General features: G+C 39.9%; 1 protein-coding gene and 3 long non-coding RNA genes across 4 annotated transcripts in view; 1 reads left to right on the forward strand and 3 right to left on the reverse strand.

Moving 5' to 3' along the window:
- Positions 1-1,794: 1,794 nt before the first annotated feature.
- Positions 1,795-82,275, reverse strand: LOC121956116 (uncharacterized). The gene is made up of 11 exons (XR_015779622.1): positions 82,138-82,275; positions 81,660-81,857; positions 80,946-81,021; positions 73,924-74,030; positions 50,999-51,163; positions 34,902-34,999; positions 34,725-34,809; positions 25,778-25,886; positions 25,512-25,622; positions 25,270-25,420; positions 1,795-2,303 (listed from the first exon to the last, which is right to left on the reverse strand). It is a non-coding gene; the product is annotated as an uncharacterized LOC121956116 (long non-coding RNA).
- On the forward strand, positions 81,802-85,736 carry LOC121956204 (transcription factor Sox-9-B-like). The gene is made up of 3 exons (XM_042504339.2): positions 81,802-82,544; positions 82,936-83,183; positions 83,512-85,736. Exons 1-3 carry the CDS (start codon positions 82,117-82,119, stop codon positions 84,267-84,269), a joined length of 1,434 nt encoding a protein of 477 aa, XP_042360273.1. The 5' UTR covers positions 81,802-82,116; the 3' UTR covers positions 84,270-85,736.
- Positions 85,737-102,352: 16,616 nt separating this feature from the next.
- LOC148186477 (uncharacterized) lies at positions 102,353-115,658 on the reverse strand. Its single transcript, XR_015779623.1, has 3 exons — positions 115,329-115,658; positions 105,910-106,011; positions 102,353-105,058 (listed from the first exon to the last, which is right to left on the reverse strand). It is a non-coding gene; the product is annotated as an uncharacterized LOC148186477 (long non-coding RNA).
- Positions 115,659-141,254: 25,596 nt separating this feature from the next.
- LOC121957084 (uncharacterized) overlaps positions 141,255-144,179 on the reverse strand; it is a 147,985-nt gene continuing 145,060 nt past the window's right edge. The window contains exon 7 of the long non-coding RNA XR_006106734.2: positions 141,255-143,103. This is a non-coding gene — a long non-coding RNA (uncharacterized LOC121957084). The remainder of the gene's footprint in view (positions 143,104-144,179) is intronic.

Here is a 144,179-nt window from a genome sequence, read left to right on the forward strand (position 1 = left end):
TATTTTGACGTTTTTGCCTTACTATAGCCTTGCCTTTTTGGTCATTTTTTCAACATGCTATTTTATGGGGTTTCTGACTGTTTTTGGAAGTTTTTTCAACACTGTATACTATAACATGCCTCTACATGCTATTCTAAGTGGTTTTAAGCTGTTTTTAGGACATGTCATATTTTGACGTTTTTTGCCTTACTATAGCCTTGCCTTTTTGGTCATTTTTTGCAACATGGTATTTTATGGGGTTTCCAACTGTTTTTGGAAGTTTTTTCAACAGTGTATACTATAACATGCCTCTACATGCTATTCTAAGTGGTTTTCAGCTGTTTTTAGGACATGTCATATTTTGACGTTTTTTGCCTTACTATAGCCTTGCCTTTTTGGTCATTTTTTTCAACGTGCTATTTATTAGGGTTTGGGGCCGTTTTCTGATGTTTTTTCAACACTGTAAACTATAACATGCCTCTACATGCTATTCTAAGTGGTTTTCAGATGGTTTTAGGACATGTCATATTTTGACGTTTTTGCCTTACTATAGCCTTGCCTTTTTGGTCATTTTTTTAACATGCTATTTTATGGGGTTTCCGACTGTTTTTGGAAGTTTTTTCAACACTGTATACTATAACATGCCTCTACATGCTATTCTAAGTGGTTTTCAGCTGTTTTTAGGACATGTCATATTTTGACGTTTTTGCCTTACTATAGCCTTGCCTTTTTGGTCATTTTTTGCAACATGGTATTTTATGGGGTTTCCAACTGTTTTTGGAAGTTTTTTCAACAGTGTAAACTATAACATGCCTCTACATGCTATTCTAGGTGGTTTTCAGATGTTTTTAGGACATGTCATATTTTGACGTTTTTGCCTTACTATAGCCTTGCCTTTTTGGTCATTTTTTCAACATGCTATTTTATGGGGTTTCCGACTGTTTTTGGAAGTTTTTTCAACACTGTATACTATAACATGCCTCTACATGCTATTCTAGGTGGTTTTCAGATGTTTTTAGGACATGTCATATTTTGACGTTTTTGCCTTACTATAGCCTTGCCTTTTTGGTCATTTTTTCAACATGCTATTTTATGGGGTTTCCGACTGTTTTTGGAAGTTTTTTCAACACTGTATACTATAACATGCCTCTACATGCTATTCTAAGTGGTTTTAAGCTGTTTTTAGGACATGTCATATTTTGACGTTTTTTGCCTTACTATAGCCTTGCCTTTTTGGTCATTTTTTCAACATGCTATTTTATGGGGTTTCCGACTGTTTTTGGAAGTTTTTTCAACACTGTATACTATAACATGCCTCTACATGCTATTCTAAGTGGTTTTAAGCTGTTTTTAGGACATGTCATATTTTGACGTTTTTCGCCTTACTATAGCCTTGCCTTTTTGGTCATTTTTTTCAACATGCTATTTTATGGCTTTTGGGGCTTTTGGGGGGTGTTTTTTTAACACTGTATAGTATAACATGCCTCTACATGCTATTCTAAGTGGTTTTCAGCTGTTTTCATGACATGTCATATTTTGACATTTTTTGCCTTACTATAGCCTTGCCTTTTTGGTCATTTTTTTCAACATGCTATTTTATGGGGTTTGGGACTGTTTTTGGATGTTTTTTCAACACTGTATACTATAACATGCCTCTTCATGCTATTCTAAGTGGTTTTCACACTATAGCCTCACTTTTTTGGTCATTTCTTCAACATGCTATTGTTACAAACCCAGCTCGCAATGGGGAAAAGGGAAATAACACACACACTTTCGTTGGAAGGGATATTGAATTAAGGTGTATTTATTATAAAAGGACATGTGGACATTAAGTGTAAAACAGATAAGCACTTCCAGGTTCTGTCAAAACAATTAAATAAATATAACAAAAAGATGACTCCTTAAATCAAAACTGGAGCTGACTATCTAAAGCTAAAGATTACAGTGACAAATAACTCAAATATCTCGAAAGCAAAACCTAACTAACTAACCTAGTGACTCAGTGAAAAACAGAAAGACAAATGACCAGTACCCCTGAACCAAGTTAAACTAAAAAGTGACAAAATATGTGAGTGCAGTACAAAATCAGTATTTTAGTCTTACTCTGGCCCAAATCTGGGACATGCACAGGAATCAAATTCTCTTGCACTTTACACAATTCACAAGCAACAACTTAAATACAAGGAGGTACTGGTGGTGTTTTCCGCCATCAGTAGAGCACTCCGGACTTTTATAACTGCCATCCCTCCTGGATTGGTGTAGCACCGCACCGACAAGCCGCATTAATCACCAGCCACCGGGAAGGACACGCCCTCTAGGGACAGCTGTAACACAATTTGACTGTTAGACACACACACATACATACATTGACATACGGCTAGAGGACGGGATGAGAGCTCATGGCTCAGGGACATAAAAGATATTTTATGGGTTTTTTGGCCTTTTCAGGAAGTATTTCAACATTGTACAATATAACATGCATCTAACTGTTATACTAATAGTGTTCAGCTGTTTTTAGGACATGTCAAATTTTGACATTTTTCGCCTTACTATAGCCTTGCCTTTTTGGTCATTTTTTCAACATGCTCTTTTATGGCTTTTGGGGCTTTGGGGGGATGTTTTTTCCAACACTGTATACTATAACATGCCTCTACAGGCTATTCTAAGTGGTTTTCAGCTGTTTTTAGGACATGTCATATTTTGACGTTTTTGCCTTACTATAGCCTTGCCTTTTTGGTCATTTTTTTCAACATGCTATTTTATGGCTTTTGGGGCTTTTTGGGGATGTTTTTTCAACACTGTATACTTTAACATGGCTCTACATGCTATTCTAAGTGGTTTCCAGATGGTTTTAGGACATGTCATATTTTGACGTTTTTCGCCTTACTATAGCCTTGCCTTTTTGGTCATTTTTTTCAACATGCTACTTTTTAGGGTTTTGGGCCGTTTTCGGATGTTTTTTCAACACTGTATAGTCTAACATGCCTCTACATGCTATTCTAAGTGGTTTCCAGATGTTTTTAGGACATGTCATATTTTGACATTTTTTGCCTTACTATAGCCTTGCCTTTTTGGTCATTTTTTGGAACATGGTATTTTATGGGGTTTCCAACTGTTTTTGGAAGTTTTTTCAACACTGTATAGTATAACATGCCTCTACATGCTATTCGAAGTGGTTTTCAGCTGTTTTTAGGACATGTCATATTTTGTCATTTTTTGCCTTACTATAGCCTTGCCTTTTTGGTCATTTTTTCATCATGCTATTTTATGGGGTTTCTGACTGTTTTTGGGAGTTTTTTCAACAGTGTATACTATAACATGCCTCTACAGGCTATTCTAAGTGGTTCCAGATGTTTTTTGGACATGTCATATTTTGACGTTTTTGCCTTACTATAGCCTTGCCTTTTTGGTCATTTTTTCAACATGCTATTTTATGGGGTTTCTGACTGTTTTTGGAAGTTTTTTCAACACTGTATACTATAACATGCCTCTACATGCTATTCTAAGTGGTTTTCAGCTGTTTTTAGGACATGTCATATTTTGACGTTTTTTGCCTTACTATAGCCTTGCCTTTTTGGTCATTTTTTTCAACATGCTATTTTTTAGGGTTTTGGGCCGTTTTCGGATGTTTTTTCAACACTGTATAGTATAACATGCCTCTACATGCTATTCTAAGTGGTTTCCAGATAGTTTTGGGACATGTCATATTTTGACGTTTTTTGCCTTACTATAGCCTTGCCTTTTTGGTCATTTTTTGCAACATGGTATTTTATGGGGTTTCCAACTGTTGTTGGATGTTTTTTCAACACTGTATACTATAACATGCCTCTACATGCTATTCTAAGTGGTTTTCAGCTGTTTTTAGGACATGTCATATTTTGACGTTTTTCGCCTTACTATAGCCTTGCCTTTTTGGTCATTTTTTTCAACATGGTATTTTATGGGGTTTCAACTGTTTTTGGAAGTTTTTCAACACTGTATACTATAACATGCCTCTACATGCTATTCTAAGTGGTTTTCAGAGGGATTTAGGACATGTCATATTTTGACGCTTTGCCTTATACTATAGCCTTGCCTTTTTGGTCATTTTTTCAACATGCTATTTTATGGGGTTTCCGACTGTTTTTGGAAGTTTTTTCAACACTGTATAGTATAACATGCCTCTACATGCTATTCTAGGTGGTTTTCAGATGTTTTTAGGACATGTCATATTTTGACGTTTTTGCCTTACTATAGCCTTGCCTTTTTGGTCATTTTTTCAACATGCTATTTTATGGGGTTTCCGACTGTTTTTGGAAGTTTTTTCAACACTGTATAGTATAACATGCCTCTACATGCTATTCTAAGTGGTTTTCAGCTGTTTTTAGGACATGTCATATTTTGACGTTTTTCGCCTTACTATAGCCTTGCCTTTTTGGTCATTTTTTCAACATGCTATTTTATGGGGTTTCCGACTGTTTTTGGAAGTTTTTTCAACACTGTATACTATAACATGCCTCTACATGCTATTCTAGGTGGTTTTCAGCTGTTTTTAGGACATGTCATATTTTGATGTTTTTGCCTTACTATAGCCTTGCCTTTTTGGTCATTTTTTTCAACATGCTATTTTTTTAGGGTTTTGGGCCGTTTTCGGATGTTTTTTCAACTCTGTATACTATAACATGCCTCTACGTGATATTCTAAGTGGTTTTCAGCTGTTTTTAGGACATGTCATATTTTGACATTTTTTTGCCTTACTATAGCCTTGCCTTTTTGGTCCTTTTTTTTAACATGCTCTTTTATGGCTTTTAGGGCTTTTTGGAGATGTTTTTTCAACAGTGTATACTATAACATGGCTCTACATGCTATTCTAAGTGGTTTTCAGCTGTTTTTAGGACATGTCATATTTTGACATTTTTCGCCTTACTATAGCCTTGCCTTTTTGGTCATTTTTTTCAACGTGCTATTTTTTAGGGTTTTAAATGCGTTTCGGATGTTTTTTCAACACTGTATAGTATAACATGCCTCTACATGCTATTCTAAGTGGTTTTCAGCTGTTTTTAGGACATGTCATATTTTGACGTTTTTTGCCTTACTATAGCCTTGCCTTTTTGGTCATTTTTTCAACATGCTATTTTATGGGGTTTGGGGCTGTTTTTGGATGTTTTTTCAACACTGTATACTATAACATGCCTCTACATGCTATTCTAAGTGGTTTTCAGATGGTTTTAGGACATGTCATATTTTGACGTTTTTGCCTTACTATAGCCTTGCCTTTTTCAACATGCTATTTTATGGGGTTTCCGACTGTTTTTGGAAGTTTTTTCAACACTGTATACTATAACATGCCTCTACATGCTATTCTAAGTGGTTTTCAGCTGTTTTTAGGTCATGTCATATTTTGACGTTTTTGCCTTACTATAGCCTTGCCTTTTTGGTCATTTTTTCAACATGCTCTTTTATGGCTTTTGGGGCTTTGGGGGGATGTTTTTTCCAACACTGTATACTATAACATGCCTCTACAGGCTATTCTAAGTGGTTTTCAGCTGTTTTTAGGACATGTCATATTTTGACGTTTTTGCCTTACTATAGCCTTGCCTTTTTGGTCATTTTTTTCAACATGCTATTTTATGGCTTTTGGGGCTTTTTGGGGATGTTTTTTCAACACTGTATACTTTAACATGGCTCTACATGCTATTCTAAGTGGTTTCCAGATGGTTTTAGGACATGTCATATTTTGACGTTTTTCGCCTTACTATAGCCTTGCCTTTTTGGTCATTTTTTTCAACATGCTACTTTTTAGGGTTTTGGGTCGTTTTCGGATGTTTTTTCAACACTGTATAGTCTAACATGCCTCTACATGCTATTCTAAGTGGTTTCCAGATGTTTTTAGGACATGTCATATTTTGACATTTTTTGCCTTACTATAGCCTTGCCTTTTTGGTCATTTTTTGGAACATGGTATTTTATGGGGTTTCCAACTGTTTTTGGAAGTTTTTTCAACACTGTATAGTATAACATGCCTCTACATGCTATTCGAAGTGGTTTTCAGCTGTTTTTAGGACATGTCATATTTTGTCATTTTTTGCCTTACTATAGCCTTGCCTTTTTGGTCATTTTTTCATCATGCTATTTTATGGGGTTTCTGACTGTTTTTGGGAGTTTTTTTCAACAGTGTATACTATAACATGCCTCTACAGGCTATTCTAAGTGGTTTCCAGATGTTTTTTGGACATGTCATATTTTGACGTTTTTTGCCTTACTATAGCCTTGCCTTTTTGGTCATTTTTTCAACATGCTATTTTATGGGGTTTCTGACTGTTTTTGGAAGTTTTTTCAACACTGTATACTATAACATGCCTCTACATGCTATTCTAAGTGGTTTTCAGCTGTTTTTAGGACATGTCATATTTTGACGTTTTTTGCCTTACTATAGCCTTGCCTTTTTGGTCATTTTTTTCAACATGCTATTTTTTAGGGTTTTGGGCCGTTTTCGGATGTTTTTTCAACACTGTATAGTATAACATGCCTCTACATGCTATTCTAAGTGGTTTCCAGATGGTTTTGGGACATGTCATATTTTGACATTTTTCGCCTTACTATAGCCTTGCCTTTTTGGTCATTTTTTGCAACATGGTATTTTATGGGGTTTCCAACTGTTGTTGGATGTTTTTTCAACACTGTATACTATAACATGCCTCTACATGCTATTCTAAGTGGTTTTCAGCTGTTTTTAGGACATGTCATATTTTGACGTTTTTCGCCTTACTATAGCCTTGCCTTTTTGGTCATATTTTGCAACATGGTATTTTATGGGGTTTCCAACTGTTTTTGGAAGTTTTTTCAACACTGTATAGTATAACATGCCTCTACATGCTATTCGAAGTGGTTTTCAGCTGTTTTTAGGACATGTCATATTTTGTCATTTTTTGCCTTACTATAGCCTTGCCTTTTTGGTCATTTTTTCATCATGCTATTTTATGGGGTTTCTGACTGTTTTTGGGAGTTTTTTTCAACAGTGTATACTATAACATGCCTCTACAGGCTATTCTAAGTGGTTTCCAGATGTTTTTTGGACATGTCATATTTTGACGTTTTTTGCCTTACTATAGCCTTGCCTTTTTGGTCATTTTTTCAACATGCTCTTTTATGGGGTTTCCGACTGTTTTTGGACGTTTTTTCAACACTGTATACTATAACATGCCTCTACATGCTATTCTAAGTGGTTTTCAGAGGGATTTAGGACATGTCATATTTTGACGTTTTTTGCCTTACTATAGCCTTGCCTTTTTGGTCATTTTTTCAACATGCTATTTTATGGGGTTTCCGACTGTTTTTGGAAGTTTTTTCAACACTGTATAGTATAACATGCCTCTACATGCTATTCTAGGTGGTTTTCAGATGTTTTTAGGACATGTCATATTTTGACGTTTTTGCCTTACTATAGCCTTGCCTTTTTGGTCATTTTTTCAACATGCTATTTTATGGGGTTTCCGACTGTTTTTGGAAGTTTTTTCAACACTGTATAGTATAACATGCCTCTACATGCTATTCTAAGTGGTTTTCAGCTGTTTTTAGGACATGTCATATTTTGACATTTTTTGCCTTACTATAGCCTTGCCTTTTTGGTCATTTTTTCAACATGCTATTTTATGGGGTTTCCGACTCTTTTTGGAAGTTTTTTCAACACTGTATACTATAACATGCCTCTACATGCTATTCTAAGTGGTTTTCAGCTGTTTTTAGGACATGTCATATTTTGACGTTTTTTGCCTTACTATAGCCTTGCCTTTTTGGTCATTTTTTTCAACATGCTATTTTTTTAGGGTTTTGGGCCGTTTTCGGATGTTTTTTCAACTCTGTATACTATAACATGCCTCTACGTGATATTCTAAGTGGTTTTCAGCTGTTTTTAGGACATGTCATATTTTGACATTTTTTTGCCTTACTATAGCCTTGCCTTTTTGGTCCTTTTTTTTAACATGCTCTTTTATGGCTTTTAGGGCTTTTTGGAGATGTTTTTTCAACAGTGTATACTATAACATGGCTCTACATGCTATTCTAAGTGGTTTTCAGCTGTTTTTAGGACATGTCATATTTTGACGTTTTTTGCCTTACTATAGCCTTGCCTTTTTGGTCATTTTTTTTCAACATGCTATTTTATGGGGTTTGGGGCTGTTTTTGGATGTTTTTTCAACACTGTATACTATAACATGCCTCTACATGCTATTCTAAGTGGTTTCCAGATGGTTTTAGGACATGTCATATTTTGACATTTTTCGCCTTACTATAGCCTTGCCTTTTTGGTCATTTTTTTCAACGTGCTATTTTTTAGGGTTTTGGGCCGTTTTCGGATGTTTTTTCAACACTGTATAGTATAACATGCCTCTACATGCTATTCTAAGTGGTTTTCAGCTGTTTTTAGGACATGTCATATTTTGACGTTTTTTGCCTTACTATAGCCTTGCCTTTTTGGTCATTTTTTCAACATGCTATTTTATGGGGTTTGGGGCTGTTTTTGGATGTTTTTTCAACACTGTATACTATAACATGCCTCTACATGCTATTCTAAGTGGTTTTCAGATGGTTTTAGGACATGTCATATTTTGACGTTTTTGCCTTACTATAGCCTTGCCTTTTTGGTCATTTTTTCAACATGCTATTTTATGGGGTTTCCGACTGTTTTTGGAAGTTTTTTCAACACTGTATACTATAACATGCCTCTACATGCTATTCTAAGTGGTTTTCAGCTGTTTTTAGGACATGTCATATTTTGACGTTTTTGCCTTACTATAGCCTTGCCTTTTTGGTCATTTTTTGCAACATGGTATTTTATGGGGTTTCCAACTGTTTTTGGAAGTTTTTTCAACAGTGTATACTATAACATGCCTCTACATGCTATTCTAAGTGGTTTTCAGCTGTTTTTAGGACATGTCATATTTTGACGTTTTTTGCCTTACTATAGCCTTGCCTTTTTGGTCATTTTTTTCAACATGCTATTTATTAGGGTTTTGGGCCGTTTTCGGATGTTTTTTCAACACTGTATAGTATAACATGCCTCGACATGCTATTCTAAGTGGTTTCCAGATGGTTTTAGGACATGTCATATTTTGACGTTTTTTGCCTTACTATAGCCTTGCCTTTTTGGTCATTTTTTGCAACATGGTATTTTATGGGGTTTCCAACTGTTTTTGGAAGTTTTTTCAACACTGTATACTATAACATGCCTCTACATGCTATTCTAAGTGGTTTTCAGCTGTTTTTAGGACATGTCATATTTTGACGTTTTTTGCCTTACTATAGCCTTGCCTTTTTGGTCATTTTTTTCAACATGCTATTTTTTAGGGTTTTGGGCCGTTTTCGGATGTTTTTTCAACTCTGTATACTATAACATGCCTCTACGTGATATTCTAAGTGGTTTTCAGCTGTTTTTAGGACATGTCATATTTTGACATTTTTTTGCCTTACTATAGCCTTGCCTTTTTGGTCCTTTTTTTTTTAACATGCTCTTTTATGGCTTTTAGGGCTTTTTGGAGATGTTTTTTCAACAGTGTATACTATAACATGGCTCTACATGCTATTCTAAGTGGTTTTCAGCTGTTTTTAGGACATGTCATATTTTGACGTTTTTTGCCTTACTATAGCCTTGCCTTTTTGGTCATTTTTTTCAACATGCTATTTATTAGGGTTTTTGGGCATTCGGATGTTTTTTCAACTCTGTATACTATAACATGCCTCTACATGCTATTCTAAGTGGTTTTCAGCTGTTTTTAGGACATGTCATATTTTGACATTTTTTTGCCTTACTATAGCCTTGCCTTTTTGGTCCTTTTTTTTTAACATGCTCTTTTATGGCTTTTAGGGCTTTTTGGAGATGTTTTTTCAACAGTGTATACTATAACATGGCTCTACATGCTATTCTAAGTGGTTTTCAGCTGTTTTTAGGACATGTCATATTTTGACGTTTTTTGCCTTACTATAGCCTTGCCTTTTTGGTCATTTTTTTCAACATGCTATTTATTAGGGTTTGGGGCCGTTTTCTGATGTTTTTTCAACACTGTAAACTATAACATGCCTCTACATGCTATTTTAAGTGGTTTTCAGATGGTTTTAGGACATGTCATATTTTGACGTTTTTGCCTTACTATAGCCTTGCCTTTTTGGTCATTTTTTTCAACATGGTATTTTATGGGGTTTCCAACTGTTTTTGGAAGTTTTTTCAACAGTGTATACTATAACATGCCTCTACATGCTATTCTAAGTGGTTTTCAGCTGTTTTTAGGACATGTCATATTTTGACGTTTTTTGCCTTACTATAGCCTTGCCTTTTTGGTCATTTTTTTCAACGTGCTATTTTTTAGGGTTTTGGGCCGTTTTCTGATGTTTTTTCAACACTGTATAGTATAACATGCCTCTACATGCTATTCTAAGTGGTTTCCAGATGGTTTTAGGACATGTCATATTTTGACGTTTTTTGCCTTACTATAGCCTTGCCTTTTTGGTCATTTTTTGCAACATGCTATTTTATGGGGTTTCCAACTGTTTTTGGAAATATTTTCAACACTGTAAACTATAACATGCCTCTACATGCTATTCTAAGTGGTTTTCAGAGGGATTTAGGACATGTCATATTTTGACATTTTTTGCCTTACTGTTGCCTTGCCTTTTTGGTCATTTTTTCAACATGCTATTTTATGGGGTTTCCGACTGTTTTTGGAAGTTTTTTCAACACTGTATAGTATAACATGCCTCTACATGCTATTCTAGGTGGTTTTCAGATGTTTTTAGGACATGTCATATTTTGACGTTTTTGCCTTACTATAGCCTTGCCTTTTTGGTCATTTTTTCAACATGCTATTTTATGGGGTTTTCGACTGTTTTTGGAAGTTTTTTCAACACTGTATAGTATAACATGCCTCTACATGCTATTCTAAGTGGTTTTCAGCTGTTTTTAGGACATGTCATATTTTGACATTTTTTGCCTTACTATAGCCTTGCCTTTTTGGTCATTTTTTCAACATGCTATTTTATGGGGTTTGGGGCTGTTTTTGGATGTTTTTTCAACACTGTATACTATAACATGCCTCTACATGCTATTCTAAGTGGTTTCCAGATGGTTTTAGGACATGTCATATTTTGACATTTTTCGCCTTACTATAGCCTTGCCTTTTTGGTCATTTTTTTCAACGTGCTATTTTTTAGGGTTTTGGGCCGTTTTCGGATGTTTTTTCAACACTGTATAGTATAACATGCCTCTACATGCTATTCTAAGTGGTTTTCAGATGGTTTTAGGACATGTCATATTTTGACGTTTTTGCCTTACTATAGCCTTGCCTTTTTGGTCATTTTTTCAACATGCTATTTTATGGGGTTTCCGACTGTTTTTGGAAGTTTTTTCAACACTGTATACTATAACATGCCTCTACATGCTATTCTAAGTGGTTTTCAGCTGTTTTTAGGACATGTCATATTTTGACGTTTTTTGCCTTACTATAGCCTTGCCTTTTTGGTCATTTTTTCAACATGCTATTTTATGGGGTTTCCGACTGTTTTTGGAAGTTTTTTCAACACTGTATAGTATAACATGCCTCTACATGCTATTCTAAGTGGTTTTCAGCTGTTTTTAGGACATGTCATATTTTGACATTTTTTGCCTTACTATAGCCTTGCCTTTTTGGTCATTTTTTCAACATGCTATTTTATGGGGTTTGGGGCTGTTTTTGGATGTTTTTTCAACACTGTATACTATAACATGCCTCTACATGCTATTCTAAGTGGTTTCCAGATGGTTTTAGGACATGTCATATTTTGACATTTTTCGCCTTACTATAGCCTTGCCTTTTTGGTCATTTTTTTCAACATGCTATTTATTAGGGTTTGGGGCCGTTTTCTGATGTTTTTTCAACACTGTAAACTATAACATGCCTCTACATGCTATTTTAAGTGGTTTTCAGATGGTTTTAGGACATGTCATATTTTGACGTTTTTGCCTTACTATAGCCTTGCCTTTTTGGTCATTTTTTTCAACATGCTATTTATTAGGGTTTTGGGCCGTTTTCGGATTTTTTTTCAACACTGTATAGTATAACATGCCTCGACATGCTATTCTAAGTGGTTTCCAGATGGTTTTAGGATATGTCATATTTTGACGTTTTTTGCCTTACTATAGCCTTGCCTTTTTGGTCATTTTTTGCAACATGGTATTTTATGGGGTTTCCAACTGTTTTTGGAAGTTTTTTCAACACTGTATACTATAACATGCCTCTACATGCTATTCTAAGTGGTTTTCAGCTGTTTTTAGGACATGTCATATTTTGACATTTTTTGCCTTACTATAGCCTTGCCTTTTTGTTCATTTTTTCAACATGCTATTTTATGGTGTTTTGGGCATTTTTAGGAAGTTTTTTCAACACTGTATAGTATAACATGCCTCTACATGCTATTCTAAGTGGTTTTCAGCTGTTTTTAGGACATGTCATATTTTGACATTTTTCGCCTTACTATAGCCTTGCCTTTTTGGTCATTTTTTCAACATGCTATTTTATGGGGTTTCCGACTGTTTTTGGAAGTTTTTTCAACACTGTATACTATAACATGCCTCTACATGCTATTCTAAGTGGTTTCCAGATGGTTTTAGGACATGTCATATTTTGACATTTTTCGCCTTACTATAGCCTTGCCTTTTTGGTCATTTTTTTCAACATGCTATTTATTAGGGTTTAAATGCTTTCTGATGTTTTTTCAACACTGTAAACTATAACATGCCTCTACATGCTATTTTAAGTGGTTTTCAGATGGTTTTAGGACATGTCATATTTTGACGTTTTTGCCTTACTATAGCCTTGCCTTTTTGGTCATTTTTTTCAACATGCTATTTATTAGGGTTTTGGGCCGTTTTCGGATTTTTTTTCAACACTGTATAGTATAACATGCCTCGACATGCTATTCTAAGTGGTTTCCAGATGGTTTTAGGATATGTCATATTTTGACGTTTTTTGCCTTACTATAGCCTTGCCTTTTTGGTCATTTTTTGCAACATGGTATTTTATGGGGTTTCCAACTGTTTTTGGAAGTTTTTTCAACACTGTATACTATAACATGCCTCTACATGCTATTCTAAGTGGTTTTCAGCTGTTTTTAGGACATGTCATATTTTGACATTTTTTGCCTTACTATAGCCTTGCCTTTTTGGTCATTTTTTCAACATGCTCTTTTATGGGGTTTCCGACTGTTTTTGGACGTTTTTTCAACACTGTATACTATAACATGCCTCTACATGCTATTCTAAGTGGTTTTCAGCTGTTTTTAGGACATGTCATATTTTGACGTTTTTTGCCTTACTATAGCCTTGCCTTTTTGTTCATTTTTTCAACATGCTATTTTATGGTGTTTTGGGCATTTTTAGGAAGTTTTTTCAACACTGTATAGTATAACATGCCTCTACATGCTATTCTAAGTGGTTTCCAGATGGTTTTAGGACATGTCATATTTTGACGTTTTTTGCCTTACTATAGCCTTGCCTTTTTGGTCATTTTTTCAACATGCTATTTTATGGGGTTTCCGACTGTTTTTGGAAGTTTTTTCAACACTGTATACTATAACATGCCTCTACATGCTATTCTAAGTGGTTTTCAGCTGTTTTTAGGACATGTCATATTTTGACATTTTTTGCCTTACTATAGCCTTGCCTTTTTGGTCATTTTTTTCAACATGCTATTTTATGGCTTTTGGGGCTTTTTGGGGATGTTTTTTCAACACTGTATACTATAACATGCCTCTACATGCTATTCTAAGTGGTTTTCAGATGGTTTTAAGACATGTCATATTTTGACGTTTTTTGCCTTACTATAGCCTTGCCTTTTTGTTCATTTTTTCAACATGCTATTTTATGGTGTTTTGGGCATTTTTTTGGAAGTTTTTCAACACTGTATACTATAACATGTCTCTATATGGTATTCTAAGTGGTTTTCAGCTGTTTTTAGGACATGTCATATTTTGACATTTTTGGCCTTACTATAGCCTTGCCTTTTTGGTCATTTTTTGCAACCTGCTATTTTATGGGGTTTCTGACTGTTTTTGGAAGTTTTTTCAACACTGTAAACTATAACATGCCTCTACATGCTATTCTAAGTGGTTTCCAGATGGTTTTAGGACATGTCATATTTTGACATTTTTCGCCTTACTATAGCCTTGCCTTTTTGGTCATTTTTTTCAACATGCTCTTTTATGGCTTTTGGGGCTTTTTGGAGATGTTTTTTCAACAGTGTATACTATAACATGGCTCTACATGCTATTCTAAGTGGTTTTCAGCTGTTTTTAGGACATGTCATATTTTGACGTTTTTTGCCTTACTATAGCCTTGCCTTTTTGGTCATTTTTTCAACATGCTATTTTATGGGGTTTGGGGCTGTTTTTGGATGTTTTTCAACACTGTATACTATAACATGCCTCTACATGCTATTCTAAGTGGTTTTCAGATGGTTTTAGGACATGTCATATTTTGACGTTTTTGCCTTACTATAGCCTTGCCTTTTTGGTCATTTTTTCAACATGCTTTTTTATGGGGTTTACAACTGTTTTTGGATGTTTTTTCAACACTGTATACTATAACATGCCTCTACGTGCTATTCTAAGTGGTTTTCAGATGGTTTTAGGACATGTCATATTTTGACGTTTTTGCCTTACTATAGCCTTGCCTTTTTGGTCATTTTTTTCAACATGCTATTTATTAGGGTTTTGGGCCGTTTTCGGAAGTTTTTTCAACACTGTATAGTATAACATGCCTCTACATGCTATTCTAAGTGGTTTTCAGCTGTTTTTAGGACATGTCATATTTTGACGTTTTTGCCTTACTATAGCCTTGCCTTTTTGGTCATTTTTTCAACATGCTATTTTATGGGGTTTCTGACTGTTTTTGGAAGTTTTTTCAACACTGTATACTATAACATGCCTCTACATGCTATTCTAAGTGGTTTTCAGCTGTTTTTAGGACATGTCATATTTTGTCATTTTTTGCCTTACTATAGCCTTGCCTTTTTGGTCATTTTTTCAAAATTCTTTTTTATGGGGTTTCCGACCGTTTTGGGGATGTTTTTTCAACACTGTATACTATAACATGCCTCTACATGCTATTCTAAGTGGTTTTCAGCTGTTTTTAGGACATGTCATATTTTGACGTTTTTGCCTTACTATAGCCTTGCCTTTTTGGTCATTTTTTCAACATGCTATTTTATGGGGTTTGGGGCTGTTTTTGGATGTTTTTTCAACACTGTATACTATAACATGCCTCTACATGCTATTCTAAGTGGTTTTCAGATGGTTTTAGGACATGTCATATTTTGACGTTTTTGCCTTACTATAGCCTTGCCTTTTTGGTCATTTTTTCAACATGCTATTTTATGGGGTTTCCGACTGTTTTTGGAAGTTTTTTCAACACTGTATACTATAACATGCCTCTACATGCTATTCTAGGTGGTTTTCAGCTGTTTTTAGGACATGTCATATTTTGACGTTTTTGCCTTACTATAGCCTTGCCTTTTTGGTCATTTTTTCAACATGCTATTTTATGGGGTTTCCGACTGTTTTTGGAAGTTTTTTCAACACTGTATACTATAACATGCCTCTACATGCTATTCTAAGTGGTTTTCAGCTGTTTTTAGGACATGTCATATTTTGACATTTTTTGCCTTACTATAGCCTTGCCTTTTTGGTCATTTTTTCAACATGCTATTTTTTTGGGTTTTGGGCTGTTTTGGATGTTTTTTCAACACTGTATACTATAACATGCCTCTACATGCTATTCTAAGTGGTTTCCAGATGGTTTTAGGACATGTCATATTTTGACATTTTTCGCCTTACTATAGCCTTGCCTTTTTGGTCATTTTTTTCAACATGCTATTTATTAGGGTTTGGGGCCGTTTTCTGATGTTTTTTCAACACTGTAAACTATAACATGCCTCTACATGCTATTTTAAGTGGTTTTCAGATGGTTTTAGGACATGTCATATTTTGACGTTTTTTGCCTTACTATAGCCTTGCCTTTTTGGTCATTTTTTTCAACATGCTATTTTATAGGGTTTTGGGCCGTTTTCGGGTGTTTTTTCAACACTGTATAGTATAACATGCCTCTACATGCTATTCTAAGTGGTTTTCAGATGGTTTTAGGACATGTCATATTTTGACGTTTTTGCCTTACTATAGCCTTGCCTTTTTGGTCATTTTTTGCAACATGGTATTTTATGGGGTTTCCAACTGTTTTTGGAAGTTTTTTCAACACTGTATACTATAACATGCCTCTACATGCTATTCTAAGTGGTTTTCAGCTGTTTTTAGGACATGTCATATTTTGACATTTTTTGCCTTACTATAGCCTTGCCTTTTTGTTCATTTTTTCAACATGCTATTTTATGGTGTTTTGGGCATTTTAGGAAGTTTTTTCAACACTGTATAGTCTAACATGCCTCTACATGCTATTCTAAGTGGTTTTCAGATGGTTTTAGGACATGTCATATTTTGACATTTTTCGCCTTACTATAGCCTTGCCTTTTTGGTCATTTTTTCAACATGCTATTTTATGGGGTTTCCGACTGTTTTTGGAAGTTTTTTCAACACTGTATACTATAACATGCCTCTACATGCTATTCTAAGTGGTTTCCAGATGGTTTTAGGACATGTCATATTTTGACATTTTTCGCCTTACTATAGCCTTGCCTTTTTGGTCATTTTTTTCAACTTGCTATTTATTAGGGTTTCAACTGTTTCTGATGTTTTTTCAACACTGTAAACTATAACATGCCTCTACATGCTATTTTAAGTGGTTTTCAGATGGTTTTAGGACATGTCATATTTTGACGTTTTTGCCTTACTATAGCCTTGCCTTTTTGGTCATTTTTTTCAACATGCTATTTATTAGGGTTTTGGGCCGTTTTCGGATTTTTTTTCAACACTGTATAGTATAACATGCCTCGACATGCTATTCTAAGTGGTTTCCAGATGGTTTTAGGATATGTCATATTTTGACGTTTTTTGCCTTACTATAGCCTTGCCTTTTTGGTCATTTTTTGCAACATGGTATTTTATGGGTTTCCAACTGTTTTTGGAAGTTTTTTCAACACTGTATACTATAACATGCCTCTACATGCTATTCTAAGTGGTTTTCAGCTGTTTTTAGGACATGTCATATTTTGACATTTTTTGCCTTACTATAGCCTTGCCTTTTTGGTCATTTTTTCAACATGCTATTTTATGGGGTTTCCGACTGTTTTTGGACGTTTTTTCAACACTGTATACTATAACATGCCTCTACATGCTATTCTAAGTGGTTTTCAGCTGTTTTTAGGACATGTCATATTTTGACGTTTTTTGCCTTACTATAGCCTTGCCTTTTTGTTCATTTTTTCAACATGCTATTTTATGGTGTTTTGGGCATTTTTAGGAAGTTTTTTCAACACTGTATAGTATAACATGCCTCTACATGCTATTCTAAGTGGTTTCCAGATGGTTTTAGGACATGTCATATTTTGACGTTTTTTGCCTTACTATAGCCTTGCCTTTTTGGTCATTTTTTCAACATGCTATTTTATGGGGTTTCCGACTGTTTTTGGAAGTTTTTTCAACACTGTATACTATAACATGCCTCTACATGCTATTCTAAGTGGTTTTCAGCTGTTTTTAGGACATGTCATATTTTGACGTTTTTGCCTTACTATAGCCTTGCCTTTTTGGTCATTTTTTTCAACATGCTATTTTATGGCTTTTGGGGCTTTTTGGGGATGTTTTTTCAACACTGTATACTATAACATGCCTCTACATGCTATTCTAAGTGGTTTTCAGATGGTTTTAAGACATGTCATATTTTGACGTTTCTCGTCTTACTATAGCCTTGCCTTTTTGTTCATTTTTTCAACATGCTATTTTATGGTGTTTTGGGCATTTTTTGGAAGTTTTTTCAACTCTGTATACTAAAACATGTCTCTATATGGTATTCTAAGTGGTTTTCAGCTGTTTTTAGGACATGTCATATTTTGACATTTTTGGCCTTACTATAGCCTTGCCTTTTTGGTCATTTTTTGCAACCTGCTATTTTATGGGGTTTCCGACTGTTTTTGGAAGTTTTTTCAACACTGTAAACTATAACATGCCTCTACATGCTATTCTAAGTGGTTTTAAGCTGTTTTTAGGACATGTCATATTTTGACATTTTTCGCCTTACTATAGCCTTGCCTTTTTGGTCATTTTTTTCAACATGCTCTTTTATGGCTTTTGGGGCTTTTTGGAGATGTTTTTTCAACAGTGTATACTATAACATGGCTCTACATGCTATTCTAAGTGGTTTTCAGCTGTTTTTAGGACATGTCATATTTTGACGTTTTTTGCCTTACTATAGCCTTGCCTTTTTGGTCATTTTTTCAACATGCTATTTTATGGGGTTTGGGGCTGTTTTTGGATGTTTTTTCAACACTGTATACTATAACATGCCTCTACATGCTATTCTAAGTGGTTTCCAGATGGTTTTAGGACATGTCATATTTTGACGTTTTTTGCCTTACTATAGCCTTGCCTTTTTGGTCATTTTTTCAACATGCTATTTTATGGGGTTTACAACTGTTTTTGGATGTTTTTTCAACACTGTATACTATAACATGCCTCTACATGCTATTCTAAGTGGTTTTCAGATGGTTTTAAGACATGTCATATTTTGACGTTTCTCGTCTTACTATAGCCTTGCCTTTTTGTTCATTTTTTCAACATGCTATTTTATGGTGTTTTGGGCATTTTTTGGAAGTTTTTTCAACTCTGTATACTAAAACATGTCTCTATATGGTATTCTAAGTGGTTTTCAGCTGTTTTTAGGACATGTCATATTTTGACATTTTTGGCCTTACTATAGCCTTGCCTTTTTGGTCATTTTTTGCAACCTGCTATTTTATGGGGTTTCCGACTGTTTTTGGAAGTTTTTTCAACACTGTAAACTATAACATGCCTCTACATGCTATTCTAAGTGGTTTTAAGCTGTTTTTAGGACATGTCATATTTTGACATTTTTCGCCTTACTATAGCCTTGCCTTTTTGGTCATTTTTTTCAACATGCTCTTTTATGGCTTTTGGGGCTTTTTGGAGATGTTTTTTCAACAGTGTATACTATAACATGGCTCTACATGCTATTCTAAGTGGTTTTCAGCTGTTTTTAGGACATGTCATATTTTGACGTTTTTTGCCTTACTATAGCCTTGCCTTTTTGGTCATTTTTTCAACATGCTATTTTATGGGGTTTGGGGCTGTTTTTGGATGTTTTTTCAACACTGTATACTATAACATGCCTCTACATGCTATTCTAAGTGGTTTCCAGATGGTTTTAGGACATGTCATATTTTGACGTTTTTTGCCTTACTATAGCCTTGCCTTTTTGGTCATTTTTTCAACATGCTATTTTATGGGGTTTACAACTGTTTTTGGAAGTTTTTTCAACACTGTATACTATAACATGCCTCTACATGCTATTCTAAGTGGTTATCAGCTGTTTTTAGGACATGTCATATTTTGTCATTTTTCGCCTTACTATAGCCTTGCCTTTTTGTTCATTTTTTTTTTAACATGCTCTTTTATGGCTTTTGGGGCTTTTGGGGATGTTTTTTTCAACACTGTATACTATAACATGCCTCTACATGCTATTTTAAGTGGTTTTCAGCTGTTTTTAGGACATGTCATATTTTGTAATTTTTCGCCTTACTATAGCCTTGCCTTTTTGGTCATTTTTTTCAACATGCTATTTTTTAGGGTTTTGGGCCGTTTTCGGATGTTTTTTCAACACTGTATAGTATAACATGCCTCTACATGCTATTCTAAGTGGTTTCCAGATGGTTTTAGGACATGTCATATTTTGACATTTTTTCCCTTACTATAGCCTTGCCTTTTTGGTCATTTTTTGCAACATGGTATTTTATGGGGTTTCCCACCGTTTTTGGAAGTGTTTTCAACACTGTAAACTATAACATGCCTCTACATGCTATTCTAAGTGGTTTTCAGATGTTTTTAGGACATGTCATATTTTGACGTTTTTTGCCTTACTATAGCCTTGCCTTTTTGGTCATTTTTTGCAACATGGTATTTTATGGGGTTTCCGACTGTTTTTGGAAGTTTTTTCAACACTGTATAGTCTAACATGCCTCTACATGCTATTCTAAGTGGTTTCCAGATGGTTTTAGGACATGTCATATTTTGACGTTTCTCTTCTTACTATAGCCTTGCCTTTTTGGTCATTTTTTGCAACATGCTATTTTATGGGGTTTCCAACTGTTTTTGGAAATATTTTCAACACTGTAAACTATAACATGCCTCTACATGCTATTCTAAGTGGTTTTCAGATGGATTTAGGACATGTCATATTTTGACATTTTTTGCCTTACTATAGCCTTGCCTTTTTGGTCATTTTTTGCAACATGGTATTTTATCGGGTTTCCAACTGTTTTAGGACGTTTTTTCAACTCTGTATGCTATAACATGCCTCTACATGCTATCCTAAGCGGTTTTCAGATGGATTTAGGACATGTCATATTTTGACATTTTTTGCCTTACTATAGCCTTGCCTTTTTGGTCATTTTTTGCAACATGGTATTTTATGGGGTTTCCGACTGTTTTTGGAGGTTTTTTTTCAACACTGTATACTATAACATGCCTCTACATGCTATTCTAAGTGGTTTCCAGATGGTTTTAGGACATGTCATATTTTGACGTTTTTCGTCTTACTATAGCCTTGCCTTTTTGGTAATTTTTTGCAGCATGGTATTTTATGGGGTTTCCAACTGTTTTAGGACGTTTTTTCAACTCTGTATGCTATAACATGCCTCTACATGCTATCCTAAGTGGTTTTCAGATGGATTTAGGACATGTCATATTTTGACATTTTTTGCCTTACTATAGCCTTGCCTTTTTGGTCATTTTTTGCAACATGCTATTTTATGGGGTTTCCAACTGTTTTTGGAAATATTTTCAACACTGTAAACTATAACAGAATAGCATGTAGAGGCATAAGTGGTTTTCAGAGGGATTTAGGACATGTCATATTTTGACATTTTTTGCCTTACTATAGCCTTGCCTCTTTGGTCATTTTTTGCAACATGGTATTTTATGGGGTTTCCGACTGTTTTTGGAAGTTTTTTCAACACTGTATACTATAACATGCCTCTACATGCTGTTCCAAGTGGTTTCCAGATGGTTTTAGGACATGTCATATTTTGACGTTTCTCGTCTTACTATAGCCTTGCCTTTTTGTTCATTTTTTCAACATGCTATTTTATGGGGTTTTGGGCATTTTTTGGAAGTTTTTTCAACTCTGTATACTAAAACATGTCTCTACATGGTATTCTAAGTGGTTTTCAGCTGTTTTTAGGACATGTCATATTTTGACATTTTTGGCCTTACTATAGCCTTGCCTTTTTGGTCATTTTTTTCAACATGCTATTTTTTAGGGTTTGGGGCCGTTTTCTGATGTTTTTTCAACACTGTAAACTATAACATGCCTCTACATGCTATTTTAAGTGGTTTTCAGCTGTTTTTAGGACATGTCATATTTTGACGTTTTTTGCCTTAATATAGCCTTGCCTTTTTGGTCATTTTTTCAACATGCTCTTTTATGGCTCTTGGGGCTTTTTGGGGATGTTTTTTCAACACTGTATACTATAACATGCCTCTACATGCTATTCTAAGTGGTTTTCAGATGGTTTTAGGACATGTCATATTTTGACGTTTTTGCCTTACTATAGCCTTGCCTTTTTGGTCATTTTTTCAACATGCTATTTTATGGGGTTTCCGACTGTTTTTGGAAGTTTTTTCAACACTGTATACTATAACATGCCTCTACATGCTATTCTAAGTGGTTTTCAGCTGTTTTTAGGACATGTCATATTTTGACGTTTTTTGCCTTACTATAGCCTTGCCTTTTTGGTCATTTTTTTCAACATGCTATTTTTTAGGGTTTCTGACTGCTTTTGGACGTTTTTTCAACACTGTATACTATAACATGCCTCTACATGCTATTCTAAGTGGTTTAAAGCTGTTTTTAGGACATGTCATATTTTGCCATTTTTCGCCTTAGTATAGCCTTGCCTTTTTGGTCATTTTTTCCAACATGCTATTTTATGGGGTTTGGGGCCATTTTTTAAATACTGTATAGTATAACATGCCTCCAGATGCTATACTAAGTGGTTTTTAGCTTTTTTTAAGGACATGAAAAATTTTATATGGCATACAGCATGGAGAGGCATGTCATAGCATACAGTGTTAAAAAAAAACATCCCTAAATGCCCCAAGAACCCATAAATAGCATGTTGAAAAAAAGACCAAACAGGCAAGGCTATAGTAAGGCGGGAAATGTCAAAATTTCACGTCCAAAAACAGCTGAAAACTACTTAGTATAGCATGTAGAGGCATGTCATAGTGTACAGTATTCACAAAATATCCCCAAAAGGCCCCCAAACCCATTAAATAAAATGGAGAAAAAATAACCAAAATTTGGAGCTTTTTTTCAAATTGACAGTTTTCACCATAATATAGTGTTGCTTTTTTGGTCATTTTTTCAACATGCTATTTTTTGGGTTATTGGGGAAGTATTTCAACACTGTATACTACAATATGCACTGTAATAGTAAGTGGTTTTCAGCTGTTTTTGGACATGTCAAATTTTGACATTTTTCTCCATACTACAGCCTTGCCTTTTTGGTCATTTTGTCAGCACGGTATTTTATGGGGTCTTGGGCCGTTTTTTATTCTTTTTTTATGTTTTTTCATCATTATATATTACAGCATGCCTCTACATGCTATACTAAGGGGTACTATACTATACTTCAGCCATTTTTAGGACATGTTAAATTTTATATGGCATATAGCATGTAGAGGTATGTCATAGCATACAGTGTTAAAAAAACATCCCCATCAGGCCCAAAAACCCATAAAATCGCATGTGGAAAAATGCTCAAAATTTGGAACTGTTTTTTGGACATGTCAAAGTTTGTCATTTTTTGCCATACTACAGCCTTGCTTTTTTGCATCTTTTCAACTTTCAACGACTCATGAATGTCAAAATTTGACATTTTTTGACTGATTGTAAGAGTTTTCTGTGGTGACTTCTGAAGGATGAAGACACCTGTAAAAGTTTCAATCAGCACAAGTTTAATATGAGTAAAAGTATGAGTATACAATTATAATTGTAATTACAATAATAACAAGTACAATAAACAAGTGTAACTTAAATGAAGATGAGTAAAAAGACTAACTAAAATGAAGACTACAAATGAGGACAAGTACAACAAAGAAGAGCGTTCGGGTCAGCCCAGACAGAGACAAGACTTACCGCAAACCGACACAGAACATAGAAAGCTGGCCGTCACCGATAATAGAAAGGCAGGAGTATTTATATAATGCTGTGATGTATATGGTAGGTATCAATTTCTAAAATGTCAGGTACTTGACTTCTTTTGAGGAATAACAAGCATGTATTTGTGTTCATAAATTTACTGGCACTGGTCCGGCTCAGGTATCCATGGTCAAACATAACTTGTAGACACTAAGACTTTACCATATATAGGTAGGTCTTTACTTGAGGTAGACAGAGTCTTGAACTCAGTACTGAGGATGCGTAATCATAAATCATAATCATAATCATAAATTCATACTAATAGCGACATACTATACTATACTATAGCCTTTTTGTTCATTTTTTCAACATGCTAAATTATGATGTTTTGGGACTTTTTTGGCCTGTATTTCCGCATTGTATACGCATAGTATACAATGTGGAAATAGACAGACGCATAGTCTGTCTACAAGCCATTAAATGTCTTTTTAGCCATTTTTATGACAAGTCAAAATGTAACATTTTTTGACACACTATACTATGGCATTTTTGCCATTTTTTCAACATGCTAAATTATGATGTATTTGGGCTTTTTTGGCCTTTATTTCCACATTTTATACTATGACGCCTCTCTACAAGGTATAATATGTTGTTTCAAGTCATTTTTATGACATGTCAAAATCTGACATTTTTTGACATACTATACTATTGCCTTTTCGGCCATTTTTTCAACATGCTAAATTATGATGGTTTTGGACGTTTTTGGCTTTGATTTCAATATTGTATACTTTGACACGTCTCTACAAGCTATAATACGTTGTTTTCAGCCCTTTTATGGCATGTCAAAATCTGACATTTTTCGACATACTATATACTACGGCGTTATTGGCCATTTTTATGACATGCTTAATTATAATGGTTTTTGGCCTTTTTTTCGACATAATATAGTGTGACATGAATCTACAAGCTATATTTTTTTTCAACATGCTATATTTCGCCCCTCCTTAGTTACCACCTTATCATGGTGGAGGGGTTTGCATGTCCCAATGATCCTCGGAGCTCAGATGTCAGGGGCTTTATGCACCTGGTGGGGTCTCCCATGGCAAATAGGTCCTAGGGGAGGGACCAAATAAAGGTAGCTCACCAGACCCCTTATGACATGACTGAAAATGACATATTTAAGCTTGTAGAGACACGTTATTGTATAGCAATGTCAAACAGAAGGCCAAAAAATTTAATTATATAGCATATTGAAAAAATTCCAAAAAATAACATATTATAGCATGTCGAAAAATGTCAAAATTGCTATATATCGAAAAAATTGCTGAAAATGACATAGTATAGGTGGTAGAGACACATCGTAGTACAGCAATGTTGAACAGATGGCCAAGGAACGTCATCATATAGCATGTCGAAAAAAAACGAAAACGACTTAGTATAGTTGAAAATGTATGTTGAAAAATGTCAATCTTTGACATGTCGAAAAAATGACAGAAAATGTGATAGTATAGTATGTCGTTCCAAATATGCAAAAAAAAAAGTCATACAAAGTATGTTGACCAAAATTTGTCAGAAAGTCATATTATAGTATGTCGTCCAAAATATAACAAAAATGTCATGGTACTCAGCAAAAAGTCCAGTGTTGAATTAACTCCTACAGAGTTAACACTTTTGAAACAATTAAACATTATCCCTATAACAGAGTTCCTTTTTTTAACTCTTTTTTTTAACTTAGATGTATAACACAGCCCTGAGTTATATTTTGTACTATTTGAGCGGTATTAGTTAGTCACTCCCTAAAGTGTCCAGATCTTCACTGAAAAAATGTTATAATTATTTAACAAATTACAGAAGAATTAATTCCAACAAATTAAAATAATTTTCCAAATTAGCATATAGTTTCACTTTTCAAACTTAGTCATTTTTACAGATAATTAAAAAAAATGAATTACTGTACTCACTTTTATCTGAAACATTGTATGAGCTTTGCCATGGGATGAGATACTTTTCCACGGTGATGCAGAAGTCTTGCTCTTGTGACATCCAGCAGTGAGGTGGTCTGTGCTGCCAACCAGGCTGGTTGTAGAGAAGCTTCTCCAAACTGCAGCATGACTAGAGTTGAGATAAGGAAACTCATATTAGACACAAGCAATATGCAGTAAGAGAAAACTAGATTCATGTGATAACTCAAACATCTTCTGACCAGCCAGTGCAAGATGGGGATGCTGATCCTCCTATGGACTGTTTTCAGATGCCAAGAAATGTATCCTGTGCTGCTTGCATCATAGAAGATGACAGCATCATAGACGTGTTCCTGAAATTAAATAAATAAATGCCTCATCGTATTTAAATCATAAGAAATTTAAGAGAATATTCAAATATCAATGTTATGCACATAGCGTCAGGTCACAACATGTTAGTAGGACATGAAAGGATTATACCAACAATAATTATAAAAATATGACTTACACAGCCTTCTTTGGTATATGGATCCTTAAGGGAGGGGAACAGCACCACTATCTCTGGAGCATAGTCTTTTCTTCTGTTTGCCACTCAACCACTAGCTCCAGTCTAAAACCTTAAAAAAGAAAACAAGAGTAAAAGACATTAAGCTTTATTTTTCATTGAACAGTTGGAAACTGAAGGTTAGCTCGCTACCATAGACTTCAAGCTAACATCAGCTAGTAACCTGGAGAAAACCTGCTGTTTAGTCATGGCAAAAAACAAGGCTTTGTAAAGCAGACGATCTCTAGATGTTACAATGTTCACATTGCAGTGTATGTTGCAGTGTATACAAAAATGTCATATTTTCGTATGTCGTCCAAAATTTGCCAAAAAAGTCATAGTATACTATCTTCTCAAAAATAAAAATAAAATGTCTTAGAATAATATGTAAAAGTCATGAGGCTTGGGCAGATAGTCCAAGGCTGGGCAGGAGGGTGTCCCCTCCAGAGACGGGGCTGGAGTGCAAAGGCGTGTTTTTCCCCGGAGACGGGGCCGGAGGGCGAAGGCACGTCTCCTTCGGAGAAAGAGCTGAGGTCGAAGGCGCATCCCCTCCAAGGGCAGGGCAGCTGGTCTAGTGCTGAGCTAACAACATCCTACAGAAGGTACAGAAAAGAACATGGGGAGGAGCTCCGGCCAGGCGGGAAACAGTTCAAGGGGCACGGGGAAAGGCTTTAGTCAACCTAAAAACAGTCTCAAAGTGACTAGGAGTGGCGTCAACCGCACACAGCAGCTCTGGGAGGCGCTCTAGCCAAACCAGGAACAGGAGCAGACGAGGCGTCGTCAGAGGCCAAGCCGAAAGTAGACAAGGCGTTGTTGGAGGCCGAGTCGGAAGCAGACGAAGCCATGCCGGAGCAGAAGAGGCGTCGTCGGAAGCCAACCCAGAGGCTGCAGAGCTGGGCGGCGTGAAGACCCCCGTGGAGCTGGGCGGTTAAGCCACACGACGTCTGCGAAACCTCTTCCTTCTCAGAAGTTCTGGAGCGCTGGGCAACAGAGGTTGTTGAGGCTGACCAGACCTCCGCTTATTTGTAGGAGCTTTGGCCCCAAGAATCCTCACTGGGATGCTCAGACGAGTCCCGAGGAACCAGGACTGGTCAATGTTCCTTAGATCCATAACAGACAGGTTACTCACTGGCACATGAGCTGAGGGGAGGCTGGCAGTCCTTGTGCAGACTGGCTGCAGGCCCAGAAACCCCAATCTTACAGTCCAAGTGGCAGGCTGGGTGCTAGTGCTACCATCACTGTGCCATTATATATCCTGGACTTGACAAAATGGTATTTTCAATCAATGTGCACAAAAAGATGCTCTCACAAATTTCAATAGTTCCAGTCAGGCAAGACACAAGATCTTGTATCTTGGGTACCACTTTCCCAAATTCCTCAAAGTCAAAATAATGTCTGCTGACCATGTTGGTCATTTCATACCGTCAGATTTTGCGTTGATATAGGACCCAAATGCAAACACAGAAGCAGATATGAAAAAGTTAACAAAAAGCAAGCTTTAATTCAGCTGATGGTGAACCAGAAACGTTATCCACAAGAACTACAAATAAAATCAGAGAAACCAAAGTCCATAATCACTAAACGTTTCGAAATGCAATAACCCAAAGCAACCGTTGAACTCACAAACTAAAAGACAAAAGAAACAAACCATTACCAATAGGAATCCACATGAGAACAGGAAAAACACGGTGAACGGAAAAAGAGAAGAAACAGTGACTGAACACAGGGGATACACCGACGACGATCTGACGAAGACACGGGGAAGCACAAGAAGCAAATGAGTGACAAGACACAGGTGAGTTAACAAGACACAGGTCAGGCACATGAGGGAGGGGCCAGTTATCAAAGCAGAGGGAAAACTGAACAAAGGGAAGTAAACATAGTACGGACACAAGAGGAAACACTGCAGATACAACAGGACCCTTCAAAATAAAACAGGAAATGCAAACTACAGAACTAATCAAAACTAGGCAGATTAAGGACACATACTATAGTATGAGTTTTTTGTAATATTTGACTTTTTGGTTTAAATCAATCAATCAGAATCATCAAATGTTTATATACTAAAAAAAATACTAACTACGAAGGTTAAAGTAATGTTTTAAAGTCTGAAGAGTTACAAATGTATATGGATTTTTCACAATATGTTGGATGATATACTGTACTATGACTTTTCTTGTCTTGTTTTGAATGACATACTACACCATTACTTTTTTGTCACATTTACATGTCACATGTACTATACTATGAAGTTTTTTTTTCATATTTTCAACAAAATATTTTACTCTGATTTTTTTGTCATATTTTGGACAGCATAGTATACTATAAATTTTTTTTTTACAACATTTTGGACAAAATACTCTTCAGAAAAGAAGAAAGACATACTGTCGATGGCAAGCAGCAAAACATGAACAAGTCAGCGCAGCCACCAGGTCTGAAAAACTTCCGATTAAACATTAAAGAAAATATTCACATGACTGTGCACAAAGTTGTAGAAACAGTTCCCACAGATATCACTGTGGAACAGCCATTGGTTTTTGCATGTTTAAACTGGACATCACGCAAAGTGGTGACATTCACTCGACAGGTGGATGTTCATAGAGCATGTCTGGAGACAGGTACGGCCATCCTGGAATGTGTCTCTTTGATCCCTGGATTATGGCTCATCTGCTCTTGTCTGAAATAAGCCCCTCACATCCTATTGATGTACCTGTCTGTCATTAAATGCAGATCATATCACCTGCATGTATCCACAACTAGGATCTAATAATATGTAATATTATACCAACAAAAATTAGTAAAAGCTTTACGTAGAAATAATTTTTTCATGCAAACAAAAATGACAAAATATTCCTTTTTGTAATTGAAAAAAAGCAGTTTGTTAATTTGTGTCACATCAAAAACAAACAAAAACACTTCAATAGCACCCAAATAGAATGACGTCCTAAAGTTGCAGAAGAGCTTAAAGTGTTTTTTGCCACCATATGAATCAAACCAAAATGACATTTAAAAAGAAAACAGCATAGCAATTTTTACACTCCCCTAAACCAATAAAAAAAATATAACAATCATGTACCCACACAGTAGAATAACTAACATTTAAACAATTATGAAGTGTCAAACTGTTGTAGCACCAGTTTGATCATAAAGAAAAAAAAACATGCAACTAATTACCAGCATCAAAGGGTTACAACAATTTTACAAGTACCATTTACAAGAATATTGCTACAGTAAAGTGAGCGTCCTGTAACAAGGTTGAGCAATCAGTAATTTTTATGAGGCGCATTCCTTTGGAGAAGGAATGCAAACCAAGTGACCTCAAAAAGAAGAGCTGTGATGACTGTGGGCTGAACTGTGTACTGAAGTAACCCATCAGCTCTTTAATCGCCTCCATCTATTGGCTCTGCTTCACTGGCCCCTCCTGTGAGACCATGCTGTCATAACTGCTCCTTTTACTTCATTTTGCTGCAGTAGCAATGACCCTGTTGATCAACAGAGAGGAGTGTGCTGATACTGCATGGTGGAACGCAGCTGTAATAACTCTAGCTAGACCAATAAAAGCTCTATTATTTTTAAGATTAAGTTAAAAAATGACGTGAAAATCAAAGTGAGAACAGTTTCCCTTACGGTTCATTTGTGACTGCACCTTGCATTCTCTGCATGTTGGAAACATACTATATTCCTGTCTGACACCGTAATGGTGCTCCATCAATCAACCTTTGGTGCACATGTTCTGACTAACAGAGCTCCCTCACATGAACTTCAGACAGCTTTTGGTCTCCACCGCCTCTGATGAAATGGCTCTTGCATTCCTTGAGAGGGTGAGTCAGATAAAGAAACAGTATGGAAGCACACTTCTGTTCAGGCACTCTGTCAAGGGACTCTCTTCCACTTATACAGTGAATGAGTTTTGTTCTGATTAAGACATGGAGCCATGTCACTTCCAAAATAAGTACTGTCAAATGTCCTGATTTCAGCAGCTCTAGGGACTTTGCATTACAGATTCTTTATCCGGTTAGGGCAAGTTGTCATTGTTTAATTCACTATAAAATAAACACTAAAAAGGAATTACTGTGCCATTTTAAAAGTTTACCGAGTAATTATTTTCCCTGCTATCATGTCTAATGTCAGTCAGTAGGAATACATGTTGATTTAGGAAGTCCATGAATTGACTTTCCTGCTGAGCAACTCACAGCTTTCTCCACATTTGGTGCCAACACAAGTTGTGTTTTCCTTTCAGTAAAATTAACATGTCAGCACGAGGGGCGAAGCCATTCATCTACTCTGTTAGGTAAGCCACTTGAAGAAAATAATTCACGATATAATGTTTGTAAATGTGTAACTTAAGGCAAAGTTAATAACATGTAATGCAAGACGAAAAAGGTTTAGTCGTAACGATTATGAATGATGTCACAATTCGAAGTTCGTTTGGATTCATTTAGAAAACAAATGAGCTACAAAATAAATGTTTATTAAACACCAGTGAACCTACAGAGAGTTCAGTGAATGATATATCCTTCACCACCAACACAAAGTGTACCTTCCTCGGCCTCACCACAGCTCTTAGACAATAATTACAGCCCTTTCATGTTTCATGTGTTTTACATTTCCTCTTTCGGATGACAGTGCAATGAGGCATTCCTCCACAATTCCCACAAAGTTTATCCAAGTGTGGTTTGGAGGCTAAACCTATTATCTGGGTATCTGCTGATCAGACAATAGAAAAACTTGCCAGTGCTTGCCATAAAGACAGGCGGCAAATGTGTGACAAACACATGCATTTAACACTGAATTCATAGTCATTGTAGAAAAATAAACAATGGTAAGTCAAATATTTGCCATTCTCCGCTGATAGGCTGCTGATTCACTGTGAGTCTCATGACTCGGTTGGCCATGTATGCAGGTTAATGTCTCCGCACTGTAACATCAACAGAATCAGCCTTTGATTCAGCCGTTGCCTTAACTGGGACTTACAGTCTGACCCGGCGTTTAGTTACAAAGTGGGTCTGCTGAGGATATACTGTGGCTTCCTTTGTGGCAACACTCTCATTTGGCACCATGTTTAAGGGAAAATATAAAATTTACCATGTATTTTTACCCAGCACACATTTAATCCGTTGGCAGTTTCCTGCCGCAAATCCTTCCCGTCACACATCACACATCATGTTAAAAAAATAGCTAATTTCCCCATAGGCTGGTGCTTGCATTTACACTGCATGTGACTCAATAGGCATACTATTACACACACGCTATAATTAAACCTGCGTTATGAATGTACCCACCCTTCCACATACCTTTGTCTGTACAGTAAGTGGGTGCAATTAGATCTCTCACCTTTAAACTCTGATTAGAAGGGAAAGCACCTTTCATTGACTCTGAATTTTTTTAATCTATTCTGTGTATTTTCGTTTGTTTGCTAAACAGAACAATTAATACATTTTAAAAGCATTCAAACAAGGGGGCTGGATGTCTGCCTTACCTCTTTCTCTTCTACAAACTGCAAAAAAACCCAAAAAACGAACTATTTTGGATGTAATTTATGGTTATCCTTGTTTTTTTAAATAAACATGAGTATATACACATATATACAGTATAATAATATAAGCAAATAAAAAACTTTGTTTTGCAGTATGAGATGGGACATGTGCAAGACTGCACACACAGACACACGGTTATCGAATGTTCAACCGTTTCCTCTCTGATGTTCATCCCCCAGACAGTAGTGCAGCGGGCAGAAGGCCAAAAATCTCAGACATAGACAGTATTAGGCTGCTGTCTGAGCTAATACTCAGACGCTACACCCTCTAGACCACGAGTGATTCATTATTAGGCTGTCTGACAGACCTTTTTGTATAGGGAGCATCTTTTTACATAACCGACGCACAAAATTACAATTAACCAGGCCAGAATGAGACTTTTTAGCAAATATTACATTTTTATAGCACAGAGGTCTACTGCTTGTAAAGGAACTTCTTTTCCATTTTTTTTTTCATGCAAAACAAAATAAATACTTTTTGAAAAGAGTATGACACAATGTAATTATTCCGACCTCTAGATGCTGTAACAGTGGCTGTCACTGCGAGAAGAATCCTGGCCTGACAGACGTCAGCACACGCAGTATCTGAAGTATTGCTGCGCAATCTAATCAGTGCAGACAGGGCTGTGCAACAGTGCATGCTCAATAGTAAAAAGGGAGGAAAGAAACTGTACAGAACAGAAACTGGTAGAAACAATAAGAATTTTGAGTTATTTGCTAACAAAAACAAAAAGGGGATATCATTATTTATCTTGAAATAATTATGGGAATACTTCGATGTAAGAGGAAAATATTTGAAAAAAAAAAAAAGTCTCTGTTATATTACTCAGGAAGTCTTCACCTCATTGTGCTAATTATTGTACTTTTCATGCAAATTAAACTACCTGTCAAAACCGAGTATGGTCACAGGCATATTTTATAATTAGGGTCAAAGGTCAGATAAAACTTATACTGTTCTGCTGCTTTGTCGTGTTCTTTTTTTTTTCAGAGGGAAATCTCTCGGTCTGACCCTAAAATGCAACTACTTCCCATTTCCCCCCTCACACCCAACACAAACTCCCACTCATTTGACCTCTGACAACTGGGGCCCCTGTGCCACAGCCTATTGATTCCTTGGCATTGAACTTGAATCTTGGGGCCACAGAGACTACAATCAAAGAGGCATTGTCTCTCTCGAAGACAGATTGCAGACCAAACAATACTTGTTCACTTTCCCTCATTTCTCCATTCAAAGAATGAACCACTTATCCTCAGCTGTCCTGCACTTTTTGACCATTCAGTTCATGTGGAATGCATGCATTTCCTGTGTATAGAAGATGTCCTATTTACTCTGACGGATCACCGGATGATAACAATCTTCATACGCCCCTTGGTGTAACCCGACCAGTGTCGGTGGCAGGAAGTCAGAGAGGTCCCTCAAATCTACTTACAAACAATAAAGCAAGAAATCACAGCCTCTGACGTCTATATAATAGCATAACATTAAATGTAGTTTACATCAAGATTTTTATATTTTGTGTATTTAAATATACATTTTGGTATTTTTGAATATAGACTGTATTTTGTCATGCTTTTCCATCTAAGTAGGAGACAACAGTTGTTTTTTTTAAATTGGTCCTTTATTGAACCAGAGCACTGCAGGTGGCAAGGGCAAAACAGGCTGCAATGTAACATGAATGGGTTTTGTGCACCATCGATTTGCATTTACTATAAGTGCGTGCTTTTGCCACTGACAGGCTTAGATTATTATAAAAGTTAAGTGTCTGACAGCATTATGGAAAGGACCCTGTCGAGTAAGACCTCTTTTTTGTTAAAATTTTATTTTTATAAAGAGTAAGATCCTTTCTATTTAACTAAAACGATGTTTGTTTTTTCACCTACTATGCATAAATGGGGTTGGCACGGTTGTAATTTTGTTATGCTCGCATGATAATAAATAAGTCCTTGAATCTTAATCACCAACTCCTTTTTGGTTTAAATAAACCTCTAATTCATGCATTTAAATGGGAAAGTATGCTGGCTCTATTCACGATAATACTACCATGACTTTAAATGGAATCTGGTGGATTGGCTGATAGCAATTTCGGGGCTGTTTCTTTTTAAACAAAAAGAATCTTAATCTTAAACAAAAAAGTTTTTTTTTTTGTAGGGATCCTTTCCGTGATTTTGTCAGACACTTAGAATAATAATTTCAGCCTGTCACTGGCAAAAACAAGGACTTTTAGTGGAGTATACTTTGACAGCACACAAATGCTCCGAGTGGTTACACTGCAGCCTCTTTCACTGCTGCCAGACGCACCTTTCTCGCACAATAGTGGACTAGTGTCAAAAATTGTTGTCTGCATTAATCACTTAGAAAAACACAGAAAAATAGAGTACAGGTTGAAAAATATTGCAGTTGCACTCAAACTTGAAAGAACAGCAATTTATAATGCTGCTTTGTATTTGTCCCTAACACCACACTGTCTAAATTGTCAACAACTCACTGACTGCTTCTAATTACAATTAGATGTCACTGTCATCACCCCTAGTAGCAATGTGGCATTTACTGTATATTAAGTGGACATGGCATAATTGCACACTTAATTTTTCAGCATAATTACCGGAAAAAGTCTTAATGATTCCAGTGGAACAACAGTATGAGAATATATGGTTTACTTTACCTCAAGCTGAAGTGAATTAGAAAAACATTCACTGACTTCTGCTGGTGTAAACATGAAGCATCTGAGTTTCATTACAATAAAGAAACTAAATAAACAGTAGCCTGAAGAACACTGGTGGATGCATGCTTCATTAAAGAGCAATGTTGCTGTAAGTGGCTAATTAACATGGGGCACTTTTGGAACTGTAAATATACAAATTAATGAATATGCTCCCTGATTGGTGTGAGAATGGACCCACAAATCACTCTGTGCAAATACTGTAGTGAGGTCTTGCACTGAAAAGGACTATGAAAATAACTTCAAGTAAAACCCTTTACTATTTGAAATAGAACCAAATCTATTTGTGCACCATTCAGACCACAAATATGTAGTTAATGTAGTTAAATATCTTGGTTGAATGAATACAAAATACTAGAAACATTTAGTAAAAAAGATATCAGTTTTTTGACACTAAGCTAATATTGTTTCAATTTTCTTCTGCTCATGCTCCACTCCCTTGACCTTGCATACGCTCACAGTAGAAAATGCTACTTTTTAATGTCTCCAGATACCAGCCAAAAAGCATCTGAAAAATGATAAGTCGTTTATGATAATTAAAACTCTCACAATGTGTGCTCTCACACCACTTAATAAACATTTTTTGGGATGCATGAACAATGCCATAACAGTAAAGCAAGTGATTTCTGATAAATAGGGAATTGATAAATCTGACCTCTGGAAGTCTGCAAGGCAGCTGTCAAAGCCCTGTTAGTAGGGAGACTGTGCACAGGGGAGACTGGTTAAACTGGAGGAAACTCCTAAAAAAAGAGAGAGAACACATTGTTAGTCATTATTTTCATGAGTTTTAACCCAGTGGACAGAACAACCGAGAACTCATCAACTTCCTTACCTTGCATGGCAGCTGGATTCATGTGATATCATGAGATCACGTGAGAATGTGTACCGGGAAGACTGGTTAAACTTGAGGAAACTCCTGAGAAAGACATCCTGTTGAGAGAGCACAGTGTCAGTCATTTTGCTTACATGAATTTCACACCAATGGACAGAACTACTGAAAACTCTCAAACTTCCTTAGCTTTCACAGGGGCTTGATTCTTGTGACAACATGCGATCACACGTGTTGGTATGTTGATGTTTTTTTTCATCTGTTTGTATTGTCTATTGTAATGTAATGTTTTTTTTTGTTAATCATGTGTGGTAAGTTTTTTTTAGTGTGAGCTATTTGTCCTGTTTGTACCTGCCCAGAGACTGCAGATGTAAACTAGCTCATAGCTAAATCTGGCATGAATCATCTATTCTCTTCGAGATTAATGTTTTTTATGCATGGTCCTTGTTTAAATAAAGATGTGAAAAAACAAACAATAAAAAAAACAAGAATCACAGGATCACAATATTACACAAAAATTTATTTGACAGGCACCAAGAAATGTTGTTTTTGGCTCTAACCACCATTGGTTGTGACCAGAAATAATAATCAAAAAAAAGCTCATGGCAGCTAGGGGCATGGTTTAGGTGTTTCGGATCGACAAGCAACAGTTCGCCCAAAACAACAATGGCGGCCCCTAAAGAGGCTTATATAGAAGTATCAGTCAGGACTAGAGATTATTTCTTCAAAGAAAAATAATCATAATAATGGGAAAGATGTTTTTTCTGGTCTTTAAACTGGCCCGTGATAGACAGATGTTCATCCAATCACCTGCCAAATTTATTTTTTTTAAATACCTGCCCTCTTCCAAACAGTTTTAATGATGGCCTCTCATAAGGTTCTATGTAACAAAACATCTGGCGCATCAGGTTACTGGCTTCCCACTCAACACTGCCAATTGTGTACCTTGGAAAGTTAACCAATCCAAGGTCTTTGCAGTGCGTGGGAGAGAAATCTGCCCAGCATGTGCCAACCATACATCCTCTCTCTCACACTTATGAGTCACCCACTCAGTTGACATACAGTTGCTGCCTTAGCTTGCCATCACTGGCCACCCACTTCCTGTGCCAATGCAATTAAAACAGGCTGTCCCTCTCTCCAGAGGTAAGTGATTTGAGTCCTTTTTTGCAGTTATTCTCCTCAGTGTCAACCTCACCATCAGTGCAGCTGCTGTTGACCACCTTAAACGAGGCAATAACTTGTTTTGTGAGGAATGGTGCCATCATTTGGACTCAGGACACACACTGTTACCCTTGCTTCCTGTTTTCTAGCATGTGCCTGATCACGCCAATCATAAACTCATTGAGTGCCAGCCCTATTATATCATGGAAAGAGGCTTTTGTTGGCTTTTAAATGACATATATATACGTCAATGGCACTCAATGAGTTAACAAGTATTTTAATATGTCTGTCGTCAATCATATCACCCTTTGCTCAATTAAACATGACCAGACACACTACATGAGTCTGTGGAAGGACCTGGACAATGACCAGCATGCCTATTCAAATGATAACAGAGACTCCACCAGCACACAATCTGGATTCTGTGAGGGGATGCAACAAGATTGTTTCTTTCCATCACAAAGATTTGGCACTATTTTTTCTGGCTGATAATAACTGTCTCAGTGTCCAAGGAGAATGTGTAATGTTACCTTAAGTTCTCCCTGCAAAAACAATTGCTTTGTTTCTAGGTGTGGATGGTTTTGTTCATGCTTTGTGGCATTAGGGTCTGCACTGCATTTATTCCCCAGTATGTGATGAAACAACTCCATATGTTGTCAGTCACTGTAGTGGCCCACTGACTGGCTTATTGCATGGGTCATACCATTTAGACGGCATATGAGGCTGTGGGTCATGCTTCTGGGTTGGTGCTGAGAATGACTGTAACAAAACATTGTGACAACAAAAGACTGAGTAACTAGGTTGTCAGGGACTTTCACAGCAACCTGGGACTGCCTGGATGAGGTTGTGAATCTGTGATCATCCATTGCTGTCAACAAACAGCAATGGATGTGCATTCACATCTTGGGGAAGTGAGGTCCGCTTCCTGGGACAGAGGGGTGAGGAAAAATGTTAGGGCTACGTGGAACTCTACACTGAGATTTTTCATACTTAGTGTTTGTGAGAAATCATCACAAAAGAAACCCACAGATGTATTTCCTTCATTAATCAAGATAAAAATAAAAATTGCAGTCCTATTTCCTATCCTATTCTAGTTCAGTGTTGTTTCAGTGTAATATGGTCCTTATCTTTATGATTAGCAAAGGAAAAGAAACTGCCAATGTATCGGTAGTTCTTTTTTTGTATGTACATAATGTCCGAACTTTAACTCAAGTCCTGCAGCAAAGTTGCTGCGCTTGTTGCACAGGTTGCTAACATTATTGTATTTGATGATGTTTGATTATTGATAGCATGACACCAGTTGTGACCAAACTGCGAATCTCCTGACAACCACAAAAGTTATGTGCATGCCAGCACACAGATGATGATAGGAGAAGTTTTTAAACCACTATTCCTTGTAACTTTGTTCTTGGGGGCAAGATGGCACTTGAAAACCAGGGGTAGGGTTACAAATATGAAATGAGATTGGGCCCAAGTCTGCCGTGTTATATCAGAGTCTTCTGTCCCTTGCTGTCATTAGAAGTTGTAGTTATACAGCTGTGGTTATCATTTTACTTTGCTTATACAGACATTGCTCCTAAATGTGTGAGGTCTGATGCCAGGTAGACAAAACTCTTGAAAGGTTAAGGTGAAGTCATTATGTCAAAACTCATCATGCACCAGACCTAACAGTAAAAACATTAAGACAAAACAGACAAATTTCCAAGCGCTCAGTAGCATTGATCACATCAAAATGTCATAATAATCCATGATAGAAAAAGATTAATAGTCTCATTTATGAGCGCTGATTAAACATGAGGAAAAAGGTCAACTCAGGCGTTTAGGATTTCATATAGCTTACATGGATAGCTTTTTTTTCACCCTAATGTTTCTCTTTACAGTGTGAAACAGGGGAGTGACAGTGATTCATATGTCAACCTTTTGCACAATTCCCTGTCCAAATAGCCAATCAGGATCCATTTAGGCAGCAGTGGCCTGGAACATGAACTGACAGGCCTGGCAGAGGTGTTCTGCGCCACATGTGAGCAATGCAAGTCCTCAGCAGTCCAGGGTTGAAATCCATACTGTGGTTTGCACAGACATTGCTGATTACCACCCTGCTGGTGCAGACGTGCAGGACAAGGTTGTCAGGTCTAATCGTCTAATGGACAGAGAGTGAAGTCAACCCAATAATGAAGAATTCCTAGAGAGTTTTATTTCATTTAACCTTTTATTAATTTGCCACTATTAGTGTCAGTAAAATCTTTTTTTTTTTTTTTAAATTTAAGAATGCCCACTATGGTTATGTTTGGACTCTCAAAACTTTAAATTAAGTGTTATTTCTCTCTTTCTTGATTTTTTGTTATAAATTTCAATCTGATTCTTCTATATTTGTGAATTTAAAATTGCATATTACAGGTGGTATACTAGCAATAGTATAGGTAAATGCATGTTAAAAAATATAAAATAAACACATTTAAATGGATAGTTACTTGGTAACCAGCACTGTTATTTTGTTCTTCATTATTTTTATTTATCTTGTGTAAACTTGCTCTTGGAACTTGGTTCTGCCGCCAGATCACCTTTCAGGAGGCCTGCAATTTCAGTGTCCTGCCTCCACGCTTGGATTAGTTTGGTTTAAACAAACTGGCTCTGGGCTTTGTGAAGCCATTCAGACCACAATCATTGTTGAGGGCCCAATCAGACACTTCGAGCTACGAGTCGTCCTACCTCTGTGGTTTTATATTCATGAGGGTAATGGGACTATTTTTAAAACATGAAAATATGATGTATACAGTCATGTTTGATATAATTAGATACAGGTTGCAATTAAATAGCCAGAATTTGCCATTGCTTTGAACTGAAAATTTATTGACTATGCGTGATTGTATTATGTTTAATTGCAATGTAGCAAATTTTACAATTTCCTTTACAATACACAGTAATAAGTATTTATGAGCCCCTCCAGGGTGTTGCAATAATGCAATTGAACAATTCATGCAAATTCAACCAATTACAGTTAATTCTGTGTGGCCTTGAAATGTTATTCAATCACTGCAACTTTTCTGCATATTTGAGCAATTATAGTAGTTTCCCTTAAGTTTCACCAATCACAGCAGTCTGCCGCATTGCATCACCAAACTCACATCATTGTTTCTGGTTGTGAAAATGCAGACATGTGCGACACAAATGTCTCACATTAACCAACAAAAATGACTGCTGATGGCTGTGCAAGATAATTCTCCAATGTTGTGCATGAATGTGGGGGGTAAACTGTTTAGCACAGGCTTCAGCAGTGTGGCGAAACACAAATGATACTCATCAGTTGATAATCACTTTCCTACTGTAAAACACACCCAGCAAAGGACTGAAACACACTAACAACAGACAAGGCAAGTTGTCATGACTAAGGCTGTTGCATTCACATCTATTGCACATGCAGAGAGAATGAGTTAGAATAAACATGCATGGTTAGCTGGTAGTTAGTGTGGTATAAGTCACAGACGTTTTACTCTCACTGGAACAAGTTGCCATTGATTTTCAATAACATATTATTGTAATTTTCACTTGCTCCTGCAATTCCATTGAAATAAAAAAAATACCTTAAAACATCACAACATGCAACACAATTTTTATATTTTAAGCAAAGCTACTGTTAAATCAATCATTACATTTACTGCACCTGCCGGGTAGGATATGCTAATGCTGCTCAACAGTGTATGATGCTAAAAAACCAAACTTAACATTAACAATAAGAACTGAAAAACAATGAAAAACACACCATCTGCAAGGCATATCCTCAACCTTTTTTCATCTAATGTTTCCTCTTTGGGGCTGAAATAACCTGTGGTGTGCTAAGCACCAAGGCACAATGCTGGCTAGCTTCATTGCTAAGACTTCCCCTTCCAAAAGCAGGACTCCAAATGAGCTCTAACATGAAACCCTTTGTTTACAGAAGTCAACTGACTTGGCAATGCACAGATTCAAAAACAAAAACAACAAAAAAATGTCCAGAGACTCCCCGATGTTTACTTTGTGAACTTTGCCCAATTTGTCTCAATTTCTCAGCCACGTCACTGAAACTGTATATGTCCTGTCAGAACGAGGCAATATATGACAGATCACCGCGGCTTGATTCATCTACAATTTGGCATGTTTTGAAGTTGTGTACTCTTTCCATGGCGCCACACTAAACTGCCTAACATTTAATTAATTTCCCTTTATTTACACTTGGACTTTGCTTCTCACTAAAAGACAAAGTAAGCCTATGCATAAGTCAGGGTTTTTAATTATCATTGAATACCAATAAAAGGTTCCTGCCAGGAAAACTTGGCCAGTGTTTGGTTTGCTCTGAGTCCAACACAACTACAGTCCCATAAAAACATTATCCATTTACATTCCATTCATTACCACCTCAGGACATCTTTGACTGCTGCTCCAAATGTTTGGAAAAGTACATTTTCATTTTGAGAGCATTTTATGCCTTGTAAGAGTTTACTTTATGATGCGTAATCTAGAGCCCAGAAAACCCTTAATTTCACACTGATAGTTTGGAAATCAGTTTGAAAATCTTGGATTCCAGGAAGGTGCTTGCACTGGGCAAAAGGGGCCTCATCTCATCCAAGGTTACTCAAGTCATTCTCTGGTATATCCTCCAGGGTCTAAGTTGTTTATGAAAACCCAATGCATGACTGTTTTTGAGAACTAACCACAATCCATCTATCATCCTATAGCAAGTAACTAAATTAGTCTTCTTCCACCTCGGGACTTAAAGACAGAGTATACTGGGCTTCCTGTGTGCTCAGAGGGGATAAAGGTGTTCGCAGAGCTTGTGTTTGATTTTGCACAGACACCATGTAAACACCATCATCATCATATGAAGAGCATGTATGATCCTACTTGCTTTACCTCAAACGTGGTACTACTACAACAGCTCGTTTTTTTTTTGCAAGAGAAGCAAAAGAGAAGCTAATGAGCAGTGTTTTCAGTCTGCTGAGAAAAAGAAACACATGTCTAATTTCACTGACTGGAGTTCCAGGATCAGCTTGGCTTTGGCCCTCTCTCTGTGTATTAGCAAGACGAGAGATTCAGCTGACAACAGGACAAAAACAAAACACTATGACCAAATCTTCACGCCGCACATTTTGTGCAGGACTGTAAAAGCATGTTTTTTTTTTCTTATCCAGGCATACTGCATTCTTTATAAATCAAAACATCAGTGTGAGGACAGGTTGATGACGTCATTCACGGTCGATTTCCAGCAGCCGGCAGGGCTTTGATTACAGCAGTAAATCTCCTCCTGTTTGTCTGTCCTCCAGAGTGGAAGGGCAGCTTAATGGGCAGCCCTCCATATGTTGCACAAAATTGCCTGTCTTTAACTGGGCTTTGTGAAAAGGCTTGTATTTGCCAACACTGGAATTTTGTTTCAAGTTCTGGAAGCGTGATTTACAACATGTGGATGATTAGAAAAATGTAAAATTTAAAAGATGATGATTGTTAAGAAAAAAGGATTCTCATATAATTGTGTTATTTAATTAAAAAGTTTATAATGCCATCAAGAACTCCAGTATGTGCTTTTGATTGTAGCCGAATTAAATTTTATGTTTAAAAATATAAAATTGATTTATGTTCCATTGTGACAGAAGACTTTTTATTTTGATGGACTGAAGACTTAATACTGCCCTTTAAGAGGACACAATTACGTTGCTTTAAAACATACCATAACTTAACACAAAATGGTAACAAACAAAATCGATAGCAAACAGAAACTGTAAAATTCTCGTAAAGGAAAGAAGAACTTTCTCCTAATGTATTTGTTAGAGATAGAAGATTTTGCATGATACCATTAGCAAAGCAAGCAATATCCTCATATCCAGAGAAGCATCTAAAGACCAAAACATACAGCCACAGAACAGCATGTCAAAACATCTGCTCCTATTATTTTCTTTGTAAAGTCCCAGACCAGCGGTGGCTAGGTGCACGGCAGCACTCCTGAACACACCTCCCCTGTTACAAAAAAATAACTCACTTCTTGCTCTCTCTCAAGTGTGTCAAAAATTAATAGTTATTGAGGCTGAGAAATATCCTGAGATATAAAACCCATAATTCATCATTGCACATGACAATGGCTAAAAGAAGATATTTCCTGGTGAGCCATAGCTCTTCAGGTGAGAAATCAAGTTTATCCATTTGGTGTATGATTATGTGCTAATGGCTACAGATCTTTTAGTTGAATTATTTTTTAAATTCGTTTGACAGCCTACAAAAAACCCAAACACTTCAAATTAAACAATGCTTCTGTTCCAATTCAATGGTCTCAAATAAAGACCACTAATATTCTGTATGCATTCATGTAATATTCATCTGACACCTCTCTGGCCTGTTTTCTTATCAGTGCTCGTACCATGTAAAGAGATCTCTGCAATGGCCTGAGAGTCTAAAGGACAACAACAGTGAGAGAACAAAGTCCAAAGTCAGAACTGTATCACTGTGAAACAAAGGGAGAGGGGAAGAGACTGTGACTATGGAGCCAACATTGTAACTTCTAGCACTACACCAGATATGCTAATCACATTAGCGTCATTTATTTATAATTGATTGCTGAGGTACTGTGGGAGTCATGTTCACCCCGACGTCAAAAACCTGCACAGAATATAATGAATGTTCAGGACTGTCTCATTACTCCAATGTACACAGAGAGAGTAACATTGCATCCCAACATGCATTTGACTGTTGTCCAGGCTGTCATTGCTCAGGGAGCCTATGGTCTTAAGTGCTCAGCCGGTAAACAAATCATGGTTTATTAAATACACACTTGTCACTCTCCACTAGCCATGCACGGGAGAATTTATTTTGACAAACGTTGCCCCACAAGACTTAAGTGTCCCTAGCTGACGCCAACAGATAAATACCTCTGAATTAGGAAATGGATTGAATTTAGCCAAGGTATGCTTTTAAAACATGGATTTCTCCCTATCCCTGTGGCCTATCTAAGGTCAATAAACAGCCAATGAGTGGCACATCTAATTGCTTAATCTAATTGTGTTGCTTAAAATGTCTGACTACTGTACATTACGTCTGAGCAGTTAGCTAAAAAAAAGTGTCAGAACATGTTTATTTACAAAAGTGTTAATTAATGTAGTAAAGTGTGCAGGGAATTCCCAAATAAGATAGATGAAAATAGAAAAGAAAAGAAAAGAAAAGAAAAGAAAGAAAGAAAGAAAAGAAAGAAACAAGGTAAGAAAAACAGGAAAGAAAGAAAGAAAGAAAGAAAGAAAGAAGGAAAGAAAGAAAGAAAGCAGGTACAATCTGGATGGGGAGAAGAAAAAAAATAATGGTCCACACTACCCATACATATGCTGTCAAAACACTTAGGTCGTCAAAACATAACGGGAAAGTATATTCTTATGCACAAGCAGTGTGTGTGCATGCATCTGTGCATGAGTGTGTTTATGTGCCTGTGCCACATACAATAAAGCATGCTCATGTGAGAATATGTCTCCAGGACTGTGAACATGCATTCAAATGCACTCATTCTGGTGAAAAGGTCAGACAGAACAAATGGGAAATCTTTACTCATGTCTGGGCCAAGGTGCATATACATCACATTCATGTGACACTTTGCATACATTTGCTGTAAGTGAGGTCAGGAGACTGAAAACAGTCCCTTCACCATCGTGGCATCCAGTAGTTAGGCCACACAGAGGGAGTCCCCTTTCATACAGCCATCTGTGCGATCGTTGTAATACAGCAGGGCTGCAGTGGCACAAGTGAGTTGTCCAACCTGCCAACAAGCAGCGGGTGATTGGGCAGTGGAAAAAGCAGTAACTCTGTGTGTTTGGGTGTGTGTGGCGAGCCAAGCTTAAGCCAATGCTTGGTTAGGCCGGTTGCACTATATTGCTTACATGTACGCTGCCAGAGGAAAGCATCACAAGTGCCTAAAGAGACAATAAAAGGGATTGTGGAGAATTTACTCAGAGAGATCTTAGATACCTGCTCTCCAGCAAAGCAGATGTGTTGGACCACAGAATGTGGGGAACTGCAGTGAGAGCGTCCAGACCTGAAGGAGACCTTGCCTGTTTCCCTCAAACATGCGCGCACACACATGCCAAGTCTGTGGCAGGTCTCGCCATGTTAAGCACCAGTGGAATCGCGGTCTTTGAGGCTAGACAAAAACACAGTGAAAAGGTGGGAAGGATAATAAAAGCAGGAGTGTATTTCATTTACTTTGCACTACTTTGGCAGTTTTGCTAAATTGATACTAAACTTCTCTGCTCTTGTTACAGATTCTGTGTTTTAATGCTACATACTGGACTTTGTCACAGCTGACAAAAGTCTGAAAAAAAGAGTAATACATTTTTGTTTGGGTTCTCTTTACTTTCTCTCTGGTAACTGATGCCATATGGTCAGTGTCGCATTCAATCTTTGTTACAGGGCCACAGAGCACAGCCACGTAGGTGGACAAGAGCTTTGCAGAGAAAAGTAAGAAAACGCAACACACAACTCATTACATGTTGCCGCCTTGGTCGGTGGACATTCAAATCTACATATGAGAAACTAAATGTCCTCCTGCGTCTGTTGTTGTCGTTCTGGGACGCTGTGTTAATTTATGCCTGTTACATGCATTGTGTCTTTTCAAAATAAACTTCCATTTTCACAGGAGATGTACAGTTTCTGCTCATTAGATGCATACAGTAGTTTTCAAAATGAACTTACAGCGTTAGTTAACTTCATATTAATGTTAAAACATTCATATGGGAAGTGAAAAGCAGGCTGTGGGTGAAAGTCAATGGCAAGGCACCTTTCAAACTGAAGTCGTCCAGTGGCATATCATACCGCCACGAAAGGTGCCATAAAACTGTGTTTGAAAAACTCACGCCGCTGCAAAAGGTGCCTTTTAGATGCCTTTTGCATTAGTGTCAGATGCTGAAATCACTAATCGAGTGGCAGTATTAGAAAAGTTGGGAATAAGAGCAAGCTGGAAAACATCCCTGCACATTAACATTATTCAGATTTAAAAATATTTACATTTAAAACAGGTCCAGGCAGACCTCATGTAAGTCATACAGCGAGAAAGGCTTGTTTGTGTGTGTTGTGGTTTGTGTGTGCGCGCGTGTGTGTGTGCGCGATACTGTGCTTTTGTTCGGCAACACTGACTTGACTTTCTAAGCAGAACTCAATAATTAATTAAGTATTCTTTTATATTTTGTCCCCTCTTTGTTTCCTATTGGTTTTCTCCCTTTCAATTTTGTCTGCAATCAACTTTAAACATCTCTCCTTTTTCTCCTCTCTTGTGGGCCGAGGCATTACCATAACAACAGAGTGAGGCACAAAAGCCCTATGGGCATGTGACAGAGTTGTGGGATGGGGGCACATGGACAGGGAGTGAGCGAGAGAAAGAGAGAAAGAGAGAGAAAGAGAGAGAGAGAGGAAGAGAGAGGGAGAGGGAGAGAGAAAGAGACTGCCCATGCTAATATCTGCAGCTGGGCCTTTGGTTTTGTTCTCTATGCAGCTGGGCTGGATGAGAGAGCCTAGATTCCAACACACCCCCGTCGGCATAAATCTTGCCATGCTTGAGGCTGCAAACACTGCAACAATGCCACTAGGTCATTCTATGCCAAGTCGGCTGGGTCTGCACAAACACACACACACACACACACGCACGCAAGCACATGCTCACAGATAAATTGTTGTTGTGTGGGGTTGTTTGTAGCTACGAAGGCGTTTTTGTTTTTTTGTCATGTGGGGTGCATATATTAATCATTTATCATCTGTTCAGTCAGAGGCTAAATGAAAGCCCAGACGATGCTAATTATTCCTTTCAGACTCACTGGCATTGTCCACAGAACAGGACCAGACAAGATTGTGTCATGTGCAGGGGTCAACTCCAAGAGTCATTTTGATGCTCACTTGTCACTAAAGGTCAGCAGCCTTCAAGAATAATCACAGGTTATTCCTTGTCCTTGCAGTTGTTGAGATAAGTTCGGGGCGATGACTTTTGAAATACAGACAAACGGATACTAGACACACTGCAACACTGTGACTATCAGACATGCTTTCTAACCTCTGACATACTCAGCGCCCACAAGACCGCGCCACCATCGCAGTGGAATGCACTCCGACTGAACTGGCATGGATTAAAACAAAGCGATGCTCAGCCACAGTGACAAACTTGTCCCCAAAACATTTGTCCACAGCTTTCAGCCTATCATTAATAACCCCATAAAGAGCTCTTTATGTCTGAGTGGACAGTGTCACTTTTTGGAGTCAACTTTGATGAGATGAATGTGCGTGGTGAGCTTGAATGCTTCGCAGCTGGGTGCGAGCCGGGTGCTGGTGACAGCGGGTACCAGGGCACAAATCCCATGGCAGAAAGGGCATCTTTGTTTGGCCCAGGTGCTCTCTGGATGCACTGCCCTCACATCCTGTGCAGTCTCATTCATTATGCATGAGTCGTACATTTAAAATCATGAGCTTCCTGTCAAAAGCCAGAAAGAGCAGGCCCGGCCAAGTGCGCTTTCAGTGGCTTCAGAGGGAGAATAGAAGCGTAACATTTTCAAGGCATTGAAAAGGCCTAAAACGAAGGCCATTGTGGCACAGGCGAGCATTATAAAAACACATTATAGCTCTAACTTTCCGAGATACAACACAGTCTCATAAAGCAGTCAATGCCTCCACCTCCATTGATGCTGACTTTCACAGTTGCCTATCTCCTCAGCATGCTCTGTATGCACCACATAAATTGTCTGAGTTACACGAAATGTGTTTTGTGCAGCTTTTCGATTGCAGCAGTTTGTCATCAGTGACTGCCATAACGAATAACAATGCAGAGTCCACTCCTCTCATGAGCCCCACTGCTCCCATGAGAAGATGTGGCTCAGTAATTACCGGGGGATTACAATAATCTACGTTTGGAAGCGTAACCTCCCCCCAGCTTTTGTGGCTCAGCACGAGATGAATCCAGTACAATTAAGCCATTTTGTTTCACTGCATGACTGTTCATTAGCATTATCTACACCAATGGCTTCAGCTCTCAGACCGGGTCCCCCTCAGGTTCTCATCACTGCATCAGTTCCCTTGGTTACAGCTCAGTCTCCCAGAGTCTGGGGTCAGGAGGGTCAATGCCTAACGATGTGATCAGACTACCAGAGTTACTCCTGCAAGTATCACAACTATCTCAACAGAGGTCTCTCTTAGACAAGTCAATCCTCGGTCTGTAGTACCAACACAAGCGAGTGGCATTAAACACCAGCATGGCTGACTTTCACGTGATGCATGTTCAATCCATTAAAGTCTGCGCTTTATAGTTTAAAGCCAGTTAGCCTTGCATCAGTGGGGTGCCACACCTCTGGTGAAAGGGATCACAACCCTGTGCAGCAGCCATAGCCCGGAGCAGTTCTTCCCACCAGCCAACAACTCAATTTGACCAGGACCTGAGCAATTGGCTCACGCAGGGGCACCACAGGTGGGGACATTAACCATTAAAGAGACACCCCTGCTAACCGTCTGGAGATGGAACAGGCCTGTCTGCTTCCTCTGGGCTTGAAATGATCATCTCAGCACAGCTTGGCCTAAACAGGATTTGTGCAGAGAAACCCCTTTATCAGGGCTTACAAGGATGAGACCATATAGCTGCTTAAAGCAGATCCTTGTGATCCTGCTGAGGGGAATTCTCATAAAAGTAAAGACGTTGGGAAATAATAGGCGGCCAATTTAGTGTTGCATCATGTAATGAATTTCATTGTACTATAAAAGTTAATACTGTCTAGTTAGATGAAGATTTACAGTATTAGTGCACAATACTTTTGTTCCTATTAGTCAGTCTGAGATGTGAAAAAATAACACATTACCTCAACCTAGCACCCCCCAAAAAAAAAAGAAGAAAGTAAAAAAGAACAATTGAGAAAACCACTTAGCTGACAAATGATAAGGAATAACAAAATAACAAAGCCTACAATAAAAGAATCCGTTATGTACAAATTTAATTTTTTTGTTTTCTTCTTTGTGTTAGTGGATTTTAAAAATAGTGACAAAGGCCTGCAGTACTTCCCAGTATTTAAATAAAATGGACAGTTATAGTAAGTGTCTTCATTTCCAACCACTAATATATTCAAATGTATTTTTTTTTTCAAAACAAGAAAGCAAGAGTTGGGTTTCCGACAGGCCTTTGGGCTTTACAGGACCTTGTCCTCAGTCTAGTGGTCAACAAGTCTTATCCTGATTCCTGTCACCCCTCATCTTAGGCCAAATCTGTGGCCAGACATAGAATATTGGCCGGTGATGAAAGGTTGGATATACCACCCACTGTTACAGATTTAATCGTGAGCTGCTCATACCGTAAGCAGCAGCTCCGGCAAATCCTGTTTGTTTACACTATTAAAATACATGCTGTAATGCTGTACATGGTACTAAGGACCAGTTAATTCCAGATAATGTATTCAGGAATTTAACACACACACACACACACAAGGTAAACTCATAACAAAATACCTTTCAACTCATAGCAGGGTGTGTCGATATTTGACTGAGCTTCCAAGTTTGACTTTCATTTGCTATCCTGACAAGCTGTCATATTAAACATGTTATTGGTTTACACTGAGATCACCCATTAGTGAAATGGAAAAATTAATTTGGCAGCGGACTAGATTCCACTGTGAGGTCAGTGTCTGAGGGCCAGGATCTGGATCACTAGCAGCCTGCTGTGGGTCTGTCTGTCCCGCATTATAAGCCATCTATCCCGAGGCTGCCATATATCCAGTCATAAGACCCAAAAAGAATGGCATCAGTCACACTTAAATGGATCCTGGATTGTTGTGCCCTCGTCCCTGCACCCCACAGAGCCCAAGGGTGGGTGGTTGGCTCCGCCACAGTCTCAGTCTTCCCTTGTGACCCTTACTGTTGCCTGTGGGCAGACTCAACATGAATGCCAGTAACCAGAGGGCCGGACCCTGCTGTGCTGTGCTACTTACTGGCCTCAATTTTGTCAAATTAGTAACCAATCTTAACTCTTGTTCTTTAAGAGTACCCGTAATCACACTAAGAGCACAGAGGGACCTGTTTTGCCCACTGCAGGTGGACGGACAGGAACAAAAGCACTCCCACTCATCCCGCTGATAACACTCTCTCAGCTACAGACTGGAAGGAAGCTGCTGAGGTTGTTTTTTGCATCCACATCAACATGATATGTCTAAAATTCTCAACTGGTTTTATCTAGAGAGAAAAGGCAAAGATAATAATAATGATAATCACTCATATTCATCCATTACCAACTGGTAGTGGGAGTGAATGAATGTGTTGGGGGGTAAAGATAACAAGGTGATGGGGTAAAATTTTTCACTAACAGACTTCCTCAGTTGATTCCTTACATCTAGAAAAATATTTTTTGTACTGCAAGTTTTCTAAAACCTTCTGATTAAATATGCAAATGAAGTTTTATTTAATCAAATGTGCATTTTTTGCATAAAAATTCCACAACAGAAACCTGAACTAAAAAGTCACCTGAGACTCTTTTCCCGATTGTGTCTTCACATTATTTTGAAAGAAGATATAGATAAACTCACATGTTTATGTAGCACACTAAATGATGCCCTAAATTCTTCCTTCATATCCATTCTGTACCAAACAACAAATTTCAGTGTTGTTTACTATGTTATACCGTTTTGGAAATTGTACACTGTGTTTACCCTCACTGGCACTGACCTATATTCAAATATAGTGCTTTTTGGGGGAATTAACTGTGACCTCATTTAGCATCAAATTTGTTTCTAAAAGATGACAGATTGAGCTCATTGCAATAAGAACAGTTAAATTCTGTAAAGGCAGCCCCTCAGAGCAAGAGGCTGCTATCTGATCATTGGTACCACTTAGTGGGGACCTGCTGAGACCTCTGTTTATGCATTAACTGGGCAGCAATAATGAGCACTGGCCTCTCACAGTGCATGAGTCAAATCAAATTCCCTTGCCAATTAGAAGGAGATTTACACGAGGCCCTGTAGCACAGAGGCTAATCTTCTTGTGCGATCTACGCTGTTCCTGCACTAAAACAGCTTCTTATATTCTCATGGACCACTGGTGCTGGTCCTCGTGGTGGGATTTGTTTCTGTTTTCATATGTTTCTGCAGGATTGGGAGGCTGGAGCCAGTCTGTGTGTGAGCATCCTGCTTGTGGAACAGACCTGGCAAATGGCCCACTCAGGACATTTGACCCTGTGGATTTTTCGTTCTTCTGTGTGGTTTTTTGGAGCTAGCACTTTTCCTTTAGCAAGGGCTAAAAGGCTCAAAAGGGTGGAAAGCAAAATATTTTTATAAATCTCCTGGACGCCAGGTTGCATAAAAGGTTCCACAGGCGTTTGCATCAAACCTGGACTGTTGAGACCACAGATTCTGTTTTTGTTGCCATAAAACTGCCCTTTCTAAAAAAAAAAAAAATACATATATGTATATTTCCATTTGCGTTGACTCTTAAAAATTTAAATGAACCAAGAAATCAAGTTTGCTCCCCAAAGAAAAACAGAGAGCTAAATATATTAGGCATATGACTGTAAAGATCTATCTATGGATTAATACTTAGGGTGTAGTATTGGGTGGTGTTCTGTGAATGCACACAAATGTATCTTAAATAAAATATCTGGCATGCATCATGTTATATTTTAATGGACCAAGCTCAGAGCATTTGAACTGTATTCATCAGGACTATCATTAAATTCAATTATTTTTTTGATTTCATTCAAAAAGGTGCTGATCTTGTGCCATGGTTTCGGTGTGGTATGGTGGATGTGACCTCGGGTTAAAAGGTGGTGTTTGGGCTCAGTGTTGCAGGTTGTTTGAAAGAGTATCTACCTCACTGTCATAACAGCCATGGGCAGAGCTTTTTTGAGCTCCTAACATAATTCGGTTCTATGGAAAACAGAGGGAAGCCCCCTAAAGACTTGAAGACCTCCCGTGTTTACTGATGCAGGATACCTTTCGTAATCCTCCTTTGGTCTTCGGGGGTGGTGGGCAAACAGGGGGTGGGGGCGGACCAGGTTCCTCTCAGGACTCTTTTTGTTGATAGTGGTGATTACAGGCTAGTTTGTTGAGGTTGTCTGGTCGCAGTAATTGCAGGTTAGTTGTCCATCACTCTGATGTCTGAAAAGAAAGGATTCAGTTAATCAGCTGGCTGAAGGATTCAAATAGTATAAATAAGCTCCATACCTTTCCATGAAATGCCAAAAATACATGTTGCTCTTAGATAATAAAATAAGCCACATAGATTATGTGTATCCTTATATTTTTCCTATAGGAGCAGAATCACTGTGATTTTACTCCCCGTCTAAAAAAACGTATCCTTGAGAGAACAGTTTAGCCATCAATCATTGCATTAATGAGGCTCACTGGTTACCTAAAGGTTAAAAAAAATGTTCCAATGATGTTTGAGGGTGTGAAGTTATATAAGGCTGTTTATAACTTACAGCTTTATTCACTGCTGGGGCTTTCAGAGGTGGCTATACTGCCACTGGGGAGCTGCTGGAGTTGGAAAAGCTATGAATACCCTTTTACCACATTCCCAGCCTTATAAAGACAACCCACAATATGGACACAAACTTGTCACGAGTGCTCTGGGAGCAGACTGCAAAACCTACAGGTATGCACCCAAGCTTTATTTTAATAGAAAAATATTTTAGCAATAAGCAGGTATATTTTATCAGAGGTGTAAATCAGATTATCAAGCCTCATGAGTTATCAGTTATTAGGTATATCAGTGCATTAATTTAACCCAGCAGACAGCTCTTTTTCCTGGTATGGTTTGCCTTCGTGAGTTTATCAGGGCCCAGGATTAAGTCTGTTTGCTTACGGACAAGAATGCAATTAAGCAGAGTCACACTCACTGATCAATGCTGGCATATCACTAGCAGTTAGCCATGAGCAAACATGTTTTTCTTTTGAACAGATAGGAAAGGAATGTCAAATACGACCTCAAGTCCAAAAAGCCGGCTGCCTATGTCTGACTGATGTTATGTAAGAAGGAAATATTAATTATTTCCCGTGTAGTCTGAACAAAAACCTTCATGAGGTCACCTGCTTAATGTTCACAAAGCCAGCGAGTCTATTTGTCACCCCACCCCAGTTCTCATCCCTGTATTTCATGTGAACAATAGATTTGGGACCCCCTGCTGCTTTTGCCAGGTGACCTCATCACAGCGTCGCCAATTGGCCCTCGCTCACGCAAACAAAGGTCGGCCTGGTGAAAATGCCAGCGCCGGTTCTCACAGTCACCCCGATAATATCTCCGTCCCCCCAGCCCCACACACATTGACACGGAGCAGCCACACAGATAGAGTTGCAAATGGGCACTTCTATGAGTCAAAGCAGGGGAGGGTGGGACACTGGACATCCCCCCAGCGGACGCCTTGTTCTCCCATTAATTGATCGCTACTTGATCTTGGATGGTGATTCAGGGGTACTCTCTAGGGCAGGCCACCGGTCTCGGTGATATGTGTGGGAACTGTGTGGAGGCCACGAAGGTACACCTGCTAAATGGCCGTTTCGGCCTATTCCCCCAGCACCCTGCCCATTGTTCGGGATTTATATTCAGTTTCCTTCTCAGATGGCCACACAGTGGAGGACTACTGAAGTGGGCTTCTCTCTTTTCAGAAAAGGGGTCGCTTTAAAGACAGACCTGCTAAGGTGGGGAGTATTGAAAGGGTGACATAGGAAGAACTGGGAGAGATGCAGAGCACAAGGGGGTCTCATGGCACACAGCAGTGATGTCAGAGGTTTTGTCGTGAATTTGGACTCTATACTTTACATGACAGACTTGATCTCCTAAGTAAGTAATGTAAGAGCAATTTAAAAAGTTAAAGAAGATGCAAAATATAATGAAAAAAAATCAAAAATAATAGAGAATGTGGGGTATGAAATACTCAACAGGATGATCACAAGCTAACAATTAGCCTTAATGATACCCTGATGTCCTGTGGCCTGCTGTTTGACCCATGACCCTCATTTTAATGACAGCTTTAATAAGGGACATTAGTCTGTCAGTGTGGGGTCTCGCTCCAAAGAGGATGGCAAGATGAAAGGTATCTGCTGGAGTGTGAGCCGCAGGTGGAATGACAGTTTGAATAGAAAAGAAGAGGCAGGTGCAGTAATGGTGTGCAACAGACACAGTAGCACAGTAAGCTCCCAGGAGTTTTAAAAGGTTGCTATGTGATAAATACATATTTTGCCTCTGTTTCGTATGTATTTTGCAATTTCAAAGATGCTGTCTGCGTCTTTGCACTGAATAGGATGTCATCTTGCATGAGAAAAATATGGAAATGCAGAAAACAGAATCATGTTCATAATTGAACAAACATTTCTCATCATTGCACAGTCATAAGTAAATCACTTGTTGTCAATGTTTCACTTCTTTCACTTCTCTCTCTCTGTGAGACTCTCTAATCCCTTCCGCAGGAGCATGTCATCACTGTGTCATTCTCACATGTCCACTCTAAGCTGAGGCTGTTACCCACTGGCACACCACTGCCGTGATCTTCAGAGAGAAGATAGAGAGGCGGAGGAGTGGTGGTGGGGGGAGAAGGGCGCTGCGTGTGTGTGTGTGGGGGTGCTGGAATAGAGCCGGAATTACCAGATTTAAATAAAGTCAACTTTCCGGCCATCTGGCCAGTGTTTGGGATAGAGGGGGAAGCCTTGAAGGCTGGTAGAACTGGAGCGAGAAAGCTTTGTTTTTAAGGCTCTGGATCCAAAAGCTCTTAGTGATTCAAAACTCATGAAGGTCCTTTTAAAGACCAGAAAACCTTAAAAAAAAAAAGTTTTAGGCATGTATCTGTAAAAATAATTTATCAAACTACTCACTTTTTTTCTCCAAACCATTTGCAGACCGATTATCAACAGTGTGCTCATTATTCATGGTCTTATCTCTTTAAATTGGATCAATTAAACACAATTGCAACACTCACAATGAGTGAAGCTATCTGTATCAAGTCAGTGCACTCTAGATTGATGAGTCGATTGCGGCACACCCTGCAGTCAATGTAAGTGGATCTAGAGACACGCATCGCAGCCCAGGAAAAGTGGCACATGGACTGATGAGAGGAAATCGCATCATTTGAACTCAGAATAAGGTGACCAAGAGGACATATCCCTAAACCAAGCACTCTAAAATTAAGGACAAAACAATGTGTCAGGCAATGATTGATCAGTCTGGGGTGTTTTGTCAAAATTCAGTCGTCTTTGCAGCCCCACCTCCAGGCACTTCCTATAATCAAAGGCCATGCCCACCCATGGCTAATTAGACATTAAGCAAACGTCAAGAGGACTTGATTTAAAGCAGCCACCCTAGACCTGAGCAAAACAAAGGGAGCGGAGTTGGGAAATGGGAGAGATCCAGATCAATATTGAGCAGTACTTTTGTTTGCTAAAATGCCATAGAGGCTGAAATAAATCAGATAGAGGAGGGAGAGAAGGGCCGGCGACTGCGTTCTCACGGCTCCCCGGGCACTGCACTGAGAATAGGCACACCTGGCCTAACAAAGCCCAGGAAGAGGGGAGGGATGAGCATGCACACAGGCATGCTCCCACAGTGCCACATGCACACACACAAACACTATCTGACTACCACTGGTATAAGATCAACAAGTGAGGATTTATAAGCGTTTTCTTTTGAGGCCATCTGCACCCTCATCCTAACATTGACGGATGCAGAGCTAAAAATAAGACATTGAAAGCATACTGGAGAAGATCATCAAGGATTTATATGTTTTGAGACTCTCTTGTGAAGCTTGGGTCAGGAACAATAAAAAAGTATTGCCAGACAGTGAAACTTTATGTGTCAGTTGAGAGAATGTGCCATCTGTAACGTCAGAGAGAAACACACAAACACACTTTGTTCTTCGTTAGGGCTAAAGGAAAAAGTAACAATAATATCTCTATTGGTCACTGAACATAGGACAGAAAATCTTTCCTTGATATGTTTTGAAGCCCATTGTGCATGATCATTGTTCAACATTTTTTAAAAGCCCTCAGAGAATATTTTCAACCCGGTTGCCAGAATAAATGCATTGTACGTTTCTGCAAACCATATGTAACATTTGCACATTTGCACGTTATTATGCAGCAATGTCTTGTTAAAAAAAGAAGCTTTTGGTGGCTTAACTGCTGCTTGAAATGCTTTTGACTGAATGCAGCTGTATCACCTATAGGTGTCGAAAGGTCTGCCATCCCCTCCATTTCCCAATGACAGAGTCAGCTCAGACACATATAATGAGAGGAACGTCACTTTAGAAGGTATAAAATGTACAATGTAACATGTCTGAGGCTTGCAAAAATGTACAGTTCCATCTTTTTCTTCTGGCCACTGGACTGCGAATTAAGGTAGTGCTGCTTTTCTTTGAGTGAAATCAACAAGTGTCCAAGGGCCAGTTAACAGTCAGAAAGTACATCGTCAGGGAATTTCAGGTATCATAACCTTTGTGGCTACACAAACCATACATGTTCAATCAAATAAAGCAAGAGATGTTTATAAAGAACAATAAATGCAAAGGCACGTGCTACACATGTTATTTCTATCTAGCAACCTCTGAAGCTGAAATCAGAAGCTGAGGCAGAAGTGCCAAAAACTGCATTTCATCAAATGGTCACTTGGGGCTGGCTCCAAAACAGGGTCAATCCCCAGAGACCCCCCATGTTAAAATACCCAATTTACAACTACAGCAGAAATAAATTCATTCATTCTGGTACAAAAATGGTTTTGGTCTCTACAGTTAATTTCAACATTCATGACAACCCTATGGAGTGATTTTTTTTAGTATATATAACTCACCAGTTTACATTTTATCAAGGCTTAGAGCTAAGCATATTTAAAGGCTGCTTGAGTGGCGGGCTGTCTGCAAGGTGTCACCACAATCAGTGTGTCAGACCCATCTTTCAGGATCTCCAAAGCTCTGACCTCTCATCTAAATATGGTTACCATGGTGCCAAAAACCCAAGATGGCAACTACAAGAAAGCCAAACTCAAGGCTTCAAAACAGCACGCCCCAAACCAATGGGTGATGTCACGGTAGCTATGTCCATTATTTATTTATACAGTCTATAGTTATCGCTCTCTATCCACAAGGCTACTCAGCTTTCCATCAGTCCTACCATCTTCTTATATGTGCTGACTTTGGTACTAACACTCATGCAGTCTCATGATAATAACAATGTTCTCATCATAATCTAACCTGTGCAGTCTTGTAGGTTTTTCTGTCACTTTGAATCTAACAGAGCTATCACTCAAAGTTACAGGACTTCCTGTCTGATCAAAACGCTTCACCTCGCCCCTCCCTCCCTCCCTCCCTCCCAACTGGTCCTTCGCTCTGCAGCATCTGCAGCACAGTTCCCCCCTGTAAATCATACTGTCACTTCTCACACTCAGCACCTCTAGAGCGTGAGCGCCTGAGCATGGTTTCAATTTGAGCCCTGAGCAAAGTTAATAAGTTTGAGATAAATTCAGCTGGTCTGGCTGGAGCTGATTTGGAGTGGTGTACACTTTCGCCCCCCCTGATTAGCCCTGCTCCTAAACTTCATTGGCAAAGCACAAAGACAGAGTCTGTTTCACCCTGACCCCTAATGCAGTGTGACCCATGCAGAGAAGCCTGTTATCATTGCTATTTAGAGAGTTCAGGTTACAGGTGAGTCAGGTACTAAAAAGATAATACTGACATAGCATCGGCTGACTGCTCACTGTGGGGGATCACTTAGGAAGAAATATTGAGAACATCTACTTGAGTGAATCTTCAGCTGCAAAGAAGAAAACAAGCTGGATCCTAAATAAAGAATTATTCACAAAGGTTACCGGGAAAGCTGTCGCACAAGAGAAATTGACAAGTCGAACAAGTCAGCATTGTACCAGTAGTGAAATCATTCATAGTCATTGAGTGCGGCTTTCCACACATAAGTGCCGGTGCCAGTTAGTAAAATAAACCTCACATGGAGCTAATATTCGTCCATGGTAACCTTTGGCAACTGGCGTGATGTTGGTAAGCACCCGTTTGACCATCATTAACCAGCTGGAAATGACTAGACCCCTTTCTGCTTCCCACCACATGATTGGAGGCCACCACCCTCAGTAACCCAACGCAGGGGCCAATTATAGATAATTTAAGACTTAAGCAATTTGGACAGATTTCTGGAAATTACTGTAGAGGTCTTGTTGCTGTCGCCTAACAGAAATGAGAGTGGGATATTTTGACAGGTTTTTTTTACCACAAACCAGTTCTCGGATACACAAAGGCAGAGGTTACATGGTGCCTAATATCCATGTGTTGATTGGGGCTAAAGTCAAGGGGTTAAGCAAGGTCTAGTTAGCCGGGTTCTGAATTACCACAGGGAAGGTTAAGCAAAACAACAGGCCTCCATCCCACCTGTCCACCAATTACCACTACATAAACACGATGGTCGGTCCGCTGCATGCACACGCATAAGATAAATTTACGTAGGTGGTCGGACTTCCCCAATTAAAGAATCTGACAACTGGAGACAGACTGAAAAATGCACAGTTTGAGCCAAGCACTATAAAACCCCACTGCTGGTATCGCCATCCATTACAACTATATTTCAGGGTTAAATGGTTAAGTTAAAGACATGTAACACAAAGCAGTGAGAGCCAAAACTTGAACAAAGTCCAAAAGATCAGGAAGGCTTTTTTTTACTCAAGCTTTTCTACCATGCTGCAAAAACAGTTCGACTGTGGTCCTACAAGACACACAGCTCTCCCACTGGTGCTGAGCGCTCTCCCCTGGCCCCTCCGACCTGGCAGTGTTAACAGGTGGATGCACCCGTGTTTGCTGCCCGTCTCTCTGTGTTTGCCCACGATGGTCAGACAGGAAGCTGGCCAGACTGCGGTCATCCTGAGCCAGAACTGAATGCTTTCGGCTAGGTGTGAGGACGCGTTGGTGACATCACCGTTATGGGATAGTCTCCTGAAGGAGGCAAAAAGGAGGAGACTATGAATCTATTTCTGGTTCTGCTTATATACACACCATCCTAAATTGGAGACACTGCTATTCAATCGAAGTTTGCTCAAAATAGAGCATTGGAAGGACAAAAGAAATATTATATACAGAGAGAATAAATATTCTCTAAGTCTATCCATTAAATAACAGGTGTTTTATATGGGTTTTGGTCATTCTTGGTCTCACGCAGCATCTTACAATGACAATGAAAGGAGACTCTGTCTATCTCTCTATGAATTTCAACAACTGTTCATCTGATCGACTTCACACATGGCATGTGAATCACTGAGGATCCAAGAAAGTGCGGTGTCGAGTGCGAGCTTTTAGGTACAGCTTGGAAATGTTACACTGAAACAAAGTCAAACGTTTCAAACATCAGTGATATAACCTTCAGAATTAACACTTTTGTTCCCAGAAATAGCCTGATCCAAAATAGCTAGATTTTAGCAAATGAAGTGTGCTGGGGGACATAGATATGTCACAGCAGATATACTGCTCAAGACCCGAGGAAGGAAGGAGGTGCAGTGTTGAGTGTGAAGTTGTTTGGATGAACAGTTCTCAAGAAAGCCGCAAGCAGCAAAACCTGAAGCCAGGCGATCAGGCACGTTCTGAATAGGTGGTATGATACCAACACCAACAGCTAAGTGTGGGTTAAATCGAATAAAAGCCATTGAAAACAGGCTTTGACGTAGAGCTGGACATCATTTTTGAATTGAGTTGAGTCATGTTATTTAGGTATCTGCCCCTGAAATTTAGTTAAACCATCCAGGACTGCCAAACCAGGACTAATCCTATGGTCTTCCTGCTGCTGGCCCCAGTGTGTATCAGGGATTCCAAATATAGTCATGTCTAATTACAACTGTGATGGTCATTCATTCAGGCTGTTTGTGTGAATGTGCATATGTGTGAATGCATGTGATTGTGTGTGTGGTCTTATTCACATCACACTTACATGCCCCCTCCCCACCGCTGGGCTGCTACCACTTCACCCAGAGACACAATTAAGAGCCCCTGGCCGGAAAGCAGGCCTGAGCGGGTGGACGCTGAGCTGAGACAGGCTCACCGGGCAGTTCCTTTCCCTCCTCGTCTCTAAAGGCTCTTTGGCAAGACGCAGACACCCCCAAGATGTCAGGGCCAAGCAAAAGCGCAATCTGTCTCAACGCAGTTGGTTGACAGCGGGATCCAAAGCAATCCTAACATGTAGCATCTCTCTTGCTTGCTTTGCACTGAGCCATGCATGCTCACACAGAGGGAAACAGGAAGGCCTGATCATGCCAGCATTTCACAGCAGTTACGGTGGTCTGCATGTATAGCCGCTGAACTCACGGGACATGGCCTCTGATCATTTTCTCTGCTGTAGGCCAGTTTTTCTGGAGAGCCAGCAAAAAAAGTGTTGCTCCTCTCAAAAAGCCACTGCTGGGTTGTGTGCTACAAGGTCAATAATTACCAACAGATGCTGCCTCTGTCTTTATTTCTCATTAGCAAAATCAGTCCACTGTTGACCTTAATAACAGAACATTTTTTATGAATAAACACTCCACTAGAAAAGGTTTTCATATACAGTATTTATGCATTCAACTGTCAATAAGTCGGACATCTCACTCTATTGTAAGATCAGAAGAAAATTACAGGTCCCACTGACATTACAAAATTACCAGTGTCCTTTGTCAACAAACTGAGACAAATCACCTCTTAAATGTCTATTCCAGAGTCTCTGGAGTCAAATGACAGTCTTTGACTACATATAAAGGGCTATATTTAGGACAGTGTCTTGTATTGCCTCTAGCACCACATTAACCTCTGACCTCTAACTAGGCACTAAGCTCCTGGTGGTTTACAGCTGGGACAACTACTCTGCACTGAGACTGGTGATAATTTATCTGTTGGACAGTCCTAAACATGCACATAAACATGACTCAGGAAAGAGATACTCTAAATGCAGGTGAAAATATTAAAGTTGACAGAAAGACCTTTCATTTTTCAAGTAGTGTCTACTTATTGAATACTTTCAGAAGGTTAATGAGTGTATTCCAACAGCTCTTCCATCAAATACCCCTTTTCCACCCAAATTAGTGCATGTATGTGGGTTTTTTTAAATATGGAAAAAATGTTAAGAATAATGATTTTAAATTTGCAAGTAGACAAGTAGGCCTTTCTGGTGTGTCATGATCACATTCGAAACCACAGATAGGCCAGTAAACAGTAGAAAGCAGCATGGAGGACTGTGAAAATGTTATGGTGGTTATATCTTCTTCTTTTTTTTTTTAATCTCATACTTTTTCAGTCTCTTTCTAAATCTCGGTGCCTGTGCTAAATTTTTAGCGATGTCTGTGTGCTGCTTGGACAGAGACTGACAGTATTTGGGTTGGCTCATCATGATATTGCACAGGGAAAGGGGCTAAAACTAGCACATCCACCTGAGTGTCATATTTCCATCACTGCCAATCAAAGCCGATCAGAGCTGGAGCTGATTAATACCCATGACTATAGAGTCATTTGTACCAGGAGTACGGGCCAATGGTAACCTTTCCCATTGAATATAAAAGCCAGATGTTTGTGGTTGTTAGTGGGTTTTTTTCCAACAGAAAAGGAGCTAAATAGAGAAAAAAGTGCAGGAGCCCCTGTTTTTAGGCCCAGTATGTTTACTCAGAACAAACAAACAGATTTACTACTCAGAAAACCGAGCGCTAAGTGAGAGTGTTGCTTCTCGTTGGGTTCCAGTGCGACTATCATCAGGCCTTTGAGCTTCTCTGATATTAGGTGTTAAGTGTTTGTTTAGCCTAAACCTTTGATGTAATGAGCAAGTCGCAGTGCCGTTTTAGTTCCCATTTTTTCACTTGCGATTTAAGGTCACCTAAATTCTGAAAGTCTAAAAAAAAAAAATTTAAATATGCAATAAATTTGAATTTCACATTGTGAAGAAACTAAATTCCCACACTGGGTAAAAAAAAAATCCAGGAGTTGTAAAAATTTCTATATTCTTATTTCCGAGAGCGTCTAATTGATTGCTGGTGTTTGACACCCAGGTGACAGGTGTTTGTATTTCCCTTCCTGAAAGCCACAGTAGGTTTATTTAGGTTTTCACACGCAGACTACATCCACCACCCAACTCCCGCTCTGTCTTCTACAACAGGAGGACGGCATCATCTGTGTGACTCACATCTCTATCCGACAGCCTGAAACACAGCTGAGGTCCTGGTTGTAACTTAGCCGTTCGCCTCTATAACCTCCAGCTGTAAAATGACACAACTCCTCAAGTAGCTCCTCAGCAGCCATCAAACCCCAAGTGCCTGTTAAAGCTCACTGACTCCCCCTCCACCAACCCGCCCTTGTCTTATAAAACTGGGAGCCATAAAACCACCACTGGGCTCATTTTTACTCTCTATGTGTCCTCTGTGTGGAGAAAAATGGACAATTTACACATAAAGATGTCAAGATAATATTTTGAACCTTATCTTCAATTAGTGATTAATGTTGGGCCATTTATTTGCTGATCAGAGGTCAGACACTGCAAAGTAGATTCTTGGGCCAAATATACATTATTTCCAATGCAAACTGTGGAGGCGGTGATTGTTTACACCCCAGTGATATCAATATATCAGAGACAAAATGGGACAGTCACGTTGTGACCTGAACTAAGCATGCACTGTGTCCCAGTAATGAAGCAAACAGAGAGTGACTGGAAATTTTTATGACCAGCTTCCAGGCCGACACGAGGAAAACATCACCAGCCTGAGTAAGCGTGCTGAGGAGTTGGATGTCAGACCGAAACGCCTCTCCTGATCATCACACCACCCTTTCTCCTCTGTGTTCTTACTCCACCCTTTTCCTCTGTCACTAGCTCAAACTCCTCTCGAAAGGGGTGGAGAAAAGTAAGATGAAAATCCCGGCTTTCCTTCGTATTTTAAGAAATAGAAAAAGACTGACAAGATCAAACTTTCCTAATGAACCATGAAGTCATGGACATGATTATTATAAGGCAGATCATTTCGTGAGCCAGGTGCAGAATCAACTCAGAAGGGCCGTCCAATAAAATATTATATAACAACACAGAACATTCAAGCATTCAAACAACAGTCATCTTACAGGTCGTATACAGTGTAACAAATGCACTCATTCTGTGTTTGATTTTAAAACTGTTTAGCAAAGAAAAAGCTGTTGAGTTTTGCATCTTATAGAGCTACATGGAAACAATTACTTCCTGGCAAATGCAGATCTGTTGGCAGATCTCTTCCTGAGTGTGTGTGTCTGTGCGCATTCACATGTGTGTAGTTCCACTTGAGCACAAAGAGAATAATTGCCACTGAAACGTCACCAGGTTTCATTTGACAAGTGTGCTGTGCATCAGCCAAGCAACATCTGGACGCAAATGGAGAAATGACTGCCAAGCACATGCATTAAAGCTCAAACCTCTCTGCATGAGGATGCCTGCGAGGCTGAAAATTAGCTGAGAAACTAGTGTAAAAGCTGCAGAGCGGGAGCGTCTCTTTGTCTGCCGCTGTAGACTGATTCCATAAAATACAGCTCAATAATACAAATTAAGAAAGCAGCTACACAAATAATGGTGCATGGTGCTTGAGGGAAGAAAAGAGATAGTCGGTTGTAAAATCTGTGCAAATACAAATAAAAACTACCCTAAAAATAAAGCTAAAGGTTACTGTATAGTCACCCCAAGGAAGCATAAAATCCTCATAAAATAAAGTCCTCTAATGCAGAAAGATGTAATAAATATCCCTTTCAGTGTTTTTACAGGACATATTAACTTCACAAGTGGCTGCTATGACCACATCCATACACAAGTCTTATGTATTGGCCCTTCTCTGTGCTTTCAAGCATTCAAGCATGCAAGTTGAGGTCATTTGTGGTCATAATAAAATGTAATTAACAACTGTGAAAAGGTTAAAACAGGAGAGGGACACATCACTGCAAAAACAGAGATGAAATAAATAAAAGTGAGCATTCTAATGACTGCGAAACGTCAAACGAATCTGCTCCGAGTGAAATGATTTCAAGGGTGCTCTTGTGTTTAAATGTCAAACTTAACAACAGTACCTAAGTAAAAGTGTCTAGGCGCGCTTTTAAATCCAAGGCTGATGATGTTAAACCTAATTAAAGACTGAGATATTCAGCGAGTGGAGAAATAAAGCATCATTAAAGTCTCTTTTGGATCAGATTTCCGAGCTTGGAAAATGTGTGCAGCACCTATTCTCTCTCTCAGGTTGAAATTCACGCTTGTAGTTTTCATCTTTGACACACATCTGGCAGAGCAGAAATTCCTTATGTTTTCCAGTCTGCACCATACCATCTGACAACAAGGAGGAATACTGAAAGCCGTCCTCAGATGAACTCTGACCTGGTTAGCCGTACCACTGAAATGTAGAGAGGAGGGCCTCTATTCTGCATGTTTAATGAGAGCGGCTGACAAATTGAATTTAAGTGCCTACTGCGGCAAGGAACGGGAGGATGGTGGAGGGGGTTAGATGAAGAAATTAGCTACTGAGGCCTGCTCTCTGTTGGCTTTAAGTGAATCTGATTGGCTGTGAGGGAGTGCAATTGAGTCAAGTTATGTAAAAAAAAACAACAATGGTTAGCATTTCCTTTCCTTAAGTTCTGAAAAAGAAATTGTATCACCATCAATGAATATTGAAATATGCAGAATGTTTTTAAGTATGCATCATGCATATGAGGAACAACAACCTGTCCTAATGCTGTAGTGATGATAGTGGAGATGTCAGGTTATCCCTGGGAACTACTGAGAAACTGGACCAATCTGCACCTCCTGATGACCAGTGTTCAGTGTCATTGTAGGAAGCAGTGAACGCTTTAAGTAACAATGTGAATGGTAAGGGCCGCCATATCAAAGACAGGAATTAGCATCCCCCTAACAGACCTATAAAAATGTAACCACAGCCCTAAACCTAACTTACAACCAAGCTTTTTAGCTGCCAAACCTTAAAAAATCACTTTACCCCCCAAAAATTCACTTGTATAAATCAGTCACCAAGTGTGTTATAGACTAGGGGATGTTTTGGTCCCTAGAATTTGCTGCAGAGTGAGCACTCTTGACTTAAGTGATACTCTCTGATTCATATTGAACAGTCAAATCTGATTTGATTTGCAAAATACTGAGTTAGGTAGAACCCTAGTCGCGAGGCTGTTTATGCAGAAGTGTTTTAAATATCAAAGTTTCAGCAAAAATGCAGTTTTACTGTTGTTAAATGTGGTCCCCTATGACCTGAAATATTGTTTTGGGTTTTTTTTTGCAAAAATGCATGTGTTTGGACTGAGCATACAATTGGATGAATGAGCCTTGTTGTGTGAGAGTTTGTAAATGGATGTTTTGATATATTTTTGCTGCTGTGAAATACTGACGACTATGATTCTTCATTCAATGTTGAGGCATGCGAGAAAAAAAGTTTTCTTGACAAATTTAATGTAAAAAGGGTAGAGTGGTGGACATATAAATGATTAATTGAAGGCTGAAGTATTCCTCTACCAATACCTTTTTCTTCGAATTTCAGTTTTATCCTTATTGCTCGAGCTGTTGTTTGGGTTATGATGACCATTGGCAACATTTCTAAAAGTATGTGCAATGTGGCAACAAGCATGACTATGCAGGATAAAAACAAATGCCAAGGTTAGTTTAAATGCTATATCAGCTCACTGAAACATTACTCTCAAAATTTATGGCAGCAAAACTGTTTATATCAAGGTCTCAAAGGTCTCTTCTCAAGCATCACACTACAACTGCAGTGGCAACTTCACTGACCCATCTCAGCCAGGCAGCCTGTTCACACACACATCTGTTGCTGGTTTCAGAGTATTGTACTCTTTCATATGCAATCCCTCACATTTTGCAAAGGATAAGCAGTAATTGCCAAGACAACTGTAAAATGGCGATCAGTTGCTGAGTGTTATAGGAACCGTATGACAGCATGATAGACCGCGAGGGCTGTCCAGCCTGCAGTTGTCTGGCTGAGTGACTGACTGTGAGGTTTCATAGGCAGGATTTTCCCTCAGGGGAGCAGCAGTCGAGGCTGACAGCTTTAGGGCGGTGGGGGGAGAACAGGAAAGAGGTGGTGCAGAGCATTGGAGGCAAGGCCATTTTTTATGACTTTGATTTGGGAAGGACACTACATCACTTGTATGGTGATGCTGGCTGAATGAAAAAACAGGACTGAAATGGGGCCGAGGCACTGAGTCCAGCGCAACAGGGAGGTGAAAAAATGAAGAGTCCAGCAATGATGATGATGATTAGGCTTCCTTTGGCTAATGTGACTGCTTCAGGCTGCCTCGCTAATCAAACTCTGGATTTTATGGTGGGATCAGTTAAGTAAACTTCATCCGGCTGCTGTCTGCTTCAGCCTCGTGCACTTCATGGTTGTTCTATGCCCTGCTTTATTTCCCCTGTTCTTCCCCTGTATATGAACAAACCAGCTTTAGCAATACTGTATTATAAGGTAAACATGACCACTCTCCTTAATATTGACAAAGTTCTTTTGGGGTTATTTTCACCTTTATTTTATATATGCCATGAGTTGCAAGCCATATTTAATTTATGTCACATAAAAAGGAGTACGCCTCACAAATTGCCATCAGTTATATTATAAAGCCAAAGTGAAACAAGAACCAAGGTGCTCACTTCAACACAAGAATTGTGCCACATATCAAGCCTCCCTACCATGGATGGATTAATGAAAGGGTCTGCCAGGCACAGGCCCAGAGGCCCTGACTGTTAGACTCAAAACTACCACAAAAAGACCACAAACAGATGCAAATGAACTATAAAGAGACACAGAGTAACTGCAAAAAATGATGCATAATGATTATAAAGCAAAAGGCAAAACCACTGTAACATCTGCGTGTCTTGCTCCTATTTAGGAGAGGTGGTGGGTTCTTCTGCATATCTGTGCCCAGGGGCCCTTTGGCTCATAATGTGCCTGTGCTCTCTACAATGAAAATTCATGCAACTTTACAGAAAGTTAGAAGTTTTAGATTGTTATTTCACTGTAAAAGCAATACTACTTCAGCTGTTCAGAATAAAACTAGACGTGCTAACTGCTGTCCTGAAAGAGTCCTTGTGCAGCTTCATATGAGACACTTGTGCCCACATTTAAGCAATTTACAGTATAATAATGCCAACCCATTCCATGACTCCCAAGGTGATAATAACAGAGGAACAGACTTGCTGTCATATGGGATGGCTATACACAGATGAGATCATTATTATGTAATTGGCACTGGTTTGCAGTCTTTCCCAATGCGTGAAAGCAGGCATCACCCGCATTGGCACCCTGCAGATCAGCCAAACCTCAGTGTTTGGAGAAAGGCCCAGAGATCCACCATATCTGTTACAGCCTGCCGGGCAATAACTGGCATGAGACTGCCGGCCTACGATAAAATCGCAGCTTACTGGCCGATTAACACTGTGGAGTCCTCCAAAAAGGATATGAGCCTGTTGAATGTAATGGAGGTCTAAAAGCACACAGTGGTGGAGTAGAGTGGATTTTCTGTAATGCACTACACAGGACTTGATGGAATCCAGATTTCACTCAGCACACTACAGGATGCCAGGCAAGTACAGTAACCGTCAGCTGATAAATATTCATCAGCAGTCCATATTAAGAAAACAAAACAGTTTCCATAACAAAACATCCTTTATTCAATCAATGTATTATGGATTAATGTTGTTTATGTTGCCTTGAATCAACCCCGGAGGGCATAAAATTGAATTTTCCTCAGGTTACTTATATTGGACTCATTATTCAAATAATGAATATTAATAACAAACAGTGCAAACCTTAAATTAATCTTTAATTAATTAGATCAGTGTCTGCAGGTAAGATCAGCAGACACAAGACCAATTGCAAGTCATAACAAGTAGGTCTCAAGTCTTAACTATGAGTTTTGAGTCCTAAACAAGTCACAATGCACTCTCTGCCAAATGCAATGCCACTTTAATGAGGGAGTAAATTTACAAAAACATTCAGGCTTTTTAAGAATTGTATCAAGTTTGTTTAAACAAGTGTAACTTATTATAATCTCAAAAAATGCCTACATTGCACTTTCTCAGTATCTAGCACTCTTAACCAGTGCCACAACAGAATACATTTTGTATGTTTCGGTCTAGTCTTGTTGTATTTAAAAAATGTCTATACATCCCATGTCTGTGTTTTTCTCTTCCCAACTTTGCATGGGTAAAGTGATCAAGTTTTCAAAAGTCAAAAGGCGCACATTCAAGCAAAGTCACAAGTCACTGGTATTAAAGTCCAAGTTGAGTCTTTTGTCAAGACAAGTCTTAAGTGCTATTGAATTATCAGTTCATAAAAGCCAAACAGACTAAAGTTTTAAAAGGCTTGCATTATTTTCATAATAACAACATATTAGTGATATTAAAGGAGAGATACTAACTTTATAAATGAGACTGTTGATGGCATAGTTGGACCGAGTCAGTACAGAATGATCTGTTATCATTCGTGTCAATAAGAAATTCATGCAGAAGCCCAGAGAGTTAAGAGGTTGGGGAAGTGGAGTCAGTTTTCAGAAGTGATAAAAATCAGCTGGCGCCTGTTGAGGAGGTGTCTGTGTATGTCCTGTCACCGCCAATGACAAAGACTCTCCCTAGTCATGCCAAAAACAGGGATTTACACCTTAATTCTCACTTAAAACTTAAGCTCCTGACTGTATCAACGTGGGCGTATGTGTTCCGTACAATACACACTCATAACTTTTATTTTGCAGATCCAGCCTGGCTCAAACAAAACCAAATGCCACCCCAACCCTCAGTGGCAGAATGTAACTAAGTACATTTATTCAAGCACTGTCCTTAATTATGAATTTGAGGTTCTTGTACTTTACATGAGTACTTGGGTATTTTATTTTCATGCTACTTTATACTTTTACTTCACTACATTTTAAAGGGAAATCTTGTACTTTTTTATTTCACTACATTAATCTAAAAGCTTTACTAATCAAGATGTTGGCCAAAAAAAAACATGAAAAGGGCCTATAACTATGACCTTTGTTATAAATTAAATTACCAAAGCGTTTATATTAGTACAGAGCAACAATGAGTTGATTAATTAGTCCATTCACAGAAAATTGAACTATTTTGATAAACATTTAACATATAGTATTTTTTTCTTTTTCAAATACTTTTCAGTTTTGGGAGGTATTATTTTCAATTTTGTCCCTAATTTTTTTAAGGTAATTTTAAGGAGTTTTTTTTCCTACTTTACTTACACCATCTGCTTTGAGGTTTGAGGTGTTTGTTTATTTTCTTATTTTATTGTCATTTTGATTAGTTTGGTGTTGCTTTACTTCCTTTCCATAATTTTGAGTCATTTTTTTATTTTTTTTTTCAATAATTTCAGGGTTGGGGTGGGTTTTTTTTTATAATTTTGAGTTGTGTTGTGTTCTTTTTTCTTTTTTTGCTGCTGTTTTTTGAAGATTTTTCTGCATTGTGTACATTTTTCTGATTGCACTTGCTTACTTTAACTTAATTAAAATTTCAATGTAGGACTTTTACTTGTAACAGAGCATTGTCACAGGTTGGTATTAGTACTTTTACTTAAGTGAAGGATCTGAAGACTTCTACCACCACTGTCAAGGCCAAATGGCAGCACTCATTAACATGATTCTGATATGATACTTAAATTGTCTTTCCTGAGCTTAAATAAAAATGGTGTTTTTCCTCCCCTTTCATGTAATTTCTGTCATTTTTCCACTCTTGTTGTTTTTCCTCACCATTAGCCTTCACCTTCCAACTGCAAATTCTAGCCCCCGGTGGGACTGCACGCGCCTTGTGTCACACCCTCTCCCTTCCTGCGCTTGTGATCTTTAGGCTGGTGAGAAACATGCAAAGGTTTTCCTTTTCCTTCCAGTTCCATGCACAACTTAAAGTGGTGACCCAAGAGACTTAGACTGGGCTTACTGACAAAACTTTCCACACCCCCCCATGCTCACCACCCTGGGTTTATCAATTGGACTTCATCTGCTCCTTCTCGAGGTCTGCCATCTGCATGTCCCTCTGTATAGACACCCATTATTAAAGAGTTAGGCCTCAGTGAGCAACTTCAACCGAAGTGAAGCACGCTGAAGCCACAGTTTCAAGCCACAGGAGTGCGCTGAGGTGTAGGTGCTGGGTAATTCTAGATTTTTAATTACAGAGTGTGCATAGCGGTGCGATAAGAGGGTCACCGCTTCCTGATAACCTGTTTGGTGAGTCAGAGGCTGTATGTGGCGCAGACTGAGCCTAAGCTGTGAGAACGGGACAAAACCTCATCTCTGTGTAAATACATCTCTCTGAACTTCCTACAGACTCAAAGTAAGAGCCGCCATCTGCTTTCGCCTCTGACAGTTGATACCGTACACCTGAGTCACTACACAAAGTCTCGCCTCACCAGAATGCAGAGACAAATCCAGAGGAAACAATGAGAAGGTAGTCAATTCTCAAGAGATTTATAGTGGTTTGGACAATTTCTTCTGTTGCCAATGTGTACTGAGAGTATTTAGGCCCATTATTTGAGGGCACGCAGAGCAAAAATAGCAGTGCATTAAGTGAGGGGGTGTTGCTACATGTATCATCGAAAAGATTAAATTGTGTGTGATTTCATTCACAGCAGTCTCTGACGCTGATTCAACATGCTGAATCGTCCGGGGGAAAAAACTGCAGTGGGACACACCACAATAGAAGTGTGACAGCTGCTCACTGACAGCCATTGACCAACGGCCGACCATCAATCAGGTGTGTCAGGGCCTTTAAACATACTATAATTCAATTCAAAAGGCTCATTTTGTCATTATCTCAATAATGTATGTTATTTATGCATATTGACTCTCCTCCTGAGCATCCCTTCACTTATCATGACACAAAGCTAATAACCAGGTGGTATGCCAGTTGGCTAACCTGTGGTGAACTCACCACTCCAATGCTGGGACACAGCAAAGTATCGCAGACAGGACAACACTGAACTCTGCAGCAAATCTCATAAACCAGTTACAGTTTTCTACTCCCACTAAGAATGGTAACCAAGCTGCTCACATATTGGATCTCAGGAAATAGTGGAGGACAATTTCCTTTGAGGGAAACATTAGAATGCATGAGCCTGACTCCCGGAGGTTTGGGGCCACCACCGCTGAGCTGCTCCAATTAGATGGAGCTTCCCTGCTGTGGCTGAGCCGGCCTGAACACAGGAGCACCCGAAAAGGAGCTGGAGGAAGAAATAGAGGAAGGAGCGAGGGGAGACACAAAGGCCAGAGCGCTGTGTTATACTTGGCACATATCTCACCTAACGTTTCTCCCTGTCTACACTTCTGGCCCAAAGTGATCATTACACAGCACACAGAAATAAAAGAGGAAATAAAGAGATGAAAACATGCAGAGACGAGGAGAGTAAAGACAACGCTCCTACTGCTATGGCAGACTGCTACCTCCGATTTTTTGTAAATGTGAATATTCAAAAGGATCTCTGCATTTTCCTGAATTATACTAGTTTTAGTTTTTCATATTGCTCTTGGACAAAAAGGAAAAGTGACAGAATACACTGAGGAATCAACTCTATTGGAAAATTGTTGGAAAGTTAGATTCCAAATTATGTTGACTCACAATTCACTCCCTTTTGAAAAAGTGAAGTCAGTAAATAGCAACTTCAGGGCTCCAGTGTTTCTGTAGAAACCACATGGAGGCCAAAGGAACTTGTTTTGTTTTCTCCCATAACTTTTAAATGTTAGTTAAAATCGTTTGAATAATTGAATAAAACTTGACAAAGTTAAAAAGAAAGGTGTCTTCTCAATTTCAGAAAGACAAACGAAGAGGTCTACACACTGAAATTTCTGCTTATTGCGATCCCAACTCTACACAGAACATTCATATCACATACCAACTTTTCTTGTGATACAACAAATTTTACTTAAGTAAAACTACAAAAGTACTAACATCAAAATATACTCAATTACCAAGAGTAAAAGCACTCAATTTTCTGAGTGACCTATTTCAGAATAACATTATTTTGGTAGATTATGATTAGTGATGCATCAATGTCTTCATTACTTTAATATTGCAGCTGCTGAAGTTAGGAGCAATTTTAACTATTTCATATTCTACTGGGTAGATTGACCCATAATGTTACATCAGATTTTAGATTTTGTAATAAAACTCTAACTCTGCAGAGTAGAGCCATCCAGGAAATGTAGTGGAGTAGAGGTAAATGGTAAATTGACTACATGTATTTAGCACTTTTCTAATCTAAGCGACCACATAAAGGACTACACATTCGCCCCATTCACACATACTTCATAGACTGGTGGCTGAGGCTACGAGGTGTTACCTGCTCATAAGATAATCATTCATGCATATTGATGGCACAGCCACTGTGAGCAATTTGGGGTTCAGTATCTTGCCCAAGGACACTTTGACATGTAGAGTGCAGGGGCCAGTGATTGAACCAAAGCTGCTCTACACAAGAAGCAGAAAGAATATGGCATTTTTGTCTCTGAACATAAATACATATACAAAAAAAAAACTATACTATGACCTTTTTTATGTCTCTGAACATAAATATTTATTAGGGCTGTCAAAGGATTTTTTTTAAAAACACTTTTACAGTTCTAATATTTTGCAGTTCAACAGTTTTGAAGTTTGTACTTCCAAGTACCAAGTACCAAAGTACCAAGTACTTTGACAAGGTAAAGTAATTCTTACCAGATTGTTTTGATTAGGAATCAAATGAAAGGAAAATACTGCATGGGATTGGCATATCGTGGGCACGTCTGTAAAAGAGAGACTCACTGGCAGTCACAGAACCCATTTTCATAAAGATATCTTGAGGTCAGAGGTCAAGGAACCCCTGTAAAATGACAATGCAATTTTCCCATCGCCAAAATTTAGCCTAACTGTTTAGCGTTACACGTTGAAGGTTCTATTATATTTAACGTTACTTTGGAGCGTTATTCAGGAATCAGTTATGTATGGCCCTTAATCGCATTTAGATTAACATGTTAATGCTAACAGCCCTAATAATAATATACTGTACTGCAGACTGCCATGTTTGCACGTCTGAAAATTGAATTCAACTTAACATATGAGTGTAGAAAATCCATATAAAAATGACCATGCTAATTTTAAATTTGTATAAAATCACTAAATGCAGTTTGTTGACCTTCTCTTTTTCCTTTGCCTTGAAATAGGATTTATCAAGAATAGACTTGGCTTTCCCCATTGTAATAAGACACTGTTTTAAAGCCCTTGAAGTATGCCATTGTTCATTTCACCCCTGCCCTTTCTAAACGTATTAATCCCATTGCCGCGGTCTCATGCTAAAATCCCCAGTGGAAACACCTACGAGGACTGGATCTGCTCGACCACACAAGATATTCCCGTTTTCCTTGCAACAAGTGATATCAAAGGTATAACCGTGGTCACTGCTGAGCAGCTAAGAGGAAGTACATCTGTAGGCCATGCATTTGTGAGCATTCAGCAAAGGTTTGGGGACTGGCTCTGGTGCAGGTGCTATCCTCTGGAAGGTGATTAGATATCATCACTCTTTCATTAACTCAGTATTTCTCGTATCACAGTGACTGTGTAGAAAGAATGGGCCTTTTCATTGGTCATCTCAACTAATGAGGCCTGCTGAAAGGGCCAGGTTAAGGTGGGAGGATAATGAAACAAGAGAAAAAGGGAGGGGGCAAAAACATGACACCGGGGATTTGGCAAATAGTGCTATGTGGTTGTTTTGTAAGTGGTTAAATATATGTATTAAAATTGGTACTGCTTCAGTATGATCATTGAAAATGGGCCAGGCCGACTGAGTTAATAACTTTCTAGGGAGGCATTTAAAAAGGATGTAAACAAGAACAAGTGACAGTACTGAAAAGGGGAAGTTGAGAAACACATTAGAGTTTATTTTTAGGTTATGACACTGCAGGCGACAACAAAGGTCTCATTTTCACCTGATCATAGAAACAGGTAGGAGGGGATAGGGGCTGAATATTCCATTACGTAGACCAGACCTGAGCACATACAGGTTCTTTGTAAAAGGTGTCTCTGTGTGCAGGCAGAGGTGCCAAACTGACATCATCCAGAGCTGTGGATGGGACTTCTCATGTGTAGTGGTGCCAGGGAGCTGCTATAGTACTGTTAGCCAGCCTGAGTCAGCACCACGCTGCAGACACAACCGTGTGAGAATCCATGACGGAAGAGAGCTTCACAACTTATACCGCATGTCTGCTCACAACTTCCTAAACATGACGCCTAGGTACTAAGGGATTAGTACATTTCAGCAACACTAGGTTTAATGTAACACAGAGTATTTTAAAAATATAGAATTATTAGGTTAATCAGACAAACATTGGTGATACCAGCCATAACAAAAGCAAGAAAGATTGGTTTGTTTCGGGGTGCTGAGAGTTGGTGATGATGCTTATCCATGCACTTTGGAAATATGTGAAGTTGTGCCAGAAATCCCAACTATGATAATGTTTGTGGGTCATGAATGAAATCCAGAAGAAACACAATAAAAAAGCAGCTAAAAATGATTTGATTAAATCTGAAGTATTCTATTAATTCCCTTGTGCGGTAAGCAGGTTGTTCATACCAAAAATTGGACAACTTAAAGTGAGACTAACCTTTTCAGAACTGAGGCCACTATAACCACAAGTGGCAATTACAGCACAATGCCATATTGAATCTTATTTAATTCTCAAACATTTTTTGAAGTGACGTCAGCCCATTGTGATGGGGAACTGAACTGACTAACTTCAATTCATTTTTTCCACGTTGTTTGCGTTTTTCATTTACCGGAAAAAAAGCAAGAAATACAAAGCTAACTTTATGAATTCAATGCAACACAGGGTAAGTAACTGATATACTAGTGGTCATTTAGATGTTGCAGTATTCTTTTAAGGTCCACTTACCAACATTTCCTGAAGGTTTCAGCTGCATGCCGTTGTCTTTGATGTGGATGGAGTTTGCTTGAACCTGGTTTTACTCTCTTCTCCATAAAGAAATGTGGTTGAAATCTCTGTGAAAGGATAATAAAAGTAGAAAAAAGCATGAGGAAAAAAAAGTTGTACGCGCTACCAAGAAATATCTAAAGTTCACTAACATTATGCACCATGTCCTTCTGGTCATACCAGACCAAGCAGCAAAATCTCTCTGTGTACATGGGAAAGGGTGAGTTTATTTAATAATTAATCTTTTCCATTTGCAACATGAAGTTTTTGTTATTTGGTCTTTTTTCAAAGGTTACATAGTTTCTCTTTAGTCTTGTAGCTTTGCAAATAATGGTGACCCCACAAGATATGTTTTATATCATTTAAATCATTACATTTAACACTGTTTGTTCTCTGTTTAGAGGACCCCTGCTAAGGATTCGAGCCCCCAAAGCTTCTGCAAAGACCCGGGTGATGTCATTTTGTCAGCACTTTGAGAATGAGCCATTGTCATACGGACATAATTACAGGTCAGACGCTATTATAGGAAATGCAGCAGAGTGACCCGCAGAGATCACACTCTGCATTTCTAGCATTTTGTTGTCATTTGAGCCAACTCAGAGGTCACCTCACCTGAAGGCACGGTGGGGACCTTGTAGTCACTCAGCAGAGTTCAATATTGGGCGTGCCTCTCAGGTATAATGTCAGAAAGGTTGGAAAGTGAATTTTGAAGCTTCTCAAAGTCTGAACAAGACACAGATTTAATTTGAAGAAATTGAAATATAAGTGAAACTATGCTGTGTTGCTGCTTAATTGTGTTTTTAACATAAAACTATGATATTTATCAAGAACTATAGGTTCCACTGCTCTCCCAGACCATCGTGCGTTTCCTTCCCCGCAGATACACTATCAATGAGAGCCCACGTTGTTTCAGTTTACTAAAAGCCAGGAGCAGATAAGGCTGAGATTACAGTGGCACTATCTCCAGAGGAGGCCAGAGAAAGGAGAAGATATACAAGAAAGCGTGCGGCAGCAATTACCACACACTGCTGCGCACAGAGGTGAAGGCCAGAATACATTTGTTTCCCAGCTGGATGTCCTTTGTTGCATTGCTGAACTATCTATTGTGTTATCTGACCTGATGATGGAGGCGGAAACCGGTGGTTATCATTTTTAACACGGCTTGTACAGGCAGAGTACGATTTGAAATTAAAACTTCATTGCAGTGTTGCATCGTTATACTTTTTCAATATGTATCAGTGTTTTCTGGATATCTCAAAATATGCAAACTTAAAAAACGTTTCTCTCTTAATTTTCACTGTAAAATGTAACAAGTTGATCTTACATAAAATAGTCTTGGAAAGCAATTGTCTTAAGAGAGAAAAATAATATAATTATAAATCTTAATTTATGTAGTGTACTTGGTTTACTTAAGTTGCTAAAACTTAGATTGGTTTAATTAAATTTGTCATTTTTAAGTTGCAACAGCTTCACAGAATTAAGTATGTACAACTTAATTTTAAGTAAAGTTAATAATTAGATATAAAGTAAATATGAATCAAGATTAACAGTTATATTTACCAACATCTTTCAAAGCAACTGGTTTCCTGGATTTTTTTAACGTTAAATCAACATTTTACAGTGTAAAGGAAAGCTGCAATTTCCAAGTGTCTGCATGCCTTCGCCCCTCAGTCTTACTGGTGAAGCCACTCGGAGCTGTTGTGGTTCTGCATGGGGTATCAGGGAGGTGTGAGAGAGTCAGAGCAGGGAAGAGCAGCCCATCCTTCTGAGGGTGTCAGGGCCTTGATAAGTCCTGTTTAAACTTTACCCTCTGCAAAATGCCATTTGTCAACAGTTGCCCGTGGCCGAAGCGCTCTGATCTGGTTGGGCAAACACTAGGGACAGCTCGTTCATCCTCACGAGACTTTGGCTAGCGATGGGCGAGGGTACGGTTCTGCAACCAAACTGGCATATACTTTTTCAATATTTAACAAGCAAACTGTCATTTCGAGAAGGAACCGACAACAGGAGCAGCCGGAAGGAAAGTTCAAATGGTTCGCTCATGGGATTTTCTCAGTTCTCCCTCTTGCAGTCTTCTGCCATGTCTAGGGCAGTTGGCACTAGTTGCAGAAAGTCTCAGACAGGTGTTATGTCGATTGTGAGTGGCTGAAGCCACCTCTGCCACACTATTTGTCACCTTGTGATGTTTTCTAATTCCTCATGCATCTCAAGGCAGATTTTTTAAACACAGAAAAGGTGTTCATGCACTTCTTCTAGCATTTTAGGTCTTTGCATAGCCTAATGAATGCTTAATCATGGTTGAGATTCTACAAATTCTTTACAAAGAGCACTTAATCCAACCTTTCCTCTAAAAAAATAATACAAAAGAAAAAAAATTAAAACTCTTAAAAAGCAAAAGAGCAAAAATTCATATTGTACAAACACATGCACACACATACAACACAAGGGTTTTTTTTAAAAAGCAAGGCGGTCTGCTCAAACATTTGCAGAGGAATCTGAGAGAGCGAGGAGAGGTGGAAGACATGATTTGGCAGTTTACCCCCAGTGTTTGCCTCAAAACTTTGACGCCATGGCTCGAAGTCAAGCTGAGAAGTTTCCCAAGACCTGCTCAGCCTGCAGGCGGGTTTTCCATGTAAGCTGCGAGCCTGGCCCCTGAGGTTCTGTGTCCCCCTCCTCTCCACCGTAAAGCAATCTGCAGGGCACCTCAAACCCTCTGCAGTCAGCACTGCGGGGGTGCGAACATGCCCAACCACACCTCTGATGCCTCTGTGTTATAGCCATCACTGGGTTTCCTCCTCTGCATGTTGAGGCCAGTCACCTCTCGAGCTCAGCATAAAAACTGAAAATTACATCAAATATTAACCCACTGATGAGACCTAGTATGTTGTTTTGTACTTACAAAAATAAGAGTATCATTTGACTGCTACTTGACGTAAGCTGCGACCCTGAGAGGCACCTCTAAGGTTTCGCTTTATTGAGGGAAATGGATCAAGGATTTCACTTCAAGTATAGAGAATCAGGTTACTTTGAAGTGTTACAAAATCAGCATAATTATATCTAGCTACCCATGAAACAAACACAACCTCAGTTTTTCCAATCCCCTCACCCACATGAACTTTGGAAGAACAACATTTCTAAATTGTATGTCTTCTAAATGCAGGGTAGCTGACAGGGAAGTCTGCCACAGTAAGACACAGAGCAGAAATAGCAGGCACATCTGACATCCAACATATTAGGCTGTTTTTAATGAAAATGTCAGGGTCAAGAAAGACTGAAAGACTGTAACAGGAAACCTTGAACCACTGCCCTTTTATAGAGAAAGGTGGCATTACTGGAAAAATATTTATTTTTAGATATAAATCCATACCACCACAGAAAGATACATTTCATGCAACTAATTTTATAGTATTTAGACATTATTTCAAAAATATTTAAAAAGAATACACATGTATTGTCAGATCTGTAACATATAAAGATAAGTTTCTATTTAAGTTGCCTTACATGTTTAAAATCCCACAGTTACTCGGTGTTTTTATTACCTCTTTTATAAGGGAAAAGATTTGGTAAGATTTTTTAATCAGCAGACAAATTTATTAGACAGTGTGACAAATATTTTCTGTCTAAGAAACATTCAGTTTGTGTCCTTTTCTTTAATGATTACACATATTTACTTAGACTAACTAATAAAATTGCTATTCTTTTTTTGACAATTTAATTCCAAACCAAAATGTTAGAATTGTGATAAAAATAGAAAACTTTTACGACTATACGTCATCTCATAACTTACTAGGGGTGTAAATCGCTGGTTCCATCACGATACAATATTATATGAAATTTTAAACAATACGATATTTGCAATTTGCAATTATTTTGCAAAGTCTACCATGATACGATTTCAATTGGATTTGGGCCGATATTATATGCTCATTTAACACAGTCGGTTAGAAGCTGCCACCACTCTCTTTGTGTTGGGCCAGAAAAAATAAAAAACATCATACACATAAATGGAAATAATTTAAACTGGTTCACTATTTGAAAATGTTTTCTGGAAAAAATGTTTTCATTTTAATTCAAAATATGATCTTTTTTCCAAAAGCTTCAGGGCTGTCTGACTTGAAGACAAACTTCTCTGAAAAACCTCAAAACATGGATTAACAACTGTAATGTGATCCTGTTATAGATATGTATATATGTGATTTCACTATAAGACATTCATGTATGTGTGTTACACCACTGCGAACATATTTGGTGAATCACGGTGAAGCAAAGGCTTCTGGGTAACATCACAACCAGGTTAAGTTAGTCCAGACACACACACATACTTATGAGTGTTTATATGCAGCCTGTTCATTTGTCTGCTTCCTGAATAAAATAACCCCTAAAGTTAAAGAGCATGAGTCTGTGAACTTCATGACAACATCTTTTCACTAAAGTATAAAACTCAATAATAACTATCAAGGATAACAGACAAACAACTGTCTTTTTTAAGTCATATTCCACCCTCAACATGCTAATGTTATTAGCATAAGCATGAAGCATTTAACATTGCAGAAATTAGCTTAGCGGCTAACGGACTTTTCCTCTATTCATAACTTAAACAGTTTCCTATAATTTATGCTTTGTCTTACTCACCGCTGGTTTTAAGTCCCCGCATCTCCCGACAGAACAGCACGGATGGTTTTCAGTCTACATGCACGTTTTTTTTTTCAGTCAACATTGTAGCATTGCAACAGAGCAGCTAACGTGTTAGCAAGATGTCAGTGAAGTGGCCGGCAGGTACGTCATGTTTCCTCACTCCAGCTTTTGTTTACGTATGACGTGCTCTATCTGTTGACTCGCAGTTTCTCCGAAAACAAAACATTTCTACACCGATGATTTATTCCCCAGTAAACAGCGCTATCATCATCATCTTTGTCTTGGCTGCTCGCCATCATCTGCTGCGGTCCAACACCTCTTTTAGTTTAGGAACTGACCGAGATGAACCGGAAGTTGTTGAGCCGCTGCCATGATAGGTTAAGTGCTGTTCAAATTCTCCTGATATTAAGGAAAGGTGAACCAATGCTTCCTTTATAATCTCCTTTAACATAGGATACACTGGACCGTCCCTTACCAAATTAAGGAAGAGAATCCGTCCCACAATTTTTTGCAGCGGTTATTTCTAAAGTGACGCGCGACATCGGCGCTATTTGGGGAATCAGCTGTTTTATTACATCACACATCCACAGTCTGTATGAGGTGAAACAACCTCAAAACACGATCATGTGAACATGAAGCCATTCACTGAGCTGTGTGCTGGTTGTTGTTATATACACAGGCTTATAATCACATCTTTGCCCTGAATTTAGACTATATATTTTTCAGAGAACATATTTGTTATTGTTTCTTATATGAGGATTTTGTGATTGTATTTGATCGTGTTTTATGTGTATTTGGGCTAATATTTACTACTGACTGTTTTCTGTAGGATAATAGAGTGAAAATAGCCCGTTTCATATCATTATACTTCTCTAATAGGAGTGACAATAACCATCTGTAGCCTGTAGCCTAAGATCATAATCTGCACGTTAACCAAAACATGAGGGGATGTTTTAAGACAGCTGATGTTTTCAATTCATCATGTTTGAAATGTAAGAATTATCATATGCACAGTGGTGGGTCTAACACATTGTACATATTTTCATATTTCATGAAATCATATAAGGATTCATGGCGATAAATATGAGGGGAAAAAGGAGGGTGAGTGTGAGCAAACATCTTGTGTGACAACATTACATTTCACTTCTGTCACTGGGAGCCTCTTTATTTTAACCTAATTCTCACCATGGTATTGATGTAATATTTTTCACTGGGCTGTCCTCATTAAGCCTTTATAATGTGCCTGAAACAACGTGGTGAATGGGCAAGGGGCGAAGTAGGTCTGATTAAGATTATAACGATAACAATAATATTTTAATTAATAACAGGTTATGATAATGATTTTAATACTCAGAATTTATGATGCACTTTTTAAGACCCACAATATGAAAACAACATGAAAAAAACAGGAAATTAAGTTTTTAAAGAAAGCACATTTAAACAATTACGAAAAAAAAGAAAAACGTTTTGCTGCATAAAGACAATCCAGAGGGGATGTGCTTTTAACTTAATCGATGTATCTATGCAGATCGATGGATCGTTACAGCCCTATAATTTACAGTCGGTTTTGGTTTCTAAAATTAAATACATGGATTATAGTGACTGAACTCTCAACAAAGTGTCCTTTGTCCACCGAAAACAAGTGTTGGAGCAAATCCAGCAAAGTAGATTTTAGTGTTGCAACACGTTTGTTTTGTTCCGCTCGTTCTACAAACTTTGTTCTACAAACGTGTTTGCGTTCACTGAGGAAAACTCAATCTGTATTACATATAATATTATGTTAATGTATTTATAGGCTGTATTGTTAAGGTAATAGCATTATGATTGTCATTATTACCAGGCTATTATTATCATCGTTATTATTAAGATTATTATAATCACTATTATTGTTACTATGATTATTATATTGTTATATATATTAAAAATATAATATATTATAATAAAATATATCATATATTTGTTTATTATTCTAATAGACCTATATATTCATAACAAGTGATTTAAAAATTGTAGTCCTGTCATGTATAGCCTAACGTTGTTGCAAATTAGAAATCAACAATTATAACGTCACCAGTTAATTAAGTCATGAATTTAAAGCAACATCTTTTTTTGTAAATGAGCAGTTTGTGTAAAGATATTATGGATAAAGCTGGAGATGCAGTCATGTCCTTTGCTGATTCTTTTCGATAACAAACATCATTAAAGTATTTATGTTTTATTTTGTAAATCAGCTCCATCGCCAGTTATTCGTCTGCCGGAAAGAGGCAGGCTCAAAATATAAATGTTGAGCGGGAACTTACATTTTTAAATATGATTTTGGAACACCCTCTTTACTGTGTTTTACTCACTGCAACTCCTACACAGTTGCGAGGCTTTCTCCCAAGTTTCTGGACTGCTGTCTCCCCCTGTTGGCCCCTGAGGTCCCTGTGCAGAGCAGAGAGAGAGAGACGCCTCTCATCTCAGACTAAACTGCAACAAACATTTTAGACAACTGCCCGCATGTAAAAATGCGGATCTGTCATACGAAATCAAAGTTATCAACGCTAGGAATAAATATATTTTCCCAAGTTAGAACTAGTTTTTATTTCAAAATCAACCAAACAGTGTATCACATGAATAGCTGACTATTGCACTCAGACAAGAAACTTACATTCTTCAGACTTCAAACTGCAAAGCAAGGGATTGTCAGTTTGGTGGAAAATTGTATGAATACACAAACGTGCCTATAATTTATGTAAAATTTTAAGAAAAGGAATAAAGTCTATAGAACTATAAAAACTGACATTTATTTATATACTTCTAAAAGTTCTTATAGAAAAAGACCAATTGCAATGTTGCTCATACTGATTTTGTGTGTTTAATCAAAGAAGATTCACATGTGTATTTTTTAGTCTCCCTTGATAACACTTAAATATTAAAATGATCCACATAACAATTTGTACTTAAATATTTGTAATTAAAGCCAATCAACTGATACTTCTCTCACAGTAAGTAGTATTTAACTTTAATGCATTAAATTTTAAACGTTAAATGAAACCAAAGATACTGAAGGGGGAAAACACCTTTTTCTACTCGAGCTGCATGGCTTTTCGCTGTTGTTGACTGCAAGAGTTCTTCAGAGCAGAGTCAGATTACGTCTCCGCCTCCAAAAAGTTTCCCCCAATCATTTCCTTGCCGTCAAACATAAATCCAGGCATCGCCTCCTGCGCCTGTAGACTCTTCAGCAATCCTCCAAGAGCAGACCTCTCAGTCACATGTCTCTGTAAAGGCACAGTTACAAAGCTAGGCAATAGAAAGCGATCACTTGCAATCCGCGAAATTTTAAAAAGGCGAATGAGAGTGAAAAACTTTTATTTTTGACTTCTTTTTTTTTTTTTTACTTCAAAGGATTCAACTTTTCCAGTCACGCTGTGCGCACCCACAGGCTGTCAGTGCAGTCTTTGGGCACGGCCACTTGGATTTAGAAAGAAGGATTTCTCCCCTTTTTTCCTGCGAGAAGCTGTTCTTTAATATTTTCGCATGAATCTCCTCGACCCTTACCTGAAGATGACAGAAGAACAGGAGAAGTGTCACTCTGACGCTCCCAGTCCCAGCATGTCCGAGGACTCTGCAGGCTCGCCGTGCCCGTCCGGCTCCGGTTCGGACACTGAGAACACCCGGCCGTCCGACAACCACCTCCTCCTGGGTCAAGACTACAAGAAGGAGGGCGAGGAAGAAAAGTTCCCCGTGTGTATCAGAGATGCCGTGTCCCAGGTGCTGAAGGGTTACGACTGGACGCTGGTGCCAATGCCGGTGCGCGTTAACGGCTCCAGTAAAAGCAAACCTCATGTCAAAAGACCCATGAACGCGTTCATGGTGTGGGCTCAAGCTGCACGGAGGAAGCTGGCCGATCAGTACCCGCATCTGCACAACGCGGAACTCAGCAAAACCCTGGGCAAACTTTGGAGGTAGGTTCGCTTTGCACCCTCTATCCCTTTTCCAGTGCGTTTTTACGCGCCGCTGTGCGCAGCGCAATATTTCCTCGTTGAAATGCACAACCTGCCTGCTGTTTCACGTCGCGTTTTACAGTCTGTGAATTTATTAGACAAATGCAATTCTTATTCTATTTTTATTTTTATTTTTTTTTTATATTGTGATTTTGGATACACTTCTCAAGTGCATGCATAAAGAATTGGGATGGTGTGGATTTTTTCAGCTGCTTAATTTTTTGATTGTTAATATTAAATCAATAAATGCAATAATTCAGTCAAATGCACTAATTAATCAACTGCCCCATGTGCGTGTTGTCAATTTGAATGAGTTTTCATGTAAATGACCAATTCTGTGTGATATTTTCAGATTGCTCAACGAGGTAGAGAAGCGCCCGTTTGTGGAAGAGGCCGAGCGTTTGCGAGTGCAGCACAAGAAGGACCACCCCGACTACAAATATCAGCCACGGCGGAGAAAGTCTGTCAAGAACGGGCAAAACGACCCCGAGGACGGCGAGCAAACCCACATCTCTCCTAATGCGATCTTCAAGGCGCTGCAGCAGGCCGATTCTCCAGCGTCCAGTATGGGCGAGGTGCATTCACCAGGAGAGAACTCAGGTAAGAAAATAAATAAAGAAATAATATTAGAAAATTAAGATACATAAAAAAAAACAATTTACCAAATTTATTAGTGACTTTTTGTGGCACTGTTTGATTAAAAACGAAAGACTAAGAAGAAGAAGCCTTTAGGGGCCTTGAACAGACACATGTTAATGATTGATGATTAATGATTAGTGGGTTTTACAAGCCGTCATGTAGATACACCTGTCAGTATAGTGCCAACTCTTCCTAAATCATTTACATTTATACTGGTATTTCACTTTAACACCTATGTAGGTAAATGTGATTTTAACAGTGAAGCTAACTCTGTCTTTCCTCTTACCAGGTCAGTCCCAGGGCCCACCAACACCCCCAACCACCCCCAAGACAGACCTCCCCTCCAGCAAAGCCGACCTGAAGCGTGAGGGCCGCCCCATGCAGGAGGGCACCAGCCGCCAGCTCAATATCGACTTTGGAGCTGTGGACATAAACGAGCTGAGCAGCGAGGTCATCTCCAACATTGGGAGCTTTGACGTCGATGAGTTTGATCAGTACCTGCCACCTCACAGCCACGCTGGGGTGACCGGAGCGGCTCAGGCTGGCTACACCAGCAGCTACGGCATCAGCAGCTCCTCAGTGAGCCAGGCAGCCAACGTCGGGGCCCACGCCTGGATGTCCAAACCGCAGCAGCACTCTCTGACGACCCTGGGTGGAGGAGGAGAGCAAGGCCAGCAGGGTCAACAGAGAGCCACCCAGATCAAGACAGAGCAGCTGAGCCCAAGCCACTACAGTGAGCAGCAGGGCTCGCCACAGCATGCCACCTATGGGTCCTTCAACCTGCAGCACTACAGCGCCTCGTCTTACCCCTCCATCACAAGAGCACAGTATGACTATTCAGACCACCAAAGTGGTGCCAACTCCTACTACAGCCACGCGGCGGGCCAAGGCTCCGGCCTGTACTCCACCTTCAGCTACATGAGTCCCAGCCAGAGGCCGATGTACACCCCGATCGCCGACACCACTGGGGTGCCCTCTGTGCCCCAGACCCACAGTCCGCAGCACTGGGAGCAGCAGCCCATTTACACACAGCTCTCCAGGCCCTGAGGAGGCAGCCCTCAGCACTGACTGTACAACACCCATCTCATGCACAGACTTCTTGTCCGTTGGCCTTTGTGCCACCATGACACACACCCTTCATTGCCAACAGAAAAACATGACAAGGACTTTTTTTATAGTACTGAAAATATATCTCTGGATTGGCTCACAACAGTGCCTTTTGTATTGTTTGGAATTGTGATTATATTTTTTTAGATATAATGTTTTAAAAAAAAAGCTAAATCCTCTGTGAGGACATACTGGCTATAAATATCTTAGTATGTACTGTGTATGTGTTCTTCTCTTGTCATCATCATCATCATTATCAGTGTCATCAGCATCCTCATTGTCACCATTTAAAGGTTTAACACATCTAAAGGAGCGGGTAAAAACACCCTCAGTGGCCTTTCTTCTCACTAATGTATTTTTTGTACAGAAGTAAGAAACTGTTTACTGACACTGTCGTCTTATACAGCCTACACTCTGCTTTGATTCGTTTTGTACTGTACATATTTTATTGTAATTCCCATGAGATGCAAGAATTGAGCAATGCAGGTTGGAAATAGATTTGAATTTTTGGCCATGATATGACCGTGTCATCAGTGAATTAGTCAAATCTTCTGCTTCTTGTTCTTCGCTTTAGCTCAAATTATCATGTTGGAAACGCTATAGCAGGTGTCATGCAATTCTAGGGGCCTTACTGTGTTGCTAGATGTAAAAAAAAAAGCAATGCTTGCTTTTATCTGGGTACTGCCTTGATACCATTGGTGCCTCTGGAGCCACAGTCGGGAGGCTCCATCCACTGGCACTGCAGTGTCGAAACCACAGCATAGCTCCGACTTCCTGCTTGAGGAGATGCAGGAAGTGACCTTTGACCTGATTCTCCTCAGCAGCCAGCATGTCTGAGTCTGGTCTGCTTCTGTCATTTCTACAGCCCCAATCCTTAATCCTAACCTTTTTTTTCTTAATTTATTCTTTAGCATTAATTTTATTTGAAAATAACTATTTGCAATTTATCTTTTTAATTCAGCAGCAGCTAACTGAGATGAAAAGTTTTCAGTGGACTAGTTTGCTGTCATGTGGTACAAATTTGTTTATTTATCATTTGTAAATGTTTCCGTATAAAAGTTTCTTTTATTCATGATCTAGTTATGTACAGATTACTTATAATTACATAATGAATCTTTCTCTTAAGAAAAAACAAAAAAGAAAAACTGGAAGTTTTCTCTTTTTTTTCCTTTCTAACGAATTAATGGATATGGAAGCTGCGGCTGTTTTTGTAAAGAATTTGCTGGAATCAACAGGATGCTTTTTGTTTTTGGAGAAAACAGTTGTGTTCCTCATTTTATATTCTGTATCATTAGTTCTCATCTCGTCATCTCCTTAATGCAGTTTCCGTAGGTAAACATGGCATTGTCTTAAAAGCTTATCTTTTGTATTATATTGTTTGCAATAAAAACAAAACACTGAGAAATATGTGATCATCTTGTGCCTTTAATTATAAGCATGTTTCTTGTAGTATTTGTTAGACAAACTATAGTAGGTTTATTTGTACCAGCTATGCCAGGATACCCTTTACTGGCAGAAAACCAGCAAATCTGAGGCACTATTACTGAATCTGAATCCCTTTGGAGCAGTCTTCATCTGAATCATATATTTAGAAAACAACATAAATCACTTTTTAAAAAAAAAAAAGTGACACAGATCAGAGGCAGTTTGTCGGCAGTTACCTTAGGTTAACATTAGACCAGTGTGAAGTGGACAAAAAATCGTTATGTTACAGTTGTGGTACTGGGAGCAGTGGTTTTGCTTTCTGGCTTCTCAGACCATGAGGTCACAAGTCCGTTATTACCACAGCCTATTGAGAACACGTATGTCCACACCCCTCTCCCCTGCCTGTCTACACAACTGCCTAAAGAAACAAACTAGACACTGAATATTGTTTATTCATTACTGGCCAAGTAATATAGGAATAGAGCTGACCTTAATAAATCAGTGACAGTGTAAACACAATCAGGTAGTATAGCTTTGTGTTGAAATTTGAGGCGCATTCACAGATGACGTCTCTTTCCTCGCATCAACTCAACTGAACCTTTCTCTGCCACCCACCACCGCATCTCACCTCACTGTGATGACTGGACAGTTTTTTTCATTTATATTTATTTTTTAATTTTTTTAAGTTCCCTCAACTCATCGTACAACAGATCACACTATTTGCAACTTCATAAAAATGGAAATATGATTATAGCATTGTATCCAAAAAGTCAAGTCAAGATTTACTTATTAAAGCGAAATTGGTATAAAAAGGAGATAAATTGCATTTAAATACAGTTTTGAAGAACCAAAGAGAAGCACACTCTACCTCATTGTCATATTTTCACCGGCTCGAGTCTGTGTCACTTCCTCTCAGCATTTCTTGATGAGTTCCCCTGAAATAGAGAAGCAGACTTCTATTTTTCATGGCAAATGTTTCACCAATGTGTAAAGCAGAATAAAGGAAAGACTCCTATCATACTAATTTATTTATACATGTTAATTGCCTGGTTAACATAGAATACAGACATTGATTGCAAAGTTATATTTAAAAAATACTGTTTAAAATGAATGTTTTTGTAGGTTAAAGTCTAAAATACATTTTCAGTGCATTTCTAGGGTTTCAAAATGATAAAAGTGATGCCGTGTAACATTTCTTTTGTATGCCATTGTATCGGTATAATGACAAAATCCCTAGATAAGACATAAGACACTTCATTGTCACTGTAGATGTACAATGAAATTATGCTTGGTTACTTGGTAACAGCTATACATAAACAAAATAAAACATTAAATTAAAGCTAAATTCAAAACAGTAAGACAAGATTGAAGGTAAAACTACAGATAATCACAAGATAAAACAATGACCAATAACTCTAAGCATAAAAAATAATACTGATAAATTATAGTGTGTCTTAAATATCAATAAATAAATGGCAGCTGCTGGTTTAAAATGCATTGTGGCTCAAATTATTGCATTATATGTATTTATCAACCTGCTATGGGGTCGGAAAACAGTTGCTAAGGCGTAGCAATTGGAAATGACACCATTATGATACATAATACCACATGGAATTCACTGAATAATGACATGCGTCACTATTACTATATATAGTGCAAATTCAGATTTAAACATGGTATCCACAGTGTACTTTATTACTTAAAATCCTGGTACTATCAATGATGTGGTGCAGATAAAACAATAAAATGTCTGATGTTTACTACGCTCCACTTTGTCTTTTGTTTTCTCTTCTTCGAAATCTTCTTTGGTAACTTTGCTTCAAACTGCTGCTGCTAGGAACCCACCGCTGATTAAAACAGTATTGGGTTATATAAACTAGCAAAAAAAAGAAAGAAAGGAAATCAAAACATATGAATATGCAAGACAGCGTCCTACTGCAGGATTGACTCTGCCGTGTCTGGTTAAATATGAGGGCTGACATCTTCCCCTGTGACAGTGAGGAGCAGAACGAGTGTGTGAAGCCCAGCTCCCACAGAGAGCCCCCCTGAGGCTCATCCATCACTGGATCTCCAGCGGCTCAGACCTGGAGTGAGGCAGCAGGGCCTCAGGGCCCAACAGGGCAAAGGGAGGCCAGTTAGTGGTGGCTCAGGGGAGAGCAGAAACTTTTATTGTCTTGTGTTAATGAATAACATGATATTAAGATGCTGGATCTCTACATCTTTTCAGAGTAACGGAAAATAGGAAAAACAGCACAGCCTGTCAGAAAATTGATTTGAAGGGAATTATGAAGCACTTTTAACACAAACATTGACGTTACAGTTGTTAGGAGGAGTTCTTAATGTAAATGAAATCGTGCCTGACTCAAACCACTGGCAACAGTCATCATCACAATGTCCTGATGCTGTCTGAGCTGGCTCCAGCAGATGCATAGTAACTTAGTACTCAGGACATGATTGGCTCCTGATGGAAGATGTTGCCTTTGAGTTACTCTGGAGCCAAAATTTCAGTTCAGCAAAACATGGAAAAAAGTCAACTTTGGTAAACACAGGTCCATGTTCCTCCAGCTCCAGACAATGACCAGAACATTTGTGCTCAATTGTTTCATTCTCAGGTTGTTGGCAGCATAGGCTACATGTGTGGGAAAATGGGAAAAGTTTACATTTCTGAGTCCAGCTCTTCGAAAACCAATCATGAGCTCAGATAAACTCAAATTGGGTGATCATATTATCACTTTCGGGAAATAATTAGTCTAATGAATAATAAGAGCTGCTTTAGCCTAACAGTATTTGTACATGACCCCTTCCACAAGGAGCCTAAATTAGCTTGTCTGTTTTACTTGTGTTTTTTAAACAGAAAATAAGTGTTTACACATTTGCTTCCCCTTATAGGAATGACAGAAAGGGGAAAAAGTACCAAAATAAAGTCAGAGAAGAGACGTTTGCTGTGTGTGAAATACGGTTAAATTACTTGAAGCAACTGCTGTGGTCAATAAAAAACATAGAGCAGTGATAGGTGCTTTCATCGTGTTTCATCAGAATAGTGTGTCATATGCGTCACCCAATCAGGAAATGACATCAGGATTGAGGCTTTCCCTGTGTGAGACCACGGTGACTCATTTGTTGGGCTTTTCGGTGGACACAGACTGCCTTGCCCAGTAGCAGCCCAAACATAATGATAAACTTAATATGTTCCACACAGCAACCTGTCAAGAGACATAATAATTATCATAGTATGAATTTTAACTTGAAATTTACTAGAAATTTCAAAGCAACTGTGTAATAGAGAACCCCAAAAATTAGTCCTAAAACCTGGAAATCCATATTTTAGCACCTCCGGTTCCCTCGTCTCAAATTCAGTTTTTTCTTTTTAATAGTTTTTCTGTTAGAGGCTTATACTAGTTAACACTAGCTTAAAAGACTTTCACGTTTTGTTCTGTGACATAAAGTATGTGAGCAAATACCCAGCTTGCAAACTTTGAAGATTTTATGTCTTAAACGACAGTTGCTAACAGGAGACTAAATGAGACTACAGAATGTCATACAGCCAAACTTGGCTTTGCAGTCTCGTAGTGGTGGCGACGCAGTCATAGTGTAGTTTTATCCTCGCAAAAGCTTTTTACTTCTGGTGACTGCATTTAGGTTTCAAAACTCCTGACTCTTGTGTTCTTACATTTATGAAGATTATCTTGCTGAACAAAACATGTAAGTTTCATAAACGTTTGTCTGCCACAGAGTTTATTTTCTGTCAAGATCTAAAATCCAAATTCCATAGGCTTTTTGATGAGGGAAACAGAGCGCTGTTAGCTTCTGGCTTGGCCTACAGAAAAACATCATACCTGTGGCACTCTATATCAGATATTCAGAGTCTAGGAAATACACACTGCGAGCCATTACTGTATATTCTAATTCTAAAAAAAAATAAAGCATCATCTCTAAAGCGTGTGCTCCAGCCTCCTGACCTCAGCTCAGAACATCTTGGCAGTTGCAGAGTGACCCAGCTATAGGGAGTGGATCGGGGCCTTGTTCCCCTCTGAACAGCAGGAGTGCCCTGATGAATGTTTCCGAGAAGGATCGGAAACAAGACCAAATTTTTCTTTCTTTTTTTTTTCAGACAGGCCTTTCCATGGGCAATTTTCCCAGGACGACCCCATTATTATTCCACAGAGACGTCTGCCCCCTCCGAACCCTATGGGTGGTCTTTCTGAAGGCAAAAGGAAGAGGAAAAGAAAAGGAAAAGGGGAAGAAAAAAAATCTGGTGATACACCCGCAGAGACTGGACAACAATAAAATGCACAACAAAGTAAAATAGGACGAAAGAAGATGAAAAGGCAAACATTGACTGCATGGTGTGTTTGTGTTGCTGTTACTGTATTTCAAGAAAAACTGTTTGTAATATGGTCTAATCAAGGCAAATATGAACATGAAATCATATCCAGATATGTGTTTGTATTTTAAACATAATGTCATATGACTTATAACCAGTTTACTGCATTATCTTTGCCACTTTTGACCTTTCCTCTGTTTAGATTACCCACAGGGACAGTCTGAATTAACCCACACAGAGTTGCTTTTAAATTGTCCAGTCCATAAAATCCTTTCTTAAACCAATAACAAACATTGAGTGGAGGCAACCTTTGCTAAATCACCGAGCAAGACAAGCTGACCACAAGGCGGTCTCCATGGAAGCTACACCCTCAGCTGAAAAACTACTATGTGCTGATTCAAGTCGGGAGCAAAGGCAGGGCACATTTCCTCCATCCTGAAGCGTATTGATTATTGTATACATTAAATCAGAAAAGTTACCTGAACAACAGCCATCAGAGTCAACTCACTCCTGGGGAATGATATTTATTTAAGTTTACAATCCCCTCTTGCCACCGTTTGATTTCGCTCCCTGTTTGAGTAGACTTAGGAAGTGAGACTTTGCCCCGCAGCCATCCATCTTGCGCTGGGCCCATGAGGACATCGGCCTGTGCCAAGAGGCCGAGCTGGGCCAGCCTACTGGAACCCTTGGTGAGCTCCCTGCCTTTGTCTGAGGATGTGGAAGAAACCTGGCACCGGCCCGAGGTCAGCGTCACAAAATTATATTACCATAATCCCATTAAGTGTGTCTGAGGCCTCATGAGCTCCAGCTCAGACTGGGAGGAAGGTAGGTGAGGGCTGGCAGTGGGTGGCTGGAGGACTCAGTCAGTGAATGTTACGAGATGGTAGCACTTTAAATGTGTATATTTTAGCCTATATTTTTGGCAAACAATAGCATAAACTCATGTATTAGTGCACGCCTCAGTTGAAGCCTGTGTTTTATCATGTGCAACCTATTTTCTGTGGCACAAATTGACTGTTAAAAAAAAAAGAAGCGAATAAATGTGCCAAAAAGTAAGACAACTCCATAATTGAAGCCAGGAGCTGAACAAGATGATGGATCAAGTGGGTTTGTCTATAAGCTTTACATAATCAAGGTTTCTCATCCTTATCTTTATTATCCCTCATCCTTCAGAAAAGGATTCACTCCAATAATAATGAGATTTTCCATCCATCTACACATTTGTTTCCAATTAAGACACTGGCAGAAACGTTTGGGCCGTCCAACCAACCACGGATACAGTAGTTTGTCTTTGCTAATTCCCTTGTCTACAGCACATATCGTTTTACGGCACAAAATGCCCACTGGGCACAGATTGTTTGAGGGGATGCAAATCGACATGAGCAAAAGCGATACTATTGTCAGGGGCATGGGAGCTGAATGTAAGCCATGCTTTGGCAGTTGATCCTTGAGGCATAACCATAGCTGTAAAATATATAGAGAGATTATCTGATGTGTAACGCAGGAATGTAGCCTAGTTTCTGTTCATTCGTTGTTTTAGTATGTTATTTTAAAAGTGTGCCATGAATCAAATAATATCCCTTCTTTTACAGAAACAACTAACATTACCTATTCATTCCCAGCAAGTCGACACTTAATTCCCCAAATTCACTTTGTCAGAAACAATCATCAGCATCTAATCAAGTGTCAGAAGAGAACCATGGAGAACTAACGTTATGTTATTGAGTGCCAGAAGGAAAAATTAAACCAAAGATAATTTTGTTTTTGTATAAACAACACATTCTTGTCCCAGCTCGTCAAAAATCGCCACTTGGTCAGTATCTTTCAGGGCTATATGTGATGCGTTAGGCATCCTCCCACGTCTGTTGCTGACATCCCAAGACTGTGTCAATTTACATTTGTTAAATGCATTGTATCCTTTCAAATACAGGGTGCTTCTGTTTTCACAGGAAATGTACCTACAGTATTTGACAAGTTCCCAATGAGAACAGGCTGCTACAGCTGTAAGGTTGTCCCCCCCAAAAAAAACCTTCAGTCAAAAATTACAGATGGAGAAACTTTCATTCTCGTTTGGCATTTTAAGTTGCACAAAGAAAAATAATGTGAGGCTAATACAAACATAGTTATCGAGGTAGTATTTAGTTAATGTTAGCTTAACAGCTATTTGGGCAAACTTTTAAACATTTTTTTTAACAAATACATAAAATTTTTAAAAGGCATTAATGATTTTGGTAACTTAATATATTATTACTCTGTTAAAATGGCATTATATTTGGTGAAGCGCATATTATGACTTGTAAAGGACTCCAATCTCTCACAAGTTTAGGACTTAGGACTTGACAAGGAACTTGCCAGTCTTGATTTGGGACTTGGGTGCAAAGTCTTGGGACTTGCAAAAATGACTTTGTCACACTTCTTTGTAGTCTTAGTTATTTTAAGATTTGTGAAGCTACTGAACTGCAAACAATGCATATGTGTGTGTGTCTTTTCAGGAGAGCAGAGGTAGATGCTATTTTCTCGCGGTGACTAAAGTGAGTCAAGCCGCATAATTGTCAGCAGCCATTTCTTTACTAACAGGACCCAGTTTCTCAAACATACCTCCCCTATGTTTGTCCATTCCATCTACTGGACAACCAGTGAGACTTAAGCCCTTGTCCAAATAAGTTAATACCTCAACTAACATGTAAAAGTAAAGTTCAGGGCCAGATGCAGATTCCTGAGAGACAGACGGTGCCTAACCTGGCAGTAAACCAATTAATTACACACACAGAGTGACTCAGTTTGTCATGGAGACATAAAGTGACACACACACACACACACACACACACACACTCACACAGGCAGGCTTTCTCTCTCACAGACTCACACACACTAGAGGAAATGAAGACTTGTTTTTGTTTAGCTTTCAAAGTAAAATGTCTCTATTTCAAAATTCTGCCACCCTCCACTTTGCTCTTTGTGTTAATCTGTTAGTTTATATGTGTGTGTGTTTCCTCTGCTCTCTGCTTCTCACTCTCTTTCCTTTGCTGAACCCCCGCCCCAGCATGTGTTCTGATATGGTTCGTCTCTGCTGCCTTTTTCCTTTGGGAGAGGAGCTTAGTGAAATATGGGCAGAATGCCTTACGGTCAATGGGGTCTTCACTGGTCTCATTTCCTCCATGCAGAGCTCTGTCAGAGAGCGCTAAGCAGACCCCCCAGGCCTGATGTTGACAGCACAGGAGGAAGCACACAGTATAGAGTTCCCTTAAAATTAAAGCAAATATCAACTCGGTGTAATAAACAGAAGCTGTAACTCAATTTGAGTTAAAAGGCTAATAAGACAAGAGTGTCTTGTGATTCATCGCTTCAGGTTTGCTGTGTGGATTACTGCGGCAAGACAGCTGGCTGCTCACACAACTGGGTGACAAAATAAGCTGCGAGTTGAATGTGCACTGGCTTTGAAACAAAAGCTAATATCTGGGGAATATTCGCAATAATTCGAAATTGAATTTGCCAGAAAGAGAACATAATCATGTGCTCCCATTCTACAACTTTCCCAAAGTTATGCGCGCAGCCTCTTTAGTGCATTAATTGGTAGCAGTTCTGGGATGGGGGTTGGGCAGGGCTCGGGTTTGTTCTGCTGTGTGCCCCTATTATTTTCTCCACAGGCAGTTTAGTGCTTTCCAACTACCTCTGAAGCATCAGCAGTTTTGGCCTCATCATGTGCAGAAGGGAACACTTTGAAATGAGGTGCAGGGAGACTCTCTGCAGGAAGCTTTTATGCAACTCTAATTTTAGAGAACAGTTGTTTTTACGGATGCCCATTCCTCTCAGACAGTTTTATCTGTTTGAGCATGCCTCTTTTGTCCGGCAACATTTATTGCAGTTCCAGCTCACAGACTCAAATTTGGCCGCTGGATTTCTCACAAAAATTAAATCTTTTTCAGTGCCCTTCTTTCTACCAGCGGCTTAGAAAACATGGAATTAGCATCATGTCCCAGAGTGCCTTGCAGCAGCAGCTGTGGAGAACAGGTGTGTGTGGTGAGCACATGGTGAGGGTGATGAGGTCTGCCACATGTTAAATACATAAAACACAAGATCAGAGCCCAACTAGTGCAGAGAGAGACAGAAAGAGATGCTTACCCCTACTGGACCTATGTTTTTGTGTCTCCGTTACATTATAAGAGTGGAGGAAATTGGCCAATACATCTGGAGGAAGAGAGTGGAAAAAGACAAAAAAAATAGATGCCAGTTAAGTGTCTTTTTGACGTGGACTAGATGAAGGAGAAATTTGAATCTCTCACTTTAGGGCAGGATAACACAGTGGGATTTCAATAAATGAGTGAGTGCTGTGCCCAAGCACAGAGCCAAAGCTGCCAGACGGTACATCCAGGCCTCCCTCTCTTTCTCTGTCTCTCCCTCTCTCTGCCTTTTTCTCAAGTCACTTTCTGTAACTTGCTGTGAAATTCCAAGGAGACGTCAGGAAGAGAAGAATCGGGAGGCAGACATTTGGTTTTTACACGCACCAAAGCCAACTTCTCAAATGTGAGACTGCATGTTTTAACGATTATTTTTCACACAGGAGAAATTTAGAAATTTGATTTCTTCTTCTTGTGTCTGTTGTATTTTTACCCTCCAGTAAAAAGACAAATGTTATCAGTGTTAGGTTTAACCCTATGCAGATGACAGGGAGAGCCTTGGTATATCAAACTGCAGAAGATCACATATTGGTTGCCATGGTAATAAAGCCTGCTGGCGCTCTTGGGCCTCAATGGCTCATTGGCCAATTGCAAGTCAGATGAAGCTCCAAGCCCTGGGAAAAATCATGCCCTCTCCTGATTTATGATAGCTGTGAAAACTTCAAAATTCTCTCCCAGACGTGTCAACAAACATCACAGCGCAGGCTCAGCTATGTGTGTGCTCATGTGCAAAGATCCAACGGGCCTGTTTGACACCTTGTTAAGGTTTTCCTCTCCTTCCTCCTGCCCTCTCTACCCTTGCACATCCATGCCTTTGTGGCCCTTTGAGCTTTGGGCACTGACCCCAAAACTGTGAGGATCACCCAAAGGAGCCTCCTAACCACCACAACAATCTGACAACATTAGGCCTCCAGATTGTTTTTATTTCCTAAAGGTTTCCCCGTGAACCTCAGTTTAAAGCTTATCTTTACTGTTGTACAGCCGACTGATACGTTACCAGTGTTTCAGCTGCACTCTGGCTTTACCGCTATTAGTGGCTCTAATGATAGATAATAGATGCAACTTCATCACCACAGAATAACAAACTTCTATGACTAGGCAAGAACTGGAAAACAAAACTAATATCTGTACAGCAGTGTTGAGCTTACACACAATAATATTACTTTTCCCAGTAACAAGTTTTGTAACAAATTACTAATACAATTTCAGTGATAATATTTAACTTACCCCCAAACCATATAACTTGTTACAATCCAACTACTGATATAAAATCCAACAATCAATCACATGCCCGTATTCATTTTTGTAATCATTGCACATGGACATCACAAAGCAGCAAGCTAGCTTGGAAGATGGAATCTGCAGGAGCTGGATATATTCCCGTTACACGAACATTGTTGTTCCAAAAGTCTGGAAGTAGCTGGGAGTTTTAAGTTGATAATAATATTACTTTTGAAAAGGGTAACGAGTAATCAGTAATTGCACTTTTTCAGAAATGAGCAAAACACTGCTTTATAGTTGCAAATCATTTTTAAGTCTCCATTGGTTATACATCTGATAATTCAGGGGTCTATTAACCTCGACATTACAGGTTTTATGTCCTACCTAGACCTTGACAAAAGTCCAAAGGACCTGTGTCCCTGTGTCTAATCTGCCAAAGTACTCCACAATAACCATGAGAACAGACTCTCCTGTAAGATCCAGGAATGCACTGTTGCATATCAATGACCCACATCAACAGAGAAAGACAGAGAGAGAGACAACAAAAAGAGAGGATAAAAGGGCCCCTTCCTAACACAGTCACACACACACACACAAACACACTACAAACACACAGAGGCAGGCAAGTCCGTGAAATATGACAGCCCCACGGTGAAGAAGGTGGGGGTGAGGGAAGCCATATTGTAACAATCTTATTCTGTGGTCATTAATCGTATCCTGCTGTTCCAGCCTCCCCGACCGTGTGCGCTGAGCGTATGTCAAACACATTTCCCCTCTCTCGGTGGGCGCACTCCCAGCCAGCTCTAATGCTGCACAAAGACACAAACCCTGAGAGCTCCTGAAGGCAGACAGGCCAGATAATCTCCCCCTCGGACTCCAGCGCCAAGTCCAGAGCCAGCCATAAAGACACGGAGAGACACAGGCCCACAGGGAATGTCCTCTAGCCTGGCTGCTGATGCTACCACGCTACGTTCTCAACAAACGCCCCTACAAATCAATATATTGTGAATGAAAAGGGGATATTCCAACAAACCTCTTTATCTCTGTCCCTGCTGGCGTCATGTCTAAAAGTTGTGAAATGCTACTGTTTAAATGCACATTGCCTGACTGTTGATTTTTTACCACATGGCTTTCCATAAGTGGGTTCCAAATAACAGTGCAGATGGCTTAGTTCAAATATCCGTCCTAGGTAGGCTTATATGATCAGTACAAAGGGACACTTTAATGTGACACGTGGTTGGAATGGAGTACAAAAGTAATCATTTGAGATACACTTCTGTTATACAACTGATTGCAGTTTCAGTATTCCGCAGTAATCCGAAAATCTGTCCATTGATAAACACAGACAATTTCTGGGCAGCTATGGGTATTTGGCAGCAGACAAGTGGTCTTCCCTCTCGTCCTTTTTATCCATCTCTCCCTCCATACTGCCTGTCATGCTCCCTCTTTCCCCCTCCTGCTGTGAGCTGCCTCATTAGGGAAGTGATAATATAACCCCTCTGTTTCATCAAGCGTTGCCATTTGTCATTATGACTGACAAGTGCCGAGGTGGGCCAACTGAGTGACAGGAAGTACGGCCTCCCATTGGCCCTGTAACTAGTTTTATCTATCATCCTACCTTTCTCTCGCTTTTCTACTAAACAATGCCTTGGCGCATAAAGCAACGTAGCTTTAGAAATGATAAAAAGCCACTGTCACTGTGAATGCTTTCAAATATAAATACATAAAAAGTATTGCTATTATCAGTCACTCTCTATGTCCATATTGTAAGCGGGTCTACATATGTCTCAAAATGCAACCAAGGACTGTTGCCAGAAACCTGAGAAGTCTCTTGACAAGTGGAGTCTCCAGAGCAATGGAAAATCAGTCAGAAATGCCATCAATCATGGCACAGGAGATTGGTTGAAAGATGTGCTTTACACTAACAGTCTGGTCGGAGATCCTGACAAGATAATAGGTTGTGAAGCTGTCAAAATGGTTTGATTAAGGAGATGTATCTATCATAAATCAAAGCGTTTCCAGACAGCGCTGCTACTGTAAGTGATATATTGGTATCACTACTGTTGCTATTAAAAGAAAAAGTGCCTTTTATTGCTTTGAAAGTGGGTCATTGTGCATTTTATCTTAACAGAAAACCTGGTCTTCTGTGACATCCCCAGCTTTACACCACTTTGAATCAGCTGCCTCTCTTGTCTCAGGAGCTACCTAAAGAAAGCAAAGCAGAAAGTCAAGGCCAGATCAGCAGTCCTAGGGGGCAACAAAGAATGCGAAGGACAAACATTACAATCATGGCAGAGAGAAAATGATAATCTGAATGTGGCAGCAACAAGTAGATGCACAACGAACACTCCTTGCATAAAGACACACTTAAAATGATCAAATTAATTTGCCTCTGGTCAAGGGGCGAGTGTAAGGAGCTGAAGATGCCTTGACAGAACCCTTGACCTGTGGGTCTTAGTTGGGGTGGGTGCCTGTCAGTGGGGACAGGAGGGGGGGGGTGATTGATTGGGTCCCTGTCAGCAGGCTCAGCTGGACATCCTAGAAAGATCTCCCCATCCATCAGATCACCCAGACCCAGGAGGAGCTGCTTCCAGATGGGCAGCATTGTTCCTGGGCCACCATGGCGGACGTCTGGAAGACTTTGCAAGACCCAAAATAGTACTGACAGCAGCCACAGTCAGCCCAAAAAAACCTCTGCATCTGTGCCTGTGTGTCTACACGCTTCGGAAGACGTGGCAGTCACCCAACCTAATCGATAGCACACACCAGATAGGACTTACAGAAACAATAGCTGTCATTACAATCACTAACCATTGCTCAGTGATCATCTGTGGAGTGGAGATAAGGGGTTGCAGTGATGGTGCGCTGGCAGCGATCGCTGTGTCTAGTGTCTAGTGAGGCGTAACATGGAGACTTAATTGTGGTGCAAGGCCTAATTGCATGGTCAGGACAGGGGGTAATGAGTTAATCCCAAACCAGTCATCCATGATGAGGAGAAGCAAGTCCTCAGCACAGTAATTACACTGCTGCTCATTAACCTCTAAGCTTTAGGACACGGGAGAGTACTTTGTGTTAGACTTTTGATCATCTTTAGAAAAGGTTTGATAACAGGTTGAGCATTTGTTTGCACTGGGCTTGGGATTAAGCAACAGTCCTCATAGCATCCACCAGCCAACCCAGGGAGGCCAGAAGTTCAGTCAGTGATTTGGACGACCAGGAGTGCTTGCCAGGTTGCAAGCCCCGCTGACAGATTTGAATGTATTTTCTAGGAAGAGCTATTCGGGAGAAGAGGACCAGGGAGATATTTAGGGGAATGGGTGGGGATATATGTGATCCCATGGCCCCACTATGACAGGCGTCACGCCACCCTCCACGTAATGATCTCTTCCATATGGACCCAGGAATGGTCAGTCTGTGTTTACACGAGTTGATCCCCAAAACGTGTCCCGAGACTCATTCTCTGGCACTGCAGCCCGGGAGGAGAGCAGACGAAAGACGCTTGGGCAATCAAGACACCCCCTACCGAAGGTCCATTAACGCAGACTGCACAGTGGCACCAAGCAGAGCAGCAACCTGCCAAAAACACCGCCCAGCTCCACATGCACTCATACATATATACTTAAACACACACCAAGCACTGTTAAAGATTACACCCATCATATTTTCATAATTGTTGGAGGCACCTGAAGTCAAGGCCAAGTCAACACATTTCGCCTGGCAGCTTATGAAAAGGGCCATTTATGTGGAATGCATATCAAAAGCATTTCATCTGTGTTTGCTTCAGAAAATTGAAGAAAATATTACGGTGTCGCATTTAGATGGCATCCTTAAAGGATCTGAGCTTCTTTGTCAACCTTGGACTGAAGAAGGTGTCGAATGATTTTAACAAGGTGGAAGTCTCAAGTCTCTTAAGTTTCACTGCCAAACTAAATCCTGGCAGCTGAAATTAAGACTGGTACTGGTCATTGCAACAGTACTTACAACCTCACGCGCTGAAATAAATTGTGAAATGTGGAACAGTTTTGGACAGTTTGGTCCTTTGCAGCCAGTATACTTTTGCATTAAAGGTATAGTTCACAATTTTTTTAAGTGGGGTTGTATTGGATACTTATCCATAGTGAGTGTACTACATATAGTCAGCGGGTACGCTACCAGTTTGGAAAAGCAGGCAGAAGTCCACCATGGAAGTTAGGCAATATACTGCTGTGGATGGGGGGCAGCAACAAAATATATTTTTCATTACCTAAAAAAATCTTTAACGGTTAAAATGTATGGTATTTTGAGAATATTTTTACTGCTTTACCTTACTGTTGGACAGCGATTTCTGACAGGGAAGCTATTAACGGCCTCACTTCCCCATCTATGCTCCCATCAAAGCAACCAGACTCCATTGACAGAAACACAAGTGTTTCACTAAGCTCACTGCACATGGGAGCTGCTTGTCTACCAATGCTTAAATTAGTTGTTTTGTGTTGATGTGAGACTTTGGTATAACCCTTGATTTCACCAAAGTCACACAATAACACATACAAACCAACTGTTTGAGACAGCGGTAGACAAGCAGCTCCTGTGTTTAGCGATGCTAAATGACTGTTTTTGTCAATACAGTCTGGCTTTCAATAGAGCGATATAACGACTACATTTTCCCATAGAAATCACTGTCTGACGAACAAAAGCAGTAAAAATACTCTCAATATAGCGTGCATTAAACTGGTTATTTTAGGTGGCTAAAATATATTTGTAACTGACCCCTCTACAGCAGTAGATTGCTTAGCTTTCATGTCAGACTCCAGCTTTCTTCTCCAAAGTGGGGGAGTACCGACTGACATCTGCTGTATGTAACCCACCCTCTATGGATAGGTATTCCATACAACCCGACTTCAGTAACTCTGAACTATTCCTTGAAGCAGTCTTGGTGATTGACAATAGTGATATGAAACAATCCCACGGCGTCAGAGAAATCAAATCATTTCTCTTGTGCACCATCTATAGGTTCATCAGCATAAAAAGATGTCTCCCTGATAGCCTCTCCTCTATTCAAAACACCAATTCACCCTCAGAGTATAAACCCCTCTGTGGATGTTTGGAGAAGGGGGCTCTCCCCATAGTCTACTTAAATAACCACTTCCCCTGGAATGAAAACAGATCCATTATAGGACACTGGTATCTCCTCTCCTACTGGGGCACCTCTCTCAATCCTGACTGAGTTCAGGGTCTGGGCTTAGCGATGGGCGCTGCGATGGCGGAAAGCTGCCCCTTCTCTGTTGACTCAGAGCTGGAAGTGAGTAAGCTGAACTCAGGCCTTGTCTCACTAGGGACCAGCCGCACCCCGCTAATGACATCCAGCCTCTGACATTCTTAAAAAGTCTCTGGTTATTAAGGAAAACAAACAAGGACATCAGACTCACTCACTCTGTGTGCTAACAAATACCGTCCCCAGGCAATGCTGTAGATTGCTGGTGCAACTCTATAGTCCCATGCTGAAAATCGAATCAGGTTATGGTGACTTGGAATGCACAGCAAGACCAGCATTTATCCTGTGAAGTGAATGGAGGAGACAGACGTAGATTTGATAGCACGCAGAGGGTGTGCAGGAAGGGAGTGTGCGTACCTGGCTTAGAGACTCAAATTTTCCAGCTACTATACTGGGAGGAGCAAAGAAAAAAATGCACACATTTGCAGTCTGAAATGATGTGTCCTCATTGCAAGGGGTTTTCGTGGTTGGATGTTGTTCTCATCCCATTGGAGGGAGCTCTTCCACCCCCTCCACCTGCCCTCAAATCCCCTTTCTCCCCTCCCTCCCCCATCTTGCCACACATCATTGCCCTGCTAAACGCTGACAATTGGTGACAAATGGACTGCACTGCACACTGTGCGTCAGTTGCCCCGGGAGACGGTGGCGGACTCGGGGCAGGGAAGGAGAGCAGAGCGGAGGAAGGGAGCGGGGAGTCCTTGCAGCAGCAAGGCGCCTGGCACAGGTGGCTGAAAATCAATACAGATCCGGCCTCTGATTGGGCCTGACAGCACAAGAGCAGTGGAGTGTGGGAATCCACTGAGTGCCACACACAGCTAAATTGGATGATGGAGGGTAAGAGAGCAGAGGAAGAGCAGAGGGGAGAGGGAGGGGCGAGGACACGTTATTCCACATTATCACAGTGACATTTTGACAGGGTGACAAGGACACGCTCCGAGCGCATGCACACATAAGACAGGATAAATGAGAAAGACACTTAAACAGATGGCAGCTTACGCTTGACTCATATTTTGCATGTTTCTGTAGCTTGTTTAATTATCGTACATTCTCGAGGGAATTACACTGCTCGGGGTTAACAATGCAGCTGCTGACAGTGGCATGTTGAGCTATTAGGGGACTAAATGCTCTGGTTTAGTGCAAAAAACAACGACTCACACATGCACACACTCACTTGCAGGCTTGCTTTTTGCCATACAGAAATACACACTTGCTGAGCTTGCAGTCAATTACACCCCGGGCTGAGTGCACGTGAAAAGTGCGGTGGTCATTTTGAGGCTTCCTGGCCTAAACATGTGACCAACTTTTCCTGCAGGCCCACAGAGGTGCAGTGAAATAAGAGGAAATACGACAAATAAGTCAGTGAGCAAATACATAAATAAATCAAGAAAAGGAACAAGAAGAAACTCTTTCTAAAATATGATAATCAATGCTTTTGCAAGGTTGTCATCACCTCTGTCATGTCTTGGAAGAAATTCCTTGGCAAGTGCAAACAGACGATAGATGAAATTGTTTCAACACCATAAAGCAGAAAACGTGTTTCTGAGTTTTCCATTGTTTACTTACTCAACAATAACTCATCAACACACTTGTGTGTGGAATAATTTCCTCCAGGAGATAGACAAACCTATCATATCAATGTCAGTGATGTCACAGTTTAGTAAAGGGAACAAACAGGAACATTCTTACAAAAAGTAGAAGATAAGTGAGAAGCGGAAAGGGGTTTAATCAAAGTTTTACAGGAAAAAACTGCCTTAAAGTGGATTTTGGCCTGTGCTCAAACTCTGATGTTTGTTCACCATGACTAAATATACCATTTTACACAAATTTAGAGACTGTATTTTCTGGCTGTAGATAAGACGTTTGTGCAAATTTGAATCAATGTTGATTAACTGAAGCTTAAGCCAAAAGTTTCTTCATCAGAGAGTTGGAACCAACTCATGGAGACCCCAGTTCCCTGTCAGTCTATTTGACAGGGAAGGAACCTTCCCACCCTGCACCCCCTGCTGAAAGACTCCTCCCACATATGACAGTACAAATTAATCAAGATCCCAGACAAACCCTCACCCTTCATGCAACAAAAGGATTTTCCCTGGCCCTCTATGGCCTCGCCAGGCAATTAAACTACATGTGCAAGTGTATGTGCACATGCTTATAGGCCGCTATATCAACAACTGCATCCCATGTAATAAATTCTTACTCATGCATTAAACATGAGCAAATATCTGTGTCAAAACCAGCAATGCATATTTAGTGTTTGCTTTGTAAGAGTGTGTGTACATGCATGTGGAGGAAAGTGTGTTTTGTGTGAAAAAGGGGGGCAAAGAGGGGCACCGCGATCAGCTGTGTGCAGGTTGCCGTCTTTGAGGGGTGGCTGGGTGGGGGTTTGAGGACATGTCGGCCCTGTGTGTGGGAACCCCGCGCTCCTCACTTCTCATACATTGTTCTCCTGCTCCTACAAACCGTTAATGCCACAAAAGATGCTCAGCCTATTGTGGCGCGGGACAGCTGAGGGGGGAGGGCAATGGGGCGGAGGCAGGCAAGGGAGGAGGGGTCTGGCCTAGCCTGAGCCTGCTATAGCTGCCTTGGCTACCTCCCCTCCTTTCCTCTCCTCTCCTCTCCTCTCCTGTCCTCTCTCCTCTTCTTGTCTTTCCTCTTCTCTCTTCACTCAGCTCCGCCACTTAGCCCCTCTCAAGAGGATTTGGCCAGGCCGGATTTAGGGGGCCGATGCTTATCATACAAAAGAATTAAACCAACTCAAGGTCCGAGCTTTCTCTTCTAGTCCGCTATGGCTAATCTGAGAATCTGTGAAGGAGGGCTTAGGTGATGTTACATTTTCATTAGACTTCTGATGGCAAACGGGCCACTAATGGTAAGAGCCCTGGGCGCCATTGTGATGCAAATCCTGATTATTTCTTTAATTAAAGCATCAGAGGGGGGGGCAAGAGGGGAGAAGGGGTGGAGTTGACACTGACAGAACTGCATGTCCTTACCGCTACTAGACAAGGATTCTCACGTCCGTCCCAGACTTGAGATCTGGGGCTCTGGGGGATTTGGCTGGTTTGTGAAAGGCTGGTTGGGTTAGGGGATTGAGGCTGAGCCTTTGAATCTGTGACACAGGTCGCCTATATTGCTTGAGGGGCCATAATTTGATCTGAGCCCCAAACAAGTTACATGATCTTTCTTACAGTTGATGTAAAAATCACTGGCTGAAAGCATCTCCAACTGAAGTGCCATATACAGTGTGAAGTAAACTGGCACTCTGTAATGATCAGTGCCCATCTGAGGATCTCACATTAGTGCTCTTTTTATCGTACTTTTTATCGCACTTTCTGGTTCGATATCATTTTTCTTGTGCTGTGTTCACACGCGTCTCTCAAGCTATTTCACCCAGTGAAACCTGAGTAAATTGGTTTGATTTCTTTCAGCTTGTCAAGAAATGTCCCACAAATTGCAAGAAATTGGTGAAATGTGTTTTTTTAAAGTAGGGAGACAGGGTGCCCAGTAGCTTACCAGGTAGAGCGATTGCCCCATGTACAGAGGCAGTGTCCTTGCTGTAGTGGACATGGGTTCACCTTCAACTTGTAGCTCTTTGCTGCATTTCTTTTCCTCTCTCTCCCCCTTTCTCATGGAAACTGTCCTTTCTGAATGAAGTAAAATGTAATCTTTAAAAACAAAAAAGGGGGACATGGAATGGAATATAAGAAAAATATTAAAAACAAAGGAAAATGTAATTTTCTGAACTTATTTAGGGTCATTTTCTTGTTTTTTTATTAATTTTTCCAGGTAATTTTCTTGTAACTTTTAAAATAATTTCTTGCTTTTTTTTTTAGCCATGTGTTAAATTTTTCATCGCCTTGTTATTGAGAGAAATCCAACCAATTTGCATAGGTTTGAAAGGGTTAAAGGGTGAGGTCACATTTCTCAAAATGTTCCTCACCCCTGTTGTAATCTTATCATGTTTATCATTGCAACGTTAATTCCTGAAAACTCCCCAAACCTCAGAGAAGACGGATTGTGGGAGCTGAACTGGAACTGTTCACAACAAACTAGCTCACGATTGATAGTTGTGATGACCGTCTGTTACTGCAGGCTGACAATTAAGGCTGCTGGTTTTCTGTGCTTTTCCCTTGAGATGATGTGCGCCACAAAAGAGGAAAGGCAGAAAAACACTGACTGTTGGGGTAGATGAGCGATCCACCCTCAGGATCTGTATTGTTTGTCCTCGCCACGGTTCTGGTATTCATGGGAAGACTGTGTACCCTGTACGGCTGTGGACCAGATGTGGTCCTGGGTGCACTGTGGAGCAGGACAGATACCACTGTTGGCACTGGAGACAGAGGGAGAGAAAGAGAGACGAAGGGAGCATGAATGGTCAAATGTGTGCAAGACACTTCCCAAAACACCTCCAGTAGCAGGTGAGAACTATGTGTGTGCACGTATGTCATGGTTGGCGGTGAGCGCGCGCACACTGCTGGTGATGACTGTTAGAAGTGGAGGGATGTTGGGGGGGGGTGGGGGCTGGGAGAGGAAGGGGTGTGTGTGGAAACCCTGAGAACTTTTTTTTTTTCTTCATCTTGGCGTAGCTGCGCTGCTCTCCAGGACCACGGAGTGTTGCCCCCCTGCAGTTTAAGCCTCTGTCTCTTTTTGTCCCCAGCACAACAGCCTGTGGCATTCCATGGCAGCAAATCTGGCTGTGCTGTCACATGGGGGAGATTAGCCAAACTAAGACCTCAATAGAATGCTCACTTTACTCACCCATTCCAGCAGTGGCCGCCCCCTGCGCCCAAACACCCTCGCACACCCAATTTAACCGTTCCTCGTCTAGACAGAGTGCAAAGCGATTATTATTGGCATTATTAAGACTTATATGCAGTGCTCTTTTTCTCCTTGTCACATTCCCAGCGGCACACATGAGCTGCCGAGCAATGAGCCCTATTTCCCACTGTGAGGGACACTTCCTCGATAGTCATGCCTCCACCTGGCCAAGCTTCTGAGACTAGACGCTAAATATCTTGCAGTGGATTTACATCTATTTCCTATGCGTTTTCTTCAGTAACTGCGGTTTCTCCTGCCTTCCGGCTCCTCCGGTCCACCTCCCCTCCATAATGTAGTTATTCTGGGCTTGGTCACAGATATTTAGAGTTATTCTAGCCACACCACCGCTACCCACACACTCACCATTCTTATCTGGCAGTGGGACACTCGGAGGAGGATCTTCCAGGAAACGAGGCTGCAGCAGGCTGCAGAGGTCTGTGGCTGCCTGAAGGGACCTAGGATGAACTGTGAAGGGGACAGGGGGGAAACAGTGGAGATCTGAATTGAACAGAACCTTCTCTTAGGGGGTACTGCAAGAACAAAGCCATCTGACTGCATTTATAGACAAAGAGGGAGACACATATGGTTCATGTTTGTAGCATGTCAGACTTACACCACTTGCCCCTTTTACACAACCCTCCAGCCTCATTTACATATGTATTCATGCCCAAATGGGAATTATTAGATTAAGATTTACCAGATATATTCCCTGGGTGCGCTTTTTTTTTTAAACCCGCTTACATCAGGTTGGAGTTAATGCTCTGAAAGAGGACACTTCACAGATTATAATAGTAGACAGAATCTGATGATGGTTATGATTTTAGAGTTAAGACCATTGTTCCACTTATTGGTTAAGTGAATCAATCTTCGGGTTAGCTTTAAAGATATAGGGACGGCTGAGCTTCATGAGGCCCAGAAGCTGAGGCCAGAGCAATAGTCTGAGTTTGCAGCTGGAGTCTGGGGGCCACAGTTGCAGCGGCACAGAAAATAATTAGGTTTATTTTCACGTAATGGTCTACTGCCCAGAGCAGCACCATTGCTAAGCATAGGCAAAAAGCTATTTAATCGCTGCCACATAAAAGGACCGCTCTTACCGCCTCCCAAAATGGATGTCATTAATGGACCAGGTCTTGCTGAAAAGGGGTGAGGGTAGGGGCATCGCAGGCACAGGGAGGGCTGATAAAATAGAGAAGGATATATGGGCAAGAGCTGCCCACTCCGAACTGGCGAGGCGCTCAGGCCGTGCCTCAGTGGCACTGCCTCCCTCACCTGTTTTGCATTACAGGCAGAGCAAAAGCAACAGTAAACCATGAACCATGAAGTTTAACCATTAAGCGTTGCAAAATAATTGCCGTCTACAGCATATCTGCTCTGAAGTCACGTACTTGACGCACATATTGCTGAACAGGAACATACAAAATCTGTATAGACCACAAGGGAGGACACACAAAACCTACACTGAATAATGATCCACTCACAATCTCCTGCCAACACCATGACAGGTCACTGAAAGCCATCTGTCTGGATGGCTAATCTGCAGAATTTAACATCACAAATAACAATATATTGTTTACTTTCATCAACACATTGATGGTAATTTTGGATAAAATCAACATATTGCAGATTCCAAACACATCAGGCTGATTTTGTTTATCCTCATCACTCAGTCTGTTGCTTGTTTCTGACGTAGCTATCTGGCAGCTGCCGCTAACCCAGCGCACAGCAATCCCAGCCAAGCCTAGCCAGGCCTGCGGCAGCAGAGGGCCTGCTGGCTTTTACTGGACAGATTAAGTCATGCTTTTGCGTCTGGGAGACATTGTGAGACCCGGTGATCATCTAAGCCACCAGTGATCCAACACATCCAATGGAGGGGAGCACCAGTGACGTCTGCAATCATTCCCCACTGAGTGCAAACTCCTGTATCTTTAAACTATGGGCAACACTATAGAGTGCCTAGCTCACCTTGCACCTTTGGCTCCAGAGCTGGACTCTACATACAAGTCATGTTTTTCCCCACCTTTTGCAATAAAATGCCATATAATCAAGAAGTAGTAATAATAAAATAAGAAGGACAGATCCAAGATGAAAGTTACAGCTTGGATCACTGCAGAAGTAGAGGTCAGATGCGTGTAAACGATCAGAGTTTGGGGCGCTCCGCCCCTGTGGGTTTTGGGTGGCTGCCTTCATCTTTCACCTCAATGAGAAATAAGGCGCCTGAGTTAAGTTTACCTCTCTTTGTCAAGCTTTGGGCGCCTGTCAAACAGACAAACCTTAATCACCTCCTCTTGGCAGTTGACCCAGTTCTTATAGGCTGTGGCTTTGCAACATGGAAGCTGTGGGCATATCCAACATATCCATTAAGTATGCTTTAATCCCAACTCGTTACATCCCCTGGGGCATGGGATTACCAAAAAAACCTAGGAAAATAAGGACCGGATTATTAATGGGGAGACCAGTGAATGTTTTTGTCACAGATGACCTCTTGCCACTCTTGTGACGCACACACACACACTTATATACACGGTAGGGAGCAGGAGTGAAGTCAATGCTTGGCACAGCAATAGCGTGGGTACCTGAGATGTCAGGCTCCTGGCTCCACTGATTCAGGCTGTTATTGCCCCTTCCTCCTATTCCTTCCATCCTTCCCACTTTCCACTCACAGCAGCAGTGCTTTGCCAGCCGGGTCACCATCTCACACAACAGTCTCACAATGCCGTATTGTCCAGAATATGCTAATTTTAGTGGTAGAGGCAAGTAGTTTTAGATAAAAGTTGACTAAACGTTTGTGATGTTTTTCAAACAACAATTTCCCCCCTTGGTTAACAGATTCGGCTATCGGCATTTTCCAGCTGTCTCATGTGGTAACCCTTTGGCTAATAGTACCAAAATTAGTATTCATGAAGCATCCTACACTTCCCTGCTTGTTTGCTCTCTGCTGTGTTCTCACCATAAATTTGGCTCCCGGAACAGCAACCTACAATGGTTTAAATACTTCTTGTTTTGTGACTGCGTGCATGTGAAAGTCTGCATGTGTGCCTGTGCACATATCGAATACACATGCATGAGGTTGTATCCATTTACATGCATTTGAGTAACATATTGATACATATTGGCCAAAAAAACTTGCAAGCTAAGAAGGGACTCTGGAATTTCCTTACTAACTTGTGACCTTTTGATGTTTAATTGTTTTTGTAGTTTACGGGAAAGCATTTGGAACTGTCTTTCAGTTCTGTTCTTGTCAAATCCCTGACCTTTATGAAGACACAAACGTTTACTGGAGCTTTGAGAAGCACATTCACAGCAACTTTGAGAGGCAACTGGGATTTTTTTAACCCATGCTCTGGTTTGGAAAACACAGCAGCAGGTTTGACATGAAAAAAGGGGGTAAGCATGCTGAGACAGAAACTGTGAATCCCCATTTCCAGAAAGGCTACCGCAGGGAACGTGTGATGTTTTTTAACTCCCTTTGGCAGAGGGAATGCACCACTGATAGCCACAGGTCAGGACACCCCCAGCCATCTCTGGAGAAAAGAGAAGCACAAACCGCAGAAGCTTTAACTGAGTAGTACTCAGGAATAATCAGTCACAATCATCACGTCACATCACAGTGGGAATGACTGACAGGACGGTGTACTTAGACACACATGGCAGAACTTCCCCTTTAGAGGCTAGTGAAAAATTAAAATGTGTCTGCATGATATCACCAGTGTCAGACAGACGTGACAAAACAGAGAGAAGTGAAAGTGCATAATGTCTGTTTTCAGCCCACAGTGATGATGTCAAAGCGTTTCATGTCGATATCTGATCATGCTGGGAACGTCTCTAACCATGTGAGTTGGAAAAGACATGAGCGTGGATATAATAGGGTAATTAAATTATCTCACTAACATCTGACTTAACTAATGAATGAGATCAGGTTTTCCTTGATTGTATAATTAGGAGTAACTCTTTAAATAAAAAAATAGAGAAATCATCATATTCTGATTTAAAGTGTGGCAGTGAGGTATGTGTTTCTGACATATAATGAGTCATTATGTGCTTGTTAATATGTCGTCTAACACAGTATTAACTCAGCTGTGTTACTCTTTTCTCTTTAGTAATCACAATTATTTAAACATTTTATTCATAGTTATGTACAAAACCAAGGGCATAGGTTTTGTTGCAACATTGAGGGGTTACACATATGAAACAGGTGGTTTGGTGGTCCTTTGCTAGAAAATTATGAGCGTCATAGACTCAATTTCATACATTCTTGTGAATTTTAATGCACAATTTGGGCATTTTCTGCATCACTTTATGGTGTAAATGTCTTTAATTTTGTCAAAATGAAAGTCCTCTGCTACTTTTATGTTTGTACTGGGGGGAAGGCAGACAAATGCACATGTTCTAAATACGTAGGAAAACATGTCCCCTCCAGAGTCATTTTCTGGTAACCTGTACTTTTACTCCAGTATGGCTTTCAGGTACTTCATCCACCACTGCAAACATCCCTTGTTCACCAAATCAGCCCTTATTCGGAATCGATTCTGTTCAGATTTCTTGGAGCCTTGGTGCTATCTGGCAGACTAGCACCTGTTTCCAACACTTTTGCACAGAACAATTATAATCAAGGATATGCCATCATTGGCGAGCATTGAGCAATGCACAACACAAATAAACAATAGCAGCAAAATTGCAGATTATACTGGATTACCTACAAACCTTTGTTCTGTTAATACAGATGTGTTTTCACGCAAACAAACAAGCATGAACCAGTCATTAATAAGAACACTTCACACTCTTTTTAGTCTGATGATTTCTCACTTAGCGTCTCTATTGTTTCCTTCTCAATTCTGTGTTCCCCACTTGTAGAGTATCACACACCCACTAATGTCATCACGGTTCATACTTCAGCTCAAGGGGAACATGCTATTTTTTGGTACTAGCTTAGAGCTAACCCTTCAGGTTCTGAACCAGTTTATTTTTAGTTAAAATGCTCAAAATAGTGCAATTAGGTGCAGGAACCAAAACAGAATCTGCTCCATATTGGTGGAAAAGGGGTATGAAGAGATGTTTAAGAAACAGACACAGATGGAAAAGTGCTTTCCTCAGCCAGACTCTCAAAATGGACTATAATGGGAATATTTGGATGCTGTTTTAAGTTACTGTAGGTGTGAACATTATACATCCTTCAGCCTGTCTTGGCTGCTGACAGTAACAGCAACCCTGGCACCACTGCTTCTGTCCCAGACTCACCCCGAACACCTCCACCAGTGCCACCGACTCCATATGACTAACTGATCCACAAATGTGTCAATGTCCTCAAGAAACAGTCCACAATGCTATGAGAGAAATGCAGCAGTTATGGCCATAGTACAAGGATTTTTCCAGCACCCTTTCCTGAATGCAGTGGAACTTAAGTCTCATACGGGGTATCAGTTTCCACTTTCCAGCTCCCTATAATTGAACAAATTGCTTTGAATCAGATTTGCTTGCACGGTCTGTTCTTTGTTATATGGGTTCAGAGTGATTACAGGATCATGACTGAGCTTTGCCTCAAATGATGACAAACTACATGGATTCTCCTCATAATGTGTTCTCCCTTGGCCAGCCTTATGTTGCTATATTGCTGGCTTGCTGCTGTATGTAAAGCCATGCCGACTAGTTCAGGCCGTAAAGGGAAGACAAGCTTGTTTTGCTTTAAGAAAATGTACTGATAAAAGCATTAACCCACTTAGGACAAATGTTTGAGAGAATGACCTTTCGATGTCCTACTGGCTCCAAGAAGCTGTACTTGAATTGAGAACAAATGCTTTTCATTACAAAATTATTTGGAAAGTATTTTTCAGCCAAATGTTAAGTTATTATGGGCCACTCGTTGCTAGTTACTACCAGGTTACTGTATCTTTCCTAAAAAAGATGCCTTTATGTAGATTATTTGCCAAATTCGTATCAACCTCCATGTGAACTCTAGAGTTACTCAAATTCAAAACACACTTGCGCATTTCAGCTTTAGTTTGGTAACTTTTATTATTATATAAATATATATATGCAATCGTGTGACCTGTCGGCTGATGGGAGTAAAGAAGGAATCAGTCGCCATCATCATTTTTTCTCTTCCTAAACCTAATGGCAGTAGCTTTACATTAATTATGCTCATTAAAGAAATGACGTCATTTGTGGGGTGCTAATTCATAGGATATCATACGAAGTTTAAGGACCTGTTTCCGCAAATCTGACACAAGGTTATATTTATAAAAGCTACCAACTGTAGCTTTAACACTCATGCACATGCCCACATGCACTCTGCCTGAAGGTGAGTATATTCATGCAAAGTAAAAATAGCCTGCAAGAGTACTGGGTGAAAACCAGGACTTTTTTTTTACGGCTGGAACATCATCTCAGAAAGATTTTCTATTACTTACTGTCATCAGAGAACTTTAGAGGGGCTTTTTGATGAAGATGGTCTATTCTATAATATCTTACTTTACTGAAGAATAATATTTTCTTGAAGCCAAGCCTGATACATGTCCAAATACGATACTGCAGAAGAAGTAAAATCATAGTATCCTGAATATTATATAATAACATTTCTTTCTTTCTTCCTTTCTTTCTTGTTTTCTTTCTTTCTGTCTTTCTTTCCCTCATAGTTTTGGCACAACACTGAATGGTTACTGAGGCACAGCAGTAAATGCAGCATGAAGTTTTTGGCTTTATCAATGCATGTCATTTCAGGAACAATGGGGCTTCCACTTTGGATCATCGACTTCACTGTCCAACAACAAATCTGCTGGCATGTGACTATCAAATGATTCAGCCAGTGCAGGACCTGATGAAGAGTTGAACAGGAAGAACAAATAAAGACCGCAATAACCCACAAATCCTGCAAGTAATCAACTCATTAAATGAGCACAGCTTCAACAAGTTCTCCTTTCTTATAAGAAAACCTCTTCAACAATGCACACACAATAATACTGTACAATGCAATAATAGAGGTGCTTTGAGTTTCTCCTCGATAGACATTCCCATGGTTTCAGCTGTCTTAGGTGCCTGCCAGGATGTTGCTGGCCCATGCAACAGACAGCCATTTCCTCCCAGGCCCAGGTGATTGACAAAGACACAACGGACCACAGAGCCAAAACGACCCGCTGCTGTGCAGCCAAGCACTCTGGGATATAGTGCCATTCCCAAACTGAACAAAAGCGTCAAGCAACTGGAGATAGAGAGCCATATCAATTTCATTCTAAATGAGCACCTTCTGTACTCAAGGTTAATATGTGGAATCACCAGCTATCATCTCACTGTCTGCTTCACAGGGACTTAAAAAAAATGCATTTTATGATTGCGGTTTGTTATTCTAAGACCAACATGAAGTCAGCCAGTGGCAGATTTATACTTTGATAATGACAGCACAGTTTATATGAAAGTGAGCTATCATATTTAGCTCAACACAGTACAAAACATGATTGTGAACCGACATACATCGGAAGTGAGGGAACTACGACGCAATAAAAAAACCTACAAAATAGCGAGCAGACGCAACAGAGGATCCAACCCTGGGATTCTGGGCTGTAAACAGCTGCATGTTATCAAGCTTATGGCAATGAGACGTGACCAAGCCTCCCTCCTTGGCGCACATCTCCCAGGATCACTTCAAGGTGAGATACCATCAGGCGGTAGTGATAGCATCAGATGCAGGCCCCCAAACATCCCTCCGCAAACAATATCACTAATTTGTTCCTCTCTCACTTCTCCAGAGTTCCACTGAGTGTATGTAAGCTTTTGTTTTGTCAAGCGGAGACAGCGAGACAGAGTCCTTGTCAAAACTCTTTTCCTTCAGGCCTCTTTCACAATGAGTTTGACTTCCAATCTGTTGACTGCACTGATGACTCCACTCATCTGTAAGGGATCTGTGTGTGTGTGTGTGTGTGTGTGTGTGTGTGTGTGTGTATGTATGACCATATATAAGCATGCACATTTCCTTGCAGTAGCTGTTGAGCTCATCAGGTTCGGGGGGAGACGGCTCCTCTGACAGGTGTCGTTAAAGTATGAGTAAGTGTATCTGTGCACGGGGACGCTCACGGGCTCACAGTTGCCTATTATTAAAGAAAACACTCCACAGTCACCATAGCGATGGCAGTGCTCTGAGATGGCTGCTGGGAGTGCTGACAGGCTTGTGTCAGAGCAGAATTTCCACCCCGCCATTAAGGATCACTCCATCTCTCCACCCCTCTTGACATTTCTTTTGTCAAAACACTGAAGCTGTCTCTAATGCTACTTTTCTTTGCTCTCATCTCCTTCCTACCCCTACACATATTGTAATTTTTCACTGCGCTCCGGTCTGTCCATATAGGCTCTCCTTGGCAGCTCCCTAGTCTCGATCACACACACCTCAATTAGTTCTTGAGAGACAGGCAGCGGCAGGTAGAGCTGCCTCGGTTTTCACACTCTACCCGGGGCAACTACCGTGTCTTCATATTTACCATACAGTCCCATTATTTCACACTAAACAGAGCTGTCATCTCCATCCGTCTCCACAGATCCGAAACAAGGAAACAAGTTTGTGCCTGAAAGTAACACAGATGTATGACTGCGCTCATACGAATGATACTGCAGAGGAAGCAGCAATTTAAGCACACTAATTGAATGATGATCTAAAAATTGATAAAAGAGGCTTGAAGAGTTAAACAAACAATAACACGGTAAAGAGTGTATATTTGCATTCTCTAAATTAAGTGGGCAGGTACAGCCTGGTATACACGCTGTCAGTCACTGTAGTGTTTTTTAAATAGGTGAGAAATTGGAGGTTAAAGATACTTGTGTGAGTGTGGCATTAAAGTAGCACATACCGGTTTATGTGGTCTCACCCACCCAGCACAGTTTACTGGGCACAAGCTGTCAGCTTATGTGTTCTGCATGACTCAGATTTTCTGATTAGTGGCCTGTTTGCATAGATACAGCGCAACAAGAAACAAATGGGGCTGAAAAGTAACCAATGAAAGGAATGATTTAATAAAATTGAAGGTTCAGACTACAGTCAGTAGCAAGTACCTTTAACTTCTGACATCAAAACAGACTGCAATTTCTATGTGAATCACATGTTTGTTTGTCTGTTTCTTAAAGGAAAAAAGTGGGGGAATAGGGGGAAAGCTCTTAAAGGGGCAAATAAAAAAACACCAGAACAATCTCAGATGATAAATAGCAGAGGTGTAAATCCCTGGTTTCATCATAATACGATAATATGTTGATACTTTGGACAACAGTCCAATATTTGCCAATATTATTAAGTCTACCACTATACGATTTTGATTTAATTTAGGGGCCTGCGGTCAATACGGGCCAATATTATCTGCTAATTTAACACAGTCAGTTACAGGAGAAGCTGCCACCACTTTCTTTGTTTTTGGCCAGAAAAGATAAAAACAACAAATACATAATTGAAAATAATTAAAACTGGTTCATTCTGTTTGAAAACGCTTTCTGGAAAAAATGTTTAAATATTTATTCAAACCATGATTTATTTCCTAAAACTTCAGGGCTGTCTGACTTGTAGACAAACTTCTCCTGACATCCTCATCTGTTTTGCCATCCTCAAAACGTGCATAAGTATAAAACATAATAATAAATGTCAAGGATCACAGACAAAACAACTGTCTTTTGTAGTTCACGTTTCCCCTACATATACAACATGCTAACAATATTAGCATTAGCCTATGGTATTTTACATTGCAAAAATTAGCTTAGCGGCTAGTGGACTTTTATACTACTCATATTTACTATTATTTATGCGTTGTCTTACTCACCGCTGGTTTAAGTCCCCGCACCTCCCGACAGAACAGTACGGATTATTGTCAGTCTATATGCACGTTTTTTTCAGTCAACATTGCTGAAAAAGAGCCGCTAACGTGTTAGCCAGAAGTCAGTGAAGTGGCCAGCAGGTACCTCATGTTTCCTAAGTACCGGTTTTGTTTACGTATGACGTGCGCCGCCTGTTGACTCGCAGTTTCGCCGAAAACATTTCCACCCTGATGATTTATTCCTGAGGAAACAACGTCCTCCTCTCCATCTTTCTTTTGGCTGCTCCAGATCCAACTGTTTCCAAACACTTCGTCACTTCCGGTTTCGACAGGGAGTTCGAGACCACGCGATGGGGTTCAAAACATCACGTGATCATGTCAAACCCAAATGGTTTTAAACGAAAAGACCACGGGAAATGCTGGCGTTTAGATAGATAGATAGATAGATAGATAGATAGATAGATATTAATAATAATAATAATAATAATAACAATAATAATTTAACCCTTGGGGACCCTTGCTTTTCATCGTTTTTGATAATTTTGGTTGTGTTAATGCATATGGCATGAATTTCTATTTAATCTGTGAATTTCCAGCTCAGCTCCTATAATAAGTCTAAAATACACTGTGTAAACAAGATTGTTACATTCATGCTGTTCAGTAGAAAAGATCCGCCACGGAAACCCATTCAAACTGTAATTTTTTTTTTTTATCCCATATCCATCAAAGCATAAAAACATGCACTGTATTATGTGTCTGCACTATCAACTAACTATAGCATAGGACCACCATCATTAGGTCACATAATAATGTTGAGAAACAATCACCACATATAAGAACTAAATAAATGATTGACAGTTTGACTGTATGTGCATGTAGCCTTTTGGGCTGGGGAAAAGAGAGCTTTCAGTACAAACACTGATTGATAACTGCAATGTCGGCTTCTGCCTGTGGATGCCAGTGTTGAGTGAACAGGTTTTGAAATGTTTCAAAATGTTTCAAAACAATGGTTTGAAAGTGTTCAAATGTTTTAAAGTTCCGAATTTGCAATTTCTACCATCATCTGCCAGATACTGTGTGAAACAGACTTTCAAAATAAGGGCGCGCCAGAAAGAGGATGATATGGATCGATGTTGCAGATCAGTGGATGGTTACACCACTAATAAACAGCACCATAGGTAAGAGGAAAAAATATGTATTTATGAGTTTAGAGTGAACCATCCCTTTAACAGTTGCTCATTTTGTAATTCAGATGAATGATCACTGAATGGGAATAGCACTTGAAACATTACGAGACTCACCTCACAGCAGGATTGGCCTAATGCATGTCAGTCTACATATGAGCCCTGTCATATTTTGGCAAACTACGCAGTGCTTTCGCTGCATGCTTGGTTAGGCTGCAATTGCCAGTACAATACAACAGGAAAACGAAGCATGTATGTATGTTGTGGTATAATGTTTAATCTACCATCACATTGTTTGCCTGGTGTTCTCCCTTGCATGATATTTTTGATGCAGCACAGAAACATACTGTGTGTATCTCATCATAACAAAACATAAAAGTGGAAAAGTAGGAGGTTAAGAATACCAGCGAAAGTTTGTTGTTTCGCTTCATTTGAAGTTTGTTGTAGTTACGACAATGCAAAGGAAAACACTGTTGATGTATTGCATCTGTACATGTGTTGATGGGTCGCCTCACTGAAAGATGACAGGTCTCCACACCCTCTCGGTGGGTAAGCTTGTCAGACTGCTCAGTCTAAATTAAGGTGGGAGAAAAGCTCCGTGGTCTGAGTCTGGATTATATTCCTCAAAACATATGATGCTTGCAACATGCATATAGCCATCTTTCCTTTCAATCAGACAGCATTATATTTATATGGGACTGATGCATATGTGGAGATTAAGAGCAGAGTTGTACCTCACTGTAAACAAATCCAAACAAATGCAAACAATACATGTCCATAAGCTGCTTATCCATATCTAACGAGTTGTGACTGATTTTTGACATAACACCAGAGGAAGTTGGATGTGTTTGCTTGTAGGCAGGATGACAATTTTGCAATACGTTTGAATTTTTCAGGCATCAAAGTTGCACTCTGCTCAATGTGTTTGTTTGTTTGTTTTAGCAAGAAATTACAAAGAAGTACAAGGAAATTCACCAATAATTAGTAAAAAAAAAAAAAAAAAAAAAAGAAGAAAAAAGACCATACAAGGCAAACACGGCATGGAAAGAGTGCTTAAAAATTGTAATAGTTATGTAACATTATTTGAAATGTCTACTAATTTCTTGCATTTTGTGGAACATTTCTTACCAAGTTGCTCATTGTTTTTTTTGTGTTTTTTCCCCATGTTTTTAAAAGAAGTCACACCACATAGCTCAAGGTCAAATGTTTAAATGGGCATCTGAAAGCAGCACAAACAAAAGTGATGTTGATCCAGGTTTCAAAGGGTTAAAACATCTACCAATCTTCTAACCTCTCAAACTTTGCAGTGTTCTTTTTTTTAAATATGCTTTGACATCCTGGTCTATTTGCAAGTAATGGTCATGCAAAAGGGAGCCTCTGAGAGATTTGCCATAGTGCAGCTACGTGATTTATGAATAATTTTCCACCGATGTGAAATCATCACCAGTGTGCTTTTACAAGCAGGATAATATCATAAAACTTTGGCACCCCCACCCAAGTTCTTTCATCTCACTCTCTCCTCCCCCCCTTAATTTTCCTCTTAATTTTTAAGGCGCATGGTAATAAAGTAGCAAGAAAGAATTGGAACGGCTGCAATCTGATGACAGATTCATGGTAAATTTAGGAAGAGCCTTTCAAGTGACGCACAGTGAAATTGTTACATTTCAAGGCATGAATGGAGTTTGGAAACCTTGCTGGATCCAATCTGTTAACAAGCAGTGACTGTCTAAAGACCGAACGAGGAGCAGTCAATGTTGTGCTGTGCCAACATATAAATGTAGGGCCTTTGCTCACCTTTGCTCTCTCTCACCTGCCTCACACACGTGCATGCCAATACATGCAATGTGCACGCATGCACACACGCACACACGCACGTGCACACACACACACACACACACACGCCCACAGACACACAGCATGCATAGAACCATCAGATACAGAGCTGCTGACAGTTACTTTGGACTGATACTCTCCAGCTACAGTGACACGCCAAACAAGTCTGAGCAGTGTATATTCATACACTTTTCATTAGCCTTGGCCTGAGGCCTTCGACACAGTAGGCAGTCACAGCAGGGTGGGGCTCATGTACCTTTTACTGTGGCACCAGACCTGGCAAGGCAGCACAATACTCACACTGCTGGGCGGTAAATAGTGGAGTGTTTTCAACACATTTGAGTTCTTTGTCTCAGCCAGTCTTGATTATTTTAACAGCTCAGTCGTGCTATTTTGTGCATTAACTCAAACCTGAGAAGAGTGGCTTGATTTCTTAAAAAAAAAAACGATATGGGAAGAAGGCAATAAGCAACAAAAGAAGAAATGACCCAAAAATTGTCAAAAAAAATCGTGACAACTACAAGAAAATTAAGTGCGAATCATGAGGGATTTAGATAAGAAAAGAACATTTTTTAAAAAAGCAAATGAACTGGAAAAAAGTGCTTGAAAACCGTAATAATTTTAATAAGCATATTTTCTATATGTAATTATCAGCATCATATATATATATTTCTTTTATCCCTATTTTTTTAAAGATAATTTGGTAAATGCATTCATTTTAATTAGTGGAACATTTCTTACCAACTTGATCAGTGCCTTTTTCCCATGTTTTTTTTTTAAGAAATCATACCTTTGCTCAGGGTTCAAAAGTTTAAATACTTGAGAAAGGCACCTGAAAGCAGCACAGGAAAATTGATTTCACTCCAGTTTTCAAAAGGATAAATGTAAAAGTTCAATTCATGCTCCAAAAATACCTGAATCACAAATCCTTGAAAAACTACTCAAAACTCAAGACAGCATATGTCAGAAACATAAACAGCAGAATTGCACCCTTTCCTCATTCTAACAACGGCCATACATGACATCCCATAATTAGAATCCTGTCTCAAGTGGTTTGTGTATCACCAAGACAACATCTATATAAGCCTGTCCTCCCAGTGAACTGTGCTCTGTGCCCTGACGAAGCGAAGGGGAACAACAGCCCTCATGGCTATGGGACAGGTAAATTGCACTGCGAGACAAGGGGCTGTTTGTGTGAGACAGAAACATGACACGTTCTGATGCAGGAAGTGAGCTTTTTTTTTTCTACCACTGTAAAATAAAGAATTAAACCCTGGGAAGAGGGAGCATTATAGAAACAATACTGGCACCTTTGTGTCTGTGAAGGTGTTAGAACAAGGTAATGTATGACTGACAAGCAATATGTTCCCAAGCCGTGCATGTCTCATCATGTACAAACAGTGCAGCACAGTTTGTACAACAGAGGGATATTACCATTCAGCACTGCATGGTACTACAAAATTGCCCCTGGAGCTTGCCCAGGCAGTAATCGAGCTGTGGAAGTGTTACAGTCTTCTGTGTGCAAGTAACTGCAGATCAGAAATTGGAGGAAATCTAAAGTTCTCCTCTTCCCTATTTACAATTGCTTGGGGTTATGTTATTGCACTGGCCAACGTTGTCGGACCAAATACTAGAAAGCAGGATCCGGCATGCATGATATCTAATTTTCAGGATTCAGCTATTCTATTGTATCCCATTGCCACTTATAAGCTTGTCCCCTGAGAGAAGTCCTTGTGTCTGTGAACATGTAAACCAACACCCTGCCCATCCACAGTAAATCTCTGTGTCTTTATGCCTGTCTCGTAAAAAAATACTTTATGTCCATCTTAACAAGACGGCAATTAAGAAACGTAAGGGATACATTGCCTTCTGAGAAAGCTATAGGTTTGGCTCCAGAGTTGATACCCTTCTGTGACATGTAACAGTATCTGAATATGAAATCCTGTCTGCCTTACCATACAGCCCTGTTTTGGCAGCACTGCTGTTATCCTAACATATCACGTCATAGGATCATTTTGTAATGCCAAGATGCAGAGACACTAATGATTTGTGCTGTGGGAAAGCTGGTGTAGTATTCACGGATGGGATCTTGAAAGATTCAAAGATGAGTAATATATGGCCATGATATGGATACCATATGTTCGTAGGTTGGACGGTGATGAGGTGCTAGGACGTCAGATCCTTGACACTCAGAAAGCTGGGTGATAGAGGGGTGGAGACGAAAGAGAGGGAGAAGAAAACGAATAGTGGATAGGAGGTACGGGTGCTGAGAGAGATTCAAAGACAGTTCCCATGCATCATGCCAAGCGTTAGGCTGGGGCATACAGTCTATGACCTCACTGCTCTGCGGCTGGGTAGAGCTGCATAGCAACCCCACTGCATTAGCCTCTCCACTTTTGTGGTTTTGTTTGGGACGGATCAAGAAAGCCCAAATGGAGCACAGAACATGGAGGTGGGCCTGCGGCCCAAAAATGAGCCGGAGCCAGCCAAGTGCTTGTGGTCGTCTAGTCAGGTCAACCCCGGCCAGGGTAGAACGTCGCCCCATCTATCCAGCAAAGAAGGCTTACCCTGGCTGCCTGTAATGACTGTGTCACAAGAGAGAGAAGCCCCTCTCTCTGACCGAGGACCTTAGTCTGTGCAACCCCTTTGGACAGACTGCCATGCTGCTGTACTGGTGCAGATGCTGGAGCCGGAACAAGGATCACAGCCAACTGGCAGTGGAGGTGGAACCACTGCTCTAACCCTGCACTAATGTGAAAAGTAAGGCTGTATGTGAGAGCAAGGGGAAGGACCATTTTGGGATTAGGGCACAGTACCCATAGTGGATAAATTGAAGTGGTGATAGAAAACATCCTACTGAGATGCAAATGGCAAAAAAGAAAAATGATGAGGGATGAATGTCTGAGAAATGAGTAGGATATGCACTTGGGAGGAAAACGGTGATTTAATTTTAAATCCTGTTCCCACAGTGAAGGTGCTCCAACTGCTAATTTCACAGATGATGAAGCTTGGGTGCCAACCCTATTGTTGGTTGTCCAACAAGTTCTTATCCCAACATGTAACAAATTGCAGCTTTGTCAGTAGACCTCCACATTTTATGACTTAGGTATCCTTCTGGGTCTGTAGTTTATGCCGGTACTGTGTCGTAAACAAATTGACATGATGGGATGACATGGCATGTGTTTGTGTTTAGGCAACAACAGCACATGTAACAACAACACAGATGGGTTGATGTAGGCGACAAAGTCAGGGATGGTTAGGTTTAAGGCAAGCATGTACATGGTAAAGTGTACAAAAATTCAGATGGGAAGCAAATACCGGCCATCCACTGGTGCATAATAACACCACAGCTGGTTCTGACCGGCCGCGTTCCATGCGTGTGTGAAAGGTGCCTTTTGGTGTTGCACACTTGCGCCAAAAGCACTGGCAGAGCAGAGCTATTTGACAAGTTTGGAATGAGAACAGGCTGGTTTGTCCATGTCAGAAGCATGGTCACCTTCTGAACAGTCCATTTGGTTAAGTTGAGGGATGGCACCTGGGTAGAGCGTGCAGGAGGTAGGACATGACACGAATTACACCGTGGCCCCTTAGCTGGTTTGTAATTCGGTCTCCTGCCATTCCTTGAATTTGTCTGATGATTACGTCGTTTGCCCTTACAGAGAAGTTCCAGAATCTCATTGTCTGGTTAATGTCAATTCATTTAGCTTCATTTAGCTCATTCATTTCATAACGGCTACATCTCTTTTTTTACAGCCCATTTGTTTTGTATTATTTGTGCTTCCTGCAGTGGACCTGCCGATGTGCACATACATATGGTTTTGAGATGTGTGATGCAGCTTGAGGGCGCCTACTGTATGTGATGAAAAGAAGCAGAGAGAGATTAGGCTGCGCATGTGTGAATTGATTTGTAAGTTTGAGATTGTGCATGGGACGTGTGGCAGCATTCACGTCATGCTTACATTAGCAAGCTCTTTCTCTCTTTGTAACTTTTATTCCTCTCCCACAGAGCTGAACTTTGTCCAGCAGCTCTATCTAGCTCTAGCCAGAATGCTAACCAGTCCCAGGTGCTGTCAGAGCTAGGCTAACACAGTAGGCCCACCTAGACTGTGAGGCCTTGGGTTTCACCTCAAACCGCAGGCAGCCCTCATTCAAAGACTCAAATTGTACCATAAAAAGTGCTGCAGCTAAATCGGGCTAGCCCTTGTGCAAGCACGTCCCACGTTGCATCATAAATCTATCTCCATTTCCATCATGTACTATGAATCTGAATCACATTACTAAGTTACATGGACTTAGGTTGTTTGCTCTTGTTAAGCCTTCTGTAAGCTTTGAACAAAAGGGATTGCTCAATGCTCCCTGCCAACCAGCAGGGCAGTAAATAAAAGATTAAGAGATGCCAAACCTGAAACCAAGCAGACTCATTCAGACCTAGATATATTTGTTGTCTTTTGTTAATCCTGATCTTGCTGAACCAGCACAGAGTTAAGGTCTTAGTTTGAACTTCCTGTATTACCCACAATACTTCCTGTTTCTGTTTAAGTTGTACTGTATGTGTCTGGTTGATAAAAAGTAAGAGGCAGAAGTAACTTTCTCTTTTTTCCCCTTCTTTTTCTGAGTTGCTACATTGTTGAATCTAATAAACTGATTTTACATTTTAAAAATCTAGGAAACTGATTACCTTAAAAAAAGTAAATAAATATAACTATTTGTCTTAATTTATGTTTACTCTGTATCTAATTGTAAAGTTATTCAAGATTGAGTTATAATTACTTGAACGTGAAGTTGTTGCAACTCAGAAATGACAAGTTTACTTAAATAACTCTTTCTAAGTTTGAGCAACTTTAGTAAACCAGGCAAACTGTGCTATATATCTGTAGTGGTTGAAAACTAGTCTATAATATTTGTATTTTCCTGAACATGTTCACAAAACATCATTGGCAAAACTGATCATTTATAATTATAAAACTATAAATTTGCTAACACTTACAAAAGAACAAGGTAATTCGACTTGTCATTTAGAAATTGCAGCAACTTCACAAAAATGAGTAAATACAGCTACATTTTGAGAACACTTAACAATTAAATATAAAGCAAAACATAAATTAAGATTAACACTTAGATTTACTTTCCTGTTTCAAGGCAAGCAGTTTCCAGAATTATTTTTTAGTAAAATCAGCTTCTCAGGTTTTACAATGCAGTCTGGAAGCTGTCTACATTTTAAACTTTAAAAATGGAGCATGCATTCTCTACCGCCATTGTGCCTTAACAGTCTGTCATGTGGGGGTCTTTGACCATGCAAGCAAATATGGTCTGCACATTGCCTCCATGGCCTTTTTCGAGCAGTGTGTGGGGGTGATGTTGCAGACACACACAGGTGAAAGAAAGGGTGCAATGGCTACGTGCCTGCAAAATTGTTGGGGCTGGGCTAAGGGGACAGATGAGGGAGAAGAGGATGCACTACAATAAATCTCCTATACATAAAAGCCACCATGCTCTGCATATAGATATGCCATATGCATTATGCGCAAATGCTATGAAGAACAAGCAATATAACACGTAATCCCTTCCATATCATATCCATCACAGCCGTCCCTGTGCGCTCGTATAAACTCCCCTCCACCTCACCTACATCCTCCTTGAGCCCCATCCAACCCTTATCTCTCCCTCCACCCCCTTCTGTCTCCTCAAGTTAAAGCTGCTACCTTCCATGAAACCAGTGCTTCTAGATCTCGACTTGATGACATCATTTTTTCCATAGCTACTATCGCCCCCATTACCCAAAATCCTGTTCGCCAGTGTCATTATCTCATCTGGCATCGGGCCCGTGATTTTGTTGCCTGTGTGCTCCATGCCACTCCCCACCTCCACTCGTTGCCCCACTAAAACACACAAGCGTGCATGAGTACACACACACATACACACACTTTGCCACCTCTACCCTGGAGTCTGAGCCAAAACCTGCAGCAGGCAGCGCCGTGAGAACATGTCCCCACACATCCACCTTCTTGGAGGCCATTTTAGCGTGTTTAGTTTGTCTAAGCCTGAGCGGCAGGGGAGACGGTATGAAGCTGTAATACATTTGTCTTCCAGTACGACTTGTTGATGTCACTCGACATCAGCAACACCATGCAATGAAATGCACAGGGAATATACATCTATCTGCTTCAGCTTTTACACAAAAATTATGTCACAGTGCCAAGCAGATCCCACCCCACAGCTGCAATGCTTTTGGCTTGTATTGGAGGCATATCCACGGTGCAAACCCTCAAAAACAGTGACAGGAATCCCCCCACCTCCCCCCAAAAAAACAATATAACTGAATCATGGCAAAGCCACATCTTTCTCCCAACATAATGAGGTAATTCGCTTCATCTTTTATGTCTTACTCTCTAACCGGAGCAGCATCACTTCATCTTAAACGTTTGATGAATCCTCTGGGTTTTTATCTCTCCATGCCTTTTGTTGCTGCATTACAGGGTCAGCCACAGGCTAGCTGATGTCATCTGATTGTGAAGGCTGATCGTTCTTTTTTGTAGTGTCTCTATCAGTAGTCATCTTATTCAGCTACTGTTTGCTTTCCGACCCACACAAAGATTCTTGTCAACACTCATACATGACATCATGAGTGAGAGGCAGCTCATTAGGGCGCAAGTTAGGTGTGTTATTTATGCGCAAGACAGAAAGAAGAGCAGAGATGCAGAGAGGAGGAGGCAGAGCTCACAGTAGGCCATGAGTTATGGGGAAATGAAACACTAGATCCCCTTTAAAGACATGTCCTGTGGAGAGGAGCCCCTACAGAGTACAAGGTAGAGGTATTTGGTGCTCTTTGTCATCTCTTTCACAAAAAGGATCCAACCTTAACAAATACAAAGATCTGTCTAATCAAGCAGACTTCATATCTTCATTAAAGTTATTTTAGGCAACATTAACATTAAAGAAATGTTTATTTAAAAGTTTTTTTTAAAAAAAGCATGCTCTTGACATGTCAATCTCACATTATGTGTGTGGTTGCAAATGCTGCTTGAAATATTAGTGAGTGATGACTGACTGTGTGGGTGAGCAACTGAGGAGGGAGAACATGTAAAACAAGTATTGCCACCTGTCACTGGTGAGTTTTGCATTTTAAGGAAAGAACAATGAGCATTTCCGTTCATGCACCTTTGGCTAACATCCAAGTGTTTGGCCATGGAGGCTGCCTGTCAATCAGGTGATCTATGTGTGTGTAACAGAGAGGGAGCAGGAGAGCATGAGTGTTTTAAATTTGTACGTAAAGTGATCAAATGAACATCCACACAGAGTTTCAAGAAAAACTTGTCAGTCCTATAGATAAATGTGTACGTGTCTGCATATGTCCTGTCCCATGTCATGCAGGTGCAAAGCAGGAAGTAAGGAGGGAGGAGGCAAAACAGTGCATGGCATTGCGTCGCGAGGAGGCAGTGGGTGGTAGGGGTGGAAGTGCAGTGGAGATAATCCCCAGCTTTTGCCCTAAGTCCTGTGCACGCTGGGCAGATCAGGGACTGAGGGGGGGGGGGTGGTGCTACCCCGTGGCAGTCACCCAGCCCCGAGCCTTCCACCTGACCAGCCTGGCAGCCCTGCAGCCTGCAGGCCCACAGACTCAGCCTTCAACTTCGATCAGGAGCTGCTAAAGAGTTACGGCTAAGTCTGGCTGAAGAGACTTTGAGCCTGCCGTTGGCCTGATTGTGTCCTAAACTGCCCCTGTCCACTCAGCATTACAATGTTTTGAATGTTTGCATTCATTCACAGCTTCACTTAGTCATACCTCACATTTTAAGTTTTACAGTATTTGTAAATGAGCGTCTTGAGGCATATAATAATTGCTATTGTTACTACTGAGTGAGGATGAAGTGTCCTGTGTATCAATATGCAGGACAGAGGGGGGTCAGTGGGTTAATGCGTTCAGTATGGCTATGTGTTTGGCCCTGGGGAGAGATGAAGTTGAGAGGTTAACCCAGGGGTCAAAAGGTCAGGGAACCCCCAGAGCACTACTCCAGGCCGAGCCCAGATTCAGCTGGACACCCTGAGGAGAGACCCCTTCAACCCACACATCACCCTGCATGCAGTTGGGAGCACCAGCTGTTAAGAGGAGCAACGGAGGGAAGAAGGGAGGGAGAGGTAAAGAGGGAGCTCAGCTGACAGGATGTGAACCAGCCCCAAGACACTCTTTCACTCCCATCCATTCATCCCACACTGTGTTTGTTATCAATCATACTAAGCACTTTCTACAATCATTTAAAACTATTTTCCCTGTTTTAACATTTTTATGTATACTTATAAAACAGCAATAAATTACGCTTTTAAATGGCTATAAGTGACACCGATTTCTGGATGTGAAACCTGAAAAAAACATTGTGGTGTCACAGTTAATTGGTCCCCCCAGTGGCAATAAAATGTGGCTCTTCCTCAGCCTCTTGTAACCTCTCGGTAACCTCTCCACCGCCGCTGTCATTATGGCTATCACAAGTGCTCTAATCATGTGATATGCGAAGCTTGGCTCCAGCTGTGAAGCCACAGCTTCACACCCATGTCCATCGGCTTGCTGAGTGACTCCAACATGCCCTGGTTGTAAACACATAAACAAGTGGCCAGCACATCTCTATGCTGAAGGAATTCTTTAGATAGCTGAGCTGAATATTTCCCCTTTTCTGCACCACAAAGTCACCGTCACTTCCCTCTGTTTGTTTTGCTAGAGAAGTCCCTCTCTTGCTTTCCCTCTCTCAGGGGAGTTCCTAGGTCCTTCAAATGAATGCAGAAGATTAAATATGAGCAGAAATATCAAGGGGAAGGGCAGCTTGACTTGAGTAAGGGGCATTTACTGGTCTGTTTATCAGTATATGTCAAATATGAGTATGGTGGTATCAGATTTGATTTTGTTAGGTCTGTTACGACCCTGACTCACTAAGCCAATAGTCAGCCATCTGTCAATCAGTACGATTACATGCACAGTTAAGTCAAGCTACTGTTATAGCACGATTAGGCCATTTGATTAGACTACTGTCCTTGTCCCAGTAAAGAAGCACCGGGAGAGAATCAGTTTAATTACAGAAGTTTGTCCAACTCCACCATGGTCAGTGGCAATATGCCCCTTTCAGCAAGTTTCTATTGGACCTTCTTCTGGTTGATTTATTATGTCACACACCAAGTCAGCAAGAAGTAAACCAGCTGCAAGTCGAACGGTGACAACATGGATAACTTTTCCATGCTGCACATTTCTTACGCCCTCTACACTTTACTTTATGCACCTTCATCTTGTTTTTTTTTCTCTTTGTTTATTTTCCATCTTCTTTTGTTTTTCCTGGCTTTCCTCTATGAATTTATGCTGTTTGATTTCCAGGTCAAAACCCGGCACGGGCACTGAAGAGCATGCGCTGATGGCCTAGGTCACATTGTGTTGTATTAGGTAAGGTTTTTTGAGCTGTTAAGCAGAAACAGTTCATAATAGATAACCCCAAGAATGAGTCCCAACACCCATATATTAGATATCCTTTCAGCATCTCCAGTTCCCTTGTCTCAAAGTCAGTGGGTTTTTTGAATGGGTTTTTGGTTAGAAGCCTGAAATAAGGTCTGTGGTTGACACAAGCCTACAATGATTTCTTTTCTACAATATAACATACATCATCTCACTAGTAAACTTTTAAGCTTTTATGTCTTAAAAAAAGCAGTTGTTAATAAATGGCTTATGAGACCAGTGTGAGAATGTCCACACACCAAGCCAAACATGTGTAGATCATTTATGGCCTACCGCTTTTTACTTTTTGTGATTGTGTTTATGCTTAAATGCTATAAGTCTTAAAAGTAATGCTCATTTGAGAAGAGTATATCATCATAAACATTTGTTTGCCACAGACCTTATTTTCTGCAATGATCCAGAGTCCAATAGAAAAATCCCATAGACTTTTTTACGATGGAACCGGGGCGATGCTAACTTCCGCATCAGTTTACAGAATAACATCATCCCTGGGACACTATTGTGTTTTGTTGCCCACTAGTGAATTGTAAACATCTTTTGTTCTTTTAACATCAGGTTGTTTTGTTAATAAGCTAAATGGCTAACCAGGATTTTGAATCTGCCCTTTTGGTCTTCCAGTTTCCTTTTTTTGAATATCAAAAACCAATTGCTGCCTGCTGGTGTGCATAGTTACTTCATCTCAAGAAAATGCAGAATGTACATGCTAGTTGGCTGTTGGCTGTATCTTTGCAGCGTATTCAAGTACAACTTTCTGTCCAAGAAACCAACAACAGTCAGCCTTCGTCGCCACTAATTCGTTGAGGTCGGTTTTATGTGTCTGGGCCTTTAGCTGCAGTCTTTAAAAGGTGAACAAAGGTTGTTTAACTAGGTGAGAATGGGTTTTTTTGATGACAGGTGTGCTACTTTCTCACAGTACAGAAAAGCAGAAAAAGAAAGGACTTCAGTTAAAGAACGTTCATACACTGATTGGGATATGTAATTAGACCAGAAGATATTTGCATAGTCGTCCATGAGAAACTGAGCCTGATCCTAACAGGTGCCAAATTACACTCACCTGCGAACATGACAATATAATTTAAGCTGCGTCATGTGTAGATGGGACGATTTGCTAGTGGCCGTTCTCATGAGGGTTCAACGTGGAAATGCCTTCTACACACCAGAGAGAACAATGAAACTTCTCACATGTGCAGTCACGGAAAGAGCTGAATCACACATGCAGGCATTTGTTAAGAAGTTATATTCAAACACACCTGACAGAAGCACACAAACAAAGCAACAAATTCACAATTAGAAGCTCCTGCATTTTCTCAAGCCGAACAATATACAGAATCAACAGTCTGTTTAGGCAGCATTTTGGCACAAGACTGTTGCAACCAGATTTCAGAAGAGGCTGGAAGACTGCAAAGCCCCTGGTCCTGCTCTCCCACGCAAACATGTCCCCAGAGAGAAGACACATGGAGCCAACTGCTGGAAAATTTTGCACAGTCTTCTTGACTCAGTCAGATCAGGCACCCACACTAAAATACCACTCACTGTCAGCAATTGATGTGGCCGCAGAAAATCAAAACGTGCCTCTGCTTATGAGCGTTCATATTCAGAGGGTCTGGCCTTTTGGACTTAAAAGGGTTTTTTTAGTGCTCCACTTTGCCTGATCAGCTTGTATTTTATGTTGTATATTGCCACTGACAGACGCTACTGCTTCACTTTACTCCAGAACTCTTACTGACTGGACAGCAGCCAGTGCAACGCATTTTTCTATCCAAATAAAATCTCCTTAAATGAGTGAATTCATGTTTGTTTCTGAGCACAGTGAAAGTAACCTCTGGGGAATAGCTCAGCTCAATTACTGGGTTGTTTTAGTAAATGGACTTGCTGAGTCGTGTCCAGACACTTTTGAACTGCTAAAATGTACAGTGCCTAAATTCTAGCAATACTCGACAGATGTTTTGAAAACGTCCATGAAATGATTCACGGATTTATTGGCTTTGAATAAAGCTATTTGGAAGACATTAAAGTGTCACCACTGAAGGAATGACCAATATAAAATCCTCCTCTTAGTTGACCTTTCTTCACCTTTTGCACCATAAATAAGCTCAATTCTACTTCACACTGATTTAAAAACCTTAAACCTCCTGAAACCTTTTTTTTTCCTGAGTTAAGGCACCCAGTGGAGTTTTTGGCCATTAGTAGCGCTAGAGAGCAAGGTTTTTACAAGTGGCTCCACATTTTGTTTGTTCCCATGAATGTGTAACATGCACGGTCAAAGACTGGGATACACAGGACACATTCTTGCGAGTGCCTCCACACTCTTCCACTTTTCTGCAGGTGGAGAAAATGCACCAGTAAATGGAACCACAGAGACGGGGAAGAAAAAGACAACTATCAAGTAAACATGGATGTAAACAATTCAGGCCGCATATTTTTTTTTAGAAAATCAGCATTGTGAGTTTTGTCAGAAAACAGATGCATTCATCACGTTTTTTTTTCTGTTTGTTTTCAAGGGCACACATTTGCTACAAAAAGTTTTTTTAAAAAAAAAAAACCCAAAAACCTTACACTGTAAAAATTGATTTTATACGCAAGAAAACCCCACACGGCCACCTGATAAAAAGGTGGACATCACAGAAGTAATATGTGCTACTCACCTCATGTTTATATACTACACTGAGCCAAAATGCTGAACTCATGGATGGATTACTGGGCCTACTTTGTACAGGGGCCCAAAGTGTCAGGGTCCCCCCCTTGCCTTCACCGTCAAAATGTCACTCAAATTAACAGATACTAACCAGAAGGAAACTCAAACAAAAACATAAAGATATGCAAAACACCACAAAGAAATGCAAATACACTGCAAACAGACACAAAATAACTACAAAAATAAGCAAAACCAGCATAGAGAGGCACCAAATGACTATAAAGAGACACAAATCAATGAAAAAAAAAGGTATAAAACTACTGTAAAGAGACACAAAACCACAAAAAGATGCACAAGGACTACAAAATGATGCAAACAGCAAAAATAAAAGAGGCAAAACCACCAGAAAGTCTGTGTCTTGCTTATTTAGGAAACGGGGTGTTGTCTTTTGCACATCTGTGCCCTGAGGCCTATTATCTAAACAGACAGCCATGGATGACTTAGATCTGAATTAATCCCTACAAATTTTTGGTTGCTTTTAATGAGTCTGATCTGATTTTATATTTGACATATTGTCATATCAAATTATTTTAAACTACAAAATGGAAAATAAGAAAATATTAAAAGCATTATATAGGAAGACTTTGGGTTTATTGAAAAAAATTAAATAACTTGTGAATGTGATAATTATGTAACACATTACTCGTCCTTCTCAAGTCAGTGCTCCTGAAATGGATTAAACATGATATACTCCAAAGAATTTTGAATGGTGTTGACCCCAGAGCTTTTGATGAAGTAGGAAGCGTTTTAAATTTCTGGCGAGGACAAGAACATTCTGGGGCTTCGCTGATAAGATCGCACAACGTCAACTTTCTGGGCTACATGTCAAGCAGGATGAACAGGAAGACAAAGCTGCCTTTGAAATACAAACACGAGTGAAGAAAAACCCTGAGTCTGCAGTATTTTGATCATCCTCTGTTTCAAGATAAAAAGCAAGCCCTAATTTTGTCTTGGATTTCTCCAATTTCTGCCCACAGGATGCATGCTGGGTTTAACCTTTACCCTCTTTGGTATCGTTAACAACCATTAGCAGCCTAAATATAAACTCATTAATATCTAGAGTCAGAGCAGCAGTTTGTGTGGCAGTCGGAATATTTAATTTGGCCTGTAGCTCACTCACTTTTTCAGTATGAATATAGAAGGTGGGAAAGGAGTAGATGGTGTCGATTTTGTCCATATCTTTGTTATGTCCTTGACTGTGTGCAAATATGGGTGTCCAACAGTTATCCTGGTGCATGTGTGACAGGGGTGAAGCAACAGAGTCAGAAGTGTGTGTTGGCACTGAGGGCCTCACTGACTGTGTAAACAGGGCCTGAATACCCTGAGAGCTGATGGCTATCGACCATCCTGGACCAGGAATGACAGGTCTTATCTGGAACTGCGATTGGCTATGTGAGATACAAGATATGTGTGAGTGTGCGTGCAATAAAGCGTGTTTCACATAAACTCTGCTCGAATCTCTGGAGCGACCGGTTCTGACTTTGTGCAGGAAGACATGGAAGAAATATCCACGCTGCACACAATGCCACTGCATGAGTAACACACCAGCACCATCTTGTCCCTGCTAACGTTGTGATAGATGGCTGAGTGAGTTCTCGTTGTTCCTCACCCCTCTGCCAGCTCTAAGCATCAGGAAACGAAATTCAAGTGCCGCATGTAAAAAGGAACTTTGTGTGTGCAGGCCAAGGGGTCACTCCTTTCTCTGACCAGAGTGTGGGAGGCAGCAACCTGCCAGATCTGTCAAGACTAAATAATAAGATCCTGACATTCAGTGAAATCACACCTTATAACTCTCAATACAATGCAAAAGGAAAATAAAATTGGGAGTGGCTTAAAATCATAACTGTTACCTACTTCAGTTGGGAATTTTAGCTTAGCATATAGTGATGAGATGCACTGCTTCCGTAGGCAGCAATAATATACTGCCTTATTGTTTCGGTCAATGTACAGTATTGTTTATGGGTTTTCTCTGGATATTTATAATAAATCAGGGCTATGGGTGTCTCCAAAAACAGACAAGGTGCTTTATCTGCTTTTAAAAAAGGAGCTATTATTTTTAAAACATTGATTTCAAAAGAAATAAAACAGAGAAGACTACCCCACAAAGAAATACAGCAGAGCAAGTACAATTTGAAAGTGTGAAAGACATTTGAGGGATTTATCACATGTGAAAAAGGCAGTGCTTCAGATGCCATTAATGTACATATCAGTATGCTGTATTTGGGCATTTCAAATGTAAGCATATGATTTACACATCTGCTCTTTAGCAGTGGTGCTGCAAAGGGGTGGCAACACCATTGAAGCGGTCTGAAAATTCAAATTTGTGTCCAAACCTTGATTATTTATATCCCTTTACTCTGTAAGGGTCCATCAATCAAAAATAATTAGATTTGTGAATATTTTGTCCATTGCTAACTGTATGCTAACCGCAGTACTTTCAACATGAAATTTTCTTTCAACAGTTCAATCGGTCACTTCACAAGGACTGCACCCAAAGAAAATACTGGAGCACACGATTCACTTAAATGCTAAATTAGGTTTAACGTTTCAACGTGTATTGTGCCTTTATCAGAGTCAAAACCTAGATATTATAGTACAAAATATTATTTTCATCTCCCTGCACTGTATTGTGGGGTATTCTGGTTTTTGTTACCTTAATGACTATGAAATAAAAGTGTCCACAGCTTTTCTGTGCAATTTTCATCTCAGGACAGCCTCTGGACTACAGCCTGTGCTCCTGGTTTGGAAGGCCATTGGGCACTGTGATGAACTGCAAACTTTGACAGCCTTTTTTCCAAAATTGTTGGCTCAGTGACAGTCATTAAAGCAGTATTTCACCGATATAAAGAAGGCCCTCACATAGGCCATCTCTGCAGTGGAAAGAAGCAATTACTTTTGAACTCAGAGCTAAATGACCAGAGAAAACAGAGAAAACAGGTGCTTTTGCTCAAGAGGTAAAAAAAAAACCTATAAGAATGCTCCACGCCCACTGGTGGGTGACTTAATGTGGATTTGTCTGTGTGAAACAATGACCACCAGCCAGATATTGTATTGCAGTTAAAAAGTTAGCTAAACATGTTTCTGAGGCAAGAAAAAGACAATCTTTCATAGAATCTTGGTGTATATTTGATCAGTCCTGCTTAGTCTATTTTTCAGCCTCCATTTTCACAGTACAGGAAGCAGTGTGGCCCTTGCCATTATGCCGAAACAGGCAATTAAAATGCATTTCTGAAAACATTTTAGGTGAGAAATTGGCAGTGCAATAACATAGGTTTGGTTTATATGTGTTCAGCACTGCCTAGTTTTATCATTTGATATGATTTTGGTTAGGTTTGACAGATAGAGAGAGGGGTAGGTGTGTCTCTTGATCAGCCGTATACTCTTTGAGGTGGCGGCTGGTGGCAGGCTACACAAAATGTGGAAGTACAGCCCGAAGAGCCAGTAAAACTCCAAAATATGTAAATTACATCATTTAGCAGAGTTTTGCCATGGGGGGAGGAGGGATATTGGGGTACTGTTAGATGAAGAAACGTCTACCACAGTCGCGCTACACATACTACACACATTGTTTCGATAAAGCTGGTTAAAAAACGACGATGTATCCCTTTGAGTAATGTGACATATTTAGCTTGATATTTGAAGTACAAACACAAAACTGATGTTACTAGAGATCTAAGAATTTCCTCTTTCCAATTGTTTATTTTTATTTTATTGATAATTCCTGAAATTCAGCTATGGATTTAGCGTGTCACACAGAGATTTTCAGTGGTCCCATTATTATTATGAAAAACCTTTTGGGGGCATCACTACTTTTTAGGGGCCATTGTCCTGATGATAATCTTAAAACATATAGCCTTTTGCCCAAACACATAAGGCACAGTTTGAGGTTTCAGTATGTTGTAGATGTTCGTGTACAACTTTTTTTTTTTACAGAGCCTGTAATGCTTGACGCATACTAAACAATGTGGCCAACTTATTGTGACATTTCTTTCTGACAGCTTCACATGAAGACATCATTTATCCCTGCAGCTGACAGCTTGACACCCTCTGTCTAAATTCACCAGCGGCATAATGAGACGTCTCCATCTGACTGTGTTTCCCAAGGTAAACTCCAGAATATGAGCAGACCTTCTTAACGAAGAGGACAAGTGCTGACCTGACCTCTGACTTGGCTTTTCTTTCACAGAGTGAAGATGAGCAACACCAAAAATGCACCTCTATAAAAAAAAATTTTTGTCTTCCACTTAAATCTTATCCTTCCTCTTTACCAATCAGTGAAAGGTCAGGCCACTAATGCTGCTGTGCTGAATCACCCTCCACTGGAAAATTCTCAGATTTTCAAATGAAAAAAAGGAGAAAGTAAAAATCATTTGTCATAATTTCCCCCGTCGGACAGACTTGGCTCCGCAGCCAGTCGGCAAAAGTTCAAACGGGGTGTTCAGCGGGTTGGGAGTGACGTTCTCACCAAGCAGGGACAACCCAAAGTGTTTGAGGTGGTCTCTCCGCCGGAATTCTGAATCCAGGAGTGAAATGGCCTGTCAGGGTGATGTATGATGTAGAGGGGACAGAGGGCTGGCATCTGAGAATATCCACCATGCCCCTTCTATTCGCACAGACAGGCAGGAAGCACATGTGCACACATGAATTATTTTATTGTCTCACACATCCACGTTAAAAATGATGATGTATTTGCATGACGAATGTGTCACAGTAGGCAAACAATACAAAACAATTTTAAGCTAAGTTGTAAAGTGTGAGGACTTGCTGCTAATCAGCATTGACTGCAGTTCATTCAAGTTTGGGTAGAGCAAAATCAGGGTTTGCTTTCTTACTACATTGTGTGAATAAATACTTGTTGAAAACACATAAAAACAATAGAAACTGTGTAGTACTGCATTGTGTAGTTACACTTTTCAACAGTATTTCACCATTTTTGTGTCCAGGACTTTTTGGGCGGGCCTAAATGCCTGCTTGATAACACACTGGAGCCATCCTTCATCTAATCCCTTCCCCCTCTCTATATAAAACAAAGAATGTGCCAGTATGAAGCAACAGACTTTCGTTAGCAGCTAACTCAGCAGCACAAAGCACACATGTTCTCCAAGCCGAAGAACAAGCTGCTGTGAAGCTACAGACTCTCATTAGCAGCTTAACAGACACACAACAGTAACACAACACATAACAGTGAAATACAGACCCTGTGCCCAAGAACAAGAGAGCTGCTGCACAACTATGGACTCCAGTAACTTCTATCTGAAAGGGCTGCCGATTCAGACTAAAACGTCTGAAAGGTACTCTAGTGACAGCTGTTCTGCTCGTCTTTATGATTATGGAATTTAACAGACTTGTTTATTCATGTATTTATTATACATGAATTTATTGTATTTATTATACTTTATATAAGAGCGAAGACAGCTTGTAGAACATACTGAACTCGCTGCTCACACACAGTGGGTGGATGGAATGACATTAAGACATAATACAAATCCTGACCCTAACGTTATTAGTAACTAAGGTAGTTTCAGCTCTTTAGCTGACATGCCCCTAGCATCTCATTACAGAGAATACCAACACGTTCTCATCAAAGGTTTTCTCATAGCCTATTGCCGCTTTGTATATTATGCTCTAGATATCCTTCTGTATCTGATGTTGAGGGTTCGGGATGCCACTATCGTGATGTCAACAAAAACAGATGGTGGGATTACGCTCCATGTGGTTTAGACAACAAAAGCACATGCCAGTGCAGGTACGTCAACAAGAGCACATTCTGGCGCAGAACACACACATGGTAAGTGAAGAAAGACACATAACATTCAGAGGCGACGTGAACACCAGACTTGAACATGAAAGTCTGGGGTTGGAGTATGGTTATTGGTATATCATGCAGCCATAAAAGGCTGCTTTTGCTAACACCAAAATCTCTGCAAAAGCAGCAGTATTTGACGACTTCAGGAAAACACCTCTCAGTTTTTCACAATGTTGAAACCTGCACATATTTTTTTTGCTTTGAAACACACTCACACAGTCATATGTGACCTTAAACATAAAATGGCAAATGACTTAATCAGAGATCAAATGTTCATGACCACTGCATTCACTTTTGATGATGAACTGTATAGGCTAGTTCCTCTGTCTATAAATGTTCATTTTCTTGTAATCACTTCTCCAGAGAACAGGGAAAGAGAAACTGTGTGCTGAATCAAAATGTGCTCACTCATAAGGTCAAGCTCACATCATCTTTGCTTTAAAAGTCCACCTCTCTACCTCTCCCCCTCTCATTACAACCTCTTCTCGTGATTGATTTCCATCTCTGACTGGTCCCCCTCCCCAACCCGCCGAACCCCACCCCAAAACTCTCCCACACCCCTTGCCCCCGCCCCTCGCCTTGCCACTGCCTCTCTGCATTGATGCTAATAATTACGAGTGAATGGATCTGCAGATTCCCATGGATGTCAGTGGAGCCTTTGGCCTGTTCTGTTGCTCCCCTCCTCCTCTTCATCCTCTCCTGCTTCCCGAGTCTCCCCTTCCCCTTCTCAATGGGGATTAAGAGCGAGGGAGAGAGGTATGGGATGGAGAGGGTGAGAGAGGGTGCTTGCCCAGACTGAGAGATGCTTTCCCATGCAACTGCCTCATCTATGTCAACTTGCCAATCAAGGCTGTCACCATGAATAAACCAGAAACACTGATGCATGTTTTATGATTTTTGGGAAGTACATAACCTTAATGTCACTATCAATTTGCTGTTAATGTTTTGATAAAGTTCTTACTTGGGAAAATGTGGCCGTAATAAACTCAAGGTAAATCCCATGACACATTTAGAAAGTGAAAACCTGTTGGAAAGTAGGTTACATCTATAAAGAACAATTGTGGAAAATACAGAGAAAAGGGAAAGAAATGGATTCCCACCATTTCTTCTGTGCAAGCAGAGCTGAGTGCATCGACGTCATAGCTGCTAGGAGCCCACGCACCCTCAGCATGCCAGAGGTAACCGATACCCAGTCAGCGCTCATCCAAGCTCAAAAGCCGACTAAAGCAATGCTCTCTTCCAACAAAGTCCAAGGAGGGGCCAACCCGGCACACCACAGTTAATCACATCACACCACAAGGAACAGCAAGAAAGGAAAAGCATGAAAACTATAAAGAGGTAACTTTAAAGTGGGTAAGAGACTTGGCATGATGGACATGATAAAGACAGAAAGCTGCATGGAAGAGCAATTTTCCATCAAGTCCAGTATGCACCAGCACTACCATGCGTCATACATGACTCTTGAATGCAAAATGTAACATGAAAGATGGACGTCTTCCAAGACCGAGTAGTAATTGTGTCATTTTTTTTCTTCGGATGCAGCTCCAATTTGAGGAAATGGTTTGGAGTGTGATTCAAGGCGTCTATGCTGCAGGAGTGTTTGGAACCAACAAGGTTTGGCTCCGGGCTGCGTGTCAACCTCACTTCAAATTATCCTCATTAACGACAATTCCAAGGGGAAACGGCCATTTGTACGTGTGTGATACTCTGGTGTACAGGGCCTGTAATAGCGCTGGATGCAAAACCAGCATGAAAAGTGGCATTTATAAGTCAGGGTCACAGGTTGTACCGAGCTGAGCCAGGGCAGCCAACAGCAGCTCTTTTGGCTCTGATACTGTGGGAGAACACAGGATTTGTTACTTGACGTCATAGATCGACAAATGGAGGAACACCCCAATTACTGAGCTTTTGAAATTTGTGGGTACATGAGGGGGAAAAAAGAGTTTTTCTGCTAAAACGTCATGGATTTTGATTTGATTTCTTATTTTCAAACTTGGAGAGTTAAAATTAAAATCCAACAAAAAAAAAAAACAGTGTAGACATACTAATACCTATTTTTTTTCACCAAAATTAACATGGGTTTTATAAACAAGAGAAAACCCAGCTGAAAATAGTAGATAGACTGCTTTCTTATTGTCAGTAGATCACAGCTGTGTACACAGCTCTGCAGCAGTTAAGTATGCTTTTCTCTCTGTGTGTGTTTGTGTGTGTGTGTGTTTTATCTAGTGTGTCATGTCTGACAGCACAGACAGGTCGTAAAACAGGTTATGAAACAGGAGAAAGCAGCATAGGGGCCAGTGAAGATGTTAAGGTAGTTACTTCTTTTATATTTCACTCTCTCTCTCGAACTTAGCGAAAACTAAATTTGGAATGATGTTTGGGTGCAGCTTGGATGGAGGTACAGTATTTATTTTATTTTATTTTATTTCATTTATTTTATTTTAAAGGACAAGGACCCACTTATTAACCAAGATCTCTATAAATGTCCCAGTGTTAGCCAGCTAGTTCATTTTCAAATGTAGTCCTTAGGCAAGATGATAAAATGATAAAATTCACAGAACAAAGACAGCAGGGAATCTTGAAGACAGCACTAGCAATAACAAACAGGAATCATCAAGACAGAACACAAGCCACGCAAGGCAACAAGAAATAGCAGAACATCAAACAATAACACAGCAATGACAGCTTTTAAGCACAAATATCCATGCAAGCAGCATGAAGCAATGACACACAGCTAAGCATGTAGCAACAGAAACAAGAAACAGCAATAGATAGTACAGAGATAAAATACAGTGCTTGCGTAGATCTTAATAAAGAGTCATTTGACGCAGAAGTGAATGCTGATTGTAACGTTTGCTATTAAATAAAAAAGTCAGATGTTAGCATTAGCTAGTGTTATTTTTTTGTTGTTGTTTTTCTTTTGTGCAGTGGGAAAGAGGCTTTACTAAAAAAAAAAAAAAGAGTGATAAGGATGAAAATAAAACTCAACTTTGGGCAGATTAAACAGGCGTGAATCCTCTTAATTACTTTAAGATAAGCAATCATGGCTTGTGGGCTGTTCATGGGCCCACATCCCTCTTCACATGCCCCCTCTTCCATTCGACAAACACACACACACACACACACACACACACACACACACACACACACACACACACACACACATTCCCTCCTTGAACCTTATGAGAGAGAAAGTGAGACACAATGAAACTTGCACCAAAACTTGGCGGAGCTTCAAGTGAGTGCTCGAAAGCTTGTTCTTGACAGTAAAGGTTTGTGGCTTGACACCTCTTGCTGGAAGACTTCTCTTATTGCAGAAAGTTACATCAACGCTCCCTATAGAGGAGAGGTGGAACAGAGAGGGAGGCCGCCATTATATCCACGATAGTGTTCCACATCCCTCCCCTCCTTTCCGTCTCCTTCTATCATTTCCCAAGATTGTTTACCGCAAACACAAGAGCAACGCCGCCTGAGCTCATTATGGACAGCCAAGCTGCAATATACTGCCAAGTCCTGCCCCACAGCCTGGGCCTAACACTGTCGTCTTGGCAACCCAGCATCCAAGAACATGGAGGGGAGGGTTGGTTGGGTGCTGGTTGTGATGCGTTGGGGTAAGGGGTGGGGGGTTGCATGATGTCATCCTGTGGCATGGAGGGGGCCAATCAAACCCTGAGAAAATTATGTCACCTTTTGTTGAGCCGGTCCATTCAGGGCTATAGAAGTGCAGTGAATTGAGAGTTGCAGAGAGGTCATTTTTCCCCTGAGCTGTGTATGTGTGTGAGAAAAAGCGGGGGAGCAAAAAAAAAAGGGGAGGGGGAGGCAGGCAAAGTAGGGAAGTCCATTGTGGACATGCTAATGTTGTTGACCATAAGCAGGGCCATAAAGATGTCATGAAGCTCAACTTCCAAAACATCAGCGCCGGGGCCTTCACACTCCTTTTTTCTGCTGCAGATGGAGATGACCTCGTCCCCCCACACAAATTCGATTCTTAATATGATCCCTAAGATGCTTTGAACAACTTGTCAGAACATTGTCAATCGCCAAAATAAAAGCCTGAGCACACTGCAACGGAGCCTAACCCACTCTGCTTTGTTTTATCTGAGAGAGAAAGCCAACAATAAGCAACCCCGTGAGGAATAATTACCCCCTTTAGCAAATCCACCTCCCCGCACTCCCTGCACCCATGTCCCATCCCCCGCAGAACCCATAGCTCCCCCCTATCCACAGCCAAACATTATTGAATCACAGCTGAAATTGACAGTGAAAGACAGTTGAATGGGAAGTCACTGCTGAATTGTTGAACTCACTTAAATCAATTGAAAACAATAAATGCATTTGTTGTGCAGGAATATCTTTCTGCAGAGGCTGTGGGGATTTTTATGCACAGAACGGTCAAAACTCCCTGCAGTTTGACTCACGTTGACCTACACTGTGGCATTAAGCACTTCTCTGTCAACAACATACACAGAAGGTTTACAGAAACTAAACTCAGCAGGCAAACACATTTTCCATGATGTCATCTTTGTCAGGAAACCTCCTACTTCTAAAAAAGACCTTGTGATAAAAGTAAATGATCTTTTTTTTTTAATACCACTTTAAATTGAGCTGTTATTCCCACAGGCATTAGTGAAGTAAAACCCTGTGATTTCCAATAACAATTCAGTGGATCAACATTTAAATGTCACATTTTTCCATTTTCACTTTTAGCTTCATTTTCACTTTGCTTCTCATTGCCTAAGCAGGAGAGAAAAAATACAACTCCTGATAGTCCTCTGAGAAGCAGATTGGCACAAACTGGCTCAACTAGCACTGAGGCCAGCATGACTAATAACTACAGAACAAACATAACAAACACCGTGAAAGCATCTTATCACTTATTAATCGCGGAGATTCTGCAGCTGCAACGACAAAACAGACAGACAGCAGCTTGGATACACTTTTTATTTCTCTTAATAGGGTTTCACAGACACAACAAAAGTTTTGCAGCTATAAATCATCATGAGAATAAACAGCTTGACAGGATTATTAACCAATAACAGCAAAGACTGCCAATGTCTTACAATGAAATGCGTTGTCAATAGACAGGGTTTTGGTTTGCATTCATGAGCACCTTGATTACAATGGCTTCTTTGTGATCTCAATTCGAAGACGTCAAGTCAGAAAGTCACATTTCCGGTACCGTTCCTGAAAAATTCTAATCATGTGTATTAAGGAGAAAAAGAAAATTACTGCACACTGTCCTTTTACTTGCATAAACTTTATTATTGAGTAAACAAATTTTTGGTTTTGGTTAAAGTTGAATATTAAATCTCTTTTTTTCATCTATTGAACAATTTCCTCCTACACACCTGTCCAGTTTTTGAAGTGTGCATGAGCCTCCACATTCAAGATCACACACAGTATGTTTGGCTGTCACACATTAATACAGTGATTGTAAAGTTTTTTTTTTAATCACGGTAATTGTGTGCTGCTATTTTGTCCCTTTGACGCACCCTGGTCAAGCCGCTGCAGCTGCTTCCAGTTTCTTGCAGCCACAGTGATGGAAAATAACAAGACTACTGCGCTTTTGAATGGCTCAGTTCACTTTAAAAAACTCCCAGAGGGCTCCGCTGACCATTAAAAAGTTATATGTATCTTGTGTGAAACTAAATTAAAATATCACAAAAGTACTACAAGTTTTAGCTCCCACATGTGACCTGAGCAAACTCAGCTAATCAGACTGATGTCAGCGCAGCGGGCCACCACATCGGCAAAGCCAGCAAAGCACTATTTTGGAGTGTGCAGCAGACCTGTGGATGAAACTAAATCGAAAGAAAATAATTGCAGTGCTTGCTAAATTGGTGGAAACTGACTGCAGACCAGTCAACATCGTGGAAGACTCAAGTCTAAAGGATGTCCTCAGTTTGATAAACACTGTGTTTCATAGAATAAGCATTTTGAAGTTGTCTCATACCTCCAATTCATGGTTTCAAGACCACACAGTTGTAGCACTGCAGCATTGATTTGTAATAAATAAATCTAAAAGTCAAGATCATATTTCTTTGTATTCATTTGATTTCCAATCAAAACACTCTGGTAAGAACTGCTTCCCTTTGCTAATATAATTTTCAAAATAATGGAATTTTAAACATGCAATTAAAAATGCGATCCATCGTGATTAACTATTGAAATCCAACAGTTATTGCGATTTAAGTAGCATTAACTAATTTCACATAATAGGAGCGTGTCTTTAAACTGTGGATATGACTGCACTAGTGTAAGTGCTGCCTTCAGTCTGTAAAAATAGACCTAAAAATGAAAATAACATCTGATTATTTTCCATTCACAGTTCCAGCGCTTGTTGATACTGTATCCAGAATAACACAGTACATGTCACAACTGCTGTGTATGAGCAACAGCGTGAATAAACACTGAATATGAAAAGCAGATGTATATATGGGAAAATATTAATCCAGGTTCAATTTAGAAAAAGTCAAACAATGTGTAGATCCATTGTGGCAACTACGCTAAACGTGCATTCATCAAGTTCACTTTCCTATCGAGTGCCTCACCAGACAGGGTTGACTGATCTGTTCCATAATGTCTGAGCAGCAGAATACACTCCGCTGTCCCGCTGAGTTTATGTCATAGCTTCTCCAAAGTCCAAGCTGCTGGCGCTGGATCCCAGAGAGTGAGATTGTCAGAAATGGAGCTCACACTGTTCGCAGCCATGCCAGGAGCAAACATCTGCTGCAGGGGATGCTGGTCCACAGTCCAAACCAGGATTTAGTCTGATCCTAGAAACATAATACAGAAACTAATGATTGACTGAGGCCAAACACTTGAAGCTTTGACACATGTTTCTCATACCCACACTAAAGAAAATTAGACTGCGATATTTTCTGGCCTCTTATTAAGAGAATGTTAAAACTAACCGTTCGGCAAAGTTACTTGAAGCAACCAGAGATTCATAAAACACCCTGAATTAATCAACACTAACACAACAATCCGCTGATGCCTTGAGCAGATTTGGCTGCTTTTAGAAACTTTCCACACAAAGAAAGAACGTTTAAGATGAACCACTCAGAGACACATCTACGGCTGGAATTATCACGTTATGAATGGCAGCAAAATCTAGAGTGTTTTACCTCCAGCAGTGTTGAAACATATCACACAGTTTTCTCAAGATGCAGCTGGAACTGGCTACTTTTCAGTCCAATATTAGAATGAATGTGTCAAAGTATCGCTTTAGGCCCACAGAAAGTCCTTGTTTGAAGGATGACTCATTTCAATGATTATAGAGAAAAAATACAACTTTTATTATGCATAATACAGTGTTTACTACAAAATTAGAATCTATGTATGTCGATTATTGATGACATGGGGGTGGGGGTAGGGGAGTTCAAGCCAGCCAGCCAGCCAAGAAATCAAGCCAGGTTTCAAATGGTTAAGTTTCACAACACTGCGGCTGACGTTCTGCTGCTCCCCCTGCACCCAGAGAATGCTCTGTGCTGCGAGAGTATGTTGCATAATACCAGAATGGTATACACTACATACTCCAATGTCACTCTTAACAGTCTAGCTCCAAAAATTGAAAATCAGAATGTGGCGGCAGTTGTTTTAATCATTGCAGGTTGCCACAAATGTGTGTGAAACTGATATAAGTGTGAAAACAATTAAAGAAAAAAATGAGACAATTGTTGCAAAAACAATTGGATGTCGTTGTATTATGAGAACAACATCTGCTTTTTTTTCACAACGTAGAAACACCCCAAGGTGAGGTAATGCAGGTAGGTGGCCTCTTGAGAGCCTGTGCTCTGCTTTACCTGTGCTTATGCTTTTAACCTCCCACAAAACATTACGTCGTCTGCAC

This window comes from Plectropomus leopardus, chromosome 18 (genome assembly GCF_026936395.1).
Source record: "Plectropomus leopardus strain MGB_pleo_1.0 chromosome 18, ASM2693639v1, whole genome shotgun sequence".
NCBI classification, from domain to species: Eukaryota; Metazoa; Chordata; class Actinopteri; order Perciformes; family Serranidae; genus Plectropomus; species Plectropomus leopardus.

Bases quoted from the DNA above. Each gene is read 5' to 3' on its own strand.
- LOC121956204 (XM_042504339.2), top strand. From the start codon at position 82,117: ATGAATCTCCTCGACCCTTACCTGAAGATGACAGAAGAACAGGAGAAG. The intron at 82,545-82,935 runs GTAGGTTCGCTT...TGATATTTTCAG, and splicing joins ACCCTGGGCAAACTTTGGAG to ATTGCTCAACGAGGTAGAGA. The intron at 83,184-83,511 runs GTAAGAAAATAA...TCCTCTTACCAG, and splicing joins TTCACCAGGAGAGAACTCAG to GTCAGTCCCAGGGCCCACCA.